General features: G+C 41.2%; 14 protein-coding genes across 19 annotated transcripts; 6 read left to right on the top strand and 8 right to left on the bottom strand.

The window, feature by feature from the left end:
• Positions 1-5,161: 5,161 nt before the first annotated feature.
• Positions 5,162-13,023, top strand: LOC135486923 (uncharacterized). 2 transcript variants are annotated; one of them, XM_064770102.1, is made up of 10 exons: positions 5,162-5,280; positions 6,772-6,923; positions 7,418-7,806; positions 8,156-8,171; positions 8,624-8,842; positions 9,056-9,265; positions 9,671-9,858; positions 11,309-11,468; positions 11,992-12,072; positions 12,309-13,023. In XM_064770102.1, coding segments are annotated over exons 3-9 (831 nt in total). In that variant the 5' UTR covers positions 5,162-5,280; positions 6,772-6,923; positions 7,418-7,770; the 3' UTR covers positions 11,994-12,072; positions 12,309-13,023. The 2 variants fall into 2 exon arrangements, 1 of the variants encoding a protein (XP_064626172.1); XR_010446756.1 differs by lacking the exons at positions 8,156-8,171; positions 9,056-9,265; positions 9,671-9,858; ... (1 more) ...; positions 11,992-12,072; positions 12,309-13,023 and having other exon boundaries at positions 8,624-8,745.
• On the bottom strand, positions 13,022-15,279 carry LOC135486910 (uncharacterized). Of its 2 annotated transcripts, none has more exons than XM_064770082.1 (2): positions 15,223-15,279; positions 13,022-14,110 (listed from the first exon to the last, which is right to left on the bottom strand). In XM_064770082.1, exons 1-2 carry the CDS (start codon positions 15,229-15,231, stop codon positions 13,022-13,024), a joined length of 1,098 nt encoding a protein of 365 aa, XP_064626152.1. In that variant the 5' UTR covers positions 15,232-15,279. The 2 variants fall into 2 exon arrangements, with proteins under 2 accessions (XP_064626152.1, XP_064626159.1); XM_064770089.1 differs by lacking the exon at positions 15,223-15,279 and adding an exon at positions 14,593-15,212.
• A 7,484-nt stretch (positions 15,280-22,763) lies between these two features.
• Positions 22,764-23,516, top strand: LOC135496891 (ras-related protein Rap-2c-like). The gene has a single exon (XM_064786461.1). The coding sequence runs from the start codon at positions 22,764-22,766 to the stop codon at positions 23,514-23,516; it is 753 nt and encodes a 250-aa protein (XP_064642531.1).
• A 910-nt stretch (positions 23,517-24,426) lies between these two features.
• LOC135486899 (uncharacterized) lies at positions 24,427-45,478 on the top strand. Its single transcript, XM_064770071.1, has 3 exons — positions 24,427-24,688; positions 43,523-43,699; positions 44,055-45,478. The coding sequence occupies exons 1-3, from the start codon at positions 24,622-24,624 to the stop codon at positions 44,267-44,269; spliced, it is 459 nt and encodes a 152-aa protein (XP_064626141.1). The 5' UTR covers positions 24,427-24,621; the 3' UTR covers positions 44,270-45,478.
• On the top strand, positions 36,995-41,431 carry LOC135486893 (ribitol 5-phosphate transferase FKRP-like). The gene is made up of 2 exons (XM_064770057.1): positions 36,995-37,055; positions 38,403-41,431. The coding sequence occupies exon 2, from the start codon at positions 38,457-38,459 to the stop codon at positions 40,038-40,040; it is 1,584 nt and encodes a 527-aa protein (XP_064626127.1). The 5' UTR covers positions 36,995-37,055; positions 38,403-38,456; the 3' UTR covers positions 40,041-41,431.
• Positions 45,479-47,710: 2,232 nt separating the features above from the next.
• Positions 47,711-52,093, bottom strand: LOC135486889 (uncharacterized). Of its 2 annotated transcripts, none has more exons than XM_064770044.1 (3): positions 51,704-52,093; positions 49,189-51,108; positions 47,711-48,636 (listed from the first exon to the last, which is right to left on the bottom strand). In XM_064770044.1, the coding sequence occupies exons 2-3, from the start codon at positions 50,268-50,270 to the stop codon at positions 47,793-47,795; spliced, it is 1,926 nt and encodes a 641-aa protein (XP_064626114.1). In that variant the 5' UTR covers positions 50,271-51,108; positions 51,704-52,093; the 3' UTR covers positions 47,711-47,792. The 2 variants fall into 2 exon arrangements, with proteins under 2 accessions (XP_064626114.1, XP_064626103.1); XM_064770033.1 differs by having other exon boundaries at positions 51,894-52,093.
• Positions 52,094-53,211: 1,118 nt separating this feature from the next.
• Positions 53,212-55,605, bottom strand: LOC135498483 (uncharacterized). The gene is made up of 2 exons (XM_064788792.1): positions 55,404-55,605; positions 53,212-54,757 (listed from the first exon to the last, which is right to left on the bottom strand). Exon 2 carries the CDS (start codon positions 54,725-54,727, stop codon positions 53,759-53,761), a length of 969 nt encoding a protein of 322 aa, XP_064644862.1. The 5' UTR covers positions 54,728-54,757; positions 55,404-55,605; the 3' UTR covers positions 53,212-53,758.
• Positions 55,606-56,596: 991 nt separating this feature from the next.
• LOC135486882 (bone morphogenetic protein 7-like) lies at positions 56,597-66,713 on the bottom strand. Its single transcript, XM_064770019.1, has 5 exons — positions 65,810-66,713; positions 60,677-60,840; positions 59,229-59,388; positions 58,371-58,538; positions 56,597-58,200 (listed from the first exon to the last, which is right to left on the bottom strand). Exons 1-5 carry the CDS (start codon positions 66,114-66,116, stop codon positions 57,647-57,649), a joined length of 1,353 nt encoding a protein of 450 aa, XP_064626089.1. The 5' UTR covers positions 66,117-66,713; the 3' UTR covers positions 56,597-57,646.
• A 3,238-nt stretch (positions 66,714-69,951) lies between these two features.
• On the bottom strand, positions 69,952-74,741 carry LOC135496882 (uncharacterized). The gene is made up of 6 exons (XM_064786453.1): positions 74,642-74,741; positions 74,178-74,263; positions 73,849-74,071; positions 73,116-73,169; positions 72,321-72,498; positions 69,952-70,633 (listed from the first exon to the last, which is right to left on the bottom strand). Exons 1-6 carry the CDS (start codon positions 74,739-74,741, stop codon positions 70,474-70,476), a joined length of 801 nt encoding a protein of 266 aa, XP_064642523.1. The 3' UTR covers positions 69,952-70,473.
• Positions 74,742-77,260: 2,519 nt separating this feature from the next.
• Positions 77,261-79,063, bottom strand: LOC135498475 (small ribosomal subunit protein mS37-like). Its single transcript, XM_064788784.1, has 4 exons — positions 78,888-79,063; positions 78,345-78,463; positions 77,885-78,039; positions 77,261-77,577 (listed from the first exon to the last, which is right to left on the bottom strand). Exons 1-3 carry the CDS (start codon positions 79,051-79,053, stop codon positions 77,926-77,928), a joined length of 399 nt encoding a protein of 132 aa, XP_064644854.1. The 5' UTR covers positions 79,054-79,063; the 3' UTR covers positions 77,261-77,577; positions 77,885-77,925.
• A 195-nt stretch (positions 79,064-79,258) lies between these two features.
• LOC135498473 (N6-adenosine-methyltransferase non-catalytic subunit-like) lies at positions 79,259-84,025 on the top strand. The gene is made up of 9 exons (XM_064788769.1): positions 79,259-79,342; positions 79,808-79,893; positions 80,101-80,218; positions 80,500-80,656; positions 81,062-81,152; positions 81,436-81,571; positions 81,833-81,925; positions 82,198-82,314; positions 82,463-84,025. Exons 1-9 carry the CDS (start codon positions 79,277-79,279, stop codon positions 82,925-82,927), a joined length of 1,329 nt encoding a protein of 442 aa, XP_064644839.1. The 5' UTR covers positions 79,259-79,276; the 3' UTR covers positions 82,928-84,025.
• A 1,630-nt stretch (positions 84,026-85,655) lies between these two features.
• On the bottom strand, positions 85,656-92,271 carry LOC135486877 (cytochrome b-c1 complex subunit 2, mitochondrial-like). The gene is made up of 12 exons (XM_064770006.1): positions 92,161-92,271; positions 91,371-91,442; positions 90,902-91,051; positions 90,572-90,636; positions 90,080-90,136; positions 89,505-89,727; positions 89,067-89,217; positions 88,454-88,656; positions 87,982-88,062; positions 87,558-87,634; positions 87,028-87,181; positions 85,656-86,621 (listed from the first exon to the last, which is right to left on the bottom strand). The coding sequence occupies exons 1-12, from the start codon at positions 92,197-92,199 to the stop codon at positions 86,535-86,537; spliced, it is 1,359 nt and encodes a 452-aa protein (XP_064626076.1). The 5' UTR covers positions 92,200-92,271; the 3' UTR covers positions 85,656-86,534.
• A 115-nt stretch (positions 92,272-92,386) lies between these two features.
• LOC135486860 (BRCA1-associated ATM activator 1-like) lies at positions 92,387-98,472 on the top strand. 3 transcript variants are annotated; one of them, XM_064769984.1, is made up of 11 exons: positions 92,578-93,019; positions 93,121-93,201; positions 93,374-93,594; positions 93,842-94,138; positions 94,417-94,807; positions 95,145-95,264; positions 95,473-95,653; positions 96,061-96,300; positions 96,402-96,573; positions 96,810-96,961; positions 97,340-98,472. In XM_064769984.1, the coding sequence occupies exons 3-11, from the start codon at positions 93,396-93,398 to the stop codon at positions 98,177-98,179; spliced, it is 2,592 nt and encodes an 863-aa protein (XP_064626054.1). In that variant the 5' UTR covers positions 92,578-93,019; positions 93,121-93,201; positions 93,374-93,395; the 3' UTR covers positions 98,180-98,472. The 3 variants fall into 3 exon arrangements, with proteins under 3 accessions (XP_064626062.1, XP_064626054.1, XP_064626045.1); XM_064769975.1 differs by having other exon boundaries at positions 93,121-93,211; XM_064769992.1 differs by lacking the exons at positions 92,578-93,019; positions 93,121-93,201 and adding an exon at positions 92,387-92,444.
• A 182-nt stretch (positions 98,473-98,654) lies between these two features.
• LOC135486852 (group XIIA secretory phospholipase A2-like) lies at positions 98,655-104,475 on the bottom strand. The gene is made up of 4 exons (XM_064769964.1): positions 104,297-104,475; positions 103,902-103,972; positions 103,342-103,507; positions 98,655-99,704 (listed from the first exon to the last, which is right to left on the bottom strand). Exons 1-4 carry the CDS (start codon positions 104,463-104,465, stop codon positions 99,487-99,489), a joined length of 624 nt encoding a protein of 207 aa, XP_064626034.1. The 5' UTR covers positions 104,466-104,475; the 3' UTR covers positions 98,655-99,486.
• Between the last annotated feature and the right edge of the window lie 6,986 nt (positions 104,476-111,461).

Raw genomic sequence — 111,461 nt, 5'->3', positions numbered from 1 at the left:
TTAACTGCTAAAAGGCTTAAAAAATCAATTGTGGTCTTGTCTCCCATTCTCTATCTTTCATTGAGGCTGCCATTTTGTCCCAGTAGCTCCATCACATGATCCAAATCTGTTCCCTGATTGGCTGCTGATTGCCCAACACCAACCAACATGTTGTTCAGAAGTAGCATGGCCTAACATAGGCCAACATTGGCCAACAAGTTGGCTGATGTTTTCACTTGTTTTTGGACCCGTCCACACTGGCAAACAATAGCAAACATGCCTCTGCAACAAGGCCCAACACGATGTTGGCCAATGTTGGCCAACATTTGTTGGTTCATGTTGGCTAGTGTAGACCGGGCTTAACTCTTGAAGGAGGCAGTGATAGGCCCCATGCATGCTTTTTCCACAAGTATGGCTTTTGTCAGTTGCGGCGGCGACGGGGGTTAATCACAACTGAAAGAATTGCTGCTAAAGCACCTAGGCATGCTTTCTTCCTGTGGTTCTCCATTGTTTTCAAGAAAAAATGAAGAGAAATGACTGATTTTCCCTCCAAATTGCCCTCAAATTCATGCCAAACACGGCCAAACTTAGTCAAACTTGTTTGGCAATGTTTGCCTGTGTTTGATAGTGTGGACGGGTCCCCAAACATTCGCCAACATGATGTTGGCTCATGTTGGCCAACAATTGTTGGCGAATGTTTGCTAGTGTAGACCAGGCTTAAGGGAATGACGTTGCGTCGTAATAGCGGGATGACGTGAACTCGGATCTCGGTGTGCACTCACGTAGCGGGGAAGGTGTTTCGCGCCAGGACCTGCGCGTACTGAAAGCAACGAATAACGCCATTTTCTACTATTGAGCTGAAATAAAATTGGAAAAGCATCAGAAATGGTTTACTGATGAACCAGAAGAAGAACACACATACTGCAATATAAAGCCGACCAAAAAGCCGACCAAGGAATGGTCGGCTTTTTATTGGAGTATGTTTGTTTCTTTAATGGATGCATAATCCGCGCAATGATCGTAATTTGACATCATGATTTCTTCCAGTGGTCCGACATCTCCTCAGTGAAAACCTACCCGCACAGCTAAAAAAGCCGCTCCGACGTTTTCAGTTCTGATTTAGTTTTATTTTAGTTTGGTTTACACCGAGTGTCATTTTGCATGCATCGCACAGCGCTTGTACAGGCAACCAAACCATTCAGGCATGGAAGTTAACCATATACAAACGGCAGCATTCCAAACTTTTCCTTATAGTGACTTGGGCAATGGCTTCGCTTTATCAAGAACATATGGAGTGCTGATAATCGTCACACGAAGTTTATTAGATTGTGTTTTGAGATGTTCCCGTCTTGATGCTATGTGTGACGTCATTAGTATTGGAAAAAAACGTGGAAGCCAAAAGTCAGTTTGTTTACTTGGCAAGTATAAGTACCAGCCGGTATCTGAAATGCTAGAGAAACGTGCACTTTATAGAACATTTGGTTCTGTGGACGACCAAAAACCGCATTCATGTCAAGACGTTGATAAGTTGCTAAAACAAAAAGCATTTGAATTTAGTGACACGCACTATGCTATATTCATTGGAACTCCACCACGCCCTGTCACAGTTTATTGCCATAGCATTGGTAAGGTGCGAAACGAGTATATTACACTGCATGGCAGGAATTATGCCGAGGTACTGAAGCCTCACTATAATGGTGGAATATGGGAGACAAGTGGCTTTTCTGATTTCAAGAAAGTTAGATTTCTACCGGAGGTATGTACATGTATACCATCATATTTCTCAGTAAAGAGAAAAGTGCTATAATCATGATTCATGGTTAAATTATTCTGTTTTTAGGGATATCGCTGCCCTTTGAAGTTGATGGATGGACGCTGTTTCAAAAAGGTCCCTCTACAATATGTTTTACCCTGGCCCCTTTGCGCTGGACTACCGATACTAAGAATCATCTTATATTATTATCAATTGCGACAGAAATGAAGTTGACACAAAGCGAGTAATCTGTTCAGTACGGGAAGAAGCGGAGGACACTTGCAAGCGACAATGCTCTACTTGGAGTAACAAGCTCCAAGTCAAGACAATATAGGTTTCTGAGTAGGCTACATGTAGATTGTACCATTTCCTTCTGAAGCATGCTACATGTCCCGGGATATTTCACACTCTCTTGGAGCATTACCATGCGGACACAGTCTGTCATGTTTGTTCGAGTAAATGTGAAGAACTAATGTGAATGCGAAATTTAATGATTAAAACAATATTCGCCCTTTTTAAGATTTTTGTCTTGAAACTTAGGAGCTACGTTAAAACATGGAATCAAACAGTAAGCTTTTCATCCACATCTCTAGATCTTTAGTGTCCAAACTGACGACTATACTTTCGCCAACGCGACGGGTAGTCCACAGCAACCCTACAACAGGGTGCCCTTTGGTAAGGCAGGACTGGCCAACTACAAGCTGTTTTCAACTTTCCGTATTGACCTGCGACAGACTGGTGTCAGGGTCAATGATAAGGTACAGTATGGAAATAGCAAGAAGAACATTTTCCCATTATACGATCACTCATATCCTATACAGGGCCAATCTACCTTCATAGTTTTCGGCAAAATCCCTAAAGAGATTATGCCTGACAAATGTCAGGCAAAATCCCCGAAGGGATATAGAGAGGTCAAGACTTTGATCCGAAAGCCACCAAAAAAAGGTGATATTTTGACGACGGCGGGGGGGGGTGGGGGGGGGGGGGGGGTTATCGCTTTGCCTGTTGTGAGAGGATGAAACAGTGTTGATGAAGTCAACCAGAGAAAGAGAGGCACCAAGCATTCTCGTTATTGGATTAACATCTAAGTCCCTCTAATGTGCCTGGATGATCACAATGGTTTGAGGTTATGAATGCCAGACTTCAGACTAAGTGGCGGCCCTTATAGTTCGAGACACTCCTAGAAGCCCCAGCTAAAGCAAAGCAAAACAAAGGGGCACGAATTGTACCTGGGGCTGCAACTGATCCAATAGGGTATCCATCCCATGCAGGCCCTTATTGTATTTTCTGAAACAAAAAAGAAACAGGGTTTCTCATAAAGAAGAAAACTTGGAATTTCCTATCTTTTTTGGCATCCAAGAAAGCATTTTCAAGCAAAATTTTGTGTTCTGCTTATCATTTGGACGCAGAAGTGTTTTAAGAAAAGGATTCGAAGCTTGTATAAACTTATATATATATTTAACGATGTGCGATATTGTGTCGCCACGTCTGCGTTATATCGCTATTTACGCCATTATAAAGTGGCCATATTAGGCACAATCTTCTCACGATCGTGACGTGGCGATACAATATCGCGCCACGTTAGTCACGTTAAGTCCATAAGTGAAACGAAGACTGCGGTTAATTTGGTTCACGTGATTTAGTTTGACTGAGGTTTGACTTGGATGGGACAGCGTCTGCACATGACGCACAACTGTTTCACTGTCTGATCAACTTGCAGGTAATTTGGAAATCGTCTTGCAAGGATAGCCGAGGAATAGTTCACTACCACAGAAGCAGTCTTCAAAAAGAATATCACAACCAGTTAATAAACGGACGGATTGAGGGTGGATATTGCTATATATATCCAACACTAAATGGCCGAAAAACGAACTTGATCAAATTGGCATGATTCTCAGACCCTCAATACAAAGGAATTCTAATCTGATCGTGACATCTTGAAATTACAGTGATGACTTACATGCATCTCCAACGCCATCTTTGCCCACATACATGGTTTGACTGATGGAAGTGACTATTTGGCAAGCCCGGCTTACCAACCAGCGACTTTTTTTGGCCCTGAATGGAGAGCTGAACTCATTGATATTTATAGATGTCGAAGAGCTCGATATCATTGAATGGCAAAGCGGTCAACAGTATATATTAGACTGGAGTTATAGCGAAGGACCTTAGCAATGTACCCAATTCATTTATTACGCTTATCAGCTAGGTGCATATTCCTCTCCAACGATTTATGACAAGAACACGAGTTTAGTAGTCAACAGGATTTACCTTCGACTAATATTGATGATGATGTTGATGATGACGATTTTAGTAAAAGAAAATGAATCGAGAGCGAGAAATCGGCCATTGTTAATTATGTGCATATTAATTCAAATATGACGTCACTGCTCTCCGATTGGCTAATGTGTTGTAAAGTCTCTGGCTCGCCAAACACGGTAGAATTTTTTACCTGTTTGGCTAGCCTAACCTTTTTGGGGAGGAAGTATTGGTCTATGGCAAGCCGGGCTTGCCAACTGGGTTGATTTTCAGTGCTGTTCGGCAAGCAGCTCTCCAAACACGGCAAAACATGATGCGTGTTTGGCGAGCAGTTTGCCAAATATATATACCCGGCCTTCTCTCACGAGCCTGTCATGACGCAGCGAGTTCATGATAAGTTGCATGATGTTTCAAGAGTTTCACGACACATCGCGTAAAGGACCTTTGTTTATTACACGCCACGTTGCCTACGAGCAATGGACTTCTCAAAACTATTACATCATATTAGAACGAGATCCCGGCAGTTTGACGACGGATCTCGCGTTGCGTGTTGATTTTAATGTCTGGTTAGCTCAGCCTACATGTTTGCGATCAGCCTGCTCATCTGCTTGTGCCAGAGTGGAATTTAAATTTAGTACAGTCTGATAGTTCCGCTCCGCCATTTTACTGAGTAAATCATTCGTCGGGTTAGTTCTTCTCATGGATACAATGTCCCGGACGTCGATCGCCGCTACCATTCTTCAGCATGACAAGCAAAATTATGTCCGTCTACCGCCACTGGGGCTTTTTTAAAGATGTTGCTGCTGAAAGGAATGAAATAGCTTGCAGTTAGGGTTTTTTCATGCCTATATAGTCGCCGTCAGCAGTCATGGCAGTAAACGTCTATGTCCTTGAGGGTAGCTGTTAGCGATCTCTGGTGTTTAGACTCACATCAAATTCTATTCCCGTTGGGTATGCAGATTTTCTTTTCGAGGAATTTGAATAACGCTCATGGGTGTTCTTTTGCAGTTCAGTTTATTGATAATCTGACATCCTTATTGGGCCGATAGCAAAATGCAAATGCAATGTAAATGCAAATTATCTCGAAGTTCAGGTTTATCTAAATCTCAACATATCAAATTCGATCGATTAACCTATTTTTAATGGCTCACAACACTGGAATGTCTCACCTGTTAGTCGCGATATTCCGCGTATATCGAGTAGATTTTTCACTGCATTGTCACTTAATAGGCGGCACGGAGTACAAAGAATGGGGTGAAAGTTGTACTGTGTGTATGAAGAAGAATGAGGTAAGCCAGATTCTTTAGGTATCTCCAGTATAGTTATCTTGTTGCGTTACGCAATAGGGGACAACTGTTACTTTGATGTCGAGATTATCACGGTGTCCAGGCCAATCGAAGACATATCACACGGAGTCCAATCGACAGGACACGATATCTCTCTTAACTTTATTTAAATTTGCTTATTGCATTTGCAGTTAATCGGGCAAATGACAGGGGTGACTGGCGATTATATTATAGGCTGTCGACCCTGCTGGCTGCCTGAACAACTGCAATATTTTCAACGAAAACAATTATTGCATGAGCGAAATCGCGTACAAAAAAAATGATATGGCTTCGATTGGAGACCTCAATTATGTGTTTCTACATGTTATCGCATTCTCGAGGCAAATCGAACACTCTTAACATTTAATAGTAAAAATAGCTATTTAAAAGTCATTTTTCACTACTCTGATAGTTGCTATTGCACCTATTGTGAAATTAGTTGTTTTAACTATCAAAATAGTAATTTTTAACCATTTCAATTTTAATTTTACTAATTTTTTTAGTTGGAACAATGAATTCATGGTTAGTTTTTACTAATTTCACAGTTGGTGCAATAGCAACTCCCACACTATACTTGTTTTTACATATAAAGTTTAAGAGTGAGGGCTATTTTGCTGTCGACACAGTCCTCAATACACCATGACATCACAGGATTAAACTGGGTTCTTATTTGCCAACAGGACGGCAGAGACTTTTATCGCTGCCAATACACACTTTCATTACAGCATGGCATCACATGGTTAAACTGGGCTCTGATTGGCCAACATGACAGAGACTTTTCTCGCTGCCAACACAAACTTCCATTACACAAACAGCAGGACATGGATAAAACCTGGCTCTGATTGGCCAACATGACAGAGACTTTTCTCGCTGCCAACACAGACTTCCATTACACAAACAGCAGGACATGGATAAAACCTGGCTCTGATTGGCCAACATGACAGAGACTTTTCTCGCTGCCAACACAGACTTCCATTACACAAACAGCAGGACATAGGGTAAACTGGGTTTGATTTGCCAACATGACAGAGACTTTTCTCGCTGCCAACACAGACTTCCATTACACAAACTGCAGGACATAGGGTAAACTGGGCTCTGATTGGCCAACATGACAGAGACTTTTCTCGCTGCCAACACAGACTTCCATTACACACACAGCAGGACATAGGGTAAACTGGGCTCTGATTGGCCAACATGACAGAGACTTTTCTCGCTGCCAACACAAACTTTCATTACACAAACAGCAGGACATGGATAAAACCTGGCTCTGATTGGCCAACATGACAGAGACTTTTCTTGCTGCCAACACAGACTTCCATTACACAAACTGCAGGACATAGGGTAAACTGGGCTCTGATTAGCCAACATGACAGAGACTTTTCTCGCTGCCAACACAGACATCCATTATTTGAATCAACCTCAGCTGTGTTCTGAACAATTTCTGCTTTCCTCCAGGTCCGGTGAAGCTCTCGTAATAAAGGTCGTTGCAGGTGTCGCCTGCGTATTCGCGGGTCTCTGTGTCGTCTGCCTCGTCGTGTTTCTGTGTAAAAGGTACTTCGGCAAGAATAAGGTCGGACTGGAGCAGCATAGAAACAAACCAAAAATAAGTAAGTGGACTCTACCAGTTGTGTTGAGGGCAATGAAATGATGTGCAGCTACCACGTTCCCTTCCGTTCAATTAAACACCGATTTACTTAATTCCTGGACACTTTATCCGACTGACAGATTTTCCTACCAAACAGGAATCTGTCGACCCGGACTCCGTTACACCAGAGTCTTTCAAATAAAGAAGAATTCTCCATTCATTGATTTATCTGTCCTCTGGAGAAGTGTCGTGAACTGTAGAGGGTCGTAGCTAGCTTTCTGGTCTTGGCCAAGACCAGGGAGCCTTTTGTCCTTTGGGGTTACCTAAATGCGGAAATCCTGATCTTTGGCCCTAAAATTAAGTTGAAGAAAAACCAAACTTTGAAGAAATCAGCCAGGGAGCTCTGGCACAGCAGCTAAGAAGGACTGTGATATTTTCTTATGAAAAAGAGTTTAGTTTGGCCAACGGGTTCTTGTTATTTTTACAGGTTATAAGTCTTCGAATACATTCTTTCAGTTAAAAAGCAACGTTCTGACCCCTCACACCGAACGACAGCACCGCCCTCTCCTCCCGTCGGCAGATTGGTGTCATGGAAGTAACGTCGAGGATGATTCGAAAGTACTGTCCAACTCAAACATTCATCCTTTTGCTTGTATATCATTGTCTTCAACGTACATGTATAAACAGAAGACGGGATTTAGCTGCAGTTGAAGAAGACGGGATTAGCTGCAGTCGACAAACCATTTACGAATTCATGGATTACTATATATTAACGAAGAAAATCACCATAAAATGCTGCTTCTTGCAGAATTAAGATGATGATGTATTCAACAGATGACTAATGGGTTTCTACCATGCAGTGACTGATAATGATTCTGCAGAAATGTGACACCTGTATTGCTATGGTGAGAAAAAAATAGAAAATAAAAAGCATTTTGAGTCGATGGGACGCAATTATTATGATTTATTGATACTTGCGCTTTGCACGAAATATCCATTATGTAAATTGTTTGAGCGTTAATTAACGGATGAGAATATAGATTGTCATTACGTTTATTGATAGCCTTGAGGAATGCATTGTATTTCATTGAGTCGTGACGACCATACGGATGTAGATACATGTACCTTTAAACACGTTGGTTTGACTGAGTGTGTCGGGATCCTATTATGTGCCATCGATAAGTTACGTTTAAAATGCGAACCACAACAAAATCCGTTATCATACTTTCTCTCATATCCTCGTGCTTACTCCAGTGCGTTGATAAAAAAGGTAAGATGTTTAAAAGAAGATAAGCTCGCAAGAGAGGGCGATCATATTTCGGAGAGCTCAGCGGAAGAGCGGAGAATGTGTCAATCAGCGGTGGGTGCGCCTCCAAGACAGCGAAAGAGCCAAGTGGAATACGACCTGGTATAGGAAAGAGGACGAGGCGAGAAAGACGGAGACAATCTGAATGCAAGATCAGGTTGCGATCGGCTACTGGCCAACTTGCTCGAGCTAGGGTTCATCTCGAGAACGACTATAAGGCGATTCATTGGGAGATGGAGACCAGAGCAACAGCCAGGTCACTGTCCCTCCACCGTGACCAGATTTAAGAGTATTACTGGCGATTGAGTGTCCTTTTTTCGTACATTAGTATTTGTATTTCATAAGTATTTCATTAGTGAAAACTATTATAGTTAACACTTTCCAACCCCTCTGACCCTCAAAATATTACAATTTAGGTCCTAATGTTGCAAGAGGGAAACCTGCATCACAATCGACAACCTATGATAAAGGTGAAGCAAGCAAAGCCGTAGATGGGAACCCCAACCCGAGCCGATATCAGGACTATTCCTGTACCCACACCCGCCGCAATTACCCACCGCCCTGGTGGTTTGTTGATCTCAAAGCGCGCCATTCCGTCAACAGCGTCACCATCATCAACAGATCGGATGGTTATGGTAAGAGAGACTACATGTTTCTACGACTTCTTTCTCCTTTTGTTCAGTTCATGGCGCCACCCATGTTGTGAGAGACTTAGGCGTGAACTTTAAATTTCTTTTTACTGCCGCGGGGCCTTAGGACACGCTATCCGCAAACTCAATAATACAAAATACTTGTTGGAATAAACTAGGCAGGAATTCGTCCATAATATCCATATCGTTCCCTTCAAGGCAACCGTCTCAAAGACTTTGATGTGATAATATCAGAGGTTGCGCCACCAAGCGGTTTCTCCTCGGGTGAAGTGTGCTACAGTCACCAAGGAAATTCTGCCAATGGGCAGATATACAACCTACCATGCCAGGGTAAAGTCGGGCGGTTTGTTGGTGTGAGACTAAGGGATGCAGGAACCCTGAGTCTCTGTGAGGTGGAAGTATATGGTAGTAAGTAGTACCAGTATCGCTCACAAGAGGCTTGGCTCTTCAGGTCGGAGGCACACACACGTACTCTTCATAACTTAATCTAATCAACTGCCCGACCCCACGTCTACTCGCGTCAACTAGTCTGTTTATTATCAGAAGGAACATCAGTAAGGGAACATCATTAAAGCCAACTTCGTAATAGAATTAAAAGCATTACTTCTAAAAACTTTGCTCTTTACGATCTGCTGGTATAGAGGAATAATGAGCAATATAGTTTGCTCATGTCTGTTCGATTTGTTATTACTAGAAGAAATATTCGTTTAAATGAACCTTTAGAAGGAACATTCCTTAAAATGCCCTCGTCATATACATGTAGCACGCCGTAATGTTATTGGCTGTATTCGCATAGTTTTCTCTCTATTTCAGACAGTTGGAGCTACATGTACTATGCAATAACAGCTTCTGAGGAGCTTAAGCTCGTGGCAACAAATTCCCTGATATCACTATCAGAATGCAGTTATTGGTGCTTGAAGTGCCTGGACTGTTACGAGTTCTCCTTCACGAATGAGGTGTGCCGTATGTACGGGAAGGACGTCATCGCCGGAACACCGTCAGTAAGCAAACGCTTCAAGAAAATATGGTGATGTTCTAGAAGTCATGACAATGAGGTGCAGCCATCTTTGGGAAGAAAGTGTCCTATCATTTTTTTGTCACTCAACGTGTTGTTGAAGTACATGTATAGGCGCGCATAACGTTCAATGAGATTAGAGAAATAGCCTTGATTTTAGAATGACTTGTGGTGTTTATTGTTCTGATGCGAGAGAGATTACAGAGGGACTATACGTATAGTGAGTTCGTTCCATTTTGTCAGCGGTCACTGCGCGCTCATGTTTTGTTACCCGCCTGTAGGCCTAATCTTGTCCGTTCAAATCATGCTGAAAACTATCTAGCTACCGGCGCGCCTTCCAATCCATCCGTCGTCGCATGAAGTACAGCGCATGCAACCATTTCCCGATCGGAATCAAGACCACTCCGTCCAAATTGTCCTTAATCATACACCACGTGCACTGTCAGTGAGGTTGGGACCCGCTACTGAAACATAAATTTCAACAACACTGTCGTATATAGACTGATATACAAATGCAAACGTTCAGCGACTTTACGTGCATATGATAACTGACCATGGCAATGTTTATATCTGTTTGTCTGAGCCACAAAAAATACAATGAACACTACGGAAAGTTAACCAATGGCCGACTCCCTTTTTTTCAGAAAGACATTCGAATGATGGATTAGGCCTGTTCCCATGCAATCACCAGTTGCATTGTAAACGACAAAATGTATCGATGATACACTTTTAAATTGATATTTAAATACAATACCATAACAAAAAAGTGCCTTTTTCTAAAATGATTAGTTTTCAATAAAAATAATAAAAAATTTGGGTAATAGGGTTTGCAGATGTTTGTTATGATGCGATCGATATTAATTGTGGAACTGTATCGACTGAACTGGCTGACTATTTATTAGCAAAATGGCGACGATAGAATTGGTTATTTTGGCAATGTTGGCAGGTAGGTTTCTTTCTAAATGGCTTTATTTCATGAGGCTCTCGCCTGGTCATCTCCATATTACTTTCAACGGGACTTCTCGACAAGCGGAAACGCAGTGTTCTGCTGGTGCAAATATTTGGCAAGAGCACGACCATGGTTATCAGTATCTATGACATTTGGAATAACTGCTTAGCCGATGCTACTTATTGATATGTCCTGTACATGTATATCTTTTTAAGCCCAACATTTTTATACGATAAGTTATGTAGCTGAGTTTTCGGCTCTAAAAGAAATGATGTCCTTGACCCTCTTGTTTGATCCATTCGCAAGATCCATTCCTATTTTGCTGAAAAAATGGTCATTCTTCGGAGAACCTCTGCTCTCAGACCAAGTCTCCTTTTGGATGTCTCTTTTACCAGCCTTGAAAATCTTCTCCGGATGTGCAGTATGATAGACCATTCCATATCATTGCGTCGCTCCATCCTTGTAAACCATACTTGTTTGATTGTAGCCGTGTCCGGTTCCGAACCAATTAGTCCGAAGTACGAATTGCCACAGGAAGCTCTTACCCTGGAAAAGTACGGTCACTGGTGTGGATGGGAGAGAACGGGGATCTTGCCGGCTGCCAAATCTGGGTATTGCGAATGTAATGATACCGTACAGATGTGTGTGTGAGTATCAAGTGGTAAAGAATATGGGTGGCGCTAAGATTTTTAAAGGAGAGGGTCATACACATCGTAACGCTGCGTGGACGTCCGATTGGGTACCTCAAAGTGAGGCTGATGTCCACCGTCTTCCACAGAGTCCGAAAGGTCATCAGAGCGTGTGCTTCAGACTACGGCCCACTCTGGGACACAGAGAGACTGGCCACGTGGCCATACGGTGCATCAATGGTGACAAAACTCTGGGTATCAAGGGAGGAACAAAATACGACAGCCAGGTTTATCAGAGACATAACATAGCCATAAAAAGAATCGAACGCTAAGAAGAAGAAAATGAGGGGGTGGTCGTTTTCCACTACACTGGCTTCTTTTCAATTTCGAAGATATCTTCTGACTCAAGGGCTTTTCTCGGTCAATTAGTTTTTTTGTTCCGAAAGAGGGTCACTTAAACGATGACCATAATCACTCCGTGAGAGGACCCATCCAAAGGTTCGCACTCGGTTCCTCCTAAAAAAAATCTCTTCGTTTACAGGACCGTGAAACATCCTGTGGATGAAGTGGACACTGCCTGTGCCGTCCGTGATTTTTGCACCCAATGCATAAGAAGGCCAAGGTAAATACCTTATTTACCCGCAACCCAGTAACCCCCTCCCCCCTAATACATGCAGGCGTCCATTACCATTGCAAAATGGTGTTTATGTCTTGGTTTAAGGAATTGATACCGAACTGGAGGTATTGGTTGTCTCACCAAAAATGCGAGGGTGGAGCTAGAATGTAGACCAAAACCGAGGCCTATAGGCACGTCAGTCTTTCTCTGCTTGGGTGACATAAGCAATGTTCATGTTTCAGCATCCTTGAATTCAACTGGTGCGAGTGTGAAAAGCCATTTGTCGACATGTTAGATAAAGCGACGTGTCCGACACCGGAATGTGAGGCGTACAGGACTCGCCTGCTGGCTGTGTACCAGAAAATGCCATGCTACTGTCGCTGGCTTGGCAAGACGTGTACAAAGAAGGGCGTTAAGGAAAACGTGTTCTGCTGCCAAATAACTTCAGTTATTGGGACATGTTAGCATGGTTGCAGCGATTACAAAAGGAGCCGTTGACCAATATTGTCCATTCTTATTAACTGTTATGTTCCATCGCGTGCAAGAAAAAATCGTGCCTTTATGCGGGCGATCTGTACCAATTATCTCACTGTTTATACTCGTACAAAACTTTCAAGTATAGTAGGTCGATACAACGGTCATCATCTGTACCCGTCACCTCACTGTACTCGAACAAAACTGTCAAGTGTCACTAGAAAATGAAACTCAATAGGTCGATATAATGGTGATATGACTTTAAAATATTTCAATGATGAGGCTTTGGAATATCTTCCGACTCTCTGTGGACTGATGACATCAGCATTCAGCTACTACCTGCAGGGTAAACGTGTCTCGCTGGATTGCATACTTATTCGGGACGATCAACAAACCTTAAAGAAAGCAATGAGATGAGCGACCATTGTCGAGGCTCTCGATCTGCAAATAAACAAGTCAAAACACTTTAATAAAGCTTGCTTCATATTTCAATACCACCACATGCTTCGTTTAAGTGCTTTACAAACGTTTCAGGAAATAGATGATGCCTCGTCGAATGCATCCGATGTAATCGGGCTTTCAAAGTCTCTGCTATACTATTCTCTTGCAACAAATCATTTGTACGGTCATCAACATACGTTCCAATGTAATTATGGAGCTCCAACCAACTGTCTGGAAGATTTAGAATGATGTTTTTCACAGAAAACGACTTAATTTTCTCCCCGCTGCAGCCGGCTTTGTGTAGTGAAGACAGATCGCCGCGAATACGAATGCAGAGTTTCTTCCCCTCGTCCAAGGCCGAAGCGGTATCGTTGTTATTCAACTCATCACGCCTTGCTAATGTCAATTGATGCACCAACCGATTGTAAACAATATCCAGAGGCTCAGCCATCAAATGAACGACTACCAGGTTTTCATCGGATTTAGTGAGTTTGCAAACGATAGGAACCCAATCGAATTTCTTCGTCATGTCAGAAGCCGTGATTTGGAACATCTGATAAGGGCGTTCCCTGCACTTTTTAACAAGATTTTCCGTTGATGGCGAATGGCAGGTTCTTCTTTTCCTACATCTATCCACCCTCGGCGATGTAAGCTTTCCCAAGGCAGCAGCCGTGCATCCTCCGAGGGATGTTTCAAAGTTATTCTCATTCGCGAATGTACCACGCATCAGAAACACATCGGGGTGCACTGCGAAGAAATCCGTCAATTTTGACGATAGATCATCACCGTATGAAAAGAAAACGATTCGTCTTGGTTCAGTTGGACCAATACGTGTTGATGGCTTTCTCCCAGAATTCATCCTGCCCTTTCTGGCTGTTTTGCCCCGGTAGGGTATAAAAATGGTCCCTAGTTCTTCCTCGCTGGTACTCTTCAGATGGTATTCCTTGATGTCGCTTTCATCCAATAAGAACCGCTTCCGCCGCTCAGTTAAATGGACGGGCTCTTTCATCCATTCTGTTCTTATGAATAACGTGAAAGCCGACAGACTTACACAGAGAAGGAGGAGACCGAGGAAGCCGAAGTTTCTCCGGAAGATCTGTCTGCAGGGATGCCGATATCGCATCATTCTCTGGTCATCAAAGAGAATAGAGAGGGACGTGAAAAAACATCATAAAAACTACATGTAAGAGTATCATTATTAGCACCACACTATAGATAAATGCGAAACAAGTTTAGTTTTTCATTACCAAAAATTAGAGGACAGTTTTTGTCAGTTGCCTTGTGAGTACGGCGCTGAATAAGGGACGACGCAGAACCTCTGGCATATAAACATTGACAGATATCACTGTAAGATCAAAGCAGCTAAGTATAATGTACAGTCATGTTAATCCTATTCGTATCATCTCAATCGGTTCGCCTGGAGGTCACCCTAAACGTTCCTGTCGCATAGTTATAGAGATTCTATATAACCTTCTGTCCATAATTGTTATAGATTCAAACGAGTCTATTGTTAAGTCCCGTAGCCGTTTTATTTAGTGTCACACTGAAAAGGACAGTCCAAACATATACTGGCCTTTTGGAATATAAAGTTAGGGGTCTTCGCGTACCTACCTATTACAGTGTCAACGCTAAATCAAGAAGAACGTGATCCACCCTCGTCGACTTTTGTTCTTATGGAGAGATACAGAGTTCCAAAAATGCTGTTCTTAGCGGGGTTTTCAGCCAGTCGAGGGTAGCTGTATCCGCGAAAACCACGTGATGTTTTTCCTTTTAACTCGGGTAATCAGATTGAAAACTTTATTTTCAATTCGCAGTAAGAGAGTGGTTTAAATGTATTGATGTGAAAGTAACAGATTGAACTTATTGAAATAGTGTTATCATTGCATACATGTGTGCATGCGACCGTAAACACAGTATCTATTTTTGGAAAAATACCATAATATAAGGTTGCATATCTGCCTGGGAAATAATACCAGATGGTTTCAACTTCAGCTTTTGATAATAAAATCGTTTGGGTTTATATTGGCTCACCAGTTAAGGCGAGCTAAAAATGACTTCTCACTTAACTGTAGCGATTCGTTTTGTCAACAAGCCCCAAAGTTTCTTAAATTCCCTGTGGAATTCCTTCGAGAAATTTGCATACAGGAACGGATGTGCCGGTCGAGATGACAACATGATGCAATACAATACAATGATAGTCTCATCTATCACGCGAGTTCTTTCTGGAAAGCACCAACTTACAACTATCATTGACGGCAACGGAAGCCAAGCGAAGAGGAAAGCAATGACTACGTACAAAGATCGCTTCGAAGCAGTGGCTTGCATGTTATCTTTGTGCTTAAAGCTCCGCCGAGGAGAACGTCCACACGCTTCATGGCTTTTGGCCCTCCCGACAATGGCCAAATTTTCTGATAATTGCGGATTTATAAAAGGAAATGGTGAGTCGTCTGGTATCTCTAACGTTCCTAATCTAGTTCTCAATTGTTTGTTGTCAAGATCTTCATTATCAGGCACTTGATTCGGGAGAGAAGCGCTCCGCTCTGGCTGCTGCGGTGCGCTCGACACTGGCAAAAGTCGTGGAAGATGAGACATCCCAGGACGACCAGAAATGTCCCCGTTCTGCCCTTCATTCTGACTGATTACCGAAACCGGCGAATGACTCCGAGATGTCTCAAAGTTTACTTTCCGTTTGTGATTTCGGACCACGCATACTATCCTCATATAAGCCACCGAAACAAACAACATTGAGAAAAATCCGAGTGGCATCATGACGTAAAGTAAAACGCTAACGAGCTGAAGAGATTCTCGGTCAGACTTCGTCCCTTCGCGTAGTAGGCATATTTCGTAGAAATGAGATGTGGAGTTAGGTAGAGCTGCTTCGACACCAGCAACAAGTAGGCCGATGATCCACGACAGGGCTATTAGCGCTTTGTCAAGTCGCTTTGTCCAGCCGTTTGACCTGAAAGGGGAAGCAACAGCTCAGGAGGTCGATGATGGCCATCTTATTGCATATATACATGAGTCAATATAAATCGCAAAAAAATGTGAGATATCTCGCTGACTGTCACCTGTTCGGAAGTTATCATAGTCGAGTGAAACATCTAATCATATGGAATGTTGATGTTAATAATGATTTCCTTATTGGGTTGCTAAATATTTAGATGAGTTTTTCTCAAAAACCTGAACGAATGGTGCGTTCTGAATATCTTAATCAATTGTCAGGCAATTCACAAGTGTTATCATCATTTTAAAAGTACTTTGAAAAAAATCGAAATCAAAATCAGCCCATGACAAATACTCAATATCTGTCTTTAGCCTAAGGTTCCGACTTCTGGGACAGCTGGTCACATTATTTTTGCGATAGGCAGGAATGGATGGCAGCTGGCTTGAGGGACTCGGGCACTAAGACCGGCTTCGGTGGGACGGATATGTTGATGGTTTTCACCACCCGAACCACTGAGGGTTGGTATTTGCTCTAGCTGTCATAACCATGACAACCAGTAAGTACCCCCATTAATCGCAGATCATAAACGGTAACTGGTAATAATATTTGAGAGGTAAACTAACAATAGTAGATAGTTATCGATGGGAGTGGGCATGTTGCAGTGTATTTGATTGCTTTTTAGTCCAACTCGCTGCCTTAATATTACTATTGGGATAAGTTTACTTAAAAACCTAAGGTTTCTGTGCATGGCATCAAGAGGACACGAGCACATCCTGAAGTGACCATCAAGCACAAAACAGTTCAGATTAATAAAATTTAGGGTGACTGCCTATATAGGGATGTAGAACGAATTCGCAGCTTTTGATGATAAATTTCTTAAGCAATGTTAGAATTTTTTGTAGTACTTACTCTTAAGTGTTTAATAGACTAGTAGACTGTCACCTATGACGGAAAAATATCACACGTTGAACTGACCTGACTTATTCACACCGTCCCATGAACTTGCTAATAAAAAATACACCTGTGTCACAAGGTGACTGTCTGTTTGAATGTAACACAATATTACACGCCCATCCACAGGTTTTTGATGATAAATTTCTGAATAGCTGAAACGAATTTTGCAACAGACGACTTCTCAAAAGAAAGTCCTGACTTTTCTGTACGTTTCTCGACTGAAGTCTATTGTCATAATTTCTTAGTTTGGCTAATTAAAACCATTAATGTGTATTTATGTGTAATTTCGCAACTTATTTTGCTCTTTAGCGTAAATTGTTTCTTGTGTTTAATTTTCAAGGGAATCTGGATCATTGCGAATGGAAATGTTCTTCCTGGGAATCCTGCCCAATGTGTATACTTACCCCGCAAACGGGTGAACCACTGCTAGGTATCTGTTCAAGGTCACGGCATCCAAGGTCAAAAGTGTCACTATATTCGACAAGGAAGAGCCGAATGATTGAACTCGGCACGCTAACACCCCTGGGGTCACACCGTATAGGTTAAGAACCATGACTGCCATGGCTAACGGGACACCGAGAGAATACATCAGTATATCGCTAATACTGATGTTAACAATGATAGCATTGGTGCTGGTCCATAGGCTTCTGTTCCTAGCGTAGCAGACGATCACTAGGACACTTCCGGTTAATCCAAAGATGAGGGTCAAGGTGAGCATAACGCAGCAGACGATACAGGTCGGTAGGCCTACGGAGTTAACAACGAGGAAAGTCACTGGTTCATCCGTTGTGTTGAAGCAGTTTTCTGTTGAACAGGAAGGTCCATAGTCCAGATAAGCCATTAGATTCTGCCGTTCCACAAGGAAGGACCAAATGTTCTGTTAGTTATTCGCGAATTCCAGTAAGGCACCTTTAATGTTTACTGGTACTTGTAATTTAAAGCTCTTAAACCGTTAGCCTTACCGTTAAAGATCGGCTTTTGACGCATTGCGATGAAGAACGTCCGAGAGGATGCCATGGGTGTTCCTATGGATTCAACAGAAAGACGAGATGGTCCTTGACTAGATACCGTTCCGATAACCATTAGAATTCATTCTGAACGGCCATATCTTCAAGTTGTTGACACTGCCCAATATGTTGCTCTCCTGTGATAATGCGAGTAGTGTCTGTGCTTGAATTTGGGACATTCTCATCACGACTTATGACTAACACAATAAGTATCAATCACGAGGTTCAACAAGTTTCGGACACTGAACACAGGTCATCCGTTGCTATGCAGTGGCCTCCTTCTATCCTTCTATCATTCCCGGGCACACATCCGATCGCGTATCGAACGAAAGCTTCTAGTGCGAAACTGCAGCAAATCAGTTGTCAGTTAGAAATAATCTTCTTTGTTACGTAGTTGCCCGTATCTTTCCTTTTGTCATTCCAACACCAGTCCGCGTTTGGAACGAGAACATCTATACCAGTACGAAAATTCATTTCTATCAGTTGAAAGTCAGAAATATTCTCCATTTAGAGATAAAGTCCAGGGACCTGGAATAGAAGAACGACATTAACTGATGGCGCTCAATCGTGTCCAATAACATTGGCATAGTGTTATCAAATATTGTCCCGATGTCTCATTGTTTATATTCAGTGCGTTATTTGGATTCTCCTCACGGAGTATTGTGCGTGCGTTTGATTCGCCCATCTTTGTAATTAAGGGCGGGTTGCAGTTCAGTATATTGAATGCATGCACATGTTTATCGAATTGAATATATGGATTATGTGCTGAACATAATATTTTTTATGGAGACATGTATTCAATGGCTATATGAATAGGTCCATCGCTGCCAACCATTTTCATTTGATTAGTGTAGGTTTTTTTTACTAACTCCGTCGAATAACCCATATCTAATATGTAAAGTCAAGGACTTAGTGAGCCCCCCTTTAGGTCGGGGGAGCTCCCCCGAACCCCCCTACGAGCATATGTTAAGTGCAAGCTCTAACAACTACAGCTGTTACAATGGGGGGGACACCCCCCAAACCCCCCTCCGTCGACATAGGTTTTTACCAGTGCGTTGGGGGGAAGCTCCCCCCAAACCCCCCCGGTGGACAGTCAACTAGCCCTTCTGTGTCATACTGCTGGAGGGGGGGGGGGTGCGATGGGACCATCCATTCCTTCCAACACATTTTTGTTTTGGTAATATAATACGTCATTGTGATTGTCCTTATTCACGGGAATCGGGCGTTTCCAGTGATATACGACACAAATAGGTTGTCCTCATGCATTCACTTTGGAAACGCATTTTAAAATAGATGTTACGTCATGTTAATGGGGCACGTCATCATCGCGTACATTTGGGAAAAACTCCCTAACGAGACCGGAGCAGACGGCTGAAAGTAGTTTAATTATTGGCCGCTAGGGTGCAGAATGTACGCCGCTCACCCGAATTTTTCACGCAACTAGGCCTATAGCTGAGTAGAGCTAGTTCTAGTTTGTGATTCAATTTGATACTTCAGATTTGGGCAGTAGACCAATGTAACTTCGTCGTCAGTGTGGTTTTAAGCAGGGAAAACGTATTTGTTTTTCTTAAAGTGCCTTTTTTGGACGGGTGTGTGCGATTGTTTTGTTTATGTCACGTGACCTCGACCATGTCGACACAAAATTGATATAAAACCACCTTTTCTGTCATTATTTATGACGGATATTTCTCTAATAAAAATATCAATATAATTGGCCAATTTCTTAGGCATAGGCCTATGTAGCGAATTCCCATGAAGATTTAAATTAGATGTTCTCGTAACCTGTTACAACTGGTCTGATTTATAATTCAGCGCTACAACTGGTCTGATTTATTTATTCAGCGCCATTTTGAAAAACCAAAAAAAATTGTTTGTTGGATATACAATAATTACTCTCTTTATTTCACTTCATTTACATTATATACTCCCGCACACACGTGTATCTTAAGAGCCCCTCCTAAAGGGGGTCTTATCAAATGCAAACAGGTTCTATAATGATAATGTCAATATCACTGAATACATTCTTATTCGATTCAGTAGAATGCGCAATCTAGCTTTAAAACTGTGACTTACATGTACATTGTACATGTATTTTCGTTTTTATTTAAAAAAGAGCTAGTGGACTTCGCCGGCATTCATATTTCTCCTAAAATACCGTTTGGAAGTTTGATATTTTTAAAGTGATACTATGATGTGATTTACAACTTTGCGGAAATACGTCCGTTTTTAATTGTTGATCACAAATGTAAATCTCAAATTTTCCATTTTCGATTAGATTTATTATAAAATCGCTGAATGTAAACCACCGCGACCGCGAAAATGTTCATGTTGTGACGTCATCAACGAAAACGGCATCGAAGCGAGCCGTCCGGGCGGGATCAAACCATCAATTTCTAGAAAATGTGCATTTCGATTCGAAATCCTTACCGATTTATGAGAAAGTGACGTAGTCATTTGTCAAAAACAGCTAAAACATTATATGGTGAAATTTGACACGAGTTACCCTTTAAATCACGGAGAACATCATGCTTACCTTTCAAGACTACGGTGATTTCACGAGGGTGCCCGTATCCATGAATGCAGATTTTCGTATTGCTTTATCCTGTTCTCTTGTTTTTACGACTTAAAAGGCCGGGGAGACTAATAATAACTGTAGTCTTTTGTTTTGCTTGCAACTCATTTATGGCCTTCTTACAGAGAAAGGCTAGTAAATGTCATGAAGCAGCTTGACTCATACGAGACACTCGGCCTACAAGGAAAAGATAAGTCCAATATTGCGTCAGACAGAATATCAGAATGACAAAGTAGCAGTTGTTTATAAAATAACACAAGTTGGATAGATGGAATATGAACGAATTCATTACTAGAAGTGCATTCTTAGCAAGTATCGCGGACGAATAAGCCGGACGCTGCTGAGTGAATTATTACCAGTCATTTTCCAGTACTACCCCCACACTAAGCCCGAGGGCGAGGCTTTAATTGAAATACAAATGAGCCTGGCTACTAATAAAAGAGCACGTGCTGGATACTTTAAGCCCTTATGAAAACTACTATCATAATGTAAATCAGATTGCCGTCTAGAATGTCACGTAAAAAAAGATAAATAAGATGAATCCTCTAATTGGTATATTGCGTAGAAGATCCAAATGCACATCACGAATATTCCCGAGTGCTCGGCTTCGGCCTTACTCGGAATTTGAGGATAGTTCTTATGGTTATCCTCCAAGAGCTTTTTTTACTATATTGACGTTCTTGTAGTAGTCCCTACACGCTAGTAAGATCGCTAAATGAGCAAGGAGTCATAGGCTATGGATATGTCTACCCCACAGTCTCTTGTTTATTGGGTATAACCCGAAGAACTGTTTTCAATATAGAGAGATGATGTCTGATGTTTGGTTTAGGATTAATGGTGACTTATTGATGACTCTGAAATATCATGGATCCAGATCGAAGGTCTGGTCAAGCGTTCTTCAGAAAACGACCAGAAGGCGTTAAAACTACATGTACATGTATTAGCAAGTACAATGTATGAAAAGACTGCACACAGGAGCGAGTCGAAATGGGACATGCTATAAGGTATCTTTTTGATTTTTATGAGAAGAGTGGAAAAGGGAAATTGATATGACGATCCTGGCGACATCTACAAAGTTAAAGAAGACGATTTTTCACATTATAGCATTTGCTTCGGAGGGAATCGCATGATTCTGTCCGTTGTGGCCTTATTAGCAATTTCTCAATAATCTTAAAGATATCAAAGACGTTTCTCTTGTAATGCTGTTGTCAACACCAGAAGAACAATAAGAAACAATGCCATTTCTTAATTCAGCCCAAAGCCGGGGGTACTCACAAAAATGAAAATGCTTCGGACGGAAGAGTGGCCCTCTTCTTGATCGGATCCAAATCAAAGATCTACAATTTTGCAGTGATTAAAGTAAATCCGTACGTTAGTTTTGTCAACAAAAAATACTTAAATATAGGTGAATCCTTGATGTTGTCTCATATCGCCACCTTACAGGTATTCATGTTCCTATAAACACCCTCTATAAACACCCTCTATAGTACCAAGTGGTACTAATGTTTTTCTGGTCAAGGGCAATACGTTTCAGCGACATGTTTATAAACTGCTACATGGTTACTGCCACATTCACCTGTAAATACTGAAGAAATACTCAATCATTTGCGAACTTATCGATTAAAAATCGATTGGACCTCTCAATTTGAGCTGCCGATACAACATTCTATCTACATGTATACATAAAATTCAATTCAATGTTTGAATTAAATAAATAACTAAAATTTGATAGTCTCAAGACATACATGTATCACAAATCGTATTTTCTCCGATTCTTCGATATGCACTGCATAACCACACATGTACTTCGAGGTTCCGTGAATTAGTTAATCCAAAGTGTATGGGATTGTGCCTATGCTCCCTAACATTCTCGGAGCACTCCGGGATGCAGACAGCGCTCGGAGCAGGGCTGACTTGGAAAAGCGTTATAACAACTTCCAAACGTTGTCTTGGCAGCCTTTTTTTTAAAAACTTAAAGATATGCTAGAAAATCCTGGTCTAAGAAGACTGTTACAAAACATATATACACTGTGAAATGGACCGATTGTCATTAACTCTTGAACAGGAGACGTGAACATTTGTCAAGGCAGGTGACACCTTAAGACTGGTGCGCTATCGTCAACACTATTACCGCACTTAGTGAGTTGACACCAGACGTGAACGTTAGCAGGTGAAATGTAGGTGTTGTTGGCCAACTCGAAGGGTCATGCTCATCCGCTCAGCTCCAAACAGTCCCTACAACAGTTTTAATATTCGATCTTTCTTGTAGCAAGTTATTTGCAAAAGAATCGAACTTAAGTCTAACATGGCGAAGCAAGCGTACGAGAGCGAACGCAAGGGCTCTCTGCCTGTCGCCTCAAACATCATGTTCATGGGCGGAGCTGGTGTTGGTAAAAGTTCTATCATCTCAATGTTCTTCCGCAACGAGTTCATGGCCGAGTATAACCCAACAGTAGAGGAGGTATACAGGGAAATTCTAGACGCGGATGGACGACAAGTTATACTGAATATTTTTGACACTGCAGGCTCGTATCAGTTTCCGGCAATGAAACGGATCTACCTCAAGAAAGGGGACGCCTTCGTCCTTGTTTACTCCGTCAACGAGCTCTCCTCATTCGACGAAGTCTGTAATATCCGGAATGAGATTCTCAAGTTGCGAGGTGAGTCGGCGCCAATTGTATTTGTTGGTAACAAAGTCGACCTACGCGGCGGTCCTCCAACCATGTCTGATGTTCTCCGGGACGCTACAATCTCCATCGAATGGGGAAACACTCACGTCGAATGCTCTGCCTCGGAAAACGACCGCCTGGATCAGATCTTCATTGAAGCGATTGCCGCAATACGGCGTCGGAACAGAGACAATTCAATATCTATAGATCGGTCCATAGACGCTTCTATAACACCGACAGAAACGTTTTCACGTCCATGTGCATTGAGTGTTACCTCCATGCGGACTAGACGTTGCGGTAGGGCGCATTCCGCGGATTTTCTGATCAAGACGGACGGCAAACGGTTCAAGAAAAGGAAAAGGTTCAAATGGTTATGTGTAATATCGTGAAGACCATTGACATTTATTTGCAGCAATGTGGAAAGGGACTGACTCAGTGCGACTGACCATGCTTTGTTGCTGGCATAGGGCTTCCATCAAAGTGGCAACCACACACAAATTCTCAAGGTATTCAACATGGCGATCTGAACCTTGTGTCCCTTTTTCGGTTGGGTCACTTAATCGGACGATGTCACCTAATCGGTTGCAATTGTAACAGGCTGATGTGTTCTCGTTACGTTACTTGGTGATCGCTAATTGATACATGTATTCATATGTTATCCAATGAAAAAACTTAAAACAACGCTAGATATGTTCATGACGAAATTCAAACTTACTTAAACATTGGTGTCTGTCTATGTATATAACGCAGATATGTCGAATAAAAAATTTATAAACAAAGGGCTCTGAATGTCCAACATATGGGAAAAAGTGGTGCTTTCGTATCCCGGTGTAACAGTCTTTATGTTCCCCCATTACTGTTTTATTATCTTCAATTGAAGCCGAATGCAAATTAACCATCTCCAAGAACTTGGGCAATACATGTCATACGCGTAATTCGCTTGATTCTTGTGAGTTTTCGCAAATTTCCCGAAAGGCCAACGCGAACGCCTGTCACATTGTTCGACATCATGATCAGGAGCTCGAACACGCGTTAACGTTTCCGGGGCTTTGCGAAAACTCCCTGTTGCCCGTTTACGTCAATGCTCGTTTGATGGAAGCTGAGTACGCGGGCTACTTCCTAAAGACACAGAAACTTAAGAATGATATTTTCCTTTGAATAAAATATGTTTTATATATGGCACATGTGAGAAGCCAAAAGGAAGCTTCTCCAAGAAATTTAGCAAGTCTAATCAAATTGGATTGATTTCCTCTTGTGGAAGAAGGCGAGCCCAGCGAGAGCGCTAAGACTGGCGGGCGATACAGTTTCCGCGATGGGCGGTATATAGTTTCCGCGATTTCTTCTTCACGCGGAACATGCTCGATGGAATGAATACACTCTCTCAGTCATAGGATCAGGCGGCACAAGCTGCTTTCTCTCGCGGTTGAGATGACCCAGTCCTAGTTGACGCTGTGCTGATAGTTGTTTCTTTCGACAAACCCTGCTTTTGGAGGAATGATGCTGCAAATAGACGCTCACTGGATTTTATCCGCCGTCCTTGTTACAATTTGCGTAACACAAGGTAAGAATGCTTCAACTCTCTTCTTGACTTTGTTAACTAAGGAAAACGCTCTTAGAATTACAGACTTTTTTCGTTTCTTGAAAACCTTTAAGAGCCAAGACAAATACGCACTCCAGAGAGGTTTTTCAGCAAAATGAAAAGTCCCGGAAGGTGTTTGCAGTTGTGATACTGAAAAAGGTGTTTCATTTGCTAAAAAAAAACCGGGAAGGGTTGCATTTTGTGTTAAACCTGTTAAGGGTAAAAGTTTTTAAAACCGTATTTCTAAGAGTGTATACATGTAGTATGAGTTTTTTTTACATTACATACCCTTGCTTATGAAGGAAGCCGTTATTTTTTAGGATTGCGGCGGACTCAACCTTAGCTATAAAGTTAGTCAAACTAGTTGTTCTGAGAAATTGCAGGGCCCGCGCCAATCTTTTGAAACGGTATTGACTTATTGAGTTGCGTTTGCTGAAAGGAGACAAGGAGATAATGTGTAGACTAGTCATCATGTGCAAACAACGCATTGGAGCAGCTAAGGGGCGTGGTAAGATGGTTACAACAGGCAGTCGACTTTCTATACAATGTTTTGGTCTCAAGGATAGGAAAGAAACCCATAAATGATTGTATTTCTTAGTCTATTCTGATGACGGAATGCTGTCATCGGAAAAGGCTTTTGCAAGAAAGGAATGGTGTGTTCTCTTGGGTCAAATTTAAGTTACTGGAAACTTTAAAAAGTAAGATAGTGGTTAAGCCACCTCGGGTCTGCCCAGATGTCAGTCATGTGCCAAGTGGACCTGCCCCGTAATGAATAATCACAAGTCCGTATGGTAAGCGATGGAAGATAATGCCAATCTCGGAGGCAGTGTCTTATTTAAAGTGTTGGTTGAGTGATGAGACCGTTCGCTCACTTTTAACAACTAATCCGTCATGACTGTTGTGTATACTGTATTTAGAACATCGGAGAAGACAGATTGTCACGATTCTAATTAGTCTCTGATCTATCAACAATGTGCATTCATGTTCCAATAGTATGGATGCTGTCAAAAAAAGTTAATGACTTTCTTATCAAAGGTTAATGACTGTGTGTGAATATTTTTTAAATGGCCTTTCTTGTTTATTTTGCGTATTGGGGTCGAGTACATCAATGTCAGGATAAAAAGTTGAACGTGACATGCATATTATGTACATTTAATGATATTTGAAGAAATAATCTGCGCTGACATACATGTATCTCCTGGTTTCTGCTAGTAAATCATGATTTCCAGTTTTTGTTGTTGATTCTCTCGATGGTAGAGTCAATAATTGCTTCTTGAGTTCGTGTTTCGCAATCGGGGAGACCACGGTCACAATTATTTGTCAGGGTGCCTGCGGCACCGTTGCGAGTGGCCATCCTCTTTTGATTCACCAATTGCTGGCCAGAAAACCGCTGTTGGTGCATTTCATCCCTGCAGACTGTCAATCGCCAATATTTCGTTTCGAGCCTCTTTAATTTTGGCGCTATTCAACAATGTTACAACTTCAATCCATGGGGAAGGAAAAAGCAATCCACACCTCCAAATCCATACTCTTAGATATAGAGGTTTTTGATATGATGAAAAAACCCAAATAGTTTTTGAGATTGCGAAAAACTGCTTATTTAATGTGTCGGCCGGAAAACCATTCGAGGTTTTCAACAGCTCAAAAACCTTTATTTCTAGGAATGAATTATACCTCAACACGATATGGTATTATAAGATGCTTTCGAGATATGCTAACGAGCAATTATTCGCCCATTCAATACATCTTCATCAACCAGTAGCTCATCGATCCGTACCTGTTAGATAAAACTCCAGAGCGTTTAAATTAAGATGTCAGACGTGTCAGACGCGGGGTTAGTTATGTGGCGGATGAACTGTCGACATGAACCATGCTTGGCATGCTTATCCATCCTAAAGTACCACGGCTTTACTTACATGTTTCTTTGTATCAACCAGTTACTCGTCCATGTTACAAACAGTGAGAAGCATTAAAAGCGACTCCGTTCGTTAAAAAGATGAAAACAGAACTTGGATGTAAAGATTTATGATATTGTCTAATAAATTCGTACTGCTGATTATGAGTAAATTTCAACGATGGCGTCGTGTGAACAGGGTCGGTCTGTATAAAACGAGTTGAGTTCCGTCTTTTTCGAAGAGGAAACTGAGTGTTCAGTTTTTTATGCCGATCGTTAACTAGATAATGGATGCCTGCATTTGTCTCTGCAACACTAAAAAATTCCTTCTGTCGTGTAACAATTGGAAAAATCATGGGCAGCGCCCATTTGCACTTAACACATCGGATCAATTTAATGGAGACTGTCAACCAGACGGGGAATTCAATTTATCGTTAACCGCATTATTGATACATCTTTGTAACGATAGCTAAAAGCAAACTCAATTTACAAGACCGGGAAACTTTGTTTTCTTCATGTATTTCAAGGGATAGTTTTCTTTTTTGCTCAGCCACACCAAGAGGGATTTACCGTGAAAGATCGTGATTTTGTTAGTAACAATTACGTATCTTGCGACAACGAGAATACGGCCCCGGTGCTTGATGCTTGCCATGGGAGATTTCGGGCGGGGCGACAGATCCGTAGAATATGTTGCTTGCAGATACGGGGATAGCGACACCGACAATGACAGGGTTAACTCTTGATTGTTCCTTTAACTGGTTTGGATGAGTCAGGTGCATGATGAACTGCACTGGAGCTATCAACAAACAGCACCAGGTACGAGTTAAAGAATCAGAGTTAACAAGTTACCTACCTTGTTACGGTTCTCACAGTGAACAGTGATGTATATCATGCTGACGATCAAACCGAAGCGAACAAGTAATATCGCAATCGCCAGTACATTTTTTTTGAAAGATGCTGTAAATAATGTGCAGGTGATCAGACGCTACTTGGTGTTGTATTATATGAATGTCTTTTTATGGGTCATATACTGTACATAGGCGCAAAACCCCATGACCTATTTTGGGAAGCCAATTCCGCATCCGGACTAGCAAAAGACATAATTTTATCGAGAACGGCAAACACTTGGGAAAAGTTAATCAAAATTTGCCGCCTGCACGCACTTTGCTAAAGAAGGGACGGTTCTTCTCTCAACTCGTTGATCCGCATACCATATCATTTTGGCCTTATGGCGCAGAAGCATTGATTTCTAAGCAACAAAATGCTATTCGCGGTATGATAATGCATGCTATGTGGTTAGTACTAAACCGGATTCCTTTTGTGGCCCAATGATTTCGTTTGCGCTGAAATTTCTACACTTTGTTTAGTTTGCCTTCATATGAATTGGAAGACGTTAGTGTGAGATGGTGGTCCAAAGACCAAGTTGGTGCTTACTGACATGTACGGTTTGTTGTCCAAACCACGCTGCCCATACATCCAGGTCTGAAGTCCCGTGAATACCATAAATGTTAACATGGGGCATTGAACTTGGCTGTCCTAATGCATTTCCCATCTGCCACATACATGTAGTGGTCGTTGTCCGTGACATTCTTCCGACAGGAAAATGGCACGCGACCACCTTCTAGCATCTTTAATTTCAATTTACAACGTGAATGACACACGGCAATTTCAGAACAAGACTTCGTGATAAACTTCGTCAGCTCTGAGAGGGTTCATTTTTCTTTAGGAAAACAATATTATAACTTGGTATTGTTTTTTTTATGCGAAGCTTTTTCAGCGTATGCAACTACAGCCCGCGTGTAACGACTGGTTTGTGATTCCAAACAGATTCTGAATAACTATTAATCATACTTATAGAAATATGTTGCGCCGTAGTAACATCTGTTTCCTCTATTTCATTGTTTCCCTTTTTTATAACACTGAGCGGCTTGGGGTGATGGCTACCAAGCCCTAAAATATCAGGCCCCAAGGTCGCATTATCGTCGGGCAGAAAATGCATGCTGCATACCGTCTGCAGACTGGGGGTTTTCTCGTGAGTCAATAGAATCTAAGGTCTGGAATTAGGGGACCATATCAGCAGTTGCTTTCAGCTAACTTCTGTATTAAAATTAAGATCTGGAATTAGGGGACCATCTCAACAGTTGTCATGTGATTTTCACAATAAAAAATAAGAGGCCATTTCAGGTATATGCCAAACGGTAGAACAAAGATTATCTAGGCCGTTGTGCAAACAGGCTTTGCGATACACCACGAGTTGGGGTGTAGGCCTAAATTCCTTTAACTGTGAACCAAGTGCATCCACTGGCACGCTACATGTATGTGTGACTCGCACGGATTTAGCACGTAGGGCCAACATGATGCTAATCAGCTAGGATGTATCTTGTGACCAGGACTGTAGTAATAAACATTTGCCTGAAAACATTTTTTATTTGGCCTAACAACACCTGTTTAGAATGTCAAAGAGGCCGGTATTTTCACTTAACATCAAGAGACAGAGGAGAACTGTCAAGGTGGGTGTTTGATATACAATGGTTTTCTGTTCCCTGGGTTTCTTCATTCTGTTATCTTTAATCATATTTACCCATGTCATTCAGCACTTTTTATCATGAAATGTTGCCTTTGAAACGACCTCAACCTTGCCGGCCAATCAACCAGGCGCACGAGGCACAACAGGCCGATACAATATAGGCTACATGTTCTGTATTAAGTACGTCATCTGTCATGCACGCCCAAAAAAATCTTCCTGCAAGATGATTCACAGGTAATTCAAATATAAGAAAACAGAAGGTGCATGCATGTATATACCTAAAAGGTTTTTGAAAAGCCCCAAAACACTTATTTTTAAGAGGTTACGCTTTCATAAGGCCTCGTCACCGTAGAGAGTTCCATAACCTGGCCTGTCTCTCCGCATCCTGTCTCCTTTAATCTAAACAACCCCTAATTCAATCGTACAGTTTCGGGCAAGCGATGTCAAGACATGGTGTCAAGTTATTAGATAAAATTACCCTGAATGGCCCTAGAAACATTAGCCAACATCGCGGGTCGATGTTTCTAACCAGCAGGCTGCCATCAGCCCTCAATCATAGTGATCATTATTGAAAACCTAACATTAGATATTCGGTTGACATCTAGGTCTTTAGGGGGTTACCCAGTGGTCATTTCTTTCATAGGATTCATGGTATACCCTGATGTGCTTTTTTTCGTCTAACTACATTGTAAGAGGGTCCACCTTCGGTGATAATATGACCCCGCTTATAGACCTCTATATCAATTGGCCGAGAAGTGAGGGACTGTCAATACTTCTGGGGCGAGATCCTCTTGAGCGGAAACGCCATTGCGACCAATGCCTCTATACTAGCCTAATGGGCCCCATCATCCTTTGATCTTGATAATCATTATTGAAACCTGGCAGTAGATATTTGGTTGTCACCCGCCAAAGGCCGCTGATGTAGCTTGACTTGAGGGCTCTAGCAGGGACATTGGTGACGCCATTGATTTTCTTATCAGTATTGATACAATGTAGCTGGTGAAGCCATTATGGAAAATTAGTAAGCCTCTCTCATCACGTTGTCGGGTGCATCTTGGTTAACCAGTAGTCACTCTTCTGTTATGTCAGTTGGTCTGCCGGGCACCTCAGTGCGTTAGTGGCCACCGCGACTGGGAGAGAATGCACTGACAGTGCATTTTCATGTACATGTATACACTCTCCTCCCTTGTCACCAATCGCTGCTTTACCTCGTATATTGTACATGTACAATGTATATCGTATGCTCTCGCTCTCAGATTCGCGACACGTGCAGTTTAATTTGATGTGTTCCTCGTCATTCTCACTGGGCACTTCCTCAAACACACGACAGTGCAGGGCCCTGTAATTTCAAGATGGTGTACCAAGAGATCTTGGTAAGGAGATTGGCTTTTTCCAACATATCGTTTCAGCATAAAGATCGCGGCGAAATGCCATGTTCAACTCCACTCTTACATTGTCTTATCATCAGTTACCGTACCTTTTCACCGCAGAGTGTAGTTCAATGTTCCTCTCTTGTTCATAGCACTGCTATCAGCTCAGTAACAAGCCCTGTAGTATGAATTAAGTTCTAGCACTGCGGGTAAATTAGACGTCTTGAATCTTTTTTCTTTAGAAATATAGCGACTGAAAGTGATAGATACATCGAGATAAATCTGAGTGATCGACTGTTTTTGCGAGCAGTTTCTCACCCGGGGGAATATCGCTTAAATTCCTAGCCAGTTAATCTTGAATTAAGTGAAGCTTTCATAATGATATTGCGCTGATTAAAATGGAATTCTGTATGGATGAGGAAAAGCATACGTGTTAGACGCCGTTGAAAACCGGGATAAGGTGATTAACATTCGTTTTCCTTTCGATCTGTTTGCTCGTAATTTCTATTTGGTATGATTTTTCTCTGAAAGTTATGCAAAGACTTAGTTTGTTTTGCCGCGGACCCCTTCACATAAGTATTGATGTCAAACCGCCAAGGCTTGAAGCCTAAATCTGCTGTCTGTGAAGATCATTATGTAAATTGCTCCATTTTTTGCGCTTTCGCAACACTAAACCTTATCACCATGATTGGCAGCGACAAGTCCGTGGGAATTAACATCGTATATCCCTTGTAGTCTTGCAGAGACATGGACAATAACTGTACAATTGTGATTACCTCTGCGATTTATCACCATTTTGCCCAGATCGTGTAAACTGGTCAAGTTTTTACATCCACTGCCAAGTCTTTGGCAAATTGAGTGGAGTGGCTGGGGCCAAGACATGGATTCTACTTCGAGCCTTGACGAGATTTGTCATCGCCGCACCAGTGAAACAAATGCTTGTCTTCACTTTAAGGGTGTAAAAAAATATTTGCCTCGGGCAAATCGCTTTCTCGTGCGAACAGTATTTGATTGTGATGTATTTTGAGAGTCCATATTGCTTGATTATCATCTATAAAATACTTTCATTTAGCCACAATGAGATGGTGAGATCCTTGTGTGTATACTTACACCAAGAAGGAATGTTGTTTTGTTCTTGCATGTAAGTGTCTTTGTAGTTTGAACTTGAACTTAATTCGCTCGAGATAACTTTCTTTGTCACGAACAGAATGATTTCAAAAGTTTATTTCCAGACATGTGGTGAAGTGTTCGAAGGGTGTTACACTGCTGCTTCAGATCCCACTCCCTCCTAACTATGTACGTATCAGTAGCAGTTCGATAAGTAAGTTAGCTATAGAATGCAGATGTAGACTAGACAGGTATTTATCACTCGATTGTCTGCTTTGTCTGCATTCCACTTGTCGATAGGAAGATAAGATTGTGAAAACTTTACATCAGGTCAAAGTTGCTTCACTGCCCATTTCTCAGCATTTTATGCTGTCGACTAAAGACTTTTAGGAGCACGCAGCCGAGTGTCAGTGAGAGATCATGTCGCCGAAGTCTTTAAGATCCTATGTTAATGAAAAATCGAATGATTATTGTCAGTGTAGGCGCTATGTCAGTCCAAGGCAGTCCATGGAGCGGCACCGGCTTACCTGACTGATATGGTACAACGCCGACGTGGGTCAGCCTATTCCCTCAGGGCTGATGCCGCTTTCCTTCTACAGGAGCCACGCACCAAGTGCATACGTTTTGGTGACAGATCCTTCTACAAGGCGGCGCCACTCCTATGGAATGGGCTGCCCACCTACATTAGACTTGCGGAGTCAAAGGCAGCTTTTGGAACGATGATAAAAGCACACCTTTTTCGAGTGTATTTCAAAGGCGCCTGAGAGTTGGTGAAATTTTTCACCAAATTTGGGCGCTTTAGAAATGTCATATTTGATTGATTGATCATATTTGATTGATGTCATCTATACAAAACGAACCCTCTCATTGAACGTGTGCTCGTCGTTTACCTTATTCACATACTACTTGACTCCTCTTCAACGACGGAAGATACATGCAGTGCCGATCGGAACCAAACTGACGTTTTCAAATTAAGGACAGGAACCAAGTGGTTTGTGGGGATGGGATAGACTCAAAATCGAGAAACGCTAAAAGCGTCTTCATGTATTTCAAATATTTGTATTAACCTCAGCACTAAATTCTACATGCATGCAAACAAATTTGGTCAATACTTATAAAGTAGTTTGACTCGAAGAAGAGATTCCGCTTTGCTATTTTGTTATTCTTTTAGAACTTTTTTATCGTGTTAAAGAAAATAATTTGATGGCAACAAAATGAAGCCTCCTCCTGGTGACACCAACGGACTGATGATATGGGCCTATATTCAGATGTAATGAAAATCCACTTTTACTGACCCAACTTCACAGACTAGCCGAGAAAATACCTCATGTTTCCACTATTTGACCGCGCCAGTGTCACCAAGCGCTGATATCTCGGAAGACCTAACACGAATTTGTTTAAAGTTGGATCTTCCAGAGATACCAAGCCTTCGATGATGTGGGCTCTCCCAGAGGGCGTAGGCCTTGACCTGCAGTGTGCCGATAGAAGGTAACAAAGAGTCAAGTCCAGGTAGGAAATCGAAGAAATCGAGTGTTTTGTGTAAATAAATATATTGAAGTATTTTCATGAGAAAGAGTATCGATTTTGGAAAAATATTAATTTGATTGAATGCAAGTGGATTCGGAGAATGAGCGTGTTCGCAGGAAATAATGTGAGAAAAAGCCTCTCGTTTATAGGGAGTGATCCCCGTTTAAGTATCCAACTGCCGCGCATGCGTCGTGAGATAGGAAGATCCCGATCCGTCATAACTGACCAATCAGGAAACGCCAAATCATTTCGTAATCGCCACGACCTGACCGAAAAAGAACATGTCACCCCTTATGCCAACAGCATCTGTGACCAGGGTCTATTTTCGCGTCCCGGCTATCCCTAAAATGACGATAATAATCCTGAAGCGAGCGCAACAGCTGTAGGTTATGGTTTATACATAGCTGACCCATCGTGGACCAACTGAACCTAAATCATACCTATTAACTAATTATTTCAATTTAAAACTAAGTATCTCTTTTGTCATTAAATATAAGATATATCAATCGATGAACCCCGAAAAGGGACCGCTTGGGTTCTCAGGGAAGTCAGAATCAATAGACTTAATCGACCAAATATAATCTAATCATACCGCAACTCCTACACAAGGGAGGGTCACACTCTAACAATTTTTCCATCTGACCCCGACGCCGAGTTCCCAAATCATATCTTCTCGTATTTAAAAGGGTGGAAATAAAAGTTATCCTACAAAGCTAACCAAAGCAGTTACCCTCCAGGGCTTTCACATCGCACAAACTAATTAAATTTATCTATAAAAATTCAATGCAATATATGTATATACATGTACTTAAACGAACTCATCTCAGGAATTACAAATCAAGTTTTACAAATTGTAGAAATCTGTCCTTTAAATTAACTATTTCTTTCCAATCTAATTATTAGACCCCAAAAGGTTATTAAACTTTCACAATTTCAAAAGGTACTTGTCAATATATTTTACTAAAATGCACACCAACAGCTGGCGATAATTACAAAAAATACCTCCAACGCTTCCTATAGTTATGTACACGGTCCTTACAAGAAGTTACACAACAGTTACTGCCGAAACCAATGTGCCATCCCAGAGCAGGGGTGCGACGGCTGGAGCAAATTATATCCACCGAATGGTTAACCATCTAGGTTTCCGGGTATTAAGTAAATAAATAAATAAATTGAATTTCAAGCCGTCTGTTACACCAGACATACCGGCGTGGATAAACACCGGCGGGTACGAAACGCAGGACACAGGACGTCCTGCATGCAGCGTACTGCAAGACGGGGCCCGTCTCAACAGATGCAGAAAATGAAACGAAAAATATTGGGGACAATCTCAGTTGTGATCTCAACATATTCTGAAAATGAAGTGAGGAATATCGACAGTAAACATACATTAAAAATATTGGCCCGGTTGATCAAAACAATTTTCAGATATATCTTGGCGTTTATGGCAAGCCGTTCGTCCAATAATTAAGAAAACCTAGTTTTATTGAAGAAAACCTGGTTTTCTTCTTAAAAAACGTAGTTTTCTTCAAGAAAACCATGTTTTCTTCCATGAAACTAGGTTTTCTTCGAAGAAGCATAGGTTGATTTAAAAAACCAAGTTATCTTGTTAAAAAACCAGGTTTTTTAAAAGAAAACTAGGTTTTCTTAATTATTGGACGAACGGCTTGCCATAGGAACCTACACTTTATGCAAAAAGAATAAGTTATTTTTTAAAAAACCTAGTTTCATGGAAGAAAACCTGGTTTTCTTCAATAAAACATAGTTTTCTTCAAGAAAACCATGTTTTCTTGTTAAAAAACTTAGTTTCATTGAAAAAAACTAGGTTTTCTTGAAGAAAACTATGTTTTTTAAGAAGAAAACCATGTTTTTTTCAAAAAAACTAGGTTTTCTTAATTATTGGACGAACGGCTTGCCATAGGCGTTAACCTGAATTAGCGTTTTAGTCATTTTGCCTTAACTGAAGGAGTTAACGCCAAAAAGATAGAATTAACGCCAAAGTAGCTCTTACTTAAGTTTCGAACAACCCAGACAAGGTTATTGAGGGACACGTTAGCACCATAGCTGTCTGTGGGACACTGCTCCCTTAATATACAATTGGCTGTCTTTATAGTGAACTCCCCTTGGATCCCTACAAAACCCTCAACAAAACAAACTCCCCTTTACCCCTTCACACAACTGTCCTTTAAACATCAAAATCCTCAACAGAGCTCCCTTCAGAAATAACAAAATCCTACCACAGGTCCCCGGTAGACATTAAAGCCCTCAACAAAACTACCCTGATATCTGACCCCTCTATACACAACTCCCTTTTAAACACCAAACCCTCATCAAAAGTCTCCATTTAAATAACTAACCCCTCAAACCAGCTCCCCTTCTATATTAAACCCCTCAACAAAACTCCCCTTTAAAACATCAGACACTTCAACAGAATTCTTGTTCTACCTTAAAATTCCAAACCCCTAAACACAACTCCCCTTGAGAACTTTGGACAACAATCCCCTCAACACAACTTCCCTTTGATATAAACCAAATCCTGAGGGTTCATGCTCATTTCGCCTTGTCTTTTTTCGCCTTTTCCCATTTTGCCTTTAAAAAATATACATTTCGCCTTCTCCTATTTCGCCTTTTCCAATTTTGCCTCGTCCCAATCCGCCTTATTCTATCTCGCCTTTGTCTTTTTTCGCCTTTTCATTTTTCGCCTTATGCTATTTTGCCTCTGTTTTATCTTGCCTTATCACAAGTTGCCTTATCCATTCTTGCCTTCGTCTCAGTTTGCCATTGTCTTAATCTGCCTTCTCCTATTTCACCTTGTCCTAATTTACCTTTGTCCTAATTCGCCTTCATCCTATCTCGCCTTTACCCGCCCCGCCTTTGTATTATTTCGCCCTCTTCCCATTTCGCCTTCTTCCTACTTTGCAACAAACTTGGTGTCTTTACCCATGTTTGTTGAGTCAATCTTTCATGTGAAAGTGTCTTCAACAGTGTTGAAGGGCTTCTAGGGTCCATTCGGGGGTACCCGCAACCAAAACCCGGTGTAGATAACTTCTCAGCCATTATAGTCATATTACATTACATACCATATTACAGAAGACTTTTGTCTCTTTTACCCATGTTTTACCCATGTTTGTGGGGCCAATCTTTCATATAAGAGTGTTTCCACGAATTATGTTTTGGTACCCTACCCAAGGCTGTTGCTTATTTACCAATATTTTCAAATCTTCATAACTTCTGAACCATCTACATGTAAGCTTACATGTATCTCCAAAACCAACTTTTGGATTGATAAAAGGCGAGGTGAGATATGGCGAAACGGGAGAAGGCAAAATGGGAAGAAGGCGAATTGACATAAAGGTCAATCAAGAAAAGGCAAGATGAGATAAGGCAGGATGGAACCAAGGCAGAATAGGACAAAGGCGAAATAAGAAAAGGCAAACTAGGATGAGGCAAGATGAGAGGAAGGCGAGTTAGGAAGAAGGCCAATTGGAACAAAGGCGAAATAAGACGATGGCGAAATCGTAGAAGGCGAATTGAGAAAAGGCAAGTTAGGAGAAGGCTAAATGGGAGAAGGCAAAATTGGATAAGGCGAATAAGGTTAAGGCGGAATGGGCAGATACCATCCTGAGTCCACCTTTTAGGTACACAGCTCCCTCATGAACAACCATGAAAGATCAGATCACACTACTGAGATGGTCCCTAACACTCCTCATTTCATTTTCTGCATCTGTTGAGATGGGTCCGGTCCTGCAGACACGACAGCACAGAAAAGATCCGTCGATTCCATCTTGCCGTAGGATGCTACGAAGCGGAAGAATGAAGGTGTACCTTCTCTTGCTGATTGTTCTGATCGTCATGACCGTGGTGATTGTTGATTACCTGAGCTTCCATACCTACACTAGCGCAAGGAACAGTTCATACATACAGGTAGGCGTGTGTGGAAATTGTGGAAATGGCGCAACAGGCCTTTTTAGACACATCTGTCAGTTGAACCCTTTGTAACTCCATTTCCCGGTTGGAAATGCTAGCTCCTTATTTGTTTTTCAATTCGTTTAACCCTTTCTATCTCAATTTCCCGATTCGAATGCTAGCACCCGATTCAACTACAAGTCAGTTTTACCCTTTGTACCACCATTTCCTGGTTCAAATGCTAGCTCCTTATTCGTTTCCCGATTCATTGGCTGGTCGATCAATAGGGAGCTAGCATTTGAACCGGGAAATGGTGATAGGGTTAAACTGACCGGTCGTTCATTTGAATCGGGAGCTGGAGTAAATGGGTTAAAACCAATCGATGGAGTGTGATGAATCCCATGTTTTGTTTTATTCTTCCCTATATTGATCAGAATCGTGTAACCATAAAAATTAGGCCTTTCTACACGAGGACAGTTGGAAACTGTACTAGAATGTTCGTGTATACATGTAACTGTGGCAAGTATCAGCACATTCATACAATCAGAGTCTTTCAATAAGAAGAATCGAATGCAGCTACATGTACATGTACATGTATTGTTCGGAAAGTCTTGCACTTCCACTCGGTTCAAAACAAAGGTTTTTGAGCTTTCGATAAACCTGCCAGGGATTTAGCCAATACAAATATGCACCCCGGATAGAGGTTCTTCAGGGAAATGGCTCACTGGCTCAAAAACCTTTTTTGGTGTTTTTCATTTTTCTCTGCTCAAACCCCATAATTTAGCAAGAGTGTAGTTCCATTTTCATTCTGATAATAGGTTGTTTTTTTTGTGATTAATTAAAATCTATTCATTAGCCTTTGAACCTATCGGATTGATTCTGCCTGAATTATTCTATCAGAACCCATACTAAATATTATTCCCCGCAAACAGTCGCACTTATTTTAAAGCTTTTATTTCATTTAGCGCCCATCGTTTTGACTAATTGCAAAAATAGAAAATAGGTTTGAATGATGTTGCGTTGTTTTACAATACATTTAAGTGTTGCTCATTCATCAGCTATTGCAGACAATATGAAAATAAGGAGATATCATTTTGTTATGACTAGTCTTGCCATCAATTGCACTGGCAACTCTTGAAAATGATATTTTTCTCGGATGCTATTAAAAAAGAAAGATTGATATGAATTAAGATTGCATGGTTACGTAAATTATAGAATGTTGTTTTCGTTAATATTATGTCTTAAATGTTACTGGTGATCTACCTCTAATCTTGTATACAAAGCAAAACTGACACCGTCTGAGGAGGACATGACCAATTTATACTTCACTTAAAATGCAATCACGGTGTTTCTCTTTTTTTACAGGCAAGAGAAAACCTGCCGGACCCTTCACGTGCGTTAGCGGAAAGACTGAAATTTATGGGGAAACTCATGCATGGTGCAAGAAAGCACGTGCGTGGATTGAAGACAGCCGCTTATTTAGGGAATGCGATAAAGGCAATGAACTCGCTCTATAAGGATATGAATATTGACCCGAATGAAGTATATAAGAGAATTACACATAAACCAAAAAGTGTTTGTCCAGAAACATTTAGAGGAACTCCTTATGACTATCCGTTATTTGACAAAGGCTTTGAAACAGAACCATGCAATCACGGTTTACCGATATGGAAATTAGCAACCGTTGTGAAACAGTTTTGCGACAGCAGCCCTGGCAACGTCGTTAAGGAGATTGAATTATTTGCCAAGTCTGTGTATGAGTTGGCAGATTCCAAAATACCTGTATTCATATCAGCTCACCACTCGCAACATCCTAATATAAAGGCATTGGGGCTTCATAATTTAGTTTCATTCAATACCAATTGCTCAAGTGACGGGACGGTGTTCAACTACATGTTGAAGCATGTGAAAACTAAGTATGTGCTCGTAGCACGTGATGCTGCACGTTTAGACCACGATGCTAGACTGGAGCGCTTGATCAGAGAAATAGAGAGTCTGGATGTTATCGTAGCTGGCGGCGCTATCCGGTACCCTAGCGGGCACTGGAAGAAAGGCTGTTTCCAGTCCGTCTACAGAAACTACTCACTGAAATACTTCGAAGGCTATGATGAGTCGCTGCACGGGTGTACCTTTTGCGATTATATCCACGGCCCATTTGTGACATCCACGAAGTATCTGAAAGAACACCCATTCAATGCCAGCTTGATAGAAACAAATGGCCTTTATGAGGACTGGTTTCTGAGAATCGTTCTTCAAAATGGAGAAACTGTTGTTTGCCCCGATAGCTTGTTTCACGCGCAGCGCCTGGATACACCACATACACGAAACAAAGATTGGCAAGTGTTTATGGAGAAGTGGGATTTGGTGAAACTCTTAACTTCAGGAGGCCGCATAAAAAAGCGAGATTGTAGCAAGCAGGTATTCAAAGGTTACGATAGAAATGCCCGATCTCCATGTGACTTGCAATCTCTTGCCTACGCTGTTAATACAGTGATGAGACTATGCGAGGAGAGTCAGATTCTCTGCGTGTTAGATTCTGGGACTGCTCTGGGAGCCGTGAAATTTGGGAAACCACTACCTTGGGACATTGACGCAGACATCCAGTTTCGCTCAGCTAACTTTTCAGCGTTATATAAAATGAAAACGAAATTTGCAAAGATGGGTTTTAGATTAGTTCACAACGTCAAGGACACTATTCACATCTTTTACAAGGGATGGACAGTTGAATTATTTAGTGTGCGTAGAATAATTACCGGTAATCCAACTAAGCTTTTATTTGATAGACGGTTTGTCAATGGTCCGAGAAATCCGGGACTGTGGTTGCGGAATCGCTACGGACTGGAGATATTCCAACATGCGCATCATTGGAGGATAACGGGAGACAATTCGAGTTGGATCAATTATAAAACAAATGTGTTTCAGCCATGCTTAAATAGTGGACATAACTGTTTAGATATGTATAATGCTGATGGTAATTTGCAATTTGGTGATAATCTCCCTTAAATGGAAGGTATACTTTTAATATGCACCATCATCAACCTGAGTAGTTGTTTAGGTAGTTGTAGTGGTGGTAATAGTCAAGGTATGTGCGTGTTTTTTCATGTATTTATATCTGGTAGTCAATAGAAACGCACGAAACTCTATTATTTATTATCACATTAATTTGAAACCTGTCAGGACGAATAGATAATCGCGTCAAGAAAATTTAGATTCCAGAATGGGTTTGTTGGTGTAAACGGTCATTATCAATACGAAGGAAATACCTACAATTCTGCAAATCAAAATCCGATGGGTACTTCAGTCAATATTATAAGATAAACGAGTCGAGGAATTCTGCTCCATATAACACATCATCATGACTTATCGCCCTCTAATTATCATCAAAGCAAGTATTCTACTACTTCCTGTACAAATATATCCAACTTTTAAAAATATACCCACTGAATATATAGCCCACTTACAACTTGTAATCGATCACCGGACAATCCGCTGTTTGTCTCCTTGTCTGTGAAGAGAAATGTCGGCCGCTGATCGAGCTCAAGATGCTCAGAGGTATTCTTGTGCACTTAAGAGATGGTTACTTACTGGTTTTACATCTCTTACTCAAGCCAGATTTTACTCTTACAAGTACAATTACGATGGCCTGGTATTTGAGGATCCACCTCGTAATCTCACCTCGTGACTGGAAGCTCGAAGGTTTGAGACATTGTTGCATATGGTAGCTTCCGTAGCGGCCGGTTGGTTTGCTGCCTGAGGGTGACTTTTAGAACCACAAACTCGACAGGTGCGAATGCTTTTCATTCATACCTCATGTCGTGAGCCAAGTCTGCCCCTTTGATTTGCCTTACAAAGTCAAGTAAGGCTAACCTAATTGTCCATATCCGCGTACGGAGACACCATGATAATTATCAGACGTCGTTGCAAATCATCCTCGATATCATTAGAGGCTGCAGCATATTTCAGTATGTACGGAAGTACGACAGTTCCCACTGACGCTCTAGTGAAGTCGCAGTGAAATCATTATCTGGTCATTGATTAAGGTGTTGACAATCACGCTTCGGATTAATGACTTAACGTTACAGGTTTTCAAGAAAACTATATTTCTCTTTCACGGTATCTTTGTGACCATGATAGTTTGTTACTGCAAGCTAACCAAATAATTTTCACAACGAAAGACGTTTGAAACAGCCACAGGTTCATACATTTAGTACATCCAATGTCATTCTGTGTAAAATCATATTTAGCTGCGACTCGGATGATGTATACATTGGACGCGCTATAGCATAATGGTCGAGTGGCGACTGGTCAAGGAAAGTCACGTACTGGCTTCGTCTAGAGTGGCATCAAGTAGTGAATCACTTAGGTTATGTCACATTAAATTTTTCCTTTGTCGATATCGGTCGTTCGCGAAATAAAACGATATATATTGTGTACTGTACACCATTTAAAGTTTTGTTACTTATTTGCACAGAGAGATCAGCTGAGTTGAATCGCATGAGCTTTCAAAAGGGTGCGATTTTAAACGGCAAAACTAAATCCAGTTTCATTGGGGGTGGTTTGACCCTTTGACATAATCATAAAAGCAATCAAACACTGAAGTTTGATTTAATCATGTCGCATTTAAAACCGGAACATTTCCTATTACTGTAGATTTCCCCAAGTGATGGCGTGGTATTCCAGGGTCGTCTTCGTGCGTGATTAGAAAGCGACTGGGTTTGTTTTCACGCCAGTGTAAATGTCAGTATAACTGCATGTACATGTGTATATGTTGGCAGTTCGCCTCGATGGATATTCTCTCAACACATTTCCATTATTCCACTAGGTAACAAATATGGTTCTAGCGGATGGCCATATCTGTAAAAACATATTAATGTCGCGAAGATAGACAACACTGCAAAAACACACAATAAGTCTGGAGACAAAGAGAGTAACATCTGTAGAGTTTTTTAGGGTGTGTGAATCAGCTACTTCCGGGGCTGATGGATTGCTATGATTCTGGTATCTTCACTCGCCTGTGATCTGTACTCCACGAATCGGGGAGTAGCGGCTCACAAAATGGCGGCCTCGGATGGACTCGCTGAATACGATATGGGTCTAATCAGCCACGAGTAGAAGTCTGAAGTTAAGACGGAATGATGCAGTATCCCAGGTAGACCTGGATGATTATCAAGATCTTGAGGCTCAAGAAGCCGCTATGATGTTGATGAGAGTGATGATGATGTTGAAATATAAATATAAAAAGTCACCGAAACACGTGTTTTTGACCAATGATTTTTTGCTCTTTTGCCCCCCCCCCCTCCAGACCAAAAAGCTAGCTGCACCCCTGAAATAGGCCTACATGCCGATTTATCGACGGTGTGTATCAAACTTGTTATGACAGATCACACAGCAAAGCCTCTATGGCAAGCCATACGTCCAATAACTAAGAAAACCTAGTTTTATGGAAGAAAACCAGGTTTTCTTCTTTCAAACTTAGTTTCAGGGAAGAAAACCAGTTTCATTTCGAATATAGACCGCCCTCAAAAACGAATCCGGCAGTGTCAAAAGGTGCATCTTTATGCTAAACTATAGGGGGCCGTGTTCAATTGCTGGTGTGACAGATGATATAGTCCGCCTGGAGTCATGGTCCGGAGGACCATGATCCCTAGGGACAGGGGTCCTTCGGACCCCTAGCTGTCCCTAGGGATAGTAGTCTTAACCCGACTTCTATCCCTAACCTTCCTATAAGTAGATTACTATAATAATAATAGTATAAGTAACGGACTATAATCCCTAGCGGACTATGGTCCCTAGTGCACGATGACCCCCGGACTATGGTCCCTAGGACTTATAGTCTCTGGACTATACCTCTAGGGGACTATGACCACTTCTATACCGGCTTGAACATTCCTTAAAAGGACAACGCGCTCGGTTGGTAGTCGGCTGCTACATTACTCTCTCCATATCCCCTAGACATAATAATCCAGTGGCGGTCAGCCAAATAGAATCATAAGTCTATGAATGACATTATTGGTACTAAGGAGCTATGAAAAGCCATCAAAGATGAGCCAAGGGCCATTAGTCACCGTCTTCCAAGTGCACTGATGGGATGATGGTCAGTAGTGGTCGTGCTGGTTGTTCCTCTTTAACATCACTGGCATTAAAATGTATGGATCGGTAGATGCAGAATCAATTGATACTGTTACGATAAGAAAATTCCGTATTCAGATATTTATAGCACGGCAATTATGAGTGGTGAGTCGACGGAATTTGCATACATGAGAGATAAGTCACCAATGAATTTGGTACGTGCACGCTTTCGTCAAACATAACATGTCCAGCTGGACAGTTCATAGTATCAAGCAGGCTTTGATTACTATTTTACGTACTTTAACACATAAATGTATAGGTGACTATTTAACGTATATATTTTACCGGCCTCGGTGACTCTTTTACGTAAATATTGGTGACCATTTTACGCTCCATTTTTTCTTGATCTTCTTCAGGTGCTGCCCTCCTTTGCTCAATATGTGGCAGCAACACAGATCCGAACTGTCTCGACAATCCTCCCCCTCCAGAAAACTGTACAACCACGTGTCTGGCTCGAGACGAAGCAACAGGAGTTTGTATTATTGAGGAGAAGCTAGAGAAATGTGTTATAATCAAAAAGTTAGATGCCAATGGTAAGATAGGTTATTCTTTTACATTGAAGAAGTATTTTTTAAAGATAAAGCTGGTCATAAAAAAGCCTTCTCCGCATAGCATTGTATGGGGGCCATCAGAATGTTGGATTAAAATACGGCTGTACATCTGTGACTAAGGTAATCCCTGGGTTATGTTCTTCGTCACCCGACTGACATCTACAATATCCTTCTGGCGTGACTATCGCAGTGTATGTGCATGTCATGGTGTTCCTGCCGATTTCAAATCGTATTCAGCCTTTATGCGAATTATTTGCTGTACTGGTACGCTAATAAAAAAATGTATTAGTTGCATTTAATTATACTGTTGCTGACTGTTTGTTGCTGCCTTTTTCAGATACGTTATTGGAACTTTCGAGGGGATGTATCCCAAAGACTTTTACCCAGAATAATGACTGGAATTGCCAAGTTGGTTCAAAGGATGACGTGGCGCATAGGATATGTATGTTTGGGTGCGAGGTGGACAACTGTAACAAAGGAGCCCGGATGGGCCAGTCCGTGCTCATGGTATCTTGCCTTATTGCTATGTGTGGAATTTTGAATATACTGTAAACCGTCAAATATTCGAGGATGTTTTAATTTCCCGTTTTTTGCGGATGTTTTTCGATTTGTGAAAAATTATATTTTGATTAGAAATATTTTTTAACTGAAAAACCGAAAGAAAATGTGCAATCCAACAAAATAAAAATCGCGATAACTATTTTTTTGGCAGACATTTTCGAAAATCGCAAAAAATAGGCGCGAAATTTTGGCGATTCACAGTATATCGAAGACAGAAGACGAATAGGAAGGTGCCTGTGTTTCATGAAGACAATACCTTTGCATGCGGTCCAGCCATTCAAAAGGAGTGATTTCTATCAGCATATCATCTATAGGCCTAATGCTTGCACGTACATGTTACTTGTGATGGGTTTGTTTTAGGTCTATGTTACCCTTGCTGCTGGCCGTACAAATAATATTTTCTTGTATTTATTTGCAGTAGCCTTATTTATATACTGTACATGCATAAGTATAAATATTAGTGTTTATTTATTCTTATCCGAAGTTAAGCTAGAAAAGTGCCACTCACACATTTTTCAGTAGTTTCCTTACGATCACTTTTCTCAAACCAGACACACCTGTACATACCAGACTCTAAATTTTGAACATGTCAGAACACATTAAAATAAATCGAAATGCATTCACAAGAAAAATGTTTTGGAGCATGGTTCGAGAAAAAGGATCATCAATCCTTTCTTGAACTGCGTCACAGTAGGCCCTTTTCTGGGATAAAATTTGATTTTTAGTGGCCCATCGGCAATATTTCGGTGACGAAATGCAGTTGTTGCCGTGTTTTTTATTGCGGTCGTTTGATGGCTGTAAGCTAGATCATTATCTGTGCTTTGATTATTTTGGCTACAAATGTGGTTGGCCGTTCCTCGAGTGATTCAAACTCAGTGTCCTTAAACGTTGCAACACGGGAATCGCATCAACTAGCGAATGTTTTTGATGTAAACGCGCGTTCCTCGAGTTAGAGGCATATATGTAGGTGTAGAAGAGACAGTGAATGGTTTATGACAGCTGATGCACCTGCGGTGAGAGTGCCAATCTCCAAAACAAAATATTTGGTTGAACGTTACGAACATGTATGTAGACGACGCAAATGTAACGAACTTCATAAACTGTATAAAAAGTGTAATCATTCACCAATGTATAATTAATTAGCCCTTTTTGTAATGCATCCGCTTGTGTCTTAATAAAAAATTGTAATGTTTTTGGTCACACTACATATTCATTGATCTATCCGCAAGTTCATCGTGCATTGTACATAGTACTCCATCTACGAGGCTTTCTTTATGTACATTGTCAACGACATCGATTGCAACTATTTCCAGCCGTCTGATCTGCTGCCGCCATAATACACTTAGAGTTAACAAGTCCGTGTGCTGAAATGGTGTGCTTTCGATCATAAAATGAGACTGAAATATGCATACATGTACACATAGTTATAATTTATTATCAATTGATATAATATAATTTAAGTGGAATGCATTATAAATAATTAAACTAACAACATCACCGGCTTGTCTGATATATATACATGTATAAAGTATTGCATTTTGAATTTGGTGAATCAAGGACGGATTTTTCGTTTGTCTCTCATCTATGATTTAGTCTATTAGTCGTACAAACTGAAGACAAAAAATGGCAGGATGATTATTCTAAAACACAGCCCCAATCATCGGATTGCTTTGCGATACCAATCTTGATTAAAATACCACAAGAGATTTTCGGGTCGGAAACTATAAGAACATTTAAAACCAACTACTCTAAATTCAGTTATCAATAAGCCCGCAAACGCTAGCGCCGAATTAGACGACCAGAACCAGATACTCCATATTGGTTTTGAGTCAAGTAACCAGTCTAGTTACTCTAAGATATAGGATATAAATTCTGAAATACCTTGGTACCGTAAAGTCAACTTTTAAATGGAAAATGCATAAGCCTCGTTCTGAGTTTGGAGTGTTTTGGACACGCAACCAAGATGCTCTACCAAAGTTCCCTCGGGTTGCACTAAAATGTGGAAACCATGCACACGTCACCCCGTACGGAATTTCAGCTCACTTCAGAAGTTTGAGGCTCTCAAAACACTGCTTCAAACACAAATCAGCCAAGGAAGCATCAATCACCCTAAGTTTTTTAATGAGCACTACACATATTTGCCGAAAAAAACGCTCCAAATAGCCCATTTGCGCGGATTTTAGCATCACTTGAGCGAGCCGATGCGGACTTCCTATGCGCGTTGTACAAAATGTACATGTCTCATTTTCTGTAACGTTGCCGTAACATAATGTAAACAACGGTGCTACCGGCGCTCCAGGGTGCGAAATTTTTTTCTGCAGGATACTTCTGCCACAGTGTACATCTGACAGCCAATCACAATTGGCGCGATCTTTGACGTCACACTGTTTATTTATGCATGATAATGCAAATACAATGGACGATACCGAGTCGCATGCCGAGTGCCACTTCAACTGTGAATGTGACAATAGTTCATTGTCTGACCCCAATTATGCTCAACTCAAGGTTTGTGTCGTAGTGTTTAGGAATGAATTGCACAGATTCATTGTAAAATTGATGATATTATGCGTACAAAAGAGGCATCAGCTGATCTGATCGCTACATTGCAGTGCATGCATTGATTTGTGAAATTTTAAGGGGTAGTGACACTGACAGTGTTGCCAATGTTGATAATTATTAAAGGGACAGTGTATCCGATGTCTGCTGTTTGTTGAAGGTATCAGGCCTATTTTGGTAGTTTGAACATTGTTGAAGGGCCATTGTATAAAACACATTTTGACAAGCAAACAAAATAAATTGAATGGTGGCGCCACCTATGCATATACAGCAGAACTAGTTACACGGTTGACAGATAAACATTCAACCTCGGCTATTTTGCCGAGCACAGTGCGCCTTTAACAGACAAGTCCAATAAATACAGTCCACTCGACATTGACGACAATGAAAATACATGTTAAGATACTGCAAATAAATATATTTTAGCTAATATACTCCTCTAACCATTTGCTAACTTGTTCTTTCCAAGATTATCAGAACACGTGGCATTGTTGACATTATTGCGCCATGTGGAAAGATGATGTCAACAAAGACACGTGCTTGCCTTGAATTCTGATTGGCTGTCAGATGTACACTATGGCAGAAGTATCCTGCAGAAAAAAATTTGGCCTCCGGGCCGGCGATGGATGGAATTTGCCAAATTCGCACATATTCAAGTTATTTTCGTGGCCTATCTTTTTAAGTTTGAGGTATTTTAGAATAGAAACCCTCCGCCTCGGGTTCAATTCCTTAATCCACGCCGAGGAAGCTAGAACAAAATTTCACGATTTTGTATCCAGTACCTCGTGCGCATAAACAAGTTCATTTGTTCTAACTGACGTGCCGATTTCATGACTGCTGCTACACGTAAGTTGGGAAGTGTTCAGGCCGACTAGCCTTTCTCTCTCTCTCTCTCTCTCTATAGGGCATTTCACAAACTGAGCCAGCACCGGATTGAGCTAGCAATCGAAGTTGAGTGTCAGTGCGGCCAACTCGGACTGGAGTACGCTAGTACTCCTTGGACCAGGTCGTTGTTGAGGAAATCACTCATTGCCGTTTTTCCATCGTTAGCCTTGAGGAATTTGCAGTCCGTTACAGTGAGATCCTTTGTTGTGAGGAACATATCAACAAGTCGTTGTTTCCTCTTAACCGATGGCGTGTACTTGTGATAATCCAAAATAGTGTTGTCTCTAGGCCATTTTGTGACCTCGAGTTTGAAGTCGCCACCAATAATAACAGGTAATGATCTACCATCACTGCCCCGGAAATTCTGAAGCTTCTGCATTTCTTCGACCACAAGGAACAGGTCTCTTAAAAACCTGATCATGGTTTCATCTGTAAGACGTCCGCCACCTTTCTTTCCGTATTGTCCGTGCCAAGCCAGAGCAATCACGTCCAAGCCGTGTACACTTTTAGATGTAAACCTGACAACGTGAACCCGCTCTAAGAATTCAAAGCCTCTTGATATATCATTTTCGTCTCTTAATCTCTTAACAAGGTCGGAAAGGTCACGGTCATCCATCAAATCCCTGTGCCAAAATTCAGCCTTGTTAAAAATAAATCCTGCCTTAGGAGTTCCAAGTTCTTTATAGTCATGTCCAAGACCCTTCACAAACGGTCCCGTAATTTGTTGGGTGAATATAATGCTTGGCTTGACTTCTTCTACAAACTGTCTCACATGTCTGAATGCATCTTTGCATTTTGCAACTGGAATCCCGCTGCCAGTGCTGATGAGGAGAATGTTATAACCATTAGCGGATGCTGCCAAGTTTTGCTGGCTGGAGGGTTTTATACTTGAACATGGATGCATGTCCGTTCTCTGCCTAAAAGAAGAATGGGAAATATCAGTTCTACTTTATTCATGGTATGATGCAAAACAAATGACTACCGGGCATACAGAATACCACTGCCGTACGTGTGCTTCATTCCAAATGGTACATGTAGAATTAGATCCGCGTTTATTACCACCCCGCGATTTGGACAAGGCATCATCTAGAGCGAACGAGTGATTTGAGCCCGAACACTATCGGCTTTTCCGAATAATTTTTTACGACTTCGTCCGTGCAGTGTCAAACCAGTCATTGAAAGTGACTAGAATCAATGATTGAAGGTTACAGGAACGATAATATATCTCGGGTTCAAATCACCCCGAGAGATGTAAAATATGCGCCCACTATTCAAATCATAAACCGTACCTCTATTACAAAAGTTTTTATCAGCTAGAGAGTAAACAAAAAAGTAATCAAAAATAACAATCATTAAGTAGATTTAACATCACATCATACATAATAAAGGACGAAGTGCTTCAGTACAACAATCAGCAAAAGACGATGGATGCAGTTATCTGATAACAATGGCAATTAAGACTTACTCACCTTATACCAGCTACAGTAGTCGCCTTTACTTTTATTCTGCTGGTTGGAGCCTGTTCTGAGTTTTCTTGTCTAGGTCTTCCACCATGTGAATTTTTCCCTAACTTTTCGTTGATTGATACCTTGCCTTTGGTATCATTTCGTCGATTCAGTTTATCAGTTTTGGGCTTTTCATTCTCAACGGTCTTACCCGCATTTCCTGTGCAAACACTTCCACAAATCTCTCCACAGTGGTCACTACTGTTAGTGTGGTCCGTCTTGCCACTCTCACTACTACCAAAGTCGCCTCTACAATCGGAGTCGTCACTCCCGCCAGTGTCGTGGATTCCAGAGTAAGCAAGCACCCCTTGGATCGGGTCGTGGCTGAGATACTCACTAGCCGGTTTTGTATCATCAAGTTCAAAAGACATGTTCACGAATTTACAGTCCTCGAGAGTGAAGCCTTTGGTCGAGACAAACAAGTCGATAACCCTACCCTGTCGACGAGCCGATGGCTTATACGTGTGATAAACAAGCTCAGGATCCCTCGGCCATTTCTGCAACACAAGATTGAAGTCGCCACCAACAATAACAGGCAACAATTCACCACCATGGCCCTTGAAGTTCGGAAGCTTCCTCATCTCTTTAACCACAAGAAACAGGTTCTCCAGGAGACTGGACCTTTTTTCATCTTTTACTGTGTTGTTTCCATGCCAGGACACAGCAAGCACTTCTAAGTTAGGGACACCGTTAGATTTCAACTTAACAACATAACCACGGGACTGAAAATCAACAGATATCCCCTCCTTCCTTCCGAGTTCTTCGATTAGGCGAAGAAAGCTTGTATCGCCGGGGTGGGTGAGGTCAGTAAGCAAAAATTCGTTCTCATTGAAAATAAATCCAGCATCATCGTTTCCAACTCTTAGATATTCAGGACTGAGATTTTTGACAAAAGGTTTGTTACATTCCTGGGTGAATATAATGCTTGGCTTGGTGTTTTCAACAATCCGGGTGAAAGCTTCTTGGCGTTTCTTAGCCGGACTCTCGTTCTGCGGACCGGGGTTCACAAGGAGAATGTTATAGCCATTAGCAGCAGGTGCCGCCATTGTAGACTCTCAGAGTTACACTTTTGATAGCTACTTATTTTTTAGCTGAAAAGAGAGTTGTAAATTATTATATGCCTTTAAGTGTGAATCATATATATTTAGATTTCAAATGGCACACTCGTGACACTGGCCGATCGACAACACAGTTCTATCCACATACATGTGCAGTTAATCGCCAACAGGCTACCGGAACTACTTTAATGTATTTTAGATCGACAATTAAAATCAAAATTGAACGACTTATTGGTCTATATCTCTATCATGTAGGGATTGTGGTCATTTGACGTGGACACTTCTGGGTATCGGTATTTCAGGAACGAGGTAGCGTCAATTCGGGTGCAGAGCGTTCCCGCTAGTAGACCGGCGCTGGCCCGCCCCACAAGTGGTAAAGCGTGGCGGATCGAAGCCTATAATGTGCTATCCCACTATAGCAACCGTTAGATTTCAACTTAACAACATAACCACGGGACTGAAAATCAACAGATATCCCCTCCTTCCTTCCGAGTTCTTCGATTAGGCGAAGAAAGCTTGTATCGCCGGGGTGGGTGAGGTCAGTAAGCAAAAATTCGTTCTCATTGAAAATAAATCCAGCATCATCGTTTCCAACTCTTAGATATTCAGGACTGAGATTTTTGACAAAAGGTTTGTTACATTCCTGGGTGAATATAATGCTTGGCTTGGTGTTTTCAACAATCCGGGTGAAAGCTTCTTGGCGTTTCTTAGCCGGACTCTCGTTCTGCGGACCGGGGTTCACAAGGAGAATGTTATAGCCATTAGCAGCAGGTGCCGCCATTGTAGACTCTCAGAGTTACACTTTTGATAGCTACTTATTTTTTAGCTGAAAAGAGAGTTGTAAATTATTATATGCCTTTAAGTGTGAATCATATATATTTAGATTTCAAATGGCACACTCGTGACACTGGCCGATCGACAACACAGTTCTATCCACATACATGTGCAGTTAATCGCCAACAGGCTACCGGAACTACTTTAATGTATTTTAGATCGACAATTAAAATCAAAATTGAACGACTTATTGGTCTATATCTCTATCATGTAGGGATTGTGGTCATTTGACGTGGACACTTCTGGGTATCGGTATTTCAGGAACGAGGTAGCGTCAATTCGGGTGCAGAGCGTTCCCGCTAGTAGACCGGCGCTGGCCCGCCCCACAAGTGGTAAAGCGTGGCGGATCGAAGCCTATAATGTGCTATCCCACTATAGCAACGCTAGCCATTTTGAATGTATCGTAGCACGGCATGCAGTTTCCAAGCAACGCATTCGAATTACCTCGAATTGCTGAAAGGCTCAAAACACGGACGTTATTGATGGGGAAAACGCAGATTAAACGAAAACACTCAAAAACGTTACACTGTTAGACGCGCATACAAACTACTCGTTCCTCTTGACCTACATCTGTGGAAAAGGCCTACCTTCGTATATCGTGTAGCTCCCTGTGTGTATACAGCCAAGAGCCATGACGGACTCATTATGAATATCCAGCACACAACGCAAAAATCGATTAATGCCTGAACCGGCCGTCATTTTGTTTAAAGGTGCACTTGTACAGCTGCGTAGTACACGTACTTATATACGTAGTAATACAAAGAATATGTTACCTACCATCCGCTCCTCCTCTGCAGAGACTCAATCAAATCATGACCAGATAGTAAACCTAGCCGTCTGAAAAGGCTGTGGTGGTCTGGTGGTTCCGGGTTCTTGCCTAACCATTTGTCATGTACATTTGTGATAATGGGTTTCTCGCTGACGTCAGTGATATCATCTCATTATCTCGGCCGCGTATGAGTAGTCGATTCTAATATTAAGCACAGATTAAACCTGCACGATACATGTCTGTAGAAATCCTTTTCGATCATGGTCAACTACTGATCCTGAAAGCCATGCCAATCCACCGACGTTGTGCGTATATCCACCCTTCACCGCCGATATCTCCCCCTGATCGGCCGTCAGAACATGCCGATAAGTCGGCCTGAAAGCAGGCCTAGTTAAACCAATTGGGCAAGCATCCCGCTCTGTGAGTTGTCGCCAAGAGTTTCTCCCTTCAGAATTGATTGCGCCCCACGTGGCACATGTCCAAGTCGTATCCTCTGTTGCCCGCGGGCCTACAACACGACTTCTCCTTAGGCATGTTTCCGAATGAGTAAGTATGTATCGAGTGAAATGGCCTGATATTGTCAGGATGGGGCTGAGGAAGTCAGCATATTTGGAGGGAGGGTTTAGTCGGTCGACGTCCGCCGTATAACTAGAATTTACAATACGAGTTGTCCCTGGAATTAGTTTTTAGCGAATTTTTAGTAAATGTGAGAAACATCCATATTGTCACGTGATATGGTATTGGGGGTAAAATATTAATTTGCAGTTCCTGAACTTGAACCAATCCTATTTTCAGAGGAGTATCGCTGGTTTCAGGTACATAAATTTCACATTAGCTACCAAGCTACATAGCTTTCGGCGCCACATTAGTTTACTTTCCTTTTTGAAAGTTCGGCCTCATCAACAATATCCAATTTATCATCCTAAATGAAGATTTAAACTCACAAAATGGCAAATATCAGGGAGATGATGAGCGTGAAATATCTAAAACTCAGTGCCCGCACTTTTTAGTTTCATTCCCAGGAGTGTTCTCGTGTTTGTGTGCCATCCGAGATGTTAATCTTGACAAAACGAGACTGTTGTCATATTTTCCCACACATGAACAACTAAACCAGGATGCATTACGCATGTGCATTAAATGACATTGTATCCACATTATGCAGCCCACGTTTGTATACATTGTTGATAAAAAATACTCGATCATGCTTCCGGTTCTTGGTGCATACATTGTACATTTTGTATGACACATACTTATTATCATGGTCCAATCAAGTAGATGTAATGTGCCCTTGGAAATCAAATCCTATATGAAATAAAGACAACAATCAGCGGTTATAATTTTATTCATTTCAGGAATAGATAAGGCAACAATTTTTACTTACGAAAATTACAGTCAATTGGTTCATCCAGCCACTCCCAAGAATCTCATCTACTAATCTCGCAAATAAGTACTATAGCATTTACTATGAATTGGTTGATTCAGTATACTTGTAATTTCTATGATAATCATCAATCATGTAATTTCACAAACGCAGCCAACGGAAAAATATTCACCCAGTGCTAATATATTCACAATTGCATTTTAGCTACATGTTACAAATAAATCATTAATTACCAAGATCATACCGGTATATCATTGTATGCATATCTAAATCCAAATGTTACTATGTACAAAATGTTCAAAGAGATTTTGACACAACAAAACACAAAAAAATCATTGGCACTCCAGTCCAAAACAATGTTATATTGCACAATGTAGGACATACGTGTACAATAATTGTAAACCGGTACAGAAAACAGCCACATTTTGGCGGGCATTTTATTTTCGGAGAATTTTCGAATTTTCTACTCCGTCAAAATTAAAATCGTAAAAATTAAAGATCCTTTGTGTTTTTCTTTTCGGTCTGTACTGTTTGGGGTTTTTCTTTCGGTGACGCCTTTTTCTTATCGGTCTGTACTGTTTTCGGCTTTTCTTTCGGTGACGCCTTTTTCTTATCGGTCTGTACTGTTTGCGGTTTTTCTTTCGGTGACGCCTTTTTCTTATCGGTCTGTACTGTTTGCGGTTTTCCAGCAATGTCACCGGAGAATGAAAGCTCACCCATGACCGGATCGTGCTTAAGAAAATCGCTGGCTACATCACCATCTTTTAGTTTGAAAGACATATCTACAGGTTTACAGTTCTTGACAGCGAGTTCTTTGGTCGAGACAAACAAGTCAATGAGGCGATCTTTTCTGCGGTCCGATGGGGTATACATATGATAAATAAGGTCAGGGTCACTCGGCCATTTTGTTACCTCAATGTTGAAGTCACCGCCAACAATGACGGGCAACATTTTCCCACCCTGGTCGCGGAATTTCTCAAGCTTCTTTATCTCTTTGACAACAACGAAAAGTTCTTTTAAGAACTCGATCTTCTTTGCAGCGTTTAGTCTACTGTACTGCCCGTGCCAGGACAGAGCCAGTATATCTAAACCAGGGACACCTTTGGATGTGAACCTTACGACCCGAACCCGACCTAGGAACTGGAAATCTGTAGAGATCTTCTGATCCCTAGTAAGTCTTTTCACAAGCCTGGCTAGGTCTGTATCCTGGGTGAAGTCATTGTGCACGAATTCGTTGACATTATAAATAAACCCGGCATCCGGAACTCCAAGTTTTAGGTATTGCTCTCCAAGTTCTTTGGCAAATGGACCTGTGCATTCTTGGGTGAATATAATGCTTGGTTTGACTTCTTCCACGATTCGGGTGAAAGCCTCTTGGCGTTTTGCGGATGGACTAGGACCGTCTCCATCCTTTCCCGTGTTCGTGAGGAGAATCGTATAACCATTGTGAGGAGCCGCCATGGTTGCTTCCTCGAACTATCGGTGCTCTGGCTGAAAGAGAGGAAAATGAGTTTAATTTTATATTCAAAAGTGATAAAAGTGAAGTGGTGAGAAATCCGATAATATAAGATATAGAGGATATCTTCTATTGTAGAGTATATAATGTATAGGTGGTAATACACTAGAACTTGCATGCATATCATAGGCCATCTCGCTGACCTAGAAATGATTGAAATGCATAGTTCCACAAATACATATCTAATACATGATGGCAGAAATTGATATATCTTAGAGTGGTCGATCGGAAATTACAATTCATATTGGATTATATAATGTGCGTACATGTACATGTATGTCAACCGGAACATGTACATAGTAGATCAATGAGATGCATGATAGTCCCAGACATTTTGTTCGACCATTTTGTTCGACCATAGTATATACGCGTATATTATACAGGTTGTCCTCGTGAATACCGGTATCGGGTGCCATTTTGAAGAAGCCTCTTGGGGTGCCATATATCGCATGTATTATAATTGGCTATTTATACTCCATAAACAGTGTTATTGAGATGTTACTGTATGCACAGGTCGTCACAGTAATTGACGCTTTGCAGATTGTGCATGACACGTCACAATAAAGGCGGGACCGTTCATGGCATGTGTTAAATTTAGTTGAAAGTAAGAACATGACATACCTTTTTCTTCGCGGCAGCTAATTCTCTACCCTCGGGACTCCGACAACAAACAGTGACTAGTTCTGCTTCGTCGTTCGTCCTTCTGGTTTCACTTTTACTGATTGTTGCGAAATGTGGGGGTTTTCCCCTGCCGTCGAACCTACACATGATCAGATCATGTTGGCCAATCCACACACAGGATGGCAAAACAAACTACGTTAGAGTATAAGGCAGGTATTGATTTTAATGGTACACATCCTTTATATTATCGCGGCAATCCACCGGGATTATCAATATATCATACGTGTGTTGAAAGCAGATTTGATTCAGGCAAAGTTGTCTGCAACATGCAATGATCATGACCCTCAATGTTCTTGCGGAGGCTACGGAGGCAATACCGCTGGAAGTTCAGTATGAGCGGACGCCAGGTGTATAACTTTTTGCATGTAGTGAGTTTGTGATGGAGGTGGTAATGTTCTTCGTGCGTTCACCATATATATACACACAAGTGGCGTCACTGCTGGCCATCTGCCATCTAGTAACGACTTAAAGAACATCATGATGATAGGGTTCTTACAGTCATTCGGCCAAGCTGGTTACAAGTGTACCACGAGGGGGAGACCATGTTCAACGTGGAAAGGCAGTTTTACGTTATCTACACGTAGCCCGGGGTTACCCTGAGGAAATAAAATGCTTTCAATTCAGCGAGTGTCTGGCGTCTCATTTCGAAATAGCATTCCGCGAAGTTACTATTTATAGCTCACAAGGTCATTTGCATAAGATATTGATGACGTTTTAGTCACGTGACAGTCGGACATCGACACTTATTTTTACGCATTTGAGCTTATTTCAAAGTCAATTATCTTTGACCCTGCATTGTTTTAGCATGAATGATACCATAGAGTCAGAGAGAGAAATATTCAGAACAATTATGTAGTATTTCCAACACTCGGACATGTGCCAGATTGAATCTAACTGCCCTAGTTAGAAAGCCTGAATCCATTACGAAACCGCATGTTTGTCCGACATTGCCTGTAATTCAGCGATGGGGAAATAGAGGGCAGCAGCTGCAGTGACCTCATCATCGCGGAATGCTATTACTTGTGTATCGGGAATAATGTAACATTCATGGCCTTGAGATGAAATAAAATAACACCAGAGATATAAACGAAAAACTAAATATTATAGGTCAAGTAGCAATAAAAACGCACGAATTGTATTTCCTCATCATTTTACATTTAATGTTTACACCAAAAGCATTTACATACATATATCTACAGCACGTCGTTCATAAAATCCTATCCTTCCATATTGTACAACATTTCGACGTGTCCCCAAAACTGTTCATGTATAATACATGTACTAACTTTTGATGATCGACCCACTGCAAACCCAGACTACAAACGCCACTCCACGTTACATAATAGGGCACAGAAGAGAATGAAAGATATCTGCTCAGAACAAAAGATGTCGAAGTCATTAAATTTCTTAATTCTACAAAATGTAGAGGGCTGATGCCATTTTGACCATATCTATCACTTGTGACCAAGAGAGAAATTGAATAGAATGAATGATAGTTGGCCAGCAACTCGCCAGCAAAACGGTACGGATATTTTCTGAGATTTGGGTATCCGAATTCTGGATTACACGACAATTCAGTGGATTTCCTCTGTTGGAGTTTGGCCTGACTGCTCAGATATTGTCATTGACACCGACATTTAATAACTTCCACACTTCAGGCCTGGAAGTTGTTGAAACTTATGAAGCAGTGGACCAAATTATCTGTTAAACAAGAGTCTTTCAGTCATAATATTACTGAAAGACTCTGGTTAAACGAAGCGACAGGCGACCTTCGTGAGGTGACATGGTCGAAACGGTATGTTCATATCTTGAGATAAACAAAAACTGGCATCTAAAACGGAAATGCTCTCGTACATAATAGTATACATGACACCGAAGAATTAGAAATCATATGTCACAACTAGTTTCCATCCATTGTCAATCAATCGATACAGTTGTCACTTCTATGGCGCAAGCTTTCAGTCAACTGCATTCTAGGTGATAGTGCGTACACAACACTCTCTGCCTGTCAACTGTCTTCGAGAGGCGACATGAACTGACGAAGGTTTTTATTCAAATGTATTAGTATCCTGTGAGAGGACCACTAGCTCCGTCGTGCCGTCGTGACGAGTAGGACCTACGAAAGGGCCAGACCTGGCACGTATCTTCTTCATCATTTCTTCCCAACACTTCATTCCCTTCGATCAATGGCACCCGCAGCTAGCAGCAACCATTTCGTCATATTGTTTTAATATAACATTCTCGTCATCATCGAAATACAACAAGCTTATTGAATAAAGTTTATTTGGGACGCAGCACGGCGTCGTAATGTCAGTGCCAATCCGTAACGCGTGCACAATACTCTGCACTGTGGCGTGGTTCGTTGGCTTCTGATTCTGTCCAAGAGGGAAGGGACATTCGCCCTTGCAGTGGTAAGCATTGTAACCTTTCGGTGAAATAATCCACCCAGACCAACCAATTTTCTCAAAGTCCACGTACATTTCCTGACGCGCACAGACCTGCTTCCTGTGACGTCTGAACTTGTAGTAATCCGCGGATCGCTTTGACCTTGACCTCGAATGCGTTTGGTCCCTTGGTGCAGCTTGTGGCTGCTCTTGTAGTTCACGGAGCCGCTGTTCATATTCTGTTCTGTATCGTTCGTTTAACATCTTTATCCTATGAGCATACTGATGGTTATACATGTTTCGGTGCCTGTTCGGGTCTTTAGTCCGATATTCGTAATCTAGTCTAACGAAATCTGAAAGAGAAAAGGACGATCTGTACGTTGCCCCCATGTGATTGGTTCAATTTTGAAGAAGGCACCGGTGATGCAGGATCAGACGCATCTTATTGGCTGTATATTATATACTGGAAGCCTTTTAAATACTAGTTGGGAACGTTGTGAATGGGATTCCTAGATGAACTTACCGTTATCCGCAGGGTTAATATAGTTCCTATGCTGTGTCCTTCTGCCATCATCAGTGAAGGCGACCAGCACGGGCTGCTTACTGTCATGATGCTCAAACCTCTGGGCGAACCGCACCAAGGTTCCATTTACAGGGAAACCCGATAATGTGGTTGCCGTCACAAGGAAACCTGAAGTAACACATCACAGATTGTGCAGTATGATGATAAGTCAAAGTGGCAATAAGCAGGTTTCGCAATCCGTACGAATGATGAAGTACGAATAAAAAAGTGCGAGGTAATAATAATAATAATCACACAAGGTTCAGATCGCCATGTTGAATACTTTGAGAACTTTTGTGTGGTTGCCACTTTGATGGTGGGCCTTTGCCATGCAGCAATAAAGTATGGCTTGTGCTTAGTTTCAGGTGGAATCTGGTGAAGTTTCCGAAAAATTCGTCAATGAAATAGTGTACCAGCAGCGTACATAGTCGTTCGTATAGCTCTTCGTAAGGCTTGGGAAACCTGCCTATGTCTAGCGAACGCATTGAAAAGACGAAGAAGAGGCAAAGTGGCCGGTACCAGTCACCTTGCGCCAATGATATCATGAAACCTTAACAGCAGAATGTTTGTAAGGAACTCGGACGACATTACTTTGTTTTCTTCTAATCATAAAGACAGCAGCTAACTTCCAAAGTAGAATCTTCGCATTAGCTTACATTTTATCGGATTACTTATAAGTTAGGCTATATCTTATATCAAAAGACCTGAAGCGATTTCCTAGTAATTTTTTTGCTTTATCATCATTATTTTCTTTCTTATTCTCTAAGGAAGGAAAAAAGTAGTTATTTGGTCGTGGGCTGAATGATACATGATTATTACCGTAATTCGTTGAGCTATCATTCACCCAGTCGTCTATTGCAGGCTTGACGGAGAATACCTCCCACCCGTGAGAGTGCGTCCCTATTCGGCGAGAGTCGAGTAACTTCAAGCCTTGTGGAGGATACATGTTGTACGGGTCCTTCACCTGGTAGATCCGAATCTGAAAAGATCGACGTTTGTATTACGAGGGTTTCGTACGGTGGCCCATAACAGACATGAGTTTCTTTCTATCTTATTTAGGGTTTTTTCTATTTGTTTATAAAAGGAAAACTCATTCTTTTCAATGCAATTTTTTCTTAAATCATTTTTCTCCGTGAAACCGTATTCTTCATCCCCAGAAGAATTTTTCCCACATCATCGTGTTTTGTTGATTACCATAAGGTGAAACGATCGAAAACAACTCTTTTTGTCAGTTTATTTCGATATGTTTTTGATACACGCATGTGTATGAAAACAAAACTGAATAGAACTCGAAAATTTATTGTGATGGTAGAAATCTTTCAACGGTTAACTGGAATAAAGAGCATTGGCAATATTCTCAGTCTGCCAGGTTGACTCCCCATACCACCACCACTACCTCCATTGACATCAATCCACCCCACTACAACTATACCATGATGGGATCGAAGTTATAAAACCATAAAAGAACATGGTCATTTGCCGCAAGTCTTAATTTCACCATGTCTCACTTCATATTTAAAGACAGCTAATGGTCCGAAGAGCAGTTATCATCGATCAACCTGTTGCTTAATCCTCGCTTTATGTCTGGAAATTGATTTAAGCTTCCAAGAGAGTGAATTTATCGGTATTTTGTTTAATATCCATGACCATAATTGGGCTCAGACGCACGAGTGAAGTTAGGAGCTCATCATCATGGTTATCAGACTGATTTATGTCTCATCGCAGAGGGACCAGACAACATTTGGCAAGCATTTTTAGATAAGATTCTGGAAGGAAATTCAGTTGCAGACTCTTAGTCGGAAACTTGCCTGTTTCGAAGCATGTACACTTAAAAGAATGTTGGCAAAATCCGGTCATCAATTTTAAATTTTTATTTAATTTCGATCCATGTTCTTCATGAATGTTCCCAAAGTAAGCACTGGATACATGCACATTTATTTCAGGCGGAGAATTAATCAATTCCGAAAAATATGAATAAGTTACTCGTTGACGCTCTCGCGACTTTGACTTTGACTTGGTCACAGCATCAAGTAATTATTCGATGACGTCATTTCCAGGCAGCCAATCAGCGAGATGAGAAATCAGTTACGACTGAAACCATTTTTTGCTTTCGGGTCAACGAAAGCATGATTGTGCAGCTTGCGAGTTGTGACCATTCTACCCCATTACAAATCGTCTTCAAAAAATTATCCTCAAACAGGTTAAAAATGACGACCAGTCTTTTTGAATCCTGTCCACGAATGTAATAATCCCTTTTTGACTCTTACCTCTATAATGTGAAGTGACCGCCTATCCTTCAAACTTAAATTCTTCCACATTTGGTCGGAATGCCGAGGACGCATTTTGAATAAATGGAACTCTGCTTCTAAGATTTTCTCAGTATTTTTAATGTAGGATACGTTGTAATAAAAATGCATTTGCTGTCTTCTTGCTGGAAAGAGAAACAAGAAGCGACTTATTAGAATATTGTTGGATTGTTATTCAATTAGGTGTTATTGCAGTAAACTACAACTTCTGCGCCGTTTATTTTTGTGAACCCTCAGAAGTAACAAATCACGATTTGTTTTATTTTGGCGGATCACGTACATTGTAATTCCTTTCTTTGGTTTGAGCAACCTTTTGCGATTTTAATTTTCGCGAATCACGAATGTTCGTGAACGCCATTTTACATTTCAGTTGATAAGTGGCATGTCTAATGGTTTTTTGAAATTTTGGAAACGCTGTAAGAAGGGTTTTTCCTTCCGCTGAAAAATCTCCGAGGTTTCTTTTATTTGTGCCGGCCGAACAACCATTAAAGGTTTTCAAAAGCTAGCTTTATTTCTAAAAGTGCATGTATGTACGATTTTAAAGTGTAGCAAACCTGCAGCAGTGAAAATACAGGCTTTTTGCCGTGAAACTATGTGGTACAGGTCTATGCAAGGTAGTCGAGATCGGCAACCTTCAGAAGACGTTCAAAGAAACAGCCGAACAAACGGCAATCAAGTCGACATTTGTCCGAGTAAATTTAACTTCGGTTGGATTAAAATCGCTCAATTGCCCACCTGCACTTGAACAATTTAAAATCAGTTTATTTTATCAATGATTAGAGAGCCTTCTTGCACCTGTGCTAACAGTGCCTTTACAGACCTTCATGCCCCGTGGCGAGTAGGGGACCCGACAGAATTGCCAACACTTCAGTGCCGTATGGGTTACTGCTGTCTTTGTCATGGAGAGGCCCTTTGGTGTTATAATCACACCTCAAGATAATAACAATTTAAAATCAAATTTGTTTGTGGTTTTACCTGATAATACACACTTATGTTGGATTAAACGGATTCAAAGAAATCTTGTGAGAGATATGCTCCTTAGCCTATTAGTGTGGCAATTCCTGCAAATTAGCCTAGAACTTGAAATTTTTTGAAGGGCCAAGAAAAATGTGATTGTCAGCGATTTTCCCAGAGAAACACAAAACTTGTCAACAGGTCAATAAAATTCTAAAAAATTCTGCGACAATACAGAAGCAGACAAAACGCCTTTTGTCGTTTGATTTTGACTTGCGCATTTACCGCAAATTTGGAATGAAATGACATGTACTTTCCGAAACACGTCAACTCATCTGCCGTTCTCAACAGAAAAAACACAAACAAAACGACCCAAACATCGTTTTCATCAAGTATCAAGTCGAAAAACAAACTCAGCCAATAGAGACTCGATAATTCTATCTCACAAACGATAAATTTAGCCAGCATATTCGTTGGCTTTATTATTGTACAAATGATGAACTTATCAGCCAACAGGATTCGTGGACGGCGAATTCAGCCAACAGATCAGACACTTGTATTTTTATTGTACAAACGATGAATTCAGTCATCAAATACTACATACATACTACGTACATTTTACGAATTTACTGACAGACAGGAGACACTCCAGGCCATTTTACTTTCATTTCAACATAGCAAAGGTTATATAATTTGTCACCAGTCAACGGAGATATGAACGAACCAGCTAATCAAATAACAACTGATCCGTTGCCGCGTAATTTCCTTTTGGTTGCCCATTTTCAATTTGTGGTTTTTATATTCTAATTGAGTGTGATTTCGAGAAAAAAAGACTTTTCAAAAAGTGGGTGTATTGTAGTACAATTCTAATGTATGTAAATGCATGTGTAAATGTACAATACAATACTATGTATGCTATGTAGATGTTCGTACACCAAGACCAATCTCAAACGTCATGTATCACTTGACTAACCAGCCCCAGGCTACTACGATAAATTTCAATCTAAATCGACGGAGTTGTATCGTCTTGTCGAAAGCATTGAATTGTGGCTCTTGACTATTCTCAACTAAAGGAACTGTTATTCATCATATTGTGGAGAGGCATTGTAAAGTGTTACTCATGGCTATTATATCGTGTGCTGAATTTGTATAAAAAAAACAATCTCAAGATGTGACGGCAAACGATATAAGTGGCCCACACAATGTCGAACACCGCACATCTTAAAGAAGCATGCTGTAGCTCCCATTAGGGTGTCATCATTTGCCTCTGATACCAGCTATAGCTGTGACCTTTACTTTCTAAGGTTCAGCCAGGAGTTCATCAATGTAAACAGCTGACCTCCTTTTCCTTACACGCCACCTTCCTTTCTTGTTCGATATAATACATCTCCCCCAGCCAGCACCGCCCCCTGCGTCTGGTCTAGTTTAAACATTGTGGGTAGAATTTACAAGTGGTGTTTTGCTTTAGAGATAGCTTGTAACTTGTAAATTCTATTCAAAGCTCTTACCGATTTCTTTTATGAGATCCTTATCAAATTATGTCTTTGGTAAATTTTTATCTTGATCTTACTAAGAAATGCATTGCACAGATTTTTTTACAAGATGCTCACTGGATGAATGTATAATATTCTTCTGACTTCTTCGTAAAAAGTTACGGCTCATTTGATTAATAGTTGAACAGTATAAGGAACAATCTCATACATTTTATGAATCAAATTGCAATTCGACTGGTAATAAATCAAAGATATTTGATTCTAATATTCTTCCGGTAGAAATCAGGTAAAACAACTCAGCAATGTATTTTTCAGTATGTCCTTACATGTATCTGAGGCTGATGTTAATGAAAAATATGCGTACATTGTACATGTTTTGTGTTTTTTCAAGGTCTACAAGTATATTGAATCTGATTTTTCACTTTGTTTATCATTGCACTAGGATCCCACCCATAAGACAACCAGCTATTATGATTATGTCTAGAATGCACTCCCGGAATGCACTAGGCAGTATTTACGGGATTTCAGGTTCATAGATGCACATAATGAAAGTTAAAATGTTGAATAAATATTTCTGAATCTTTAGGGGCGGAAAATTTAGCAAAAACAGTTCTGTAATGTAAACAAATGTTGATTTTCTCTGTAGTTCATATTGTCCTTCATTGTATGCCCACTATACAGCAACGGCGTACTATAAATGCTGTGAAGATATACATGTAACCCACGAGTTATACCTAAACATGCTAAAGTAGCTGGTTAAAATTCTTAGTCATTCAAAATAGATAAGCCTATACTGAATTGACGAATTGATGCAGAATTTGGTATCCGGTTGATATCAAAGAGAGATCCTCCAACCTATCCTTGAGTAATGATGTCGTATACGCCATGTGCATTCTACCCTTCGAATCGAAGCAGTTTCAGGGACAGGCGACGAATACATTAGAGTGGAAATGATGTCTCCGAACTCAATACTTAGCGTCAGTCGTGGCATACATGCACATGCATGAGGAAAACAAAAGAATAAAAACACAGCTTTTAATCTAACTGCGTTACTCGTTGCTTTCCATATCTTGATTCGATAATTTTTTTGCTGGAACACATTTCCTATTCAGTGCAACTCTTATCAATAAACAATGATTTAATTCCTACGAAAAATGTCTACAATCGTAAATTCGAAAGTGTTCTTTTCTTTCATATTTCGTTCATGTTGTTATCGAAGGCGGGTTTTTTATCAGCTTCTTCGATTTAGTCGAGTTCAACAATAATATGTGATCAAAAGAAAAACTTATATCGTCAATACAGATGTTTTCCTGGCTAGAACTTCAATGAGAATATTATTTTTTTCGCAGAGGCTTTTCCCAGTATATATGCGAAACAAGTTTAACATACGTGTTAAACACGATTAAGATCCCCAATATTTGGCACCATTCACAATAAATCAGGAGCAAAGACATAAGTTTGCAAACACCAGTATGTAAAAGGATTGGTTTATCAAGAGGTTGATCTAAAATGGTTTCTGGTCTCCTGTCAAAGAGTTGTATGTGTGTGTTGGTGCAGTGATTGGTGTCTTGCACAGATTTCCTACCCTTCCTATAGCTATCAATTATAATCTGCGCAGACATGAATTGAATCCCGGCCAGTGTGAGCCGTTACTCTCTCAAAGGGAAGAGATCAAGATGATAAGACACGACACTCATTCCATGTGTTACTTCATTTGTAAACACAAACGTCTCTTTTGAGCATTCCACTCGAATCTCCCTCGAGTATTCTGCGGGCGTTTACGCTGGCCCGGTTCTTTACAGAGGTAGAAAGGTGACCACATAGCATGCAGGCAGGGCTCTATATGATGAGTAAGAATTGTCCCTAGTGCTTTACAAAGCACCATTTGACAGCTCATATCTTACCATTGGACGACGGACCAACCTCGATGACGGTAGAATCCGTCCGTAAATATTGTCCAAACAAACGTTCTTATTCTCTCACCGCGAGAACTATATCGGCACCGTTTGTCAAACTTTTCATAGTTTCTTGATAAGATCTGGACCATTCACGCACGCGTTGAAACATTCCGGGACAGATCCTTATCTGCTCTCCTTTCATACTATATTGCTAAACCAAAGATATGCCCACCTATACCAACTTGATCCATAATTACATACCTCACCTATGCACTTCAATACTAACCATGCATATTTTCCGTTTGATATTTTGTTCGGGTTTCAATGAAATTAGAGGCCAATGTCTGGACCTCCGAGATCGAGAGCAGTAGTTAACACCCCAGGGTGTCCATCCTACACGGTTTCTATGATTGAGATGGTAAAATGCATAGCCTCTGTGCTGCACATCTCTGTCTGGGAAACCCCTCGCCACATGAGCATCCAAAGGATGTTTAAGCCTATTCCGAGATGATTGATGTAGAGGATAAAATGGCTTATATCGCCTAACTTTAACCACCGCAGAATTACTATGTTAAATGAAGAATTTGAGATATTACATGTAGTAGATGGTAAAATACTGCTTTACCTTTACAGGTCAGCTTCTGGAAACCCCCTCAACAGTATCAGCATTCCAAGATCGTACAGCCAACTTTATTTCGGGGAGGTGATAGATGGCAAATTGACTCATATCCTGCCTTAGTGTTACTTACCTCTATCAGGGAACCCTCTTACTACATCAGCATCAAATGGACCCTTAGTTTTAGTAATCCCGCTGTCATCAGTAATAGAGTTAAACAGTTCGACCATGTATTGTGGCGGTGCTCTGTGATGGAACTTAATGGGCGGCTTCTCCATGCCGAATACTTGAGAGAGTCTGTTCATCGCCTCACTTTCCAGCGGATCATCGCGGCGAGTTGAGTATAGCACCACTCCTAGAGTCACGTCTAAACACTGTAACATCACCAGACACGCCCAACATAGTCCACGGATACTTGGTATCCTACATCCACTTCCCATCGCTGACTATATCCTGACTGTCCCCCTTGAAATCTCTCACTTCTCAAGTCCTCGAATCAGCTTGTCTCCGCTCCAATACATCCGTGTAAAACTTCCCTGTGGTGTATCATTAAATAATGGTGACCGCAATCGAATTTCTTAATATACCGTTGGCCAATTCAAATGACAATGGAGTAAACTGGCTGCCTGTAACCAAGAAAAGAACAGAGAGCCACAGGAGGTGATCTTAACAAATGTAATGACCATTGACTTAAAGAAGAAGACTATCAAGAAGCATCCCTGGTGTGCACCTCTTCTCTCTCCCACACGTGTGCGTCCTAATCTACTTGAGCTCTGGTCGTGGCCCGAAATCCCCTTAAACCTGGCAGAGAATGTCTTAGTTCCGATACTGGCCCAAGTTGGTCGTCGGCTTCCTTGCGCGCACTGCGAATGAACAACGATTGCGTCGATAGTTTTGTCAGGAGATTACGGGACGTGCTATTTTCACACATTGTGCAAATCACTTGAGTTGTGTTTTCAGTTTTATCGTCAATTAAACGCACTGCTATTTTTCAATCATTAACAGAATATCCAGCCACCTGCACCCGTTATTATCCTAAAATTAACCAACCAGAACGAGGAGGTAGTCTACCATGTGCGCCTTTCAAAGCTTAATTATGGGCTGTTGCGAACTTTGAAGACATTTCTATGCGTTTTCTGTGCACGGGGTCCACATTTCTCTCGGAATGTCCCGCGGGGGACTTTGGAATCGAGATCATGATAGTCGCATAGGGGCAAATGATAATGGTCTCTAAAATATCAGACCAGCTATCAGCGAGTACCGTGCGGAACGCATTACAAAGAAGGTACCATCAATGCAGGCAACAGAGTGTTTAAAATGTACTGAATATATCAAGTATTTTGCAGCATGTAGCATCATCAGAAAATTGTCTCTATAAACACATAATCAGACGATGCCGTAACATTGGCAGAAGATTGTCGATGCCATAACATTAGCAAATGATGCCATAACATTAGCAATAGCAGATGATTGTCGATGCCATAACATTAGCAGAAGATTGTCGATGCTATAACATTAGCAAATGATGCCATAACATTAGCAATAGCAGATGATTGTCGATGCCATAACATTAGCAGATGATTGTCGATGCCATAACATTAGCAAATGATGCCATAACATTAGCAATAGCAGATGATTGTCGATGCCATAACATTAGCAGATGATTGTCGATGCCATAACATTAGCAGATGATTAGCGATGCCATAACATTTGCAGATGATTGTCGATGCCATAACATTAGCAGATGATTGTCGATGCCATAACATTAGCAGATGATTGTCGATACCATAACATTAGCAGATGATTAGCGATGCCATACTACAATACCATGCACGGTGGCCAATGGCAAAACATCTGCAAATGGTGGTCGATGCTATAGAAATAGCGGATGATCATCGATGCCATAAAGTTAGCAGATGATTATCGATGCAATAACACTATAGGAGTTTGATGTTCAACGCAATAACATAGTGCCGCAGTTGGGCAACGTTCTCCTGTGTGTCCTTTTTGAGCTATACTCAAATGCAGCCAATGAATACTTTACTAATAGTATCTAGCAATAAATTCTCGAATAATACCTCTGAACGATACATAACTAGGCCTATTACTTGATTGGGCAAACACGTGTAGATGCCTTCAGGTCAGTAAATATGCCCAAAAAATGAAATGCCATTTTGTTATATTTCCCAATTTCGCAATTTGTCATGCCCATATTCAAGTCATTCTATCCGAACACGATCCCTTGGCCCGTCTACCAAGGAATGTCACGCCAGAAACTATCGCACGTGGTCTCTCGGAATTATGAATCGCAGGTGTGCACATATTTTTGCGTGTTAACTCTTGATACTCACAAAATATTTGTTCACTGTTGTGTCAGTTATCAAGCGCATAATAAATGTTTTGACGAAAGTGAAGCTTCTTAGCGCGATGAGCACGCCCCCATCATTGGACCGCTGTAAAAGTCATGTCCCCGACAGTGTGCTTTATCACTCCAATAGTAGCACCTCTTGACGACTTAATCTTCTTCATTAAGGGAGACAAGAACCTCCCTTTCATAATTTTATGGCCTTATTTACCAATGTCAACAAGTGATTCAGTCTGAATGGGAACCTCTGCCGGCCACTTGACTGGGAACGCATGATGGAACACTCAAGTACCGCCTATAGAAATATCATGAATCGTAATTCAAAGATATATTTGTTGAAAGCCGGATCCGCATGCTGTCACATCTAACCACCTGCGCAATAAAATGTGAAAACTCCAATCACGGTTTCATTTTCTCCTACTGGTCTTTCTAGTAATCACGTTGCGAATGATATAATAAACCAATTAGACGAGTTTTAAGTTTTTGTCAAGAAGTCGATAGTTCACAAAGGGGACATCCGCCTTAAGCCACCATCCTATAGCACACCTGTTTATGCCATCTTTTGCCTACCTGTTTATGCCATCTTTTGCCTTTTATACCATTTCACTGGAAAATGCTTTTTTCAGGATGAAACTATACATGTATCTAGGGACCCGCGCAACTGAATTTTGTTGAAACGTGCAGGCAGTATTAGCCATCATCTCGTTGTTCAATTTTTGGTGACTGATAAAGTCCGTTGTCATAGGAATCCGGACTACTTTATCTTGTTCGTGTTTTTAGGTTGTTCGAGCCAGTCACTTGAATTCTGTATATATGCATGGGAATCCGGCCGGGATAGATTTATGTGGTTTCCTCACCGCCGGAAAGACGAGTTCTAAATGTTCAATGCAATGCGATATAAAGTTATTGCGTTGTCGTTCAATGCTATTTAACATGTTCAATTTGGAAGGGCAATGGGTTGACGACACCAAGTTGTCCGATGTTCATGACGTCACGTTCCGGCTTAGCCTTTGCTTTGATTTTGTAGTCAATTAACCAGTCTTACATCGGTGAAACTAGAGCATGATGATAACGTGTCGCATCAAACAAATGTTGTGCAGAGATTCTCAGGACAAGAGAACGATCCGAAAACCGATCGGCTCTCACGAAGTTCATGCTGGGCAGAATGGACGATACTACGTCAATAAAAATTTCATGGCAAGGTTAATCGCGAATTATCACGTATATATTGAACGTGAGCAGTAATAAATGTCAAGAAAAGAAACGCAATTGTTTACTTCGCGGGTAGAGAAATATCGCACCTGCATCGGGAAATATGCCATATGCACTCTTAAAAATAAGGGGTTTTGAATTTTTGAAGTTACTTTTAGAGTTTTTTTTCAGCCAACACAAATATTTTGGAGAATGGTCACGAATAGCATAGAAATATCGACAAATCGCCTTGATATTAAGAGCAAGACTGATTTCTCGAGAGATTTTTTTGCGCCGAAGCAGAAAAGTTGGATGGCGGTCACCTGCCAGGTCAGGGGTCTTCGAGATGGGAGGGGCTCGAAGCCTAGGGTGCCGTGCGAACGACACCGGGTCGTACCTATTTGAATGAAATAATGAAATGAATTGCTTTGGGATGACAGGTGCACTGCAATCAATGATTTCTCTCAGCGGTGCATTGTCATCATTTGAGAAACAACCCGGGCATACACTCCGGATGCAGCGGACCTGTCGCCCGGTACGAGGGAGGACGATCAGGATGACGAAATGAACTGCGTAGGAGCGCTACCGGGGAAGGTCATTGCCTCGCCAGTCATGTGGACCAACCAACCTTGATAATCAACCTCGAGCGCAGACTGCCATATTGCAATGAAGCCTGGTCCAAAGCGGGATACAGTTTTAAACTAATTCTTTTATTTAAATCTAGACCAACTACATCATTGAAATTAATCAGTACGAGCATGAGAGTAATGAAGATATCAGTTTATCAGTATATTAGGTTGACTTCATTCAGAAGGTCCTATTTACAAGTCACAACTCGCTATTGTCTTTCTATTTTCTCACTTAATAGTCTTTCAAAGCACTTCTTGTCCGTATTCACTTTCAAGGGAAACTGATAGGCAGGAGCCAACAGAGATGTATGCGCCATAATATCAACCCCAAATATATCTCGTATTACAAGGACGAAACCTTCAACATAACTATACATGTATGTACATACAACATCAACCCAAATACAACTCCCGTTACAAGGATGAAGCCTCCAGCAGAAGTATTTGTGTCTGCATACAGTATCAACCCCAAGTACAACTCGATGAAACAGAAGTATGCATAAAGTTTCGACCCCAGAGTTTCACGAATCTCTCTACACCAAATAAAAGCCTCTTGAACCTCATTTCGAGAATAGTTCCCTAATTACAGGAGTGTCCAATGTTCGTTTTGATTCATGCACATCCGCACGTCCGGATTGCCAACACCGTCTTGTTCCCTCTCTTCCCATCGCCCTCGAACTCGTGCGTCGTATAAGTCAGCGGCAAACATGACGTGGCCCGTTTCTTCAGGGACATCAGACAAGGAGACCCTCTTCCCGATATGGGCTTGGACCTGAAAAGGTTTGTAGCCGAGATAAATTTATGGTGTCACTGTGAGGCCAAATATTAGGCAGACACACTCTCGGTAGACAAAATATCAGTGAAAGAAGAAGACAAATTAATATTCTATCGGACGGATTTTCAATAACAACGAAATACGAAAGAAAAATTGCCGAGGTACCGGTACTGCTTGCTGTCAGTTTGGCATTCTGGTTTTTTTGGTTGAGTTTTTGGGTTTGTGCCAATCTGAGTTCTTTCTACGGCCCGAAAGCTCTCGACTTGCGGGCTCGAGCTTTCCGGCCGTAGAAATCATCTCGTGCAATCTGGATATCCGGATCAGCCACTCGTGCGGTTTTCTTATTTTATATAGAATTTGCCATTCCTCACATATAAATTACAATACCAGGTACCCTGCTCAGGAAAGGTGTTTGTCATTTTTTGGCTTTAAGGGTGTGAGATATAATCTAATAGAGCACCGACGTTAATACAATGACCTTTAAAAGCCTTTCATGATTGTACAAATTACCACTCCTTCGCTCCAAAGCTTTCTCTGCTGTCATCTTACCAATTTCACGCTTAGCAAGAAAGTAAAATTGGTTTGAATAATCGCCATATAACACCGAATTGCCACGTTATGTCAAGATTCCCTCAATATAAACGTTTGGCAGTGTTTTACCGCCAACTTACCCGGGGGCGGGGATCAGAGTTCATTGGCGGGGAAGATGATTCGACCCTTTCTATAGCCGGACAGGTTAACGAGTATGCCTGTCCGAGGAAGCCCCTTATTTTACCATTCCATTCCTTTTAGATCTTATAGTCATAACACCGCCTAAAAACATACTCTACAGGATCAGATCCCAACTAACCTTATGAATTATATAGGCGGAAATCCCTAGGAAATGATAGTTATTGGCTAAACACATCTTGTCAAATGGACCAAATGGATTTTTTTAATTTCTTTCTTTTAAGGTGTCACTGTCAATCAGAGAGCTAATTGGTATATTATTCTACAAGCGATTTTCACGTCTTCTTTTGTACTGATTATGCATTTTGAATGGAAATGTCTCGTTTACAAGCTTTTAGTAAGAAGGAATGTATGTTCTTTAATTGATGACAATTTAGAGAAACACATGGTTAGAGAAAGAGAATTCAAGAAACCAGAAGAAAATGCATTATCTTTGTTAAGTTGCCATCATTTCAAAGACTTCTTCAAGTGTTGTTAAATATGCAGCAATGTTTTTAAGGATGCAAAAAAACCAAAAAAATCGCCAAACTAGCTCGCCTGAGGGCATGCAGTCGTCTGAAATAACCACATGTCAACCACATGCGTTTTTTTTATCGATTATAGCAATGATGTTTCTGTTTAAATTTGCACTAAAAGGAATGAATCGGGTTTAAAAATATACAAAACCATTCTTTTACGTCGTGAATATTATTGAAAGGAAGTTTGTCAACATTATTACGAACCCAAAAATGTTCATCTGGGTGGGGACGTCTGGGTGGGGACGGGGTCACGCGTCGACCAAAGATAATGATGATTTTTTCCAATTGACGGAAGTGAACGTCGATTTGCAATAATTGATGAAACTAATTCCCCGCAATCCTGAGATTCAGGTTCTTGATACTCCTACATCTAACGCAAGATATCGAGTTGCAGAGTGTATTGAAAACGGCTGGTGCCATGATGATTCCCCACATACCTGAAGACACACTGGTACGTCTCCGCTTCTGCGCAGTCTCCCGTGCAAAGCCCGACATCGATACGCCTCGTGGTCTCTCTACCGTCCCGGTCAGTCTCGAGATACACTTCTGTCTTTGACATACGGTAACACTCGGAAGCACAAGCACATTCTTCAATAACTTCAATGCATTCTGCACCTAGTTTATAGCAAAAGAATATTTGTTATCAGTCACTATGAAATGATATACATGTACCACGAATAAAGACAAAATGGAGCAACAACCTTCGAAGGTCCGAGGGAAGCTGAGACATGAAGGAATGACCACAAAGTGACCAGCCGCAGGTCCACTATGCACTGGTGAGTTGGGTACTAAACAAACCTAAAGTTACCCGAGAACTGCGCGAGGAACTGAGCGGCCGACCAAATCGAGAGAGGGTCGCGCCGATCATCAAAATTTATTCCATGCACCAAAGGCATCAAAGGGACGAGCAACTGACACCATGAAGTTCGACGGCCGTACGTCATACTGAACTTTCAGCGGTATTGCCTCCGTTACCTCCGCCCAGACGCGCGGTGTCTGTAAAGCTTAGCAATGTCAATACATTGAGGATCAAGATGCCGTATACGCGTGATCGCCATAAAACTGCCTATTTCTGGTCGAAGTTTGTTGTTCTTGCATGCTGTGATGTCATTAGATGTTCACGCGTTGATGATAACGCACAATCATCAACCTCATTTAAATAGTCGCCATATTTTTTCTCACGGCTGCTGGCTAAACCTTAGTTTCTGCTTCGCTGGGCAGAATCAACTCACCATTTGGACCAGGCACCGTCACTGTGCGGTTTCTTTGCGGCTTACATCCATTGCCTGCAACCAAGGTTAAAAAATGGCATCATGATGATTGTCATAATAAAGATCGTCCGGTCGCCATTATTAGATCATTAGCTTTTTGCACTGCAGATTTTAGGGAATCTTCAAAAATACAGACAAGGGAAGAAGTGGGTTGTTCAGTGTCAATGGTTGGTGTAACGATTTCCGATGCCTTTAGATAAAATTTCCCCGGGACAAAGGATTTTATTATGCGCTTTTACTCTCTGAGGTATTTTTTGTCAATACAAATTTAAGGGCAAGGACATTTTTCCAGGGTAATATATACTGTTACACTGGTACAGACTGAGGAAGTTTGACATCTAAGCCTCTGCCTGCCTAAGACTCAGACTGCACGATGGTGATGGCGTAGTTCAAAGATAAGCGTTTCAAAGAGAAGCCTGAAATTATTTATCTTTCCGATGACCATACATCTGTCGGTACTCCCACTGCGATGTTTTACTTCAATTTTTCCAACTAATACGGCACAAAATCGATACATTGTTATTCTTTCTGTAATACGCAGGCCTACGCCATCTTGTGTTTAAAGGACCAAACACAAACTTGCTTTCCCACCAAGCAAATAAGCCGATTGCATTGAAATAGGCTCCGATCCGCTTGTGGAGGGAAGTGCTTATCGATCTACCAGCACAGTTGAAGTCTTATAACGTACACTCACCATTTCGGCACTGCCCGCTGCAGTCCCCCACGTCAACCTCAGTCTCATACGGCGTTCCCGGCCTGAAAACAGTGACCTTCGAGATGCGTTCGCATGACCCCGACTTCCTTCGACACTTGCACTCATCGATGGCCTCGAATTTCACTGGTCCGCCTACGAGATGGAATTCCTCTTGGCTAACTCGTGATGGCTCGCAGGGACTTGATTGGGAACAGGATGAACGCTGGAAAAAAGAACGCCATTTTTAACCCGAATTATCTTTTCGTCTCATTTTCTGCCGTATCGCCTTTTTCATATGCAACAAGCTTTAATTTGGATGTCACATTTACCTTGTCTCTGACGATGTTAGCCATCCGCGGATTGCAAGACTTGCGACAGGCACCAACATCCAGAGTAACAGGCACACCACTCGCATCTGAAACAGAAGGACGAAAATGCGCTTTATTCCTCAACCATTCATCATGTTCATATCATTCATATCTCCTGGCCTTGTCCCACAATGACGCATTTTTCACTCCTTCGTCATCGAAGGCGGAGTATATTGAAAACCACAAGTCATGCCAAGAAGGCAAGACTATCATAGCATAAACGGAATTTTCTAGATAACCTTTGTTGTTATTTGCTTTGTTTTAAACATGGCTCATCTGACACTGAATTTCTCCATCTACGTTCCCTTCTTTTCAATCACAAGACAGATGCCGTTTAGCCTACAGGTTCCCGCCTTCTCACGCAGCTTCTCGTGCGCGGTTTGAAATTCACCGGCAGCAGGTAGCTAATAGACAGGTCTACTTACCGAATCCTGCGAGGACTGTTTTGCTGTGCCGCCGACAGCACCCCTCCGTCCGCCTGTGTTTTAATTTCACGTCGCCGACGGTGAGATATCTCTGCGGCATGCGCAGGTTGGGCCATCCTAATCCTTTTGGTAGGGTTCTCTTTCGCGAGGCAGAGAGAGAGAAGCGATGGTTAAACACTGCTTGTTCAGTCACGACAATCAATAACACCAGAATTGATAAGTGCGTGCACTTTGATCGAAACATAACGGGTGATAAGTTATGATCCATGACTCTTTATCCTCACTCTGCTGGAAACATCCTTAACATTATTGACCAACAGCAAATAAGCCTAAAACTGGAGCAACACATTCAAAATGCAGTGTTTGAAGTGGGATTAGAACGTTATTCAGATATATCCAAATGATGCCTTGCTCGATTACTCCGGCAACAACCAAAATAGTCGTCTCTGAAGCTCAGAGAAAACTTAGAAAGATGATGAATTGGCCACGCATCGTAAAAGCCATGTCGATTGCTGCAACGGGACAACCCTGTCAAAGCGGTCCCATGCTTGGTTGTGACAATGTCCAACTCTGCTCTCGGGAGGTTCCCAGAAAAGTGAAAGAGTGTCGTGTTTATCTTAACTGTCCTATGAAACAAGAAACGGGCTGCCTAATGATTAAGTGTCATTTGATGAGTAAAGGCTAGACAAACTGTCTCGACCACCAAGCCACAATCACCAGTTACCAGCTAATAATGGTTTGCCAAAGTACCATGTGTCGCTGACAACCCCTCATCTCTTTAAAACCCATCACACAACAAGAAAGGAAATATCAATAATGATGGACAGAAGCGAATCATTTGACGAAGTTGGTAATTTAGGCCCTGAGCATTGAATTGAAGTCTAATTTGGCATAAGGTTTTATTTGTTGTCAGAATTTGCTGGCGCCAAACCACTGTGAGGGTTTGTCGTGACTGTCCATGGGTCGTTCAGGCCGTAATTTCAAGGTTAATCTACCATGAACTGATCACATCGATGTCTCTGCTATAGAAGGAATTTTGTATTTCATGATTCAAGAATTTGATATCGAAGCGTCATGCAGTTGAGTCTGTTGGAGTGAGAGCATCTCTCTCACAGACGCAACATTTGTGTTCGGTATAGCGGTTGAGGAGTATATACGCGGTGCTGTCAGTTTACCATGGTGAATTGTGGATTTACCTTGGTGAAATTGCGACACATTTTTCCTAAGGGCTCAGCTTTATAATCTTACCTTGATGCTGATGGTAGGCCTATAGCTCAGAGTGTAGGTATGAGAAGTATCCTGCATTGACAGACACATACAAAGGCAGATAATAACACGTACAGACCATTGTCGCAATCAACTGGGCTGATCAGCTGGGACAAGTACTTAGGGTACAGCATTTACTTTTTTGGGCTCTGTGGTACTTTTGTCTCAATTGACTATGTCCTAAAACCTATCTTCAAAGACATGGTTTATTATCAATGACACTACCGCAGCTAATATCATAGCTGGGACAAAAATGTGTACCAAGTAGAAAAAATTATCATGATACATGATTGTACAGACATCAATACAATTGAGCCTGAACAACCGAAAGCAGTTTCTGTGTCGGACCGAACTATAGATTTCGCCGACAAATTATACTGTTAATCATCGTTCTCGTAAAGGCAAATACGTCATCTCCCTCAGAAAAAGAGTTTATGTAAGAAAATGTATTCTTTAAGTTTCCGAGTAGAAGCAGAATATGTCCCCCTGGAAAAAGTGTCCTGGCCTATTCTATTGTATTTTGACGGATTAGGGTAAATATAGAGGCCATTGCCGTCAATCGATATCCTTTGTTCCCCGGACATTCCATTCTAGGACATTTCAAACTTCTACACTTCTAATAGAAAGAGGCTTTTGTCACGGGGTTCGTGAAAAGGTCAGATGGTACATAGAAGAAGACAGTGGTTGTGACAATAGTTTGATTCGACAGATTATCTCAAGGACAAGCCAGGTCGTCACATAAAAAACGTTGTGGTCACAACCCCTCAAGACGGACCGATTCTCATACTTTATTCTGTCTTAGAAGGAGACCTTGTCATAAACCGTCTTGGAGAGCACTACTTCCTCCCGAGACAAGTTGCCACATATTTCCGAGACAGGTGGTCACAATCTGACCAAGACGACAGGCTGTCTAAGTCTGTCAAGGACATCGTTTCCACAAGACGAACTTGCTGCTCCAGGACATGTTGTTTGAACAATTCAAGGCAGCCATGGTGCTTTCGTGGATGCAGCGAGAAGGACTCTAAACAGCAGGTTGTCTTAAAATATGTTAAGACTGGCATGTTTCTGAATGGGACTGATTAGCTTATTGCATAAAGCAGACCTGGAAAACGAAATGTCCTCTGTATTTCTTTGGGTTCGAAGCCCTACAGGACTTGCTGCCATAATTCTGGATTAAAAGATGATGAAAGTAGAGCCTGTGTGTTGTCCTAGTAATGCCAGGACTGGTTTTCATAAGAATGTTTGTAGGGCCTGGAACAATACTTATGTACACAGGATGTACTTTGTATAACTCTACAAACAGAATATCACTGAGTCAAAGCTACGATTATTTCAAAAATCTTTATTTTCCCTAGACATGATATTCTCACAGAGAAATCCATATATATGGATGAAGGCCATCATCATACCATAGCCAAATGTCTTCAAATCCAAACTCCAAACACTGTACAAAAATGTCATTTTTACATCTGCCCTCTGAACTCTAGTAAGTAAGTAAGTGTAGGAGCTAGCTATCCAAAGACCAAATACGAGGATAGCTTGGAAGACAACACAGAAGATCAACATCCAGTAACAGAATTTGTCATTTCAACCTCACTTTCATGAACATAGCAAATCCATTCTGAAAACATCCACTTCCTATTCGACCAGTTCAGGACAGGTGTAGAATGCTGCAAAACAAAACATCTGTGTGAGCCCATAAGGTGACGGTAAGAAATCTGCAGATGAACTGCACATAACTGGAAAATAGCATAGGTTTCAAGTCAAGGAAGTATTCCACACAGTCCTCTGAATGTGGCTTGAATCAAGATTCCTTGTACCCAAGTGCCTCATAAGGAGTCCGGGCAGACTAAATCTCACACGGAGAGGGGGAGGAGAGGGTGCTCACAACCTGACAGATTTAAGATTATAATCAACTCTTGCCGCTTGACAAAATTCTCCAGGGAGGTTGAAACACATGCTGACCATGTCACTTACCATAACATACTCAACAAGACTTCTCCCATGATGGTAGACTGCTAGCTTTTTGGTTGCGGATATCTTTTTAATAAAGAGTTCACTTGTTTTGAGGACATTGGACCTTTTCCTATAATGGTTCCTTCACTAATTTTTTGACGTCTCGCTTTCTCAACCTGCAATATTAAAGCAAATTGTCAAATTGTGATGAAAGTGTTTACAGTTGCAGCAAATAATTTATCAATGATTCCGTTTGGAGAATTCACAGTCAGTCCTGCTGAAAGCCATTTTTGCTTGAAAAATAAAGATTTTTTAGTTTTCCATTATCTATTAGAGTACATTGGATATCGAACTTAGCAATATGAGCCTGTCAGGGTCAGTAATGCCCCACCTCGGCCCTACTTTTATTGTAGGTTTGAATATTACTTGTTGGTCAAGGAAGATTTGATATATATTAAAACTGTCGTATCGAGCATCTCACCAAAGCAGTGTGCCAGCACTTTTCGAATGCTTGCGTCTCCTTGGCACATGGCACCTCCGAATAGTCATTATCTTTCCAACATGCCAACATCAGGGAGAGTTCTTGTAGGCATAGATTGCCTGAAAAAGAAGAAGTTATGAAAACTAACATAATTTAGGCATGGGGTTTTCCTCAAAACACATTTTGACAAGAATTCCTAGTGCTCTCAGCACCATCTTTTCAGTTACGTGCATGATGTTTTGGCCACACAAGAAGACATAAGGTAGAGCTGATGCATACCATGCTAATTGCTGACATGGGTGCAACATGCCACTGGTCTGAGTGGACGTGGTGGCTTTGCCGAGTGCATTAATAATTCTTCAACAACCCTTGCCCACTATAAGCTGCATGATATCCCGAAGTTAAATAAATGATGCATTAGAATGTTATTAACAGCACTTGACTGTGGAAATGTGATAAAAAATGGTGGAAAAGTACTGTATACACAGTGTATAGGCAAGGCCAAGAAAGAGATTGCAAGGCCCAAGAAGAAGGACATGTTACCTTGGACTCTATCCCCTTTGCCAGAGACCGCATTTGCAAGTTTTTCAGGTACCGGTGGTGTGTAGACGTATCTACTCATGTCTAGATACTTTTTGATCCCAACATACTTGGTGTAATCCACCAGTTTTCGATATTTTCGGAAGTGAACTTCGCAAAGTCGAACCATTTTTATTCTATTTTGCAGCATATGGAACGGCTTGTCTTACGACAAAAAATCAATGTTACTGTTAAATATACATTTTTTATTAACAGATTGAGGAGCAACTATTTATTGCTACAAGTTTTAGGGAGATGATAATTTAACTTTGTGTTTTTATGGGGTTTTGTTCCAATTCTCGAAACCGGCCTTTCTGGCACATGTCGTAAATAAATATTGTCCGAAATTAAAAATGAGTGATCGTCTTAAAGAACTCCGCGAAAAATCTAAGAAAAGAAAGGAACTCCTTGCGCAACAGGTCCTGGTCAAGTGATAATATGTCGACTATGTTTTTGAAACACCAAATGTGTGTTTTGAATGTGTGTGACAGTCCAAATTCTCCAAATTAACGAGTTGATTTGAAGTGGGAAAAATAATCCGACAATCGAAGACTCAATATTATGTCCAATGGCAGTAGATCAATAGGATTTGGATGGGTTGTTCTTTAGTGTACTCTTGGAGTAATTATCTTGACAAGATAATTACTCCAAGGTGTACTGAAGCATTTAGCATTTAGACTCTAGAATCCCTTATTGAAAATTGTGTTGTGTGAACCTTCAATCTGTTGATGGAATGATCTGTAAATTGTATTATCGACATTGCACCGAATGACGCCGGGTATTTTTACAAATCATGTGATGTGCCCTTAGAAATTCATTTCAACATCCCTCTTACGGTGGGCAATTTTGATATTGTTGTTGTAAACATCATGATCCTGTTTCAGCTTGGAGTGTCAGATCCAACCAAACTTAAAGATGTCCTCAACTGTAAAGATGACCATCAAGAAAAACAAGACCAAAAATCTGACAGGTATGGTGGTATTTTGTTAATGCAATGTCTTTTTTGAACTGTTCTATAGAGCTCATGCTGTCAATTCAGCGTTATATGCTTTGAAACTGAACTGAGTGGAAAGCTGCAAAGAGAGTAAAAAAGTTGACGAGATGGGGCAGGGGAACTCTACTGCCTTGACTGCGTCGATGAGTTTCACTTGAACTTTGCTGTTGTTCTTTATTTCAGTTCCGCTAACAGTCCTCCCCAGAAAAAGAAGCTACTGAGCGACAGTGCAGAGAACTTACCGTTGATTGATACTAGTAAAGGCATCAAGTGGGTTGCCCCAGAACTGCCAGTAGAAAAGGTAAGACTGCTTTGTGCCTGGCCTTTGATTTTCAGGCTGAGAAGCTTGAAATTAATGAGATCTCCCCCCTGAGAAGGTGGAACACGAGCAAGTTTGTCTGTTTGGTTATAAATACATACCTGACTCTTTACTTACTCTCTCAAATCTAAAATAGTAGAAGAATTTCAGTTGACTATAGGCACAAAATTAAAGTGCTTCCTGTCTCAAGTACCATTACCTGCATTACTACTGACGAATATGGGTTTTTAAAGTGTGCCTCTGATACTTAATTTTCTGTCCAGGCTGACGTCACTGATGATCCATTCCAAGAAGTAGAGGAGGTCTACACAGACTCGAGTGCTTTCTTGAAGGGCACTCAGAGTGCCAACCCACACAATGATTACTGCCAACACTTTGTAGACACTGGAGAGAGACCACAGAATTTCATCCGAGATGTTGGTAAGAAATATTCCTTCTCCATGCATCATTAGAAAGACTTTGGGAATAAATATTTTTTTAAACAACATTCACTTCTCTGTTAATGATTTTGATTTATCTTAATTCCTGAGAAAGGTTGATGCATAGGCTTTGTGACTCTTACTTCTTTTGATAAAGTCGTTTGATATGGTCCTAACTGGATTCCTCCTCTACCTCACTTAGAACATTATTACTTAGCTCTTTAAAAATTAGTGGACGCTTTGTAGGAGGAAACCTAAGACCCTGGAGGAAGCCTACACTTTGTCAGAGAGTCACCTTCCGTATCGCATGAATACATGTTTCAACTCGGAATCCAACAGGCGCTGATGTTCGTTTTGAATACAATGCCAATGTGCCACTTTTAACTATTAACTCCTTTTCTTGCAGGATTGGCTAATAGGTTTGAAGAATACCCAAAGCTGAGGGAGTTGATTCGGCTGAAAGATGAGATCATTGCAAAAACTGCCTCGCCTCCGATGTAAGTTTAAAACCAATTGGTGCATAAACGTTGGAAAAACTACCATGCTTGTCAAAGTAATAATGTAATATTTGTTCTTTACAATGGGTATTGTTATGACTTGTACATTCGTCTTTTCCTGAAGAAAAAATGATTTTGAGAAAATGATTTTTTTCCTTTTCTCCCATGACAAGGGCCTACTTTGACCGAAACAAGTCACATCCGAGCACATATTCTAAAACTTTTTAAAGTAGAGTCACGGTTGAAATATCTAACGAGTTGATTTCATCTCTTTTGAATCTAGGTACTTAAAATGTGACTTGGAAACATTCGACGTTCGTGAATTGGGCACCAAATTTGACGTGATCCTCCTTGAGCCGCCCCTGGAGGAATACCAGCGGCACGGCTGTAACTATGACAAGTACTGGAATTGGGAAGAGGTAAATTCTTCTTTTCCTACTTGGTGACAAAAAAATCACATACTTTTATTTTTGAATAAATCATATCAAAAATATATTAGCGAGCCTCGCCTTATAATAATTTTTGCTCATGATATTGGTATTTTGGATGTTATCAAAAATCAAATCATAGGTAATATTTTGTGTCTCCGATTTATCATGTCCATTTTATTTGTAAATGTTTTGTCCGCAGCATCCTGGACTCTGGAGAGCGAACTACTTGTTGGATTTCTTTATTTTCAGATTGAGAAACTAGAAATCAATGAAATCTCGGCCGTCCGGTCTTTTCTCTGGATCTGGTGTGGCTCCAGTGATGGCCTGGACTATGGAAGACGAGTAAGTGATGTGATGCATGTACCCAGTTGGGGCTTTTTGGTAGATTTAGAGAATCCTTGTTCAAGTGAGAACTGACTTCAGTCAAGCAGGATTACTTCATCATGTCCTCATGTTTATCTCTTCGTTGGGGTCTTTTGCTTGCCCAAGAATTGACATGAGTTCAAAAAATCACTGTTACACGTCTTGCTCAAAGGATGTGTAACAGAATAAGGAGGCTTGCCCAAGGTCGCAAAAGTCACATGCTGAAATGTCACAAATATCTTGTCTTCCAGTGTCTGAAGAAGTGGGGATTCCGTCGCTGTGAAGACATCTGTTGGATCAAGACGAACATAAAGAATCCTGGACATAACAAAAATTTGGAACCAAGATCAATCTTTCAGAGAACAAAGGTAAGTCACTCCACTATGTATCAAGGCCTTTTAAAGCTGGTTGGATTTTGGATGGGGTAGTGTGGAGAATATGCTCTGACCTTGAGGTGTTATAGAAATCTCTTATTATAGAGTGAATATTTATGGTTCCATTTCCTTATGTTTTCAGGAGCACTGCCTAATGGGCATCAAAGGAACAGTAAGGAGGAGCACAGACGGAGACTTCATCCATGCTAATGTTGACATTGACTTAATCATTGCCGAGGAAGCAGACTACGGAAGCAAGGAGAAGCCGGTTGAGATCTTCCACATGATGGAACATTTCTGTCTCGGTAGGAGGCGTCTCCATATGTTTGGCAGAGACACAACAATCCGGCCAGGTTGGGTCACTATTGGGTCCGAACTGACGAGTTCAAACTTTGATCCGGAGACTTATGCCAATCACTTTAATCAGGCGGAGGATGGACATCTGACTGGTTGCACTGACGAGATTGAGAGATTGAGACCAAAGTCGCCCCCGCCAAAGAATGGTGGGCGTGGTGGCGCTAGAGGGGGCGGTTGGAGAGGTGGGCAAAGGGGAGGTCCTCCTAGGGGAGGTGGGAGAGGCTTCAGAGGTGGTGGGCCCCCTAGATAATGGATTTAGAATAATTTGAGTACAGAGTACATGTATTTCATCAGCTCATCATCTCTCCTCAAGTTGGATGTTATTTCTTCCAATGTCAGCTTTCTTGTAAGATTGTGTATGCTGATCAGCAAGTCGGCTACCACGGTTCTGAATTGGCTTCCTCAAGCACACCTTGACTTACCAAGGGGAATAACGATTAAAGCACTCTACGGTAATTGCTCTGCACATACTCGTACATGTAGTAGAGTTTACTGGTGAAAGGTATATGAAGAGGAAAGTGCCCCTGTATTTTTGAAAATGACCCCCTCTCTGGAAATCTTGGCTACGCCAGTGAGTGTCATCTTCACTCTCAAGTTTGGATTCGGCTGTGCGAAAGCAGAGCGGAGACTGAGGAGAGATTGGTGGATGCGTCTTAGAATAAGTTGTTCACGTACGAAAGGCATTTTGGTTTAGTAATTGTATATTTCTGCCTCATTCCGTCTGCACGTAAACTGGAACATGCAGACATTAATACGTATTTATGTGATGTGTTCATTTTGTTAGTATCAAGTAGTTTATGTACATGAATGCATTGTCTTAGAAATGAAGGACTGAATTCTGATATTTTTTGTCATTTTATACGAAGTTGTGACTGTCAACTTATTAAAAGGATCATGGTCAGAGCCTTCCACGAAGCCCATCTATTTGCCCCAGGCTGGCAGTAAGCACCCTTCAGTAAAACGCCTCCATTGTCAATTCATTATTTTTCCTTTATTTAAGAAAATTGGACTAAATAACAGAATATACTATTTTCTGGTGTCCATCTTTTACTAGACTCCCTGGGCAGCACATTGTGTCATCCTAATTGGGTCCCCTTGTGGTGAGGAACCAGGCCGGTCCACTGCATCTGGAGTGTATCTTTTACATGTATGCACGATTTCGTTACTAATGTGTCCAAGGAAACAGGGTGCCTACATTTAATCAATTGAGCATAGACCAAAATAAGTCTGTAGGTGCATTTGACCATATTTGCATGTGTTCGGTGTAATTATCAGTGAGCAATGTACACAATGTATTCGACCATGAATTGTTTAAAATAATCGGGAATAAACTTTTTACAGTACGATATTTACTTGTTCGTTTTACCTTTATTTTTGGAATTAGATTGAAAGCTTGACATTTGTAGTGACGGAATTCAGGCCATGATAATTCTGTGTCCCATAATCTAAGGGAGTATTGGCAAGCTCAAGAACCTCCCCTAGGACCTTGACTAATTTTGTCACATTGGCACAAGATTCACACCAATATTGCCCATTCTGTGACCCAAAGTCTCTTGTTGATGGTATTGCTGCATTATCCTAATAACTTTCTCATTATTTACAACGACTGCAGACTGCATGAGAACCTGGGATGCAATCCTATTTGGACTGTGTTTCCATGGGCTTTCTGGGAAAGCTCCACTATATGGGGGCTTTTCCATGGGCTTTCTGGGAAAGCTCCACTGTATGGGGGCTTTTCCATGGGCTTTCTGGGAAAGCTCCACTATATTGGGGCTTTTTCCTGCCACATTGATAAGGCACCCTTTGCCTAACAAAACCAGAACATGGATGTGCATTCCAAGATTGGTTCCCTCCCGATTGTCATCAACCAGATGCATGTACATGTATGGTACAATTTACGAGTGCGGTACATGATTCATCCAGATCCTTCAAATTTTCCCTACTTGCATCCTCGGTGCAACCATGCTTTTCCAACATGGAGGCTATTCCGGGGAAAGATCAAATTCTTGGGGGATTTTGACTGCCTGCCAAGATTGTCATTGACAAGATTTGGGACCCTTCACCAAACAAAACCGAGACATGGATTGGTTGCCCCGGCGGATTGCCATCGTGGTACATGTACACTACATGTACATGAAAAAGATGTTTCCAGATGTTTCATCCAGGTCCATCAACTTGTCCTTCCTTGCAGCCTCTATGTGCAGCCATCCATGTATTTTACAGCATGTTCATCAGGACTACATCGTCATAATCACAACCCAATCCCAGAGGAGATCAAGGCCAGCCTAATAACCATGCACAGCCCACTCAGTTTCCTCATTTAAGATCTTTTTTTGAGTAGTAAACATGGAGAAGTATCGTGTCATTTTCCCCCTCTGAGTTTTCACCAGAAGACTCCAAAACTGAAAGTAACTTGTCTAAGCCAGGACAGAAATTTGTTGGTTCCAATTGATCATACAGCACAGAGACAATGGGTTGTTGTCACACTCTTCTGCAGTGTCTTCACATGGCTTGTATTCTTGGTTGGGGGACACTATGAGCAAAGTTCTATCAAACGATCCTCAGTCAACATAGATGACCTGGAAGTGCTGTGGCCACTTCGGAGGTCACATCCTTACATGTCAACATGAACAGCAGCAAATTCTCAACAATGGTGAACATCAACATGTTCATGCATGGATTACAGCGAATTACAGGGGTGGGAGAGCGGTACACTGCCTTTCACAGCCCTGTGAGGCTGTGTGGAACAAGGTCAGGGGACAAAACAATCCTGCTGCAACAGGTTCGACCATGAGAATGACGTGTGGAGTCAAGAATTGGTTGTCTACCAGCAGATACCTGTAGGCTGTGTCATTTCGTGTGTGACGTTACAACACAACCCAGTAAGGTTGTTCCCTCTGTGACTTTACGAACTTTATTGCAAGAGCAATATACAACTGCATGGCAGCTGCACAAAGAATCAGACAAGACTTGTTTGAAATGGAAAACCAAAATACTTTATTTTACAACACAATGGCCTACTGCTTGAACAGAACAGTCTACCCTACTCCAAAAGACACACTAACACTGCTCGTATTGTTATTGATACAGGTTTCCAGTCATTCCTCATCACAAACACACTGATCATTGATAACATTTATTTCCGGAGAGCCCACTTGTTGCAGCACCCGATAGGAAATGCCCTATTTACATGTGTAAATCTAGTCAGTGATGCAGGTCAAGGAATGCCGGCTACATGTAACAAGCACATCACAATAGAACATGATGAAAGTACAATGTATCAGGGATTATTATGACAAGTGTATAACTCCTTCATCATGGATGAAAATTAAGTTCAGTGTGATGAATAGACAACACAAATAATATATTTAATGAAATTGTTAATTAACACTTGATTTCCCCTTGACTTATGTTTGACCAAGTATAGATTAAATCCAAGTATAGATTTAATTCATACTTGGTTTGACCAATAAGAGGTCAGAAGTAGAAACAACCTAATAACACAGCGTGTGGGGGAAACCAAGGTTTTTAATGTGTACAGGCATTTGAAGACCTGGCATTCAAATGCAGCCACTGATTGTCATGGTCATCCTCATGCTGAATGAAGTGCATGGAAGTTGAAAATCAGTTCCAAGGTTGAAAGGTGTGCACTTTTTTAAACAGATAACGGAACGGCATCTTGAAGGTTCCATTCTTAACAATCTGTCATAGAATTCCAACAAACATCCATTCCACTTATGATGACTCAGGCTTGTTTCCAGCGGTGTCGTTCAGAAATCCACGTTACGCAAGTTTGCACTGTTTTTAAATTTTAATTACAATGAATTTACAAAGGTCTTTGACTAAATTTCCTATTTTCAAAGTAGTTGGTCCAAGTATGGTGTGTTGGACAGGCTGCCTATCGCAGCCATTGTAGGTTTTCCAGTGATCACTTTCTTTGCCACCTGCAAGTCAAAGACAAAAAGATTAGAAATCATCAGTTATTAGAAAGACAGATCCTCATCTGGGCAAAACATTCATGATGTACATGTACATGTACAGCCAAAGCCTCTTTGCCAATGCACTGAGCAAGGAGCAGGTATCAGTGAAATTCCTTTGAAGTCAATGGTACACAGTGGCCTTTGCAAAGTCTGTCACTCTGCTCCAGACTTTTAATTCCTATTGTTAGATAGTTAATGTGTCATGGAAGTGGTGGTACAACATACATGTATGGGGCCAATTCCAACAGTAGTCAAAACTACTCCTCTACACTGGAAGCACTCATTACCAACATATTGCAAAGAACTGAATTTACTCGTCTACAAGGCAGAAGAAAATCAACAGAAAATGTCCAGGTCAAGTTGTGCTTACTGTTAGTACATCATTAGCTGACACAGCATCAATAGCCTTTGAGAGAGCTTCAAGAGACTGGACCTCTCCCAGGTTGATAGCTTGGAGGGCCAAGTCTTGCAGGCATACGTCTGATGATTCCAGGCTCATCGCGAGGGCACTCTTCAACTGTTGCCTGAAGAAAACAAGGAGAATGAAGTTCGAGGATGATTTGAATATCGCAAGTTTAGTACAAGTCTCCTACAAAAAAGTTAAAGACATACATGTGCAAGAACCCAATAACCAATATTCTTGGCAAAATGGAGGTGGTGATTTCAACTGTTCGTCAGACTGCCCTCTGTCAACTGAAATCAAATTCGAAGGCAGGCTAACATGTACATGTACTAGTTATACCAGTTGTTTGAGTGATAAGAGTGAGCATCATGCACTTGATAGCACAAGAATGTTCAGCGTTCTGGTTTCCACCCACTGGTACATACGATTGACCATAAATTTGCAAACCAGACTAATGGCAAAAGCATGCTAAAAGTCTATTTATTTACAATACTTACTTGGCTCTCACAATGTCCTTCTCGTCGATATTTCCCTTTGTGATTTGTCCAAATTGCTTAACAGCAGCTTTTAGGACCTGGAAAAGATTAACATGACATCAACTCAACAAACAGCCTGCACTTTTCAAATGAAATTCGTGGCGACGATGAACATGGTCAAAACCCAAAACCCATGTCATTCTCTTTCTTCTTTCGGTGGCATTTTTAGTAAACTACATGCATGCACTTTAGCCAATCATCTTTCATGTAGGGCCATGTAAATGTAGACAGGATTTGGAAGTGCACATGGCAGTCCGCGGCAAAGTATGTTTTATTCTTGGGTCAACTAGAACCAATTTCTACAAACACACTGGTGTGTCTCTTTCTTAAAAACTATTTACACCCCCATTGCATAATTACTGGCCAACATGCAATTAATACGAACCTTGTCCATGTCTTGTGGTTGCCCAGCAACTGTGAATCCGAATAGACCAGAGTCACTGTAACTGGCACTGAAGCAAGATGCCTGAAATACACAATAAAAAGTTAAATCAAAATGCGTTTAAAAAGTATTTATTTTAAAGAAACAGGAAACCATAAGAGCAGAATCAGCCAACGATTATGAGAAAATCTATTTTAAAACTCCACTCTTATACATGTAGTATAGCACTCTTTGATATTTGCAGTGAATGAAACTTAGGGGAGCGATAAGTGCAATTGTTATCCTGAAAAGCTGAAACACTTCAACATTACAATTCTCATGCCTTTAGCCAATCATTTCATGCTGACAACAGCAATCACAACTACACGAGCAAAAGTGCTGACACTTGTTGTAAAGTGCTTGATACTGACAATTGATCTGTGAAAAGCACTTCATTTCAGCACCCATTACATGTAATATTACACTGATTACTTACAGCAAATGGGCTGTTCGTTGCCTGAGAAGCAGCCGCGACGATCTTATTTGACGATGCACCAGAACTGTACTTGACGTATGGACCAGTGCCCATCAGATGCTGGACAACTCCCAATGCCAGCAGGTCTTTACTGTTCAGGGAGGGCGCCTCTGTTGCAATAGCTGCTAAGGTGACTGGGCCACCTGTCTCAACCCTTTTGTTACCTAGAACATGTAGAAAGAAGACGTTTTTACGATTTGAACCAAATCATGATTTCTTTACATCGTTGGCTTTAGCAACCTCCAAACAAGCAATTTTCAACCCTGCGATCTGCAATCATGATCATATGCAATAAACATCTCCAACTGAGGTGGTCATCACAGGTACCTGGGACAAAGAATCGATGACGGCTGTTGACCAGTAATCGATATCAACCAAGCGTTTACTGGTTTCATTCACAAACAAGCAATCGTTAAATTGCTGATCACAGTGAAATTTACCTTAGTTACCAACTTCATTACAGTTGGAAACACTGACCACTCTCAAATCCTGCAGCTAGGGCATCTACAAATTTAGCTGATTACACCAGCTGCTAGTCTTACTAAACTCCCCACGACTCAAACTGAAAACGTACCTCCAGAGAACTTAGCTGGTGCTGTCGGTACTCCTGGGCCGCTAGTGGGGTTGAAGTGTTTGGCGTAATGAAGAAGGTCATCATGTTCGATACCAATACCAACAAGGGCCATACGTCCGGCGGTGTAATGATTATTTACATAATCTGCAATCTGGAAAGGGAAGGTGTAGAGAATATGCAACATGTTCAGAATGATCACAGATTGACAAGACTTTTTCATGGGCACAATGGACTTATGACAGGAGGTAGCCCAATCAAACCATTAGAATAATGTCATGGAATATCTACCTCATTCTCTACCCAACAGAGGGTACAACTATACATAGATAAATAGTTCAGCCAACACTGGGTCAAGAACCAAGGAGCCGACATGACATGTTCCTAATGGACTAACTACAAATTAAACTGCATTCATGGCAGTCGATTTCAACAACTTACCTGGTCCACATCATAATGTCCGACCATGAATTCAGGGGCATACAGGCTTCTCCCCAGGGTATCCCTGAAGGCCGATTCGTGAAGTAACTCAATCAAGTGCGACTCGGGCTGTTCTGCTAACACGGCCAGATCAACGTTCAAACGTGGCTGCATATCTTTCAATTCCCACGGCTTCAAGCCAACATTGCAGCTGACGTAAGAGAGGTACTCCGCTGCAGTATCGCTGGAAGGAGATGAAATAATGGTCAAAAGGATATCTCCCCAGGTGTTGCAGAAAGATTTTAAAATTGTTAAACTTTTGGGACGTCCTACAACATAATTTAACAGAACCATGCATTCGAAATCATGCACCATCACTAGATGTTTTGGCGATCGATTTGACAGTACTATTACATCTGTCCTTCAAACCAAAAGTCTGGATGTCAAGAGAAAATAATAGGCATAAGCAAATCAGGTGGCTGGTTTTCCATTTGACACACTACGGACAAGAAGCTTTTAATGTAATGATACTGATGACTCCTGATTTATGCAGCCAAAAACATGCCAAAGAATGTCAAATGATCTGCACTACTTACACATGGTCTCGTGAGCATTCTGTCGTGTATATCATATGCTCTCTTGTAGTAGTACAGCTGCAAATAAACATAAAGGATAGTTATTCAAACAATCAGGTTTATTCAAACAATTAACTTTCTGAACAAAATTGAAGAATCAATTTGAACTAAGTTAACAAGTGCTTGGAGGTGTTGGAATGAGTCCAGGATGAATCTTTGAATAACAGCAGTGAATCTTAAGCAAGAGAACGAATTGGCAAATAACGCAGAAGGGAACTATGCCACAGCGCTGGATTGGTGTTGTTAGATGTAGCCTGTGATGCAGATAGACCTCAGCCTGCAGTGGCAAGAGAGGTGTGGCAACAGACGGCTAAGGACCTGGAGGGATGTGGTGGCACAATTGACACAGTTTCAAGAGTGAGTGAGTGAATGAAACCAGAGCTGGGAGTGGTTGGGGTAACACACCCTATGAAAAATGACAAATTTAAAGAAAGAGACTGAATGGATACTTACTCCAGGCTTCCTCCAATCTGATTGATGCTCCTAGTGAGTCCAAAGCCAGTGCACTTATTATTAGACTGAAACATGAAGGAGGGTAATAAATAAGAACAGGTAATTTACACTCTGTTTGCTAGACATCTTTGACAAAGAAAATGTGAGGTGGCCTACTGTGAATGTGTCTGGAACTACTTACAACTTTTTAAACAATGACGACAAGTCTTCCAATCTCCTAAATGTACTACTTCTAAAGGTGGTACATTTCGTGGGCGGTGAAAAGTAGGTTATAACGTCGCTGATTGGGTGAAATGACAATTTAAAAGAGTCACTTTAGGCCCCACCTACCAGACTGCTAGCATTACGAAGGCAATGCGTTATTCCAAGGTTGCTTCCAGTCTCATACCGAGCCCCAGCCTTGAAAACAACTGCTAGTTTTGTGACAGGCGAGTAGTTCTCAACAGAGGCCACAGTCACACCGTTGGGCAAGCGGGTGACCTGGAAAAGAGAGGAATTTAACTTTTCATGTGGTATGGTAATGACAGGGTTTCCTCTGCAAAGAAATCCTGAATTTTGTCCAGGTAACTGCCCATCTACTGGCACATAAACTCTCTATTTTGATATAATTACTGAGTGATTTAAATAGACATTCTAAATATTTCAATCAAAGTTACCGACTTCCAAAATGGGTACTACTACAAGACAACTGAGTTAACAACATAAGGCATCCAACTGCAGTTGGCCAGGCCTACCTGTCCCCTTGCCTAGTTAGTTCTCTTCACATCAATTACAAAAACACATGTGTTGCAAAACATACCTTGGGACTTTGCTTGGTAAGTGGGGCATGTTCTGTCTGAGATTGGGCTGCTTGAGAGGCATAAAGCCGGCGCTGAAATGAAGACAATTATATAGATATTCCATACTATTCAACAATGTCAACAAATAACATGATGGTGATACATAGCAATGATGATGACACTGACTGACATGAAAGACAAATACTTATATTGTCATAATTGAGATGTGACAAGAATCCATGCCTATTATAGTAAATTGGCTTTATTGTCACTCGCAAACACAATGACATATCACATGCAATATGTTGCCACAACAGACTCATAAAAAGACTAAGTGATGTTGACAGCCTTGATAAAGGCGACATTCCTTCGCCTTTATCAAGGCTGTCAACATCACTTAATCCTTCCATCCAACAGAATGCCAACCCAAACACGTGAGTCGTGACGCGGGCACGGCATCATCGGTGTCTGCGGCACACACCGACCAAGTCTGAGGACGGACTGCATACACCATACACGAACGCCATACATAAACAATGGCAATGCCCACAAAGTCAACTTATTAAACATCATCACTGCCATCGACCTGCAGTGCACAACAAGATAAAATGAACATTTTGGGGAAGGGATTTTGGGTCTGGCGAAATTTAGTAACTGTAAAATGTACAGGAAAATACACTGCACGGATAGTTATCAAACCGGTGACCAACTTTCACTGCATTATTTCTTCAAACGTAAAGACGAATTTTCGTCAACAAGGCATTAAAAACGTAGGTTACATTAAACTTATCATTTCTAAGTAAAAATTACCTGAATCGAAGCAACAATCTGCCTGCTGGAGGCTCTCATTTTCAAGATTTTTTTGAGAAATACGGCTCAAGGTCGAATACGGCTACCTGCGCAGAGACGAGTGCGCAATTTCCGTCCTGTTAGTTCTAAAAATAGAACTTGGCGATTTGCAGACGAATGTATCAATATACTTTTGTATTTGCTTAGTTCATTGATGTCTTTCGCTAGAATGATGAAATAATTGATTAAGTGATACAATGAGTATCTAAATATCAAGAATATATAATCCTACTATTAAGGAGTTGGTAGGTTTTAGAGATGTTGATGGATTTTGTGAATGATTGAATTGACAAAATAATAGTGTGAAGCCAGGTGATAAGAGTACCAACACAAAAGGGTAACCGGAAAAACGCCGACCGACCGACCGACCGACCGACCGACTGACCGACCGACCTTCCGACCTACCAACCCAAGGAGTTTCGTAGTTGAGTCGCAGGTCTCATAAGTCAATGTGATATATCCAATCCACGATAGCAGGTCACGTGAAATGAAATTGTAAACAAGCGCACGTGCGCTGGTCAAATGACAACAAAGTTGCAGTTCATGCATTGCATCGGTCGAGACACTCGAGTAGAAAAACTACAGTGCATAGATTAGGCCCAAATCATGTTTTTATATCCACCGACCATGTAGACAAAGCATGTCTTTAGAGTATCGTTATCAGTTCCTTACCGCGTGGGCTCGTTTTCCCGGTATAATTGACTGGAGATGCTGCTGTCAGACACGTCGGACTCCATCACGTCCATTGCGCTGGGCACTACACAGATACATGTGCTATAGAGAAGCGAAAGGGATACTGCATATGACGGTAGGTTGGCAGGTCAGTCGGTTGGTCGGTCGGTCGGTCGGCGTTTTTCCGGTAACCGGGCTATGAGGCGCGAATGGGATGCCGTAAGTGAGGTTGTCAGAGTCGGCGAGTAGGTCGGTCGGTCGGTCGGTCGGTCGGCGTTTTTCCGGTTACCACACAAAAGTGCTCTCTGAGAAGTTTTTGAAGAAGAGGCAGTATGACAATGTACCCATGACGTACTTCACTCCAGCTTGTCAAATGTCTTACTCCTGGCAATTCAGACTTGCTCTGGAGTACTTGCGCCTGCGGTGCACCATCCATGATGATGGCCATTGTGCCATGAATAGTGACTATATTATCAACTTGTCTATTGTATGCTCATTTCAGTTTCAGAAAAACTCAATTCACTATGAACCAACAAGGTCTGAGTAACACTGAGGTAGGGTCTGTTACCATTGAGACTGATGACAGTGAAAGGATGATGAGAAAGTTCGACAAGGTCTTCACCCTCTTCTGTAATCCAGAGGTCTCAATCGAAGATGACACCATTCCTGATCGACTTCTTTCTTGTATCTGTGAGATGCTGACCCTTATGTCTCAAAAGAATGGTAGGTTTCTGCTTATGTTTGTGTATGTGTAAAACATGGACCCGGGTATCTATCTAAAACTAAAAAGTCACGATCATTTGTGTTAGGGGTAGCAATTAGCATGGTTTAAATTGGCATGGTTTAAATTAGCAGACTCCTATTCCATATCAGCACCTATTCATAGATTGTGACCTTCTGTCAGCAACTACTCCATGTGAATCTCCTAATGACTTGGCCAAAAAATAGCGATAATCTTTTAATTCTGCAGGTGCCGTGAGCCTACAGGAGTTCCTGCGCCTTGAAGGGGTCGACAATCTCATGACGAATGCACCATTGTGTCATCGTAATACGAAGATTGCTGCATTTACGCTTAAAGTCTATGCCTTGCTTGGAAAGATTGAAGGAGGTTACCAGTTAATTGCAGAGAATGGTTCTCTAAAGAAAGCCTTTGCGGGGTGTCGTCGTTCTGACATGTTTCTGGATGCTACTGTGAGGGAGGCTTGGTTCACAGCGCTGGAGATGATGCTCACGAATCACGAGGCTTTGGAGTTGGTTGTGGAAATAGGTAAGCCTAAACTGTGTTCTTTTATCATTGTAAACCAATCATTCGTGTTTCTATGGAGACATTTGCTTTTTTCTGTCGAAATTTACATTATTCTCCTCACGTCACAATCTCTTTCACAAAGTCGGATTATCTACACTTTCACCATTGTCAACAATGGCTTCTTCAGGACAGATGTTGTTCACGTCCGATCTAGCAACTTCCCATCATAAAACTGTTGGCATACACCAGTTTTACACTTTGACACAGTTTTGAAATCAAACTTGCCTTCAATATTTCAGGTGGTATCAATAAAATAATGAAGTCCCTGACAGATCCCAGTATGTTTGTGTCGAAATCTGCCATCAAATTGCTGAAGAAGATATTGCAGTGTGTTGAAGAGACATCTTCACAACAGAAAGCCAGTGATTTGGAGTCCCAAGGAAAGCTTCTAACTTCAGGAGGAATCACATTAGAATTGTTTGGTCTCTTGGCATATGCTGTCAAAGAAAAGGATGTGACTGCCTCCACTGCCATGCTGAATACGTTATCAGATATCTGCGCTACAGAAGGCATAACTAAATGCTTATTTTTGAATAACCAGCATGTGATTCTCCTGTCCCGGTGTCTTGAAGATGCCAGCCTGATTAAGCCAGCGTCTGAACTTATCTTGAAGGCCATGGAGCACACAAAGTTAGTTTTCAGTCTGGTCGTATGATCGTTTTGTTCTTACAGTTACATGTAATGGATTTTCATTGTTTTCTATTGATGTAATAAACTTTCTTGATATTGCATATTGCTAATAGCATGTGAGTTGAATTTGAATAAGAGAACATTCCTGTTTCACAGCAGTTACGTGGGTGTTACAATGGGTATCATACTTAACACCAGGAGCATACATGTACATGAGCTTGAGGAATAACCAGAAATTATCCAGAATTAACCAGAACTGTTATTAGTAACATTGTATAATAGACTCTTCTTAGTAGGGATATCCTCCAAGCTGACACATTATTTTCCTTTTTCACAGTATCCTGCCCTGTCCTCTACCTAGTCTGCTGGCTGAGAGCTCTGAACGCCTGGTGAGACTGCACAAGCTTGATGATGCCCTTAGAACAGCTGCTAAAGTTCTAGTCGTATTTGAATCCAGGTAAGAAAACCTTGAAAAGCAAATTCATACATGTACATGTATACCATCTTGTTACTTGAACCCAAGGTCAGCTGATATCTCTCTTCGCAGCTTTAATATCAAAAGGCGTCTGGTTTTTTTGCAGGTGCTGAACAGATGGCCTTTGACAAACTAAATATCCTTTTAATCTCATCATTCTGATTCTACAATCTTTCTAATTTCAATTCAGAGATAAGTTGATCCACCAAAAGCAAAGATCCCTTCTTCAGCATCCAATACGACTATTGACGCAAGACTCTGTTAGCTCTGTCGACCCTTTACAGGAATTCTTTGATGGGAAAGCCATCTTTAGGAGAGCGACACTTTGCCTGGTGTGTCGCTGTAAGGATCTCATGAAAAATAGCCCCGAGGTAAATGTTTGATTGTGTTACACTTCATAACCAATGAATACAGTGTCCACATTGGAAAAGAAATTATCTATAGAAGCCATGCAGATGACGCCGTCACAGGAAAGAACACCATTTTGGACGTCAAATTCACCACTGATCAAGGTTGCTTACTTTGTCATCAGTGCAAGGATGGCAGTAGTGAAGTGTGGTAATGTCAGTCGAGATGGTTACGTTAGGTATCCTTAAGGATGTTATCTCTTTCAGTTAAACCCGTCAACATTTTCACGTATAGATTTGAAACACTTCGTTAAAGCTAACGTTGTTTTGAACATCTCGGCCCTGTGTGTTTAAGTTGTCCCTTGCTGTTGGTGTCTTGACAATTTCTGCTAGTCCTTTGGAAGTTTATTTTATTACTTCTTTCTCTCCAGGTTGAACCAGTCCTGACTCTCCGTGACCTTCACACAGTTCTAGAAACAACGTTAACTGTCGGTATCCCAATCTCAACGAAGTGGTCTCAGTTTCTCCATGGGTCAGTACAGATACAGAAAGCTGCCTTTGACTATTTGAAGTTAATTGCTGATCAAAAGACTGCCTGTCCTAAAGAAGATTTGGAGAAGACAGTGGCTATTTTGATTGCCATTCTGGAATCAGCTGATACAGATACTGGGGTAAGGATGTTTTCTTGGTCCTTAACTTTTGTAGGGTGAAGGTTCAAGAGCAGAACTGTGTCTGCATATCGTTAGTATAAATGCCTGTGCTTTCATTTTAGGTTATGGTTAAATCCATTGACACATTACTTGCCTTCATCGCATGTATGCTCGTGTGTTTGCATCCATTTCCAAATATTGGCCGCCTCATGCAGAAGTTGATGTGTGATGTCAGGTGGGAGGTCAGGGATTCTGCTTTAACATTTGTTGCTGGAGTTTGTGCATCAAATTCAGGTGAGTCAGTCTCTTACATACAACTTTTAATGTAGTAGGTGTCTTGTTTAAAAAAAAAACGATTAAAGCTGGTCATATGCTTTAGCACTGTCATTTTGACTTCATATAGGTCAGAGAAAAGAGTTCATCATCAGCATTTCCTCATTTACTTGGCACCTGGCTGCATGTGACATTTCACCTTTCGAAAACAGCTTCTCACCACCTTGTGGATCTGAATCAATATTCTCTTCTTGCAGAGAAAGTAACTGATTGGATCCTGGAGCACAACTTTCAGCAGTTCGTTATGGATGGTATCAAAGATAGCGATAACTATGTCCGAGCTACAGCACTTTCTAGTATCCAACAGATGTTCAGTTGTCGACAATTGTGGAAAACTGCTGATCAACTGGTAAGATATTGGTCCTTGTGTGTGTTGTCATAGCAGTGCCAATGGAGCTGTACTTACATGTACATTAAGATATTCTAACAGATAATCTTAGAAGTCCGTGGTTTGATTTCTGTCCATCCTAGCATGTACTGTAAGAGGAAGGTGACCTGGTTTGACAGCACTCGTGATTTCATTATTAATGGTCGGTCATGGCAAAACTATAGTAAAAGAAGGGAGCACTTGTTTTGTCCTTCAGTTCAATGACAATAACACTTGAAACTCTTGAAATTCTCATACAATGACAATTTCAGCACTTAAAGACCTGTCTGCAAACATCCAAAATTACTCATCTCAACAGTCGTGGTCTTCCTGCACATTATTTTTTCCTACATTTTTCAGGAGCAGCTGGTTGATGCGGCCATGGAAATCATCACAAATGATGCAGAAGGCTTCCCACGCAGATCAGCCATGTCTCTTCTCTGTTACCTCGTCAAGGCTGGCTCTATCCCAGAGACAGTGCTCCCAAAGACTTACTCATGTGTTGCTAGTGCCAGGAATGACTTTGACTGGGAAGTGAAGTTACATGCAATCGAGTTCTGGGAAGGTGTGATTGCAAACACCTTGCTTGAAGGAGGCAGTCATCTGAGAAATGGGAATGACATTCCAAGTTATGCTCAAACTTTATTTCAAAACTCATTTACACTTACATGTGCAGCTGACAATGATTGTGACGGTGGCAGTGAAGGGACAAAAAGACAAAAAGACTACTTGGAGAAACTTGAGAGACTGCAATCGAATCACTGCCTCGAATCCTTACTGTCATCAGCTGGCGATTATGATCAGAGCGTCAAATTAAAAGCTTGTGAGGTTCTGTTAGATTTGCGGACAAAATGTGAATCTCGGGGCATAAGTTCTGATTTCATAGACACCGAGTTGAAGAAAGTTGGACTGACCAAAGCTGACGATACAATCGAATTTGGCAATTTTTTATCATTTTCCAGTGATTCAATGTTGAATTCTGAGACCTTTATAGAGGTAAAAGTTGATGGAGACTGCAAGTGTGAACATTTCTCTCGGACTTTTCAATTCTTATCCATTCTGTTTAGCTTGGACCTTGACACTTTGATGAGACAGTTGCAACAGACCACAGATGAGTATGTGTCCAATCCTGAATCCTTATTGGACGACATCATTGCCTGGTCAACTGAATCCGAGGATATCTTAGTGGATTGTTATTGATATTTGTACAAGAGAGGATGAACATCTCAATCAGATCTTTGCTTTTCTTTCAAATGAGTGGAGATTTGAAGTTCTTCAGATACGTTTGCATTGCAGTAGGCATTACTGAACTAGGACAAAGCATATTTTAGTCGAGAATGGTATTGCCCTAATTTTAAAACAAGCAAGCAGTATCATCGACAATGGTGGCATATTGCCAGGTGTATTATTATTTTAACTCCTGCACAGCATGCCTTTTTAGCACCGCCTGAGAAATTGTAAGAGATTCAATGTGTTCCATGTACTGTATACACTAGAGAAAATAATTTTGCTTACTGTGTATAAAACGTTTTGTTCTTCTTTACATTATATGTTAAACAACGAAGAAAGCGGAGTCAGAAATGTAGTTCACGATGTAAAGTCTGGAAAGGGATATCTTTTTAGATAGGAGATGCAATTCAAAAACACTCCATTGAAAGAATCAAGAACAACCAAATTTATCAAAATGTAGATTTATTCAATCTATAAATCTGAGATATGTAAGAAAAATCCATCCCATCGGAAGACTTAGGACAATAGAAAAATACAATGTTGCTACATGTATCTTGAGTATAAATACGTAAGTGAGTCTATTACTTCAATTTCACAGAAGAGAACACCAACAGACTTCTCTTACAGTGAAAAGCAACACCAACAGATCTGGTTTTACAAATCACTCCAAAGATTTGGTATTACCTCCAAAACAATACGTGTAAAAAATAATTACCGGGAGGCAACTTTCTGACTAGATTTGAATTCTTACACAATTTCGCAATTTTGCTAACAAAATGGCAGCCATTCAAAAGTCTATAAATTAAATCAAGCAATTGGCCAACCATCATCATTAAATTTAAGCCCTAAACCACCAATTTTTAGATGGCAAGCACTTGGAACATGATTTTTACATGAAATTTCATTTTACAGTCTTGCATACATATCAAGTACTGCTAACAATCATTATCATCTGGGAAGATGTGTTGTTGATCAACTTGCTTTAAAATCAAACTAAGATTCACTAACAATTTGTTCATATGGACTAAAGCTTCTACATGTCAAGGGTATTAAAAGTATTATCACAGTTAACAAAATGGTTTCTATCCAAAAGAAAAATATGTATGCACACAAATAGCTGGGCGCTTTCATTCTCTAACAGATAATCACTAAGGTTAAGGCCTACATGTATCACATTAACAAATACACGTAGCAACAATCATGATTTCAGCAATAAAGGAAGGTCCCCTATAACAATTGAATCATCAGCGACAATTTTATTCATGCCATAGTCAATGCTATAACTCATCTTTTGTATCCAGATCTAGAAGACCATCAAGATCACTAAGAACATCCAGAACATCACGTTTTTTCTTTTTCACTTCCTCGTCTAAATATTTCAAAGGGTCCCGCTGACCACCTGTGCACTGACAAGCTTTTTTCTGTGATTCCAGGTAGGAGTGACAACCGAGCGAACTGGTTCCACCGTGCATCAGTTCAGCGGCCATTTTGCACCCTGAGGAGAGAAGGAGACAGACTGTTATAACAAATGGGTGATAGTAACAAAGGGAGACGAAACACACTGAGTGGGAAGCTACCAGATGTCATTCTGCAATGAGTTTCCTGGTGAGGCAAGGCCCGTTTCTCATCAGTGTTTGATAGGTCTACAAAAATCGACTAGAATATTGAAAGGTTATTTCATAGTCAAGATTTAAAAGAGAATCACAGGGATCATACGATAACAGAGGAGACATTTGAACTAAAACAGCAGAGACATTTTTTCATAATCATGACAAAACAGATAACAGCAGAGACATCTTTTTCTATTTGAAAACAGCAGACGTTTTTTCACCATCATCGTGACAAGAGACACAACAGCAGACATTTTTAACATGTTATTGTTAGACACACACTGATAGATGTTTTTCTGAAAAAGAGAGATGATATTATAGTTTATTGTTATCATCAACAAGAAGCCGTCGTGTTATGTAGAAAGTAGATTGGAGGATCTGTTCTGAAACAGACAACAACACAAGTTAACTCATGACAAGATCATCATCATATAAGAATGGTGGTGATTCAAATTTTATATCCCATGTAATGGACTCGCCAGAATACTTTCTGCCTGGTGAAACAGTGGCAAAAGGAATCTAAAAAATACCCCTCGACACCTTTTTAAAATAGATCTTTTGACAAAAGATGCGGGCAAATCTACATGTATGGTGGCCTGTAACTGGTATTTCTAAATTTGAATCACTGTGGTGGTAGTTGATGATTCCAAACCGAAAGAAGTGTTAGAATATAGTGCAGCATTTGCACCAAATCTTGCTTTTCCATTGTTAAATTTCTTGTTTAAAGGTGTACTACTAATGAATGACAGCTGTCCAAGATCTAAAACTACATCCTAATTCAAAATTTCTGAACACAGATAGAACTTAGGCAGACAGCAACTTGTATTAGAGACACAACTAGGAAAAAGGGATTTTCTAGTTTCTTCAGAAGATGCTTTCACATTATCGGAACATTTTCAGGGGAAAAACTGACTACGAACTGAGAATGAATATAAGTTACCCAAAGTATTCCTGAAAAAATTTCATATTTTGTCATTCCTTATTTCAATTATTTGTCAATTTAACGCATAAATTTCCTACGACCCAGGTGGTGAAAGTTTGTCAAGTTTATCAAACACATCCTCATCACCACGAATGACAGATGCCAGCATCTCGTCATGCTGAAACTCCTCAATGTATTTCTTAAACTCATCGTCGCTCTGGATCATCTCATCAATTTCATCATCGAGCTCGGCGGGTGGTTCGGGAAGCTTGATCATGTCAATGTCGACCAGGGAGTCCTTCAAGCGCCTCAGGCGATCCTGGAAACCTTTCTTGCCCTTTTTGAATGCAGGATCATGTGGCTCTTTAATGCTATGGATACTGTTGTAAATCCTTTCAAAATCATCAACATCTTCATCGTCTTCTTCTTCTTCATCAACGGTGGCATCGTCATCATCATCATCATCATCATCATCAGCATCATCATCTTCAGTAGAAACTGTTTCTACCTCAACAGCCATCTTCATCGCCAATGCTTCAGAATCCATAATTTCTCCTCCATCTCCAGGACTCTCGGCTGGACTATCAGATCCTGTTCTTTGCACCTGTTCACCGTTCTCCCCAACAACTGAAGTCTCACTCTTAACTGCCTCTATCTGTTTCCCCACTTCACATATACAGCTCCCGATCTGTGACTTCTTGTATGATAGGCAGCCCATGGCTCGTGCTGTAGATGCCACTAATCCTGCCATATTGTCACAACCTATGAAGAGAGAGGCACAGAGACATGAACATCCAGCTTAGAAGAGGATTTTAGGCCTGGTAGTGGTATTTCTGATGTGGTTTACGCAGTGACTTACACATAACTACTATTAACACATTTGCAAGACGTTCATATCCCCATTGTGCTCAGATGACATAAAATGTACTGACACAGGAAATACTACCTAACACATGTTAATGGTTTTTTTCGGAGGCATCTTTTTGAATACCGAATCGTTTCACATTTTAGGACGGGGGAAACAGTGTGGAGGTTGAATTTCTAATGAATTCCAAACGTAATACACTAAAGAAGATAACTGCCACATGAGAAGGTGGAGTCACTTCAATGAATTCTTGCTAATACCAATAAAACAAATTTGACTGGAGGAAAATTGCAAAGAAAGGCTGGACTTAGTATAAAGCTGGTTTAGCAAGACCTGGCACACCACCCGCCAGAAAATTTTCGAATCATCACAACACTGGAATAAAGTAATTAGAAGGGATTTTAAGTGCAATTATGTGGACGGTTGCTGGGAACACATTTTGCCTTTCAATACACAGTCTCGGTCTCTAAACCAAATGCTGGGTCACAGACATCAGACAAAGAACAAAAATGCCCATAACTGAATAATAAAACAACCCACCAACATGACTTGAATACCCTTGTGCAATCATGTTTTAGATAGTTAAATCTTTTTGGCTTTCAGAGCTACATTAGTCGTTTCCTTTTTACTGTTTGAGCTAAGATTATGCCAAGAATTTTGCAATAAAACTGCTAAAGGTATCCCCAATATTATCGTTTTTCTCTATTCATTGCTTTTGGCAGTTTGTGTTTCAAGCTGGTTAAGCATAAACACCATTGATTGTTAAAATTAACTGTGCATACAAGAGCTGAAATCAAGAAAAGGACTATTAGTAAGAAGTTTTTAAGATTACATCCACACACAAGTTGAAAACTAGTCGTCACCATACCCTAAAAACAACAAGAATCTGATCATCACAACTCCCCTTGCGGGCTCACAACCTTCTTTGCTGCCTTAATCTTGGTCATCGCCTCCTCTCGACTTTTTTCCGCAGCTTTGCCAATAGTTTTTGATTTCTCCATGGCATCTCTGAGAACGTCCGCCGTTGCCTTCAGACGGTCAGTCACTTTACTGTCCTTTAAAGTTTTATCAAACTCTTTGTCGTCCAGCCATATCTTACTGGACGATCGGAACTCGGCCATTTGCTCTGCCAGGCCATCAAAGGGATCAACTTCACCTTCTTTGAACAGCGGCGGCAACTCTGGGACATTACCGAATGGATTATAGTGTGCATCTTCATTACCCCATTCTTCATCATCCTCTTCTTGATAAGGAGCAAAAGTATCTTCATAAGGATCGTCTTCTTGTTCTTGTTCTTCATTTTCATCTTCATCAATCGTCTTGTCCTCTTTTGGTGCCACTTTGCACACGCAAGATTTTTTTTGCGCTGCTTTATAAGCTGGACAACCCATAGTTCTAACGCCAGTCAACATTAACTTAATGGTTGAAAAACACCCTGGAAAAAAATCAACTCCTTTATTCAGACACATTTTAAAATGGCTTGACAGACTCTCCAAGAGGAGACAATAATACGATCATTTTGAAAACGTTTTATAGACAACAGTATAACCAGCAATCACCTGATTCTATCTACACTGAATTTGCATGGTCTAAAGATGATGTGATACTTTAAAGTTTGAAAAATGACTTGACTCAAATCAATAAGTGTCAATACTGTGATTGCTGAAACTGCATCAATTTTGGGAATTAGTGCCAACCCCGAGGACCAAAGATTATCTATGCAGGAGACTCTCACCTTCGTACTGATCAGTTGTAAACGTTGTCTTCTTTGCCTCACACATCTCATACAAACACAGCTGAAACTGGTCATCACAGTCTGCTCGGACTTTACCACATGTATCGTAGCAAAAGTCATGTACGTCACAGCATCGTGTCATCTCTGGCAGTGAGCTTGTCTCCAACTGAAGTTTGAGATTATTGAAAGATTATACCTCAAAGTATTGATACCACTCCTATTGCCCTACGATGTGGCAGACCTTTCCTTTTTTTGAAAAAGAGTTTTTTTGCAAATAATGGAAGCCCAGGGCCGACACAATGCATCATGTGCCCTGGAAACAAGATTTAAAGAAGGTGTCATGGGGCCTTTAAACTTTATGGAGAGATGAAACATTACTAACATTACTTTTTTAAGGTAACGAAGGACCAAGAACTGATGGCACTCCAACCAACGTTTGAAAATTTCAAACTGATTATTCATTTCAAGTTCTTCCTATGGCAGAATATGGTAAAGCTACAATGTCCATTTTGTTGGTTACATGATGTAAAATTCTCAAAGTTATTGATGATTTGGTGTACCTTTATTCCAAAAGATCCACATCCATTTGAGGTTGGTTTGTGGCCAGGCCTAGGTTTCTTCACTTCTCCTTCTGCAGCATGGTAAAATAGAGTTAGATAAAGGACACTGTGAGCACAAGCCCTTTTTTACTCTTTTCATAGTACTTTCCTGGCTTATCCCATTGTTTAGCCCGATAATCCCGCTAACTAGGCTTCAGGGGCCTGTGGTAGTAGGGTACCGTACTACACTTCAAACAAAAGTTCAGGGTCAAGCAAGTCTTGACAGGCGAACTGAGTTTATTGTTGTCACATAATATACACAGTCAGTGCCATGTACACATTGCATGTATACAGTATAGGCTAGATTAGAATACATTACAAACATACATTGAAACATTGTATACCGCTAGTCTTACCATTTGGACACTTAAATTCACAGGCTTCGTCACCTTGAAAAGAAGAAAGAATGTTGTCCAACGCTTCCAAAGACCCCTCGGCGTCTTTTTCCAGATCGTTCATATCTATCCCTAAAACAGGGACTCTAAAATTTACCAAAATGACGAAAAGAAAACTAAACTTCACCATCCTGTCCACCATTTTGACGCTTTGCCTCAGCGACGAGCAGACGAAACGTAGCGCATACTGATTGGTCAAAAGTTTGGGAGTTGCGCAAGTTCTCTAGGCGGAAATTTCAAATCGTAAGACAATTTGCATAATTCGTCGATATCAAGCGTATTACCGTACGACGTCAGCTCGACGCGTTCGGGATTGTTAGGATCTAGACATGTTATTCGCCAAGTCACTTTTTGGATATAGCATCTCAAATGATCCAATTCATGCTCCCATTGTGCCCCCCCCCCCCACCCCCCCGGTAAACCAGATAATATGGCATTGATGGTGCCACCACGGCTCCGGCTAGTATATACTTTTTTCTTCAAAACTACCCCACACTGGCAAGGAAAATCAGCTGTATATAAGAGAGAAATCTTCAGGCGTTCTAATAGGAAAAGTCACTTTTGACCAGTACAGTCAATCCGCTCCGGCCGCTAAGGTCACCTGGTACTGCCCCTCCCATTGGCATCTGCCACTCAAAAGTGCGGACGGTGTCATAACCTGGGCCTCCAGGCCGCCAAGCATACCCTCTGCCATACATTTCCACATGTTCCAGCATCCTCATTGGGACAAGGATGGCAGGTGTCAGATATCAAATGGTCGCCAATCGGTCCAAGGTCCAGTCTCTCTTTGCCTTTCGAGACAAATCATCGGAGGGGAGAAGACGCGAAATTTTTCGGCTTGCTAGGTAACCTCTCGATTTCTATTTGATTTCTGTTCCTTTTGGCTGCTAGGCCTTATTCCGGGGCCCTATCCCGGCGTTTATCCAGCTATATAGTTGCCCCATTCGAGATATTGTTTTGCAACATTGTATACACGTATAATGTAACGTCGTGAAAAGTATTGTAATTCACGTCTTTAGCTCATGAGCTGGTTAACCCCTTGTTACACATGATGCTGTTACTTTTTCTGCAGTTTGAGATACATTTCCCATCTTCTCATCCTGTCAATGTCGGGCCATTTCACTCGATACATACTTACTCCCTCCATGTGTAAGGAGAAGTCGTGTTGTAGGCCATGTTTGCAATGCAAGAGGGTGCTATCTTCTGTGACGAAATATCCAATCCATCCCCATCTTTGTTACTTCAGATACGGTAGGCCTACTCTAATGAAAAAGCTATTTTTTTATTCCAACTTAGGAATGCCTCACCGTTTACCCGACCTGATACCCATACCCATTGCAGTATATTGTGAATACATCATCGAAATTTGTTAGTCGAGTGACTGGAGTTTTTGTCCAACCTTCCAAATGAACTGTTGAATTTATCAGACATTTGGCATTTCGGGCAAGTGCTTAGGTTACATACAACAAAGAATGAGGGGTTATCCAAATTCCCAAATATCAAATTTATCTGGCTGAGAATGTGTTTGTCTGTTCATAAGTCCAATTGCATTGAATCATAGATACAACAGCCGGAGGGAATTGTGGTGTATTAAAGTTGACTGGAGCTTTTGTCCAACTTTCTAAATGTACTGTTGAATTTATCAGACATTTGGCTTTTTGGGCAAATGCTTTTGTTACACACAACAAAGAATGAAGAGGTCTCCAAATTTCCAAATATCGATTCTATCTGGCTGAGAATGTGTTTGTCCGTTGATAAGTCCAATTGCATCGAATTATGAATGCATCAGTGAGAGGGAATTTTGGTGTAAGTTGACTGGAGCTTTTGTTCAACTCGCTAAATGTACTGTTGAATTTATCAGACATTTGGCATTTTGGGCAAATGCTTTTGTTTCACACAACAGCGAATGAAGAGGTCTCCAAATGTCGAATCTATCTGGCTGAGAATGTGTTTGTCTATTGATAAGTCCAATTGCATCGAATCATAAATGCATCAGTGAGAGGGAATTGTGGTGTTTGTTGACTGAAGCTTTTGTTCAACTCGCTAAATGTACTGTTGAATTTATCAGACATTTGGCATTTTGGGCAAATGCTTTTGTTTCACACAACAGAGAATAAAGAGGTCTCCAAATTTCCAAATATCGAGACTATCTGGTAACATTCTTCATTCTTCTCTTACCTAGAATTCAAAGGACATTGGTACCAGTATTCCACCTCATCGCCATACTGAACTTCCAGCGGTGTAGCCTCCGTGCTTATGCGAGTTGCCAGGAAGTTAAGTAATGTAAAAAAATTGAGGGTCAAGGTGCCTCACCACTTGACAACAGAAGCTGTCTTGCACATTAGAGTCAGGAGATGAGAAAGAGGTCCAGATTCTGAGAACCGGGATGTTTTTACTGTGTGAAAGTATGAACAGGCTGCTGAGTCAAAAGCATGATGTGTACTGCTACAGTTTTAAGCACAGTCTTTAAAAAGTGCATACTTGCTCTTGCTGATAATATGTTTGCATCAAAGTCAATTTATAGGGGTTATGGCCAAGGCTTATCACCAGCCAGAGCTACCATTCTGGTGCTGAAATGGATGCGACATCATAAGAACAAACATGACTGTGACATTAATTTGACTTGGTGACTGTGCTCATTATAAAGCAGCACGTTCACAAGTGAAACTGATATGCACAGTTCTGAGTCAATAGGGACACCATTCTCAGAAGGAGAAAAATGGAGAGGTTATCCAAGGATTGTAATGAGATTTTTTATTTACAGCATTCTAGCATCTTTCAAAATAACTGAATGAGTTCTCCTTGTCTGCAATATGGATGAATTTCAAGCTGGCAAGTATTCTGTGGTCAACTTGATGTTTTCACACTTTCTCTTTTAGTCGCTGAATAAAAAAAAACTACAAATATTCGTCGTTGGTTTAATCATTACCATCACCTCGTCACTACCAAACTGGACTTAAATGAGACGGACAGATTGTCTTAAGTCTTTGTCTTTGGTGATGTCCTTTAGCTTTGTCGATCAAGAGGAAACCTTGCCGCGTAGTCCTCTTACTTGGTTGGGCAAAAGAGACTCAGTGACAGAGGACGGTGAAGAGAAATTTCGGGAGCGATTGTGAAATCTGTAACTTTGCAGTTCACTTGCACAGTTTGCAAACGAATTGACAGAATGCTTAATTGTCTTCAGCCGAGTGGTGAAAATAACAGCCTAGTTGTTCTCCGAGTCAGTTGGGCAAGCGAGACACATCGCCAAACAACACGAGAAGCTGATGCAGAGAACACTGAGGCCTGCGATTATCCATTGTACGATGATAATCCAGAAAGCGAATTGGTAACAGGTTTTGTCACAATATAAGACGCTTGTTGTGTCTTCGTACGTCACGGTCTCATATACTTCGAAGACCCAAACATTTCCTGAAAAAGATAAGATACTTTTGCTTTAGCAACGCTTCATACGATTCTGGCTGGACATTAAAATGATTCATATGATAATTCTGAGCTTACCTGAACAGCTTTCCCAAGAGCAACGGACATCTAAGCACCAAAGACAGGTGGCAGGTTGACCGTCTCTCATAGGAAAAATTATTCAAAGGACTTGTGAGTCCGTGGAGTGCGGACAGCAGTAGTCGGTTGATCTGTTGACCATCTCATCTCTCTGGACAACCAACCTTCGGGCACCAGGGAAAGGAAGGTTATCTATTGACATGCTTCTATTGAATAAGTGCAATATGCTGATTGTCCTGAGAGACGATCAAAGCATCAACCTGCCATCTGTCTTCAGTGCTCCTCTCAAGTTGGAATGTCCTACAATATTTGGCTAGACAACCGATCATAAACCAATATACCAATGGCACAACCAGTCAATTTACTGTTGCATACCTAGGCTGTCCTGTGACAATGTACCAATGGAGCAACCAGCTAGGTGTACTGGTGTATACCTTGGTTGTCTTATGAGGATCTACCAATGGAACAACCAGCCAAGTATACGGCTGTACACGAAGGTTGTCTTGTGACAACGTACCAACAACCAGTCGGGTTTACTCTTGTATACCTGGGCTGTCTTGCGACAATATACCAATGGCACATCCAGCCAAGTTTACTCTTGTATACCTTGGTTGTCTTATGACGATCTACCAATGGAACAACCAGCCAAGTACACGGCTGTATACGAAGGTTGTCTTGTGAAACCGTACCAACAACCAGCCAGGTTTACTCTTGTATAACTGGGCTGTCTTGCGACAATATACCAATGGCACATCCAGCCAAGTTTACTCTTGTATACCTTGGTTGTCTTATGACGATCTACCAATGGAACAACCAGCCAAGTACACGGCTGTATACGAAGGTTGTCTTGTGAAACTGTACCAACAACCAGCCAGGCTTACTCTTGTATACCTGGGCTGTCTTGCAACAATATACCAATGGCACATCCAGCCAAGTTTACTCTTGTATAGCTTGGTTGTCTTGTGACAATCTACCACTGGAACAACCAGCCAAGTTTACTCTTGTATAGCTTGGTTGTCTTGTGACAATCTACCACTGGAACAACCAGCCAAGTTTACTCTTGTATAGCATTGGTTGTCTTGTGACAATCTACCAATGGAACAACCAGGCCATTTTACAGTTGTCCATCTATGTTCCTACCTTGGAAGAAATAGACTGACGTTAGGTAAGTACTCACCTATTATGAACCAAATGAACAGGAATAGCGAGATGGCTCCATCGAATGGATTAAACTTTGCGTTCTCTTTATCTTCTTGGTTTTTCTTGGCATTTCTTAACCTCTGTACCATGGTTGAGATCACCTTGACTGTAGCGAAACATCCTCCAACTAGGAGGTACAGCGGGATGAAACTCTGGATGGTGCAGGAGTTTAGGTATATAGCGCCTGTGGATGCAGAAAGAGTGGTCAAGTGATGACATTACTTTTTTTTAGAGAAGACATTTTTACGCTTATTATGAAGTATACACTAGGCCTCATGTGCTGGATATCTTAGGTTTAAAAATTCATTAGCGGCAGTCCATTGCTGTCACAAAAAAGAATCAAGGACATCAAAACAATAAGGTAGGACACTTTTTCGAAGGACACTCATTCCTATCACACCAGCTGCTCATATCACAACCATTCCCTTCGAGGGACAATGAAATGAAGCCACCGTCAAACCCTGTAAGCCTACTGTACACTCCGGATGCAGTGGACCAGCCTCGCCTCTTACCCTAACGAGACGTAATGGACTGCCCCGGGAGTCTAGGTCACTGTGGCTGTGAGGCAAATTTTTAAGAGCTCGTGTTGAAAGAATGCAATAGTAGGCACGTTTTTTGTCACAACCTATTTGAAGTGCTCTCTACTTACCTATAACAACTTGTGCAATAGGAATGCCAATGAACAGAGCGATGCATATTGAACTGAGGGCTGAAAAAGAGGATAAAGAAATGATAACTAGCAAATAGTTTTTAGCTCACCTCTGGGGAGCTTATACGATACCGTGGGGTCCGTCGTCCGTCGTCGTCCGTCAGCGCGGAGAAAGTTTCGTCACCGCTAGGGCTAAATGGCTAAAACTTGGTGTGATGGTAGCTTTGGGCAATATGCCCAGACGCATTTTTCTTTTTTGCGATATGACCTACTTTCTGGCCCCCAGGCGGCCATCTTGGAAATTGGTTTTTGGCCTTTTTGAAGCTAATGATTGTTCGTAGAGTGACGAAATTTTTATGGTGGGTGTATCTAAGTAGGTCAAATGACAAATCACCCGGGTTTTTGATTTGACCTACTTTTCAAGGTCACATAGGTCAAAGTTCACTGAATCACCGATAGATGGCACGTGTCGTTCCTATTTGAGCTAGAAGGTTCTTAACTTGTGAGGAAATACAGGGACCCTCTATTCTACCCCAAAGATTTGTCCCGCTCGGACTGACTTCAAATATGGCCGCCAGGCAGCCATCTTGAAAATTAAACAAAGTCGGATTGCAACCAAATTTCATGTGGTTGTACATCTATATGTACTCTCTACGACGTCATTTTCTGAAAAACTCGTTCGTCTGGCTCTGTGGTGACAAATGACTTGAAGATACATGATGGGATCAAAGACCAAAGATTTATGAATATTTGATAGAATAACGCACTTGTTCCACAAAATATTCCAACAAACTTCTTGCAGAACTTGACTTTACTGCCTTTCGCTTCTCTTCTCGCTTCTTTGATCTTTGCGAGGACTAAGCCCCTCGGAGCTGAAACAACAAACAGGTTTGAATGAAAATCTACATCAATTCACTGAAGTTTAAAGGGGTGCTTTAGGCAAGAGCCTGGTAGATCGTATCAAATTACGCGAAGTCGCCGATCGAGGTCTCTACTTTCATAGTACATGCGCCAGAACTATCACGATTGTACGATGAATATTATTTGTTGCCGAATCAAACACGACCCAGTCTCCTTAAACATGACTGCTGCGCATAGTCACATTATGACCACCAAGTTTGAACCAATATACTTCTGCCTGTATTACCCCTTAGGGTGATGTGACACTTGATTCATTAGGTTTATACAGTTTGGTCCAAGGCCGACGGGGATGGTCAGGGATGTTGTGGTTTCGAACACCAGTTCGATGTCAATCAGTTCGATGCTTTTTAAGCGCCGTTCATCTCTTGTAGTCTTGTGATGCCAGTCCTTGTATAAAGCGCATTCAGAAAGCTGCCAGGGCATACTATATAGGGCGGGCCGCGATGGCCAACCTTGGAAGAGAGAAACATGTCATGTTGGTAAGGCCTATGTTACACCCTGGCATACATAACCAGTGGTTTTCAAAATATCCGAATCGGAACAGCCCCTCTTCGCAGTGGATTATTGCTTTTTCTCAGGGTTTTGTATGACGAAGGATGAACTGAAAACGAAGAAGAGTGAATGATCATAATAGTTCTACTAACCTTCTTTCATCTGGGTTGTACTGCCTGGGATCCCCTCAGGGTCCACCCTGTTGGACCAAGTGCTACTCATGATGCCTATCTCATAAAGCCTCAGCAAATCATTCAACACGCGTCTAGAAGTATCCAACAAATATTCTCAAAGTTGCCAATGAAATCTTTTTTCTTTTTTCTCTCCCTTGACTTGAAACACGTCTGTCACTACTTGTATACC

The sequence above is a fragment of the Lineus longissimus genome, chromosome 1 (genome assembly GCF_910592395.1).
Source record: "Lineus longissimus chromosome 1, tnLinLong1.2, whole genome shotgun sequence".
In the NCBI taxonomy this organism is placed as follows: Eukaryota; Metazoa; Nemertea; class Pilidiophora; order Heteronemertea; family Lineidae; genus Lineus; species Lineus longissimus.
This window is presented reverse-complemented; position numbering and strand designations above follow the sequence as displayed.

What these genes read in the sequence shown, in the direction of transcription:
- LOC135486923 (XM_064770102.1), top strand. Translation starts at nt 7,771, where the DNA reads ATGATTCTGCAGAAATGTGACACCTGTATTGCTATG. An exon ending in TGAGGTGGAAGTATATGGTA is followed by an intron (nt 9,266 to 9,670) that starts GTAAGTAGTACC and finishes TCTCTATTTCAG; the next exon opens with ACAGTTGGAGCTACATGTAC. An exon ending in TCATCGCCGGAACACCGTCA is followed by an intron (nt 9,859 to 11,308) that starts GTAAGCAAACGC and finishes GTTTGATTGTAG; the next exon opens with CCGTGTCCGGTTCCGAACCA.
- LOC135496891 (XM_064786461.1), top strand. Translation starts at nt 22,764, where the DNA reads ATGGCGAAGCAAGCGTACGAGAGCGAACGCAAGGGCTCTCTGCCTGTC.
- LOC135486899 (XM_064770071.1), top strand. Translation starts at nt 24,622, where the DNA reads ATGATGCTGCAAATAGACGCTCACTGGATTTTATCCGCCGTCCTTGTT. An exon ending in TACAATTTGCGTAACACAAG is followed by an intron (nt 24,689 to 43,522) that starts GTAAGAATGCTT and finishes GATCTTCTTCAG; the next exon opens with GTGCTGCCCTCCTTTGCTCA. An exon ending in CAAAAAGTTAGATGCCAATG is followed by an intron (nt 43,700 to 44,054) that starts GTAAGATAGGTT and finishes TGCCTTTTTCAG; the next exon opens with ATACGTTATTGGAACTTTCG.
- LOC135486893 (XM_064770057.1), top strand. Translation starts at nt 38,457, where the DNA reads ATGGGGAAACTCATGCATGGTGCAAGAAAGCACGTGCGTGGATTGAAG.
- LOC135486889 (XM_064770044.1), bottom strand. Translation starts at nt 50,270, where the DNA reads ATGGCGGCACCTGCTGCTAATGGCTATAACATTCTCCTTGTGAACCCC. An exon ending in ACTACTGTAGCTGGTATAAG is followed by an intron (nt 48,637 to 49,188) that starts GTGAGTAAGTCT and finishes TTCTTCTTTTAG; the next exon opens with GCAGAGAACGGACATGCATC.
- LOC135498483 (XM_064788792.1), bottom strand. Translation starts at nt 54,727, where the DNA reads ATGGCGGCTCCTCACAATGGTTATACGATTCTCCTCACGAACACGGGA.
- LOC135486882 (XM_064770019.1), bottom strand. Translation starts at nt 66,116, where the DNA reads ATGGGAAGTGGATGTAGGATACCAAGTATCCGTGGACTATGTTGGGCG. An exon ending in AAGAGGGTTCCCTGATAGAG is followed by an intron (nt 60,841 to 65,809) that starts GTAAGTAACACT and finishes TTCTCTTTCCAG; the next exon opens with CAAGAAGACAGCAAATGCAT. An exon ending in TATTAACCCTGCGGATAACG is followed by an intron (nt 58,201 to 58,370) that starts GTAAGTTCATCT and finishes TTTCTCTTTCAG; the next exon opens with ATTTCGTTAGACTAGATTAC.
- LOC135496882 (XM_064786453.1), bottom strand. Translation starts at nt 74,741, where the DNA reads ATGCCGCAGAGATATCTCACCGTCGGCGACGTGAAATTAAAACACAGG. An exon ending in CAGCGGGCAGTGCCGAAATG is followed by an intron (nt 73,170 to 73,848) that starts GTGAGTGTACGT and finishes CCTTGGTTGCAG; the next exon opens with GCAATGGATGTAAGCCGCAA. An exon ending in GACGGTGCCTGGTCCAAATG is followed by an intron (nt 72,499 to 73,115) that starts GTGAGTTGATTC and finishes GCTATAAACTAG; the next exon opens with GTGCAGAATGCATTGAAGTT.
- LOC135498475 (XM_064788784.1), bottom strand. Translation starts at nt 79,053, where the DNA reads ATGGTTCGACTTTGCGAAGTTCACTTCCGAAAATATCGAAAACTGGTG. An exon ending in CAAAGGGGATAGAGTCCAAG is followed by an intron (nt 78,464 to 78,887) that starts GTAACATGTCCT and finishes CTTCTTTTTCAG; the next exon opens with GCAATCTATGCCTACAAGAA. An exon ending in AGTGCTGGCACACTGCTTTG is followed by an intron (nt 78,040 to 78,344) that starts GTGAGATGCTCG and finishes TTAATATTGCAG; the next exon opens with GTTGAGAAAGCGAGACGTCA.
- LOC135498473 (XM_064788769.1), top strand. Translation starts at nt 79,277, where the DNA reads ATGAGTGATCGTCTTAAAGAACTCCGCGAAAAATCTAAGAAAAGAAAG. An exon ending in AGTACTGGAATTGGGAAGAG is followed by an intron (nt 81,572 to 81,832) that starts GTAAATTCTTCT and finishes CTTTATTTTCAG; the next exon opens with ATTGAGAAACTAGAAATCAA. An exon ending in GCCTGGACTATGGAAGACGA is followed by an intron (nt 81,926 to 82,197) that starts GTAAGTGATGTG and finishes CTTGTCTTCCAG; the next exon opens with TGTCTGAAGAAGTGGGGATT.
- LOC135486877 (XM_064770006.1), bottom strand. Translation starts at nt 92,199, where the DNA reads ATGAGAGCCTCCAGCAGGCAGATTGTTGCTTCGATTCAG. An exon ending in AGATTGTTGCTTCGATTCAG is followed by an intron (nt 91,443 to 92,160) that starts GTAATTTTTACT and finishes TCTTCATTTCAG; the next exon opens with CGCCGGCTTTATGCCTCTCA. An exon ending in TTCGTAATGCTAGCAGTCTG is followed by an intron (nt 90,637 to 90,901) that starts GTAGGTGGGGCC and finishes TTCATGTTTCAG; the next exon opens with TCTAATAATAAGTGCACTGG.
- LOC135486860 (XM_064769975.1), top strand. An exon ending in CCTTATGTCTCAAAAGAATG is followed by an intron (nt 93,595 to 93,841) that starts GTAGGTTTCTGC and finishes TTAATTCTGCAG; the next exon opens with GTGCCGTGAGCCTACAGGAG. An exon ending in AAGGCCATGGAGCACACAAA is followed by an intron (nt 94,808 to 95,144) that starts GTTAGTTTTCAG and finishes CCTTTTTCACAG; the next exon opens with TATCCTGCCCTGTCCTCTAC.
- LOC135486852 (XM_064769964.1), bottom strand. Translation starts at nt 104,465, where the DNA reads ATGGTGAAGTTTAGTTTTCTTTTCGTCATTTTGGTAAATTTTAGAGTC. An exon ending in TGAATTTAAGTGTCCAAATG is followed by an intron (nt 103,973 to 104,296) that starts GTAAGACTAGCG and finishes ACCATGCTGCAG; the next exon opens with AAGGAGAAGTGAAGAAACCT. An exon ending in TACAACTGATCAGTACGAAG is followed by an intron (nt 99,705 to 103,341) that starts GTGAGAGTCTCC and finishes TTCTCTCCTCAG; the next exon opens with GGTGCAAAATGGCCGCTGAA.